The sequence below is a fragment of the Podarcis melisellensis genome (genome assembly GCF_964234715.1).
Source record: "Podarcis melisellensis genome assembly, chromosome: 16".
NCBI classification, from domain to species: Eukaryota; Metazoa; Chordata; class Lepidosauria; order Squamata; family Lacertidae; genus Podarcis; species Podarcis melisellensis.
The window spans coordinates 14,486,287-14,597,682 of NC_138533.1; the positions used below are offsets into that span (position 1 = coordinate 14,486,287).

Consider the following 111,396-nt stretch of genomic DNA (forward strand, 5'->3'; position numbering starts at 1 on the left):
ACTCTATAAACTCTATATATACTTTTCTAAAAAGTAAGGGGAAATGTGTGTGCATCTTATGGAGTGAATGCAGGCTGCGCAGCTATCCCAGAAGCCAGAACAGCAAGAGGGATCGCTGCGCAGCGCTCCCTCTTGCTGTTTTGGCTTAGGCACGTGAAGCCTCTTCAACATTTGATTCAGAATATTTTTTTTCTTGTTTTCCTCCTCTAAAAACTAGGTGCGTCTTATGGCTCGGTGTGTCTTATAGAATGAAAAATACGGTAAATAAGAATTTAATGTGCAATTAACATACGCGACAATAGTCCACATGTCTGTTCAGAGGTCTTTTTGTGTTTAATTGAGCTTATTCCCACGAGCCTGTTATGTGCAGTTGACATGCCATGTGATTTCAACATTGCCAAGTGATGCAAGACCCCCCCTTCATGGAGAGAGACCCCACCCTTGAGTTTCAGCAAAGCTTTGGGGGTTCCATGTATGGCTGCTGCAGCATGGCACCAATCTAGAGATCAGATGGAGAAGTGCTGCCCCCTGCTGGTGGATATATAGAGGATTTCAACATGACAACCTGGGTTGGTATCTAACAGCAGGGATTTAAGAGGCAGGGATAGGGATTTGAACATCTCTAAATATATGCTTCTTTAGATACACTCTTTATTATCTCCCCCCACTCCATTGCTGCCAACAATCTTGGCTGAGCCTTTGCTGCATCACATGATGTACAGCAGGGGTCAGAAACCAGGGCTGTGGGCCAAATGCGACCAGGTCTCTCTCTCTCTCTGGCCCTTGGAATGCTCTCCAGCCCCCCCCCCCTCACTGGTCCTCCTGGAGCATTTTTGCTGCTGAATCCTTGAACTCTTGATAATGACTCTTGCCTGACCTGCATGGAGGAGAGAGGCTTGTGAGTGTCTGCAGAAATGAGAGGTTTCCTAAGAGGGTTTTTGGGGGGACTTCTCCAAACTTTGGGGCTCTGTAAGCCTGCTGATCAGTGCCGGATTTATGCATAAGCTAAACAAGCTATAGCTTAGGGGGGTCCCAAAAAAATTTAAAGGAAAAAACAACCATGTACATTTCCAAAATATAAGATAAAAAACAAATAAAATAAAACCTACATACAGCAACAGTGTTTTGTGTTGTGTAAGCTCCTAGGATGTAAGTAATGAGCCCCACCTGCTAGCCTGCTGCCTAAGATATCACTGGTTTGCTCATTTCTATATATAGGGTGCCTACATTCTGCATGGACTGGTTGCATGACAACATGTGCAAATGGCTTTAGATACCTATTAGGTGCATAAATTACCATATAGCATATATTCAACACAAAAGACAGTGACAATTTGTTGTTGACAAAGGACAGCTGGACATATAAAAGGCCCCATTACCTTCAGTAGCTTAGGGCCTCATCAAACCTAAATCCGGCCCTGTTGCTGATATTTCCCCCTTGGGTGTAAATGGTACCATTTTGGTGACAGAAGGGACTAAGTGTATATGAAGACTGGGGAACCTTTGGGATTTGACTGCAGATCCCATCAGCTTGGACTACCAACCATGCTAGTTGGGGGGAGATGTAGCTCAGCAATATCTGGAGGGCCCTGATGTAAGATGGCGCCCATTCAGCTTTATTTCTTATTACAAGTAAGGTGAAGGTGAAGGGACCCCTGACCATTAGGTCCAGTCGTGGCCGACTCTGGGGTCGCGGCGCTCATCTCGTTTTATTGGCCGAGGGAGCCGGCATACAGCTTCTGGGTCATGTGGCCAGCATGACTAAGCCACTTCTGGTGAACCAGAGCAGCGCATGAAAACGCCGTTTACCTTCCCGCCGGAGCGGTACCTATTTATCTACTTGCACTTTGATGTGCTTTCAACCTGCTAGGTTGGCAGGAGCAGGGACCGAGCAACGGGAGCTCATCCTGTTGTGGGGATTCAAACAGTTGACCTTCTGATCGGTAAGCCCTAGGCTCTGTGGTTTAACCCACAGCGCCACCCGCATCCCGCATCCCAAGTAAGGAAGGGTATTATTTCTTGGCATTCCATTCTGTACACATTTGTTACTCATTCCGGAGTACATTCCTTCCTCTGTTACAGGAGAGGTGATCACAGCCACCCTTCTATTCCCCCAGAATGAATAACTAAACTGAGTCAGGAACCTTTTTCAGCCTGAGCTCCACATTCCCTTTAGGGCAAACTTCCTAGCTGGTGGGCGGAAGCAGAGGTTTTAATAGTGGGCAAAGGGATAGATGGGCATTTTACATTTTGTACTGCACTTTCCACACAGGGTCACAAAGCTACCCCACCTCTGAACTAAACAAATGTGATATAAACAAATAAAGGAAAGGAAAGGAAAGGAAAGGAAAGGAAAGGAAAGGAAAGGAAAGGAAAGAAGATTTTAATAACCAAAACAGATGGAACAGACATGCAGAGGAAGAGGAGGGGATCATTCCAGTAAGAGGGAAAGAAAGCAAAGAAGGAGGGAAGGAAGGAGGAAAGAAACAGAAAGAGAGAGAGAGAAATCCTTCCACACTTCTAGCCAGACCTGGAATAGTGCAAAGCCAAGGAATCTGACTGAAAGGCCAGCAAAACCCAGACTGGAAGGCGAAGTTTCTTGCAAACTCTTGTAGTGGATCCAGACTTGAAAGCTGACCAGGCAGCAGTAGGAAGAGAACACAAGTAAATGCTATTAAAAGCTTGCTGGGCCAGAAAGCTCCTGGGCTGGAGTTCATTGTTCCAGATTGTTGTGAGGAGCTGGGGGTGGGTACTGCAGCTTCAGAGCATAGAAGACCCCCCAGCGCTGGTCCCCATCCACACAGTGCTGAGGGACAAGTTATAGATATCTTTCCCAGTTCTTTCTGCCAAAGTTCCATTCCTTGATGTTCTCTTCATTTGGACAAGTCTTCTTGCCTCTAATAGCTCCTTTGACTCTGCTTCTTCACCATGCCAGTGTCTTTTTGGCCCTCATGGTACCTTTCCTAATCTGCAGTATATAGTTGAACTTCTGACACCATGTTGTGTTTTGAAGCAACCCCCAAGCATTTTGGAGTGATACGACCCTTTGCCTTTCTAGTTCCTTTTCACCAATCATTTTGTTCAGGGGGGAGTTTCCTCTTTTGAAATCAAATGTGACCCTGATAGATTTTTATCGGCAATTGCCCAATTGCTTCTTTGGAGAAGAATCAAGTTCACAGTGAGTTCATCTATCTCAGGGTAAGCACTTCACCCTTATGATATAGAGCAGGGCTGGGCAATATCTGGTTTTTAATATCATGATATGTGAGGAGGTATAAAGGTAAAGGGACCCCTGACCATTAGGTCCAGTCGTGGACAACTCTGCGGTTGCGGCGCTCATCTCGTTTTACTGGCCGAGGGAGCTGGCGTATAGCTTCTGGGTCATGTGGCCAGCATGACAAAGCCGCTTCTGGTGAACAAGAACAGCGCACGGAAACGCCGTTTACCTCCCCGCTGGAGGACTTGCACTTTTTAGCGAGGTTTCGAAATGCTAGGTTGGCAGGAGCAAGGACCGAGCATAGTAAAAATCAATAAAATATATATGCTTATTTTTAAAAAAATGCTGCCCATGCTTCTCCTTATTCACAACCTCCCCCCCCCCCCTTTTCAGCTTTTGACTTCATATGTCACTGTGTCGTTTCCATCTAATATCAAACTCATGCAGTGAGGTTTGACAGAAAATGAGGGCAAAATCGCCCAGCTGTGAGGCGTGAAGGCCGCTCCCTGCAAGGCCCTTTCCACCTGGCCTAGGGGGCAGGGCCCAGACTTGCCAGCCCTACTGAAGAGGCTCCTTAATTGTTTTAATATGCTGTAAACCGCTTTGAGATTTTTATTAAAAATATAAAGCAGTATAGTAATTTTTTTAAAAAATCAAAAAAAATCTGAGAAACAGGAGGAGAACCCCAGGGATTGCAGAAGATTCAACAACCTTCACATAGACTGTGTTTCAGCAATGTACCGTATTTTTTGCTCTATAAGACACACTTTTCCCCTTTCTAAAAAGTAAGGGAAATGTGTGTGCGTCTTATGGAACGAATGCAGGCTGCGCAGCTGTCCCAGAAGCCAGAACAGCAAGAGGGATCGCTGCGCAGCAAAAGCAGAGATCCCTCTTGCTGTTCTGGCTTCTGTGATTCAGAATATTTTTTTTCTTGTTTTCCTCCTCCGAAAACTAGGTGCATCTTATGGTCTGGTGTGTCTTATAGAGCGAAAAATACGCTAAGTGTGCAAGTGTGGCCATTTCTACTATCTCCAGAAAGGGCCCCACCTGCTACAGGCTCAGTTACTTTTTATCTTATGTGCAGTTCACTTTATAACCTCTTTTTCTGAAGAATTTTAAAAGAGGAGGCATCAGATGCAACTATTAGGCAATCTTTCCTGGGAAAGGAGTTTCCTAAACATGCTTCCACACCCCTCGCAGCTCGAGGGTATATTTTGCGTGGAGGCTGAAGCTCTCAAGCAAGATTCTTCCTCTTCCAGAGTGAGAGACCATCCCAAGTCCATTTCTTGACACCTCTTCTGCCTTGCCTTGGTTCATTCTGCAGACGGCCAAGATGAAGTTGCTTCTCTTCTTCTTCTTCTTCCTCCTCCTCAATGCCTGTCAGTCTTTTGGCCAGCAAGGTAGGTGACCAGGGAGGTGGGTGTCAAGCTTTGGGGAATTGACTTCCTCCCCGCATGGCAGCAGATAAGAAGATCAAACGAAAGGAACGTCTTACCAGTTAGAATCTTTAATAATCACAGTGAGAGAACAAAGAACATGTCTCCTAGAAATGGCGGTGCTCCCAATTAAGGGTCACCCCCTCTTTGTCCCTATTAATCTATGTCATTCCTAAATCTTGTAATCTGAGTTTGTACCCTCTGCCCTTTCTGTTCGGACACTTTCTGGGGGTGGGGGATGAATGCTGTCCGGAGACTGAATCTGTTAACTCTCTCGCCTCCAGCGTTTCTTCTGCTAGCTGTTCCCTATCCAGTATTTCCCAGCTTTTGCCTTCTGAACTGTGCCCCTCTGAACACCACTGTTCCAAACCTATACTGTCCTCCTGCTCCTGGTAAGATTCAGGATCAGGGGGAGGGGGTGGCTCCCACCTTCCTTCTTCAGTGCAGCCCTCCTCAGCACGGTCCCTGACAGTGAGGTGGGAAGGAGCAGGGCATGGACCATTTCACTTGGAAAACACACATAAGCCACATAAGCATTGGGTGGAGGGGGGTTTGACCTGAGGAGTGCTGGGGCACTGGCTCAGATCCTTTTTACATGTCATTGCCCTGGTGCATGCCAAGTCCCCTCCCATCTGGGTCTGCAAGAGCAAGGAGGGTCGCAGCAGCAACTACAGGAGAAGAAAACCCACTGGTAGCACTGCAGGGCTGTTGTGTTGCAGCTGGGCAACCAAGGAGAAGCGAGAGGCTTTCTTGAGCATCTCCCCTTTGTCGCACCTGCTCAGGTGAAAAGTTTTGAAGAAAGCTATAAATAATTTATTTATGTATGCGACAACAGTGGCAAGAGTCTTGATTGCACAAGGATGGAAGAATGAGGAAACCCCGACAAAAGAACAGTGGCAAGAAAAAATGCAGAACTGGCGAAATTGACATGCAAACTGCAAGACAAAGACAACTGTGACTTTAAGGAAGAATGGGAGCCTTTTATAAATTATCTAAAAAGACAACAAAATGAACTGGACTCCTTGGCAGGTTTTGAATAAACATACACAAATTTACTGAGGGTTAACATATTAGATATATTATATAAGGATGTATACAATTTTACAATATGCAGAGGTTAACATAGGTTGAGAAATCAGAGAGAGGAGCTGAGGGAAGGAGGGTTTGCTGTGGAGGTGGGAGGGGGGAAAGGGGGGGAATAATGAAGATGATTTGTTTTGATAATTTGCTATGTTGAAATTGTTAATAAAAAACTTTTTTTAAAAGTTTTGAAGAAAGCCGCGACATTCTCTCTTCCTCCTCCCTCTTCCTTCAGGTTCAGGCCTCTCTGGGAAGCAAGTCGTTTTCCCGCAAGCATCGAATACTGCCCATGTGGTTTTGAAGGCCTCCCCGAAGCAGCCGTTGACCGCCTTCACCGTGTGCCTGAAACATTACACGGACCTGACCCGTGCTTACAGCCTTTTCTCTTATGCCACCCGGAACAGCCACAACGATATCATCATCTACAAGCATAAACCCAACCAATACAGCTTCTACGTGGGAGGTGAAGCAGTGACCTTCTTGACCCCAGAAAAACAGTCGCTTGAAAGAGAGACTTTGTGTGCATCTTGGGATTCTGCCACAGGGCTGGCGAGGTTGTGGGTGAACGGAAAACGTCTGCCGCCCAGGAGCCTGAAGAAAGGATACTCTATCAGCGCAGACTCATCGATTGTGCTTGGTCAAGATCAAGACAACATGGGGGGCGGCTTTGACATCAAGGACTCCTATGTTGGAGAGCTGCTGGATGTGAGGATGTGGGAGAAGGTGCTGTCCCAGGAGGAAATGAAGCGCGTCCTGCTTGACGACAATATTCCTGGAAACGCCATGTTTGTTTGGGAAACAGTCAATTATGAAGCAAAGGGTGATGTTATTATTGAGCGCGCATGGTCACCTTAAACACATGAGCATGTTCTGGAAAGTGGGCGTGCGATTATTCTTTAAAATGTCTTGATTGTTCATGTTTGTACGCAACTCATTCGTGTGCAGTGAGTTTGTACGTATCTTCAATCCAATCGTTGAAGGGAGCTGCATTTTTATTCTTCCAGTTCGTCAATAACCTGTCTTTTTGCCATAGTAAGGGCATGGAGATTCCACTCATATTGTCCCTTTGTTAGGTTCCATGTATAATCCAAAAGCATATTTCCCTCTGCAAATTTGAGATCATTCTGTACAGTCACTTTGATCGTCCCTACTACCTTCTGCCAAAAACTTATCAATATTGTAGAAAACATATGTTTTAGAGAAGCGTTATCCTTGTTACATACTACATGGCTTAGGTCATCCTAAACATAGACTTGCCATGGACAAATTCAATGATATTTGGAATTCGTTTTTATAAATACTATATTAGGCTAAGGTCTGGTTAACCACAATAACTTGATTTGTTTGTTTTCTACATGGGTCCTATCTTTTATTCTTCTTTTGTGTCTTATCTAACACTGTGCACTTGCAATTATGTACTTTTTAATCTTTCAGTAAAGAATATAAAAAGGGGAGAAAATGAAGTCTAAAGTACGAGATTGGCTTCACTACCATCAAATAATGGAAGTGTTCAAACAAGACAGGAAAATTGGCTTCCAGGTGGAGAGATCAAAACTAGAAACAGAACTGTTAGAACCCAATACTAAGAATTTGTCAAGAATGTATAACCTGCTGTTGAAATGGAATACACTCGATGAGACAGTTAAATCAGCTATGATTAAGTGGGCACAAGACATTGGTCATGATATTATGTTTGCTGACTGGGAACAGTTATGGACCACCGGTATAAAATTTACGGCATGTAATGCCCTAAGAGAAAATATTATGAAAATGATTTACAGATGGTACATGACCCCAGTCAAGCTTGCAAAAATTTATCATTTGCCCAATAATAAATGTTGGAAATGTAATGAGACTGAAGGTACCTTCTACCACCTTTGGTGAACTTGCCCGAGGATTAAGGCCTTCTGGGAAATGATTTATAACGAAATTAAGAAGGTACTTAAATGTACATTTCATAAGAAACCAGAGGCATTTCTCCTGGGCATAGTCGGCCAAGTGGTGTCTAAGAAGGATAGGACGTTTTTTATGTATGCCACCACAGCAGCAAGGATTCTCTTAGCAAAGTATTGGAAGACGCAATAATTACCCACACTGGAAGAATGGCAGATGAAGGTGATTGACTATATGGGACTTGCGGAGATGACCGGCAGAATCCGTGACCAAGAAAAAGAGACGGTGGAAGAAGATTGGAAGAAATTCAAAGTATATCTTAAGAACTGTTGTAAAATTAATGAGTGCTAAAATGTCAAGGGAAAGGAAAATATAGAATTATAGCTGTAATTGATTAAGTATGAGAAGAAGCTAAAAAAGAAAACAAGTAATTAGATAATTGGTGTGAGGGGTTGTTGAAAAAAATTTCAAAACAGGGATGCAGAAAAGGGGAGGTAAGGGGAAGTCTGGGAAGTAAGGTTTAGGAAAAAGGGGTCTTGAAACTATACATGTTTATATGTTTTGTTTGTTTATGTGTGTGTGTTGTTTTATTTTTAATTTATGTTGGAAAATCAATAAAAAATTTTAAAAAAAAGAATATAAAAAGGGAAATGTCTTGGTAGTTCAATAGATATGGCCTCTGGGCTGATTCCTGCCGTTTCCTCCAAATAAAATATTGCATTATACAAGCCTCTACAAAAATGTGTTCTGTCCACGGCGAAGCAGCACAGAGTTACCAAGAGAGCACTTCTTTCTCATGGTTATATACTAACAAATCCCGTGAGAGGGACAGGGGAACAAGAAAGTACTTGGTTACGACCTTTGGTTCATCTAGCTCAGTGTTACTCACACTGACTGGCAGCAGCTGTCCAGGGTTTTGGAAAGGGTACCAGGGAATGAACAGGGTTTTGGAAAGGGTACCAGGGGACAGCTCTGCATACAAAGCAGGCACTCCAGCACTGAACTATGGCCTGTCTCCAAATATTAGTGTATGAAAGTTGCCATCATTTGTCTATCCAGCTCCGTTTCACTTACTGGTTGTTGTTTTTAAAAAAATCAATACTCTACAACATGCAAAGCAGCATAGAATTATAGTTGGAAGGTTTCCCCCTTGGGTCATCTAGTTCATGGGTAGGCAAACTAAGGCCCAGGGGCCGGATCCGGCCCAATCACCTTCTAAACCCAGCCCAGGAATGGTCCGGGAATCAGTGTGTTTTTACATGAGTAGAATGTGTCCTTTTATTTAAAATGCGTCTCTGGGTTATTTGTGGGGCACAGGAATTAGTTCATTATTTTTTCCAAAATATAGTCCGGCCCCCGACAAGGTCTGAGAGACAGTGGACTGGCCCCCTGCTGAAAAAGTTTGCTGACCCCTGATCTAGTTCAACCCCCTGCAATACAAGAATCTCAACTAAAGCAGCCACCCCAGACCCTCCAAGTATCCTTATTTAGAGAAGCCGTTTCGGTTTCTGATTTGAACCCAGAATGTCCTGCTTTTCCTTAGGATGTCCCTATCTTCATCGGAGAAATGTTGGAGGCTACGGCATCCACAGACCCACCCACACCCCAGACCCTTTGAACAGTAAGGTCTAGGATAGAGAGCTCACCCTGTCCCAGCCCACAGCCCTCCAGGTTCAGCCCTCTCCCCAACATTGGGACCCATCAGCTCTCAGACAGTTCAGGCAGGTGGCATGAGCCATGAGTTTCAGAGATGTTCTGGCGTTTCCAAATACTGTATGACTGTGGCAGCACGGCACTGATTTATTGATCAGATGGAGAGCTGCTGCCCCCTGCTGATGGGTTTATAGGACTTCAGCGTGACAACCTGGGTTGGTTCTCGTAACAGCATGGTTTTGCAGGGATGGGAGGAAAATGACTTGCTTGCCTGGATAGAAGAGACACAGAGGTTTGAGAGTGTCTGCAGAAACACTCATTTCCTAAGAGATTTTTTTGGACTTCTCCAAACTTTGAGGCTCTGTAATCCTGCCAATACTTCCCTCTTGGGGTTGGTGACAGGAGAAGGAGTTTTGTCATTGGTGTATACAAGGAATGAGGAATTTCTGGTACTCCAATGATGGGGATGCATTTTCACCTTCCCCTGGTGATGGGAGAGTTTATCTGGGTGGCAGCAATTTGCTGCCACTGTTTTTATTTTCCCAGAATGTTGTGGCACATCAGAAAATAAACAAATAACTAAACTGGGAGCCTGAGGGCCACATTGCCTTTTAGAAAAATGCCCTGGGACCGCTTGGAGATTGAGGCCTGAGGTAAAAATGGTTGGAGCGAGAGATAAGCATTTTACATTTTGTATAGCGCAAGGCAGTTTCTACACATACTCACAGAGGTTCCCCACAAATGTGGTATAAACAAGGAAATAAAGAAAATGTAGTAAGTTTTTAATAACCGAAACAGATGGAACAGAGATGCGGAGGGAGAGGAGGGGATCGTTCCAGTAAGAGGGAAAGAAAGGAAAGAAGGAGGGAAGAAGGAAAGAGAGAGAGAGAGAGAGAGAGGGAGGGAGAGAGAGAGAGGGAGAGAGAAAGAGAGAAATCCTTCCACGCTTCTAGCCAGACCTGGAATAGTAAAAGCCAAGTAATCTGACTGAAAGGCCAGCAAAACCCAGACTGGAAGGTGAAGTTTCTTGCAAACTCTTGCAGTGGATCCAGACTTGAAAGCTGACCAGGCAGCAGTAGGAAGAGAACACAAGCAAATGCTATTAAAAGCTTGCTGGGCCAAAAAGCTCCTGCAGCTGGACAGGAGTTCACCGCCCCAGGCTGCTTGGAGTGGGGCAGCAGCTACTGCGGCTTCAGAGCATAGAAGACCCCCCAGCGCTGGTCCCCATCCGCACAGCGCTGCAGCTTCTCCCTCCATCCAGAGGCCAAGGACTCAAACTCGCTCTCTGAGAATTCCTAGGCAGAGAAGAAAGAGAAGAGTCACTCACAATCCCTGGTGGGGTGAAATTTATTGTTTTGTTCTCTGTCTAGGGAGGGGACAGATCTGTCAATTGAGGTTTCTTCCAGTTTCTCATTTTTCCAAGCATAAGTTCAGTTGTTTCCATCTGCACATCAGTCGGGACTTATTTTTAAAGTCCTCGTTAAAATCCATCAGCATTTCAGTACAAATTTCTCCCAACATACACATTTTCTTAAGTATTTTCGCCTAATGCATGCATTTTTGCAAAGCGTCTTTCCCCATATATTTATATTTCCCCTCAAAATGCGTTTTTTATGCTTCCTTTCATCAAGGTGTGCTTTTTTGTGCACACCTTACCTTCATTTTTGCATTTTTGTACATGTTGCTAAACTGCATTGCAAAATCCAGAAAAGTGCAAATTTCCAAGAATAGCTCTGTTTCAGTTGACATATTGTTCCAGTTAGTGCAAATTAGGTAGGTTTGTCATTAAATTCAAACTGAATCATGTTGTCCCCCCACCCCTATCACTGTATGGTTTGTTTTTATTTACACTGCTCAGAAATGCTATGATTATGCACAATATAAATGCTGTAAATAAGCAGAGAACAAGAAGGAATTGTAAATGTCCTCATGGTGCAGTAGAAATATTTATACTGCCTGCTCTCCGCTCCCTTGGAAGTTTTGCCTAATGTTTGTCTGAAATCTGCTTGCCTGGAGCTCCCACCTGCTACTTGATTTTTTTTGGGGGGGAAGGATTATTACAATTTATTACACCTATTTGTTGCTCATAAAAGGTCTCGAAGCAACTTACAACTGTAAAAAAAAGAGACAAGTTCTAAAGCTTAAAACATCATATTCTAAAAGTGCTTCTCCTGCATTCTGATAAAAAGGACAAATCCTGCCTCACCTCAGCCAAAGATGACCACCATAGCATTATTTACTTTGAGTGGCCATAATGCCACATGATATAAAGGACAGATTGTACCCCAGCCTAGGTCACTGGTTCTACTTCGGCCCTTTTCAACTGCTTGCTCAGTCCCCCGAAATGCCCTTGCTCTCTCCCAATATTTGTTTTCATGGTGCCATCATTGGTCAGGGCCAGCCCACCCATGAGACAGACTGAAGAAGCTGGCATAGCGTGAGTTGCCAGTGCCCGGGGCCGCCCAGAGGACATGGTGGGAGAGAGGGAAACAGATGCAGAATGCATGCACATTCAGCTAACTAACAGTATCCGCGCCAGTGGCGTAGCGTGGGGGGTGCAGGGGGGGCCGGCCGCACCGGCCGCAACATCTGGGGGTTAGGGGGCACAAATCCACGGGTTAGGGGGCGCAAATTACTTGTCATGCCCCGGGTGCTGACAACCCACGCTACGCCACTGATCTGCGCCACCCAGGAGATCACAGCCACAGAGATAAGAAGAGTCGTTCCATTGTCTGAAGAGGTCACTCCCTAGTTCTCACTGCGAGAAGTGAGGTTACAGGGAACCAGGCAGAGGGCCTTCTTGGTAGTGGCGCCCGCCCTGTGGAACGCCCTCCCATCAGATGTCAAGGAAATAAGCAACTATCTGACTTTTAGAAGACATCTGAAGGCAGCCCTGTTTAGAGAAGTTTTTTATGTTTGAAGTTTTATTCTGTCTTAGTCCTCTGTTGGGAGCCACCCAAAGTGGCTGGGGAAATCCAGACAGATGGGTGTGGTATAAATAATAAAATTATTATTATTATTATTAGTTCGCATGGAGAAGCTGTTTTCAACGGAGCCCAGTGATGGAAGCGCTTAGCTGCATTGAGGCAGCACCGGGTGTTGAAATTTTGCGCCCCTAACAATTTTGTGCCCAGGCCAACCACCCCACGCTACGCCACTGCCAGCACTAGAGTCTTAAGTCAGCCCCACTCATTGCAGTAATCTGATGTCTAGGTTAGATGACTGCAAGGTGTTAGACGTGGGGCTGCCTCTGAGGACGGTTCAGCTGGTGCAGAATTCAGTGGCCAGGTTGCTCCCTGGGGCAAGGCGGTTTGAGCATATTACACCGATCTCGGCCCAACTGCACTAGCCACCAGTCAGTTTCCAGGCCCAAGTCAAAGTGCTGGTTTTGACCTATAAAACCTTAAATAGACTTCATGGAAGATACAGCTATCAGTATCTACTAGCTGGGATGGCTGTGTTCCAGCCTCTGAATACCAGTTGCTGGAAATTGCAGGTGAAGAGAGTTGCAGCAGCACTTCTCCTGTTTGGGGGCTTCCTACAGACATCTGGGGGTCACAGTGAGAACAGGATGCTGGACTAAATGGACTTTGGGCCTGATCCAGCAGACAGGCTTTTCTTATGCTCACAGTCAACCCATGTTTTCTAGGATAAGGGACATGGATGGCATGCATGTCAAAAAAGGCCATACAGTCTGATAGAAGATGGAATGATGGCTGATGACGCAATACTGCGATGTCACAAGTTGCACTCTTGCATCATTCCTTCTTGTCCACTGCTCTGTAAACCTGGGGTGGGGAATCTGTGGCCCTCCAGAAGCTGTGGGGAAGCTAACGTCCATCAGCTCCAGCCAGCCCCTTCCCCCATTTGTAGGATTTTAGTTGTGTAAGCTCCTTGGGAGTAGAGACCCATCCTCTTGTACTCTGTGGAATCACCATGCGACACTGCCAGGGCCAACCGCCGTCACCATTCTTATTCAAAGGTTTATTTGCGCTTGTACCTTAGCCATGTAGAAGTCACTCCCGCCGAGTCCGCAGCCGACATCCAGCACTCGTTGGCCCTGTTTCAAATCCAGCATACATACCAGCTCCTGTAGAGAGATGGGGAAGGGGTAGGCGGGTCTCTGGCAGGAGGGCAAGGGCAGTAGCTGAGTGGGAAAGCATTGGCCTTGTGTGCAGCAGGAGCTCCCAGGTTCAATCCCTAGTAGAGGTGGGAGAGACCCCTGCCTCAAACCCTGGAGAGCCACTGCCAGCCAGTGTAGACAGTGCTGAGCTGCACTGACCAATGGTCTGACTCAGTAATAAACAGTTTCCTATATAAGCCAGTCCTTTATTCAAGACCATGTGGACTAGAAGCTTACTTTATTTTGAAGGGAATGTTCAGAACAGGCGGGAGGGAGAAGGTCCCGTCCTGGCATCCAGTGAAATGTGGGTGTGCTTAAGCCGACACATTCCCTGTCCAGAGAGGCTGAGCCAGTGCAAAGAGGAACTGAGCAGGAAGAGGACACGGTCTCACCAGCACAGTCCATTATTTGAGGAGATATATACTGAGACTTTTTGCAGGAGGTAGTGCAGGCAGGCAGGAGCTGGGTTGGCTATACTTGAAAGATTGATTGGAAGATTGATTGATATACACACACACACACACATACACACAACATCCCTTTTTTATCATAGAACTGCAGAGTTGAAAGGCACCACGAGGGCCATTTGCAATGCAGGATTCTTTCCGCCCAATGTGCAGTCTGAACCCACAACCCCAAGATCGTCTCATGCTCTACCGACTGAGCTATCAGAAATCAAGATACATTACGTCCATAGCATTCCCCTGATCCACCAAGCTTGCAACTCTATCAAAAAAAGAAAAGAAATGAGATTTGTCTGGCATGGCTTGTTTTTGAGAAACCCAGGCTGGCTGGGTCTTGGTCATTGCAGAACCCTTTTCTACCGGACTTGCAAAATACATCCAAACATATGCATTTATTTTGGGAATGCCAAAATGTTTAACAGATATACAAGCCCGGACCGCGTGACCTTGCAGGCTCCCCCCCACCCCACAATCCATTCTTTCAATTCACTTCCACGAGACTTTGCAAGTAGCTGTTCAGCGAGGGCAGCAGTCTCCAGTTGTCTGTGCGAATGCCCACGCAGGCCGCCTCTCCCACACTCTGCACCCGGAGGAGAATGTGGTACTGGGGAGGGAGGGCCATGCCAATTTCGTAGGAGCCCGACTGCTCAGCCAAAACGTACCGGGAAAAGTGATCGCATACCAGGGGTGGCAGGGACTGAGGTGCCACAGGCCAGGTGGTGAGGCTTTCGGCGCCCGCTTCATTGTTGTCGGGGTGAAGGCGTTGCCAGAGGGCGCCAAAGAGACGGCGGCGCTTTTCTAAACTCCAGGAAGGCACCGCCAGGGGCATGAAGAGATCGGGAAAGGCTACCTCCAACGGCTCCAGCTGGCTGGAGCGAGTAAGGCCTTCCTGGGTTGTGTAGAGAGCAAAAACATCCAGCTGCGTCGGGTAGGGGCAACGTGGTTGCAGTGTGAGCGTCAGCGTTCGGGGAGGGCGTGCTGCTGAGAGGCAGGGCACGCACAGTTCCGGGACGGGCTCGTAATGCCGGTCCGAGCACATGAAGCGAAGGACCACGCAGAGCAGGAGGTCGTAGGGGGGGCTTGAAGGACCCGTGTGGACCAGCTGGTATGTCAAGCTGAGCTGCGATGGGGCGCGGGGTTCTAGCAACCACTGGCAATAGCCCTCCACGTCTTGCTCAGGGTGGGGGGCCTGCTCAGGCCTGTTACCGCTCGCCCCCACCCGCTGTAGCCTCAGTGGGGCTGGCTGCACCGGGTGTACGGTTAGAGAGGCCACGAAGCTCTGGCTGTCAGCCACGATGGAGGAGGAGAGCGTCCGGGCCTTGACGGCACCTCCCGGAGCCAGTACGGCCCCGAGCTTCTCGCCAGAGAGGTTGGCCAGCAAGGTGTAGTAGAACCGAGCCCGGTCTCGCACATCCACGTCCAGGTGGCTGAGAGACACAGCCTGCAGGAGGTCGGCTAAGTGGGCCGGGGCGGGCAGCGGGCGCAGCTGCATCAAGTTGCGGCAGACGCTCAGGAGGACCTGGCCTGAGAGCCAGCCCCCAAGGCGGCCTGAGGCTACCAGGCGCCTCAGGAACTGCATGGTGCTCCCCTGAGGGACGTCCTTTTCCTTTGCCAGCCGCGCCAAGACCCTGAGGTGCCAAGGCAGGTCCTCCTCTTGCAAGGGAACGCCCACGACAAGCCCTTGCAAGGCCTGGGCCAGCCCGCCAGCCCAGCTGCCCTCTTCTGGAAACTTCCACGCCTCGTCCAAAAGATCTATCAGGTTCGGCGCCAGGGCGCAGTTCTGGCGGTACAGGTCCAAGAGGCACTGGGTGAGCTCTGCCATTGGCTGCTCTTGGGAGCCAAAGTAGCGGGCAAATAGGAAGGCTGCCCGGAAAAAAAGCCGGGTGGCCTCCGGTCCTCCTCCCCTGGCCACCAGCCCCCCGAGGGTCAAAACGTGCTCCAGGAGGTATCCCACAGCGCGCTCGGCTGTTGGGCCTTCGCTCTCCACACACACCAGGCACAGCAGGTTCAGCCGGGCCAAAACCGTGCCCTGGTCCTGGAAGAGTCCGGGGAACAGGCCGGACGTGGTGCGAGGGGTGAGCAAGACCGGCAGGCCCTCGTCCTCCGCGGCCGAGCCCAGCGGCCGGTTTTCAGGGAAGTGCAGGAGGCAGTCCAAGTGGAAGAGCTTCACCGGGGCGGGCAAGGCCGGGTGTTGGGCCAGACCCACAAGGCGGCGCAGCAGGAAGGCCTCATCCTCAGCTGTGAAGAGGCTGTCGGTGAAGAGGCCCTTGAGCTGCAAGACGGCATGCTGGAGCGTCACCCCCGCCGTGCCAAAGAGGCGCACCAGCTGCGCCTTGAAGATGGCGGGAGACTGGGTGCGCACGACGCTGACGGCCTGGGCCAGCTGCCACAGGAGGTGGCTCTGTGCCACAGAGGACAGGAGGTAGGAGCTGTCAAGGAGGGAGGACACCACAGCTTTCAGGTCCTTGACATCGCCCGGCGAGGGGAGCAGGGCCAGCTGCTCGAGGGTCGCCACAGAAAGGTCCCCCAGTTCCCTCGTGGCCTCCCACACCAGTCCCTCTTTGCTCTCCAGGAGTTCCCCCAGAGTCCTGAGGCCTCCCTGTCTGGCCAAGCGCAAGATGGCGTTCCTCAAGGCCAGCCCGTAGAGCAGCGTGTAGCCCTGGTGGGCGGGCGACGTCTCCTGGTGTTGCAGGGAGCGCAGGACGGCCAGCCGCTGAGAGAGGAGCCCCGGGTAGCAGCTCTCAAGCTCCCGCAGGCACTCACAAGCTGCGACTCGCACGGGGCGCTCCGCGGCTCCCCCACAGCAGTCATTGAGGTCAGACACCAGTTGCAGCAGCAGGGAGAAGTATTCATGGGCAGCCTGGCAGCTCTCAGTGAAGGAGTCCGTGGCCACCAGTACTGTTGCCATGGCATAGAGGAGTTGGCACCGCAGATACGTCTGTTGCTTGGATGAGGGGCCCAGCTGGCCAAAGAGGGAGAGAAGGGACGTGGCCACCTCTTGCCCAGCCTTGGCATCTGGGCACAACAGGGTGGGGTACTCCAAAAGGAGGGTCAACATGGAGATCTGTCCAGAAGGGGGAAAAGAAGAAGCTGTCAGGGAAAGCCAGGTGGAAAGAAACAAGTCTTTAGACTTAAGCTGACAGAATATGCGCAGCTTGCAGACTTAACATATAAAATAAGAGAACAAGAAGGACATATTGAATAATGGGAAAAAATTGTGTACACTTGAAAACTTTGGCAGAGTTAAGATAAATTCAACAGTGTAAATACGTTTTGATGGATTTAATAATGGAATACTGCATGGTTTAGTTTTTGTAAAATATGCAGGGATTTATGATATGCAAAATGACCCATGGAAAGAGAAGAAGGGAAGTCAGTGATATTTTAAGGATACTTAAATGAGCATTCTAAATTGTAAAACAGAAAATTTAATTAAAAAGTATATAAAAAGAAAAAAAGTCTTTAGAAGGCCCTACACGAGAGGGCACGTCCGACACTGAGCAGGGTTGAAATCCCCACTCAGTGAGCTTAGGCTAGTCACTGTTCTACCTTGGGGGATCGTTGTGGAGATAAATGTGGAAGGAAGAGAACTATGTATGCCACCTTCAGGAAAAAAGGTGGGCCGTCAATGAGACAAACAAACAAATATTTATAGGTTTTTGAAATGTTTTCTCTCCCCTCCCCCATCCTCCTTCTTTAGGTCTTTTGAGTTTTTTATTTGCCTCTTTGTTTTGTTTTTTACCTTGTCTTATAAGTATCTGTTGGTGTTCACATTGCATTTACATGGGGTACATGTGCAGATTGGTTTGATTCACGGTTTGTACACCAGTGGGCACATTCTGAATTTTGAGGAAGCCGATCACAAAATGGCAGCCATGTGATGTGCAGCTAAGACAAAATGGCCGCCACGGGCAACACAGCACATCCCAAACGGCAGCCATGTCTAAAAGAGTAGGGAAAGAAACGGGAACACAAAATGGCATGTTGCTGCCCTTTCCAATCTCATGCATTGTGGATTTTTGAGGGGATGTTTATTTGAAGACCTTTTGTGGGTGCCATACCGGAGGGTTGGTGGACCTGCGAGCGAGACTCTTTGCTGACTTTTCCTCCTCTCCAGACTAGTGGTTTTAGTGGGCTCATTGACAGGGTGGTCTTCCCAAACGAGCGACAAGGCCAGTCTCACAGCTCACCCTTTTTGTGGGTGCTGGGGGAAAGTTAGAGGCATGTTCTCACCTCACCCACAAACACCCTTCAAGCCATGGGTCTCACGTACCTTAATCTGCTCTCCCAGCTTCTCGCCTCGGAGCTCCTGCAACAGCTCAGCCACAAAGGTGTCGCCAGCCCCATGGGAGAGGAAGGTTGTGGGGCATGAGCGGAAAGAAGCAACTGCGCTGGCCCAGCCTTCCACGCTCCTGGACCCCATGGCCGACAGAAGACTAGGGGGAAAGAAAGAGGATGTTAGTTGCGCTCATGGATGATGGGCCTTCACACATCCCACTTAGTAGCAACCCTAGTCTTAAGGATGTGGAGGGCTACCTCCTCCTCCTCCTGCTTTAGTCACCCCAGAGGGCATCATTTAGGGCATTTCAGAGGCCCTACATTGGTAGCAATTCATCAGTGTGGGATTGCACATAAATAGGAACCGTCCTGCTAGTGGTGGATAGGCCCATGTGGCTCAGTGGCAGAACGCTTGCTTTGAATGTAGAATGTCCTGGGTTCAATTCCTGGTGTCTCTAGGTAAGGCTGCGAGAGATTCCCTGCCAGAAACCCTGGAGAGCAGCTGCCAGTCAGTGCAGACAATGCTGAGGTGGATGGATCGTTGGCCTGTCTTGCTATAAGGTAGCAGTCCTGTTAAAGCAAATCTCTGCCCAGGAAGAACAAGTCTATGAGTGGAACTGCCAGCCTCAGGGGCAGTCAACCTCTAAAGTACCAGCTGCTTGGAGAAACAGAAGAGGACTTTTGTATCCCATGCAGAATGAAAGGGAAAAGGGAGGAGGGGTTGCATTTTAATGTTGTGAACCAACCTGAGAACTGCAAATTAAGGGCAGTATACTAATTTAATTATTATCATTATTAATAATACAAAGCCCTCCTCCCCCTCTTCCCCGCTTCTTCTTCCTAATTGTTTAAACCAATTCATGAACCAAGAACGTATGCACTGACCACTAATAGTGAAACATATGTTGTAGATATTTTTCCACATTTGTTCTGCTATTTTTGTGATACAGAATACAAATGACATGAGAAAACTTGGTATACTTATTTGTATAACATTACTGTATTCTTGTTTGTATTATATATTATATTATTATTATTATATATTATTATATTATATTATTACATTTCATAATTATTATTACATTTCACACACACACCAAAAAAAACCCTATAAAAGAAAGAAAGAGAGAGAGAGAGAGAGAGAGAAAGAAAGAAAGATGCTTGGTTATTGCAATGGCTGCCCCATAGAGTTCTGGGCCATAGGCAGACAGAGAGTGAGAGTAGTTCAGTCAGTAGAGCATGAGACTGTGAATTTCAGGGCCGTAGGTTCAAGTCCCATGTTGGACAAAAGATTCCTGCATTTCAGGGGGCTGGACTAGATGACCCACGTGGTCCCTCCCAACTCTACAATTCTATGAAATGTAGTAATAATATGTCAGGCGAACCTGTGGCCTCTTGATGTTGCTGGACTACAACTCCCATCATGCATTTCTACCCCACCTCCAAGCAGCTCCAGCTGGTTGTACACGGTTCCCTTCTTCCCCATTTTATCCTCACAACAGCTATGTGTGGTAGACCAGGCCGAGGGAGCAGGACTGGCCCAAGATCCTCCAGGGAGCTAGGGGGCCACATACTCCCCCGCTTCAGGAAATGGGGCCCGCATTGTGTGGGGCTGGGAGAAAACCCCTTTGCACAGGGGAGGAGAGAAAGTGACTTCCATCGGGTGCTGTAGGAAGGATGGTGCGCCGCCCCACCCCACGGAAGGGGGGTGGCCAGGTCTGGATCCACAGAAAGTTTGTGCGCCTGGAGGGAGACCTACAAGCAACATGGACTCGTGGAGATGCAGGGCGGTGGGGCTTCTGTGGGGCCAGGGAAAGTGTGGGACAACGCACCCCACCCCCACGAACCGTTTGCTCGCAAATGCAACAGCTTCCCAGTCGCGACACACACGTACCTGGGGGGCTCGCTCGCTCCTTTACCTCCGCTTTTGCAATTGCAGCCGCTCAGCTGATCTCCGGTCCCGGGCAAAGCGGCGCTTCCGACTTCCCTTCCCGACGATCCCGCCGCCCGCCTCTAGAGGGAAGCGGAGCAGCGGCGGAGCAGAGCAGGAGAGGAGCAATTGGAAGAAGCGGCGGTGGGTTCATTATCTTAAAAGGCTCCTCCGAAAGCCATTGCTACCTGTCCTGGGAGGCCTCTCCTCTAATCCCGCCCCTATGAAGCCCGCCGAGGACGAGTGCTGGCGAAAGACACTCTGCACATGCTCTGAGACCAATTCCAAAATTATTATTATTATTTAATTATGTTTGAAGCAGGCCCAGGAAAGAACACACACAGAACGGCGGTAGCTCAAAAGCACAGCCCCTTCCTTGCACACACAGAAGGTCCCTGGTTCAGTCCCCAGCATCTCCAGGTAGGACTAGGAAAACTACAGAGAGCTGCTGCCAGCCAGTGTCTACAGCATAGAGCTAGATGGACCAGCTGTTCCCTATGTCCCTGGGAGAGCATATTCCACCACTCCCAAAGCCACCAAAGAAAAGGACCTGCAAGGTAAGTCACAGCTGCAGCCCACAAGAGGCTAGAACCTGGCTCAGGACCTCAACAGGTGAGCTTAAAACCCGAGGCTGTACTGGAGAAGGCAGTCCCTGAGACATTCATTGTGGCCAGCGGTCAGGGAGGGTGGGAATTATAAATCATTTGGAAGGCCACAGGTCCCCTTATCCCTAGTGCAAGCCTTTAAAAGGGGGAAAGGGAACCCTTAGCAGCCCGAGGGCCACATTCCGTCATAGGAAAGCTTCCAGGGGCCATATACTTGGGGGGGGGTGCAGTGCCAGAGGCAAATGTTGGCCGAGTAACAAGACTACAACAGACTACATCTCAGCCATGCAGATGCTATAGCTTTCCATACAGACACACGCTGAGATCTAGCAGGGCTTCATTTGGCCCCCAGGTTCTCCATTCTTGCTTTAAAAACGCAGCCATCTGGAGCCGGGCCCAGGAAAAACACGGTCCTTTTCTTTTCCTAGGCCAGAGCACAGGTCTCTCCAGCAATCCGGAACTGCACAATCGAGAAAAAATAAAGAAAGGGGAGGAGGCCTTAGTTCAGCTTCTCAGCTGTCAGGGAAGGGAACGGTGCCAACAGCTCCAGGGAGCATCTCTCAGGCGCACGGCTCACGGTGCCCAAGCAGCCTGTTGGAAGAAAACAGTTTTTGCTGGAAACTGTTGGCTCACCTTTTGGGAGGGGGCAAAGTGAGCGGTTACATGAACTGTTACTCAGGCCTTACTCAACGAAACTCCTGCAAGCCTGCTCTTGCCTTCAGCCTCCCTTCGCACCCAGGGCCGGGCGTAGCTGCCACGGTAGCGCCTCCGTTAGTTGCTCTGCAGATCTTATCTGGAGAAGGAGCCTGTCTCCCCAGGTTAGCTCCCCGGTCCAAAACTGGGGAGGGGAGGGGTTGCCCTTCTTGTATCTGAAACTAGCCTCCAGTTTAGAAAGTTTCTGTTTCTAAAAACCATGGCAAGTTTCTCACAGGAGAAAGGGGTTCGTAGGGTGTTTGCACTTCCTAAACTTAAGCAGGCATTGGACAAGGCTGGGGGGAACAAGCGTCTAAGCTTGTTCTCTCCTCCCCCCCCCCACGCCCCCCACACCAAAGTTATTGCTTGAGTGGGGCTCATCCTCTCCCCACACAGTACACCCTGTGACCTGGCCCTCTTGCCACCAGGGGTCTCCTGACCTAGAGTGGTACCTCGGGTTAAGTACTTAATTCGTTCAGGAGGTCCGTTCTTAACCTGAAACTGTTCTTAACCTGAAGCACCACTTTAACTAATGGGGCCTCCTGCTGCCACTGCGCCGCCGCTGCACAATTTCTGTTTTCACTCTGAAGCAAAGTTCTTAACCCGAGGTACTATTTCTAGGTTAGTGGAGTCTGTAACCTAAAGCGTATGTAACCTGAAGCTTATGTAACCTGAGGTACCACTGTAAGGGCACAAAAAGGACTGCTTTTGACCAGACGCAGAGTGCTGAACATTTGGGAAAGGGCACCCCCAACCAAGGAATTGTGCAGATTCTAGTTGACATAATCAGCCACCCCTTGTCAGTGACGTGGATTAGCTAACGAATTGCAGATACCCCAGTAGTAAGTGGCACTCTGTAGCTGCTTAGAGGCTCACAGCAACCAAATCTGTGGCTCAAAATTAAGCCTGTGTGTGAGATTGGAGGGGACAGTGGTTTCTACAAAGCAGTGCTCAACTGCGAGTTCCCAGCCAGTTTAGCCAATGGTCAGGGACGATGGAAGGTGTAATCCAACAGCTGGGGACCCAAGGTTGAAGTATGTTGGTTTAAAGGTGTGTTTTTTTACCTCGCACCAAGTATTTGAAGCACAAAGCTTCCTCCTAGGAATCCTGGGAACTGCAGTTTGTTAAGGGTGGTGGGAATTGTAGTTTTGATGGGTAAACTACAGTTCCCAGGGAAGCTAGGTGGGTTTTAATGTGTGATATTAAACCAGCCCTGCTGTGTTTGGAGGAGTCCCCCATATTCCGTCTGGTGAGGTGTTTGTAGGAGGAAGCTCTGGGCCCCTGCCTCCAAATTCTGCTCTGACAGCATCCACTGTGCAAAAAAAAATAAAAAATGAGAGAGCTGTTGCTTTTGCAAAATGGGAAAGGTTGCCTGAGGTTGACGGCTGGGGATCCGAACTCCCTGGGTGTCCACTCCACCTGCCCCCACTCGGCTTCCACATTCCTGTTTCAGCTAACACGCCTTCCAGCTTGCACCGGGACCTGTTCCCCAAGCGGTACCCGCCCATCCTGCCTCCAGGATTCAGCCCCAGGCAAGGGCAAGATCAACACCTCCAACAGCAGGCGACAGTTCTGAAGCATCAAAACAAATCCAGTCTCGGGATCAGCTAGGAAGGGCCATGGGTATAGCTTGCAGAGCATGTACTCCACTCCCGAAAGGTCCCAGGTTCAGTTCCCTGTACCATCCTTACTTGAAACACCAGAGAGCACCTCCCTGCCAGTGCATACTTTTAAAGCTGAGATTAATTTGCCAAAGGTGCGCACAGAAAAGCTGAATTGAATCCGAACAACCTGTTTGCAATACAGTGGTACCTCGGGTTAAGTACTTAATTCGTTCCGGAGGTCCGTTCTTAACCTGAAACTGTTCTTAACCTGAAGCACCAGTTTAGCTAATGGGGCCTCCTGCTGCTGCTACGCCGCTGCTGCATGATTTCTGTCCTCATCCTGAAGCAAAGTTCTTTACCCAAGGTACTATTTCTGGGTTAGCGGAGTCTGTAACCTGAAGCGTCTGTAACTGGAGGTACCACTGTACTAGGTTTCCATCTGAAAGCACTAGGTAAAGGTAAAGGACCCCTGGATGGTTAAGTCCAGTCAAAGGCGACTATGGGGTTGCAGCCCTCATCTTGCTTTCAGGCCAAGAGAGCTGGCGTTTGTCCACAGACAGCTTTCCGGGTCATGTGGCCAGCAGGACTAAATGGCTTCTGAAGCAATGGAGCACGGAAATGCCTTTTACCTTCCCACCGCAGCTGTCCCTATTTATCTACCTGCGCTGCCATGCTTTCCAACTGCTAGGTTGGTAGGAGCTGTGAGAGAGCAATGGGAGCTCACCCCGTTGTGGGGATTCGAACCACCGACCTTCTGATCGGCAAGCCCAAGAGGCTCAGTGGTTTAGACCACAGCACCACCCGAGTGCTGAAAGCACTATCCCAGTCTTGTCTGCTGTGACGGACTCTACAATGTGGTGTCTTCTGGGTGTTGCCAAACTACAGCTTCCATCATCCCTGACCATTGGGCTATGCTGACTAGGGCTGGTGGGATTTGCAGTCCAACAGCAGCTGGACCCAATCGGCAGGCGGTTGGACACTTCCAGGCAGACACCCGGGAAGGGACTGCCAGGGACTGAAGCAATTTGCATGCGTAAATTGTATCCTCTACCCAGTGATTTAGCAGGAGGTTGCACCAGCTGCTAACTATCGGAGTCGGAATGCCACATTTGGCAGTCAGCACTCGCAAAAAGCCTGACCTACTTACCAGCTCCAGGTAGTTGGGCAAGAGGCCTTCTAAGTCCCTTCTCCCCCGAGGCAGGAGAGGAAGAAATAAAAGAAGGTACGTGGGTTTTGGCTCCATACTATAACTGTAAACAGCCAGTCTCAAAACACCTGAGGTAAAGAGGAGGTGTTTAAAACTTAGTCCCGCATCCCGTTCTGACAGCGGCCAAACCGATGCCTCTGGGAATCCCGCAAGCAGGAGCTGAGGGCAACAGCAAGCTTATAATTAACAGCAACTGATATTTGAAGGCACATTTCCTCTGACGGTGTAGGAAGAACATAGCCGTTGTGGCTGGTACCCATTCTCCATGAATTTGTTGGAGGATGCTGGTCATCAAGCCCTCCAAAAAGTTCTCCAATGAAAAGAGGGTCGTCCTGTTCCATCATCAGCTTTGTTCTTGTTGTTTATACCCTGTTCATCTGACTGGGTTACCCAAGCCACTCTGGGTGTCTTCCCACACATATACAACATGAAACATTTTTTAAAAAAACTTTCCTATGTGGGGCAGCCTTCAGATGTCGTCTAAAGGTTGTTTAAATTACAGTGGTACCTCGGGTTACATACGCTTCAGGTTACAGACTCCGCTAACCCAGAAATAGTGCTTAAGGTTAAGAACTTTGCTTCAGGTTGAGAACAGAAATTGTGCAGCAGCGGCGCAGCAGCAGCAGCAAGAGGCCCCATTAGCTAAAGTGGTGCTTCAGGTTAAGAACAGTTTCAGGCTAAGAACAGACCTCCTGAACGAATTAAGTACTTAACCCGAGGTACCACTGTAGTTATCTCCTGGGCTTGGTGGTCACATAACTCCATGCCCTCCAATGTTTCTCCAATGAAAATAGGGACATCTTTAAGGAAAAGCGGGACATTCCGGGATCAAATCATAAACTGGGATGGCTTCTGAAAATCAAGGACTGTCCCTGGGAATTAGGGACACTTGGAGGGTCTGTATCTTGTGGGTACAAATCGCCCAGTTTCGGGATGTGCTGGGGGATTCCTTTTGTCTGTCCTTCATTGGCTCGTCCGAAGTTCTGGCGACATGAGGGCAGGAGCAAACCTTCCGCCTATCCATTTACTCCACAGGATGCCTATTTTTAGACACCTCTGTGGTTTCCAAGGCAAGAGAGATCATAATTGCCAGGCAGCACCTCCCTTTTTATATATTTATAGAACTTAGGCCTGGCGATTGCACCCAAGTTCTGGAGGGGAGATCATACCCCCGTTTCGGATGGGGATTACGGCAGCAGGGATCAACACGGTGCATGCGTAGACGTGCTCAACAACACCTGACAAACGCTTGGCTCTGCCCACTGTAGATGCTGGCCAGGGGTGACAGAAAAGCAGCCAGCACATGCTCAGAGATGCTCTCTTCACAACAAACAGCAGAGAGCCTTACATGCCACACTTTGTCGTATTTTAAAAGATTTCATGGGACATGGGTGGCGCTGTGGGTTAAACCACAGAGCCTAGGACTTGCCGATCAGAAGGTCAGCGGTTTGAATCCCCATGACGGGGTGAGCTCCCGTTGCTCGGTCCCTGCTCCTGCCAACCTAGCAGGTCAAAAGCACGTCAAAGTGCAAATAGATAAATAGGTACCGCTCCTGCGGGAAGGTAAATGGTGTTTCCGTGTGCTGCTCTGGTTCGCCAGAAGCGGCTTCGTCATGCTGGCCACATGACCTGGAAGCTGTACACCGGCTCCCTCAATCAATAAAGCGAGATGAGCGCCGCAACCCCAGAGTTGCTCACGACTGGACCTAATGGTCAGGGGTCCCTTTACCTTTACCTAAGGGATTTCATACCTGCGCCGTAAGGGCCCATGAATCACCCCTGGCCCCTTTCTCTCTTGAGTTTCTAGTCCTTAAGATGCATATGGCTAAGAGAGGATTTTAGGACTGTCACTTTGGGTGCCTTCCATAGCGTCCTGTTCCTCAGCACATCTGGCAAGGGCCAATTACATTTATTCGTGCAAAAACAATGCAAAATCCAGCAGATTTGCCTCACTAGCTATTTTAATAACAAGTCTGAGAATCTTTTTTTTTTTGTTCTCTCTCTTATTCCCTCCCCATATTTTGATTTTATTGTCTAAATTATGCAAAGAAAGAAAGCCTGACAATCGTGACATTCTTGACTCCTTCCCTCTGACCCCATTTTGCAAACGGCAATCCTCCTCCTGCCTCAGTTTCCCTTCTGCGGGATGAAGTTAATGATACTCCTCCTGTCCCCAAGGAGGGGGCGGGTGGTTTCACTAGTGAATGCGGGTGAGGCAATGCCTGCACGGTGCAGATGAAAGCAGCAGCAGAGCCAACATTTTAAAAAGCACGGCGGGCTGTTATTAAATTAATATTAACTGGGACGTGATAACTGTGGGACACGTGTTCTTTGTGGCCTCTGCAGCTTAAGCCCCGCAGCCCTTTGAGCGCTGGGCTGGAAGGCAGTTCAAAGAAAGCACTCCCAGTTAGCTAATGGGCAGGTTGGCAAACACACACCCCATTCAGAAGTTGCGCTGGCTAGGCTGGGGCACCCAAAGCTTGCCTCCCTCTAGAGATCAGACTTGTGGGCAAGGCAGCGTCCCAGAAATCCTAGCTCCAACTCTCTCCCCCTGCTCTCACCAGCCCCACTGCCTTCAAACAGGGCCCTCTCTGAATATCTCAGCTGACCATGAGATCTGGGGTTGGTGTAGCATTGCCACATCTGGTTGGGCAAAATACAGGGCAGGGAAGGGTGGGAATTGGGGGGCACACATATGAAACCGGATCCTCAAACCCACCCCTTTGTGGAGGGGGATTAACTGCCTACCCCACTTCAAAATAAGATGCTGATTTTGAAGGCAGCTCCCCTAAGTTGGGATGTTTAGAAGTCCCATTCTCTCTCTCTCTCTCTCCCTCTCTCACACACAAACACATACACCTGCTTCAACTTTAGCAGACTAAAGAGGTTACTCTGTCATTGGTGCCCATTTTAGATGGTCAGCGAATTCTGGAAAACGCCATCAATGCTGATGGCATGTATGAAAAGCCCTTTTGAATCAGGCACATCTAGTCTGGCATCCTGTTCTCAGTGGCCAACCAGGTGCCCGTGGTGGGAAGCCGTGAAGCAGGACCTGAGCACAGCCGCAACGCTCTCCACTTGCGATTGCCCACAACTCACTATTTAGAGCAGGGGTCCACAAACTAAGGCACGCGGGGTGGATAAGGCCCGAGGGACTCGTTTATCTGGCCCGCGGCGACAAGCCGCCACCTGCTGCCACTGCCCGCTGTTACCAAGCGCTGAACGGTGCGGCTGCCCACTTCCGGGTCGGAGGAGCACCGGAAATAGATAGTGCGCATGCACAAGCATTATTTGCCAATGTGCAAGCGTTATTTTCGGTGCACATCCGGGTCGGAGGAGGCCCATGACATACAAGCTATTTCCGGTGCTCCTCTGACCCGGACGTTCGCCGGAAATAGCGTGTGCGCACGCTTATGGGCGCATGCTCCCCCGCCCTCCGGCCCGCCACACAATTGGTACTGGAGACACTGGCCTGAAGCGCAGTAAGTTTGCTGACCCTTGATTTAGTGGGATACAGTGGAGGAGGAACAAAGCCATCATTGCTAGTAGCCATTGACAGCCTCCTCCATGAATTTGTCCAATCCTCTTTTAAAGCCATCCACGTTGCTGGCCATCACTGCCCCTGTGGCAGGGAGCATAACAGTGTGCTGTCTGAAAGCCTTTCTCTTGTCTGTCCTGAATCTTCATTGGATGTCCATAGGTTCTAGTGTTATGAGAGAGAAAAGCTTTCACTATCTGCTTTCTCCCTGCAAAAGTTTTTTTACATGTCTCCTCTTTCTATCATGTCTCTTGTTACTCACATTTCCTCTAAACTGAAAAGTCCCAAATGCTGCACCCTTTCCTCACAGGGGAGTCACTCTGTGCCCTTGATCATTTGGGTTTGCCCTTTTACAAACTTTCCCCAACTCTACAATATCTGGGTGAGGCGACCAGAACTGCCCACAGTGTTACCAAAAGCAGTAACACCATATAGATTTGTAGAACAGCAATATGATGTTGGCAGTTTTATTTTCAGTTCTTTTCCTAATGATCCCTAGCACGGAATTTGCCTTTTTTCACAGCTTGTCTGTCCTCTGAAATAAAAAACCCTGAATATTGTAACTTTTAAAATCGTAACATATACAGTGGTACCTCGGGTTACAGACGCTTCAGGTTACAGACGCTTAAGGTTACAGACTCCGCCAACCCAGAAATAGTACCTCAGGTTAAGAACTTTGTTTCAGGATGAGAACAGAAATCACGTGGCGGCAGCAGCAGGAGGCCCCATTAGCTAAAGTGGTGCTTCAGCTTAATAACAGTTTCAGGTTAAGAACGGACCTCCAGAATGAATTAAGTTCTTAACCCGAGGTACCACTGTACTAGCAGGGTTACCCTGGTTATGTTTACAATATGTTGAAAACCAATGAAACTTCCATGAAACGAAAGAATAAATCCCGTTCTTAGAGATTACAAATCTGAAACCCTGCCCATGCCACCCCCTCAAAGGCATTCTTTCCCTCTCTCCTCTAACCATTAGTCACTACTTCCTCTCCACAACAACAACAAAACTTGGAACAAAACTCTGGACTCAGGAGCCTTGCTTCAAAAGGAGAGGGAATACCCTCCTTCCCTCATGTTCTCTCAGCATTTAAGTGGATTCTCCCGCAAGATGGACAAGGAAAGGAATCCTAGCTTTTGTTTTATCCGCTCCCTGCAAGGGAAACATTAGCAACCCAGGAATCACTCCGCCTTCCAGGATGCCCACTATGTAACACTTTGCCTGATCGTCATTCCTGTTAGTTTCTTCTTCCCTCCCTCCTCCCGGTATTCGGAGGAACCTGTTACACTGGCGCCACAGCCGGTCCCTTTGGGCGTGATCAGCGTCTTTCGGAAGCCTCGCATCCTGCTGACAGGCTATGTTATTGGGGGGTGGCGGTGGTGCGGGGGCAGATGGGCAAACTGGAAATCTGAGCGTCCCTTTAGGCTGCAAGGCCAGTTTCCACAACCGGATCTAAGAGATGTGGCTCCCCAGGAATTTTATAGCTGCTCCTTCCTCAGTACCTCCCTACTTCTGTGAGCGTACTAACCTGTGCCAAGACAGTGTGCCTCCGTGTAATAGCAGTGCCAAATTTAGGATGGTGTGGGTCATTCCCTGGAACAGGGTGCCGAGCTGAGGGGGCACAAAATAATAATAATAATAATCATCCCAGTCATACCTCATCTTACGTTTGCTTCATGTTACGTTCTTTCAGGTTACATCCTGCGGCAACCCAGAAGTACCGGAAAGGGTTACTTCCGGGTTTTGCTGCTCGCGCATGCGCAGAAGTGCTAAAACGCGCTTCGTGCATGCGCACAAGTGCCAAATCACGCTGCACACCTGCGCAGATACGGTGCTTCAGGTAGCGCTCTTTTCATGTTGCGAACGGGCCTCTGGAACGAATCCCATTCGCAACCAGAGGTACCACTGTATTTACGTACCCTCCAACATTTCTCCAGTGAAAATAGGAGCATCCTAACGAAATGTGGGACATTCTGGGATCAGATCAGAAAACGGGACGGCTTCTGTAAATCTGGGACTGTCTGTGGAAAAGACCACCTGGAGGGTCTGTTTTTATATGTGTACCTTCTCAAAGGTAGGCCCTGGTGTGCTTCAGAGCATGCGCAGAACGGAATGTGAGTGGGAAGAGGGCATGAAAATAAGAATTTCGGGGGGGGGTTGCGCACCAAATTTTGTCCTGGCTCAGGGCGCCATATTACCAAAGTCTGCCTAATACCAGTTTCTAGGAATAGCAGATGGAGAGAGTTTTGCTGTGTTCAGCATGGCACCCAGTGACCCACTTGGTATCTGGATAGACACACCTCAACCTTTAAAAATCCATGCCCCCTTTTAGCTAATGCAGCAATCGCAGGCCCACCCCCCCTCCACCTCCAAACCTGGCTCTCCTACTTACTTGATCTGAATTTTCAAAAGAATGGCAATATAATGACTTCTAATTATAAATTATATTTTCAAGCTTGATAATAAAGATGAACCAAAATACTTACGTTTTTGTATAAAAAAAATCCACAGGAAATTGGAAACTACATCGAATGACTGATGCCTCATGCTTGTTGCAAGCATTTGGATTCTGGGCACATGGAAGACAGAGCACATCTTAGGTTGATTTCAATGTACAGTGGTACCTCGGGTTAAGTACTTAATTCGTTCCGGAGGTCCGTTGTTAACCTGAAACTGTTCTTAACCTGAAGCACCACTTTAGCTAATGGGGCCTCCTGCTGCCACCACGCCGCCAGAGCACAATTCCTGTTCTCATCCTGAAGCAAAGTTCTTAACCCGAGGTACTATTTCTGGATTAGCGGAGTCTGTAACCTGAAGAGTATGTACCGTATTTTTCGCCCTATAGGACGCACCAGCCCATAGGACGTACCTAGTTTTTTTGGGGGGAAATAAAAGGAAAAAAAATTATTTCCCCCCCCCCAGCCGCGGATATCTGCCCGAAGCATGGGGCGCTCTGCTTCAGCGCGCCCTGCACTCCGGGCAAGCAGGCTGCTATCCGCAGCCTAGGGAGCCTTGCGGGAACTGGATGGCAAGGACTGGATGTCTGTGGCAAAAATGTTCCTCACAGAGTGCTCCTAAACGGTCTGCTCCATTTCCTGTGCCAGAGGATTGTGTGCTATCTGCAGAATCAAGTTTGCTAACTAATGAAACTTTTTTCCAAAGGGTTTCTAGATGGTCCACGTCAAGGCTTATCAACTCTTCATCTTGTTCCGCTGATTTTCCCTGGGGGAAACCGCTCATTAGCACTCAGTCGGAGCAAATGGCAATTCAAGTTTCCCCCAGGTTGCCATTATTATTATTATTATTATTATTATTATTATTATTATTATTAAATTTGTATACCACCCTTCATCCAGAAATCTCAGAACTATTCACAGCATAAAAATACAAGACACATAATACAAACAAAATACACAATAAGAACAAGAACAAACCAAACCAATAACCTCTCCACTCCCTCCCAAGAACACAATCAAAAGGATATAGGATGTTAGTCAGCCCAAGGCCTGGTTGAAGAGGAACACTTTCACCTGGCACCTAAATCTGTATAATGAAGGCACCAGGCGAACCTCCCTGAGGATGTTGCCACCCTCTGGACCTCTTGTGGAGGAGCCACACAAAGAAGGGTCTCAGAGGATGATTTCAGGGTCCATTTGTTCCAATCTATCACAAAACGGAAGGGTTTCCCTTGGAAAGGAGCGGGGCAAGGTGGAAACCGCTCAAACCCATGCTTTCTAGGCAAAGCAGAGACCCCCTGACTCAGTCCAGGCCTGTGGTTGGTCTGGTCCAGGCATAGGTAAACTCAGCCCTCCAGATGGGACTACAACTCCCATCATCCCTGAGCACTGGTCCTGTTAGCTAGGGTTGATGGGAGTTGTAGTCCCAAAACATCTGGAGGGCCAAGTTTGCCTGTGCCTGGTCTGGTCCATCTGAAAGGCCTGACTAAGAGATGGATGAGTTTAGTGAACAAAGCCCAAAGGGATGAATAAATTAGTAGTCATTTTCTGGATTGGCTCACTAACTGGATCTCATCTGCCTCTCACACCCAGTCGAAGATCTCCCTCTGTCTCTTGTATTTGTCCGTGGGGGGGGGGGATAAAAGGGAAATCGTGAGTGCAGCACACCTCTGAGGAAGCAAACATAGGTATCTGTTTTCACTGATGGGCCGTCATTGTGCTCAAAGGCCATCATGGCCTCCCTATCTATGGATCTATGTTTTACCTTTTTTCATCCATTAAAATATGGCACCATGGACTGAGCAGGATCCCAGAGCAACTGTTTTGCATCGGCTTCAGAAGAAGACATGCAGAGCGCGAGACAAGCCTATGGAGTAAAAACAATGAGGAATTGGAGGTGACAAAGTGTTACCTACCCAAAGAGTAACCTGAAACAGAGAAGGTTCTGGCCAAAAAGAAGGAGGTGTCTTAATATGGCTAGGTAAATGCTTAAGTATGGATATTGAGTTCACCTAATCTGTGTACTGTACATATCGTTCCTGACATTGCCTATCATTTACACACTGCTTAAACACCTACACTCTGCATATCCAGTCTTCTCCCCCCTTTCCCCAAACGGCACATTTTGGGTGGAAGTCTATGATGCAATATGACGACTGGGGTGTATGTGGTGTTCGGGGAGGGGGACACACACCATGCTTATCTACCGTTGGACCTGATCCTGCACTCAGCTCTCGTTCATGGCTCCTAGAAACTGTCAGTATGCAACAGCAGCAACACCCTGGCAATGGGCTTCAACTGGCCTGCTAAACCAGGTGAGGATAGCCAGTGGTTCTCAAGCACCCAGCAAGTTAGGGGCTTCCTCTGCCTGTGAAGACAGGATCCGGCAGATTGAGCGGACAGAACCAAAAGTGGGTCCAAGGGTCAAGAAGGCGGTTTGCTAAAAACTGGAAAAAAGAAACTGTGCCAACAAAAAAGGAATAGCAAGACAAACTGTTAGAGTATATTGAACTGGCTAGATTAACAGAGGCAATTAGAGATCACACTAGACAAGAGTTTCAAAAAGCATGGGGGAAATGTAGAGAATACTTCACAAAACAGTGCCCTAAAATACATACCTGGACTTGTTTCGATTAATGTCTGCATGAGACTTTATGGATATTTAAGTTATAATTAGAAAAATCTTAATAATTATTCATAAAGGAAACAGCTTATAAGAAGTAAATAAGGAGGCCAGATACAGGATAAAGGAAGTGTTTTATTTGGTTGTTTGTATTGGGTAAAACCTCAGTGCCTAGGGCTTGCTGATCGCATGGTCGGCGGTTCGAATCCCCGTGGCAGGGTGAGCTCCCGTCTTTCGGTCCCAGCTCCTGCCCACCCAGCAGTTCGAAAGCACCCCTAAGTGCAAGTAGATAAATAGGTACCGCTTTATAGCGGGAAGGTAAACGGCGTTTCCGTGTGCTGCACTGGTGCAGGCTCGCCAGAGCAGCTTCGTCACGCTGGCCACGTGACCCGGAAGTGTCTCCGGACTGCGCTGGCCCCCGGCCTCTTAAGTGAGATGGGCGCACAACCCTAGAGTCGGACATGACTGGCCCGTACGGGCAGGGGTACCTTTACCTATGTTATGCTTATTGTATGTTATGTTCATGTTTAATGAGGGTGGATTTCTGTATTGGGGGGGTTATGTTATGTTGTAAATAAAATTTCCAATAACAAATTATTTAAGAAGAAGAAGAAGAAGAAGGTGGTTTGTGCATGTGCTGTAGAAGGAAGCGAGGGGCAGATGGGGCTCATCCACCTGGGAAGGTAGCCCATCTAAGAGAAAGAAAATGCTAATCCTAAACTTCTGCTGCCTTGAAGGATAGCTTCAGAAGAAAAGGCTAAAGAGTAAACGCTACACAAATCCAGAGTGGAGTCCCTAAGACAGTTGGATGGCACCATGTATGCCTCCTTCTGGCAACTCCTGCAGTCAAGCCAGAGCCAAATGTATTGCTCTGCTTTCCTTTGAACCACATCAGCGAGGCCAAGAGGGGGTCTTGTCCTCTGGGCAGCCCAGGACCTCCATACACCCTGCCCAGGCTTGCGCCCTGGAGAAGTCCCTTCAGTGCTGCTAATGCAGCAATCTGATTTCACCCCCGATGGGGCACTCCAGTCAACAACAAATGTGATGACCGTTCCATCTCCACAAGGACAGCAGCTTTCTAGATGGAATGCCCCCCCCCCTGTGCTCTGTTCTGGGAATTATCGCTCCTCCCACCAAGCATCAAATATGAGTGAGGGCCGCCAAAAAATGTCTTGAGGGCCACATGTGGCCCTGGGGCCGCGTGTTGGACCACCCTGCGTTAAAAGCATGAATGTAGAACCTGTGGTACTTGTGGTTTCTTCTTTGACCACTGGCCATACCTCCTGGGATCTGGAGTCCCAACAACTTCTGGAGGGACACGGGTCCCCCATCCCCAGGCTAGGGACTGCGTACACACCACACAGCACCCCCCCAAAAAAACCTAGGAACTGTAGCCTAGAGGGAGACCGTTCCAGTGTTGAATGGCTTTTACCGTCAGAAAGTTCTTCCTGGTGTTGAGTCGGAATCTTCTTCCTTGTAACTTGAATCCATTGGTTCAAGTCATACCCTCCAGAGCAGGAGAAAACAAGCTTGCTCCATCCTCCTTGTGAGAGCCCTTCAGATATTTGAAGGTGGCTATCTTATCTCCTCTCTAGAGAACTGCATGCATTGAGTGTGGAGATGGAACAGTCACCACAGTGGTTCTTGGCAACCAGCCAGATGGGCAGAGTAAAAACAAAACAACAATCCATTGGGTCCTAGAATGGGTGTAGCCAGGATTTATGTTGGGGGAGCAAGACACCCGCCTGCCATTTTCCTCTTGTCCCCTTTAGTATTTTTATTTGTTTACTTGATGGGGGGGACAGCAGCCCCCCTGCTTCCCCTGCCTACACCTGGGTGGCGCTGTGGTCTAAACCACTGAGCCTCTTGGGCTTGCCGATCAGAAGGCCTCAGTTTGAATCCTCACGACGGGGTGAGCTCCTGTTGCTCTGTCCCAGCTCCTGCCAACCTAGCAGTTCAAAAGCACACCAGCACAAGTAGATAAATAGGTACGCTGCGGCGGGAAGGTAAACGGCGTTTCCTTGCACTCTGGTTTCCGTCACGGTGTCCCGTCACGCTAGAAGCGGTTCAGTCATGCTGGCCACATGACCCAGAAAGCTGTCTGTGGACAAACACTGGCTTTCTCGGCCTGGAAAGCGGGATGAGCGCCGCAACCCATAGTCACCTTTGACTGGACTTAACTGTCCAGGGGTCCTTCCCCCCCTTTTTTAACCTAGCGTCTGGAGCAGGGGAAAAACAAGCTGGCTCCATCCTTAATGTGACGATGCCCTTTATGGCAGCTTCATATGGCTGCTGGGAATTATAGCTCTGTTGGCAGGCGGTAAGCTAGGTGCCATGAATTGGGGGGGGGCAGGCAGGGAGGTAAATGTGCTTTACCATAGGGGATGTAAACAGCTACTGTCCAAAGATGGCTGCTCCCTGGGTGTGCCCCCCCCCAGTGTCTGGCCGCTTCCCGTCACTCCAAAACACCCTTTCTTGTTTGCGAGAGCCTTGGCACTCCAAGTGCCGTTTGGAGTACCAGAGGGCGGAACACAGCGAGCAGGTGCCTGCTGAGCCAGCCCCAATAAAGCAGCCGGATCCTGGCTCGGGAGCTCCTGTGGCTTTGCCCGTGGGGCATCGGCAGGGCCCCAAGCAGGAGAGCCTGCCAAGGGACTCGGCGACGCAGCAGCAGCAGCCACCCCGCGTGGCAGGTGAATCACGTACGGTCCGGTCCTCGCCCAAGCAGAGGAACCTGAGGAACCGCACGACGCCGACGCCACTGGGGAGGCTCCCAGCCGGCACCGCAATGAAGTCGCGAGCTGCTTCTGAGCACCCGCTCCCTTCCCCGAGGGGGAAAACGCAAGATTGGATTCCAGAGCGGATTCCAGGAGCGTTGCCGCATCCACACCTGTCGCAGGCAGCCACTACAAAGAGTTTCTCCTGGCACCTGGAAGGATAACGCATTTGCTGAGGAAGGGCCTTCACAGAACCATAGAGCCCAACCCCCTGAAATGCAGGAATCTTTTTGCCCAGCGTGGGGCTCAAACCCACAACCCTGAGATTAAGAGTCTCATGTTCTGCCCACTAAGCTATTCTTCCGGAAGTGACAAAGCCAGCTTTTCAGGGATACAACCCCAAGCTTCGTACCTGATTACTATTATTACTACTACTACTGTTGTTGTTGTTTTGTTGTTTTTACCGTGCCCATCTGACTCTGGGCAGCTTCCAACAGATATAAAAATATAATAAAACACCAGACATTAAAAACCTCCCTATACAAGGCTGCCTTCAGATGTCTTCTAAAAGTTGTGCATTTATTTATCTTCTTGACATCTGATGGGAGGGCGTTCCACAGGGTGGGTGCCACTACCGAGAAGGCAGAGACTTGTAGCTTCACTTCTCGCAGTGAGAGAACCAAACAGAAGGCCCTTGGAGCTGGGAGCTCAGTGTCCAGGCTGAACGCTGAACGTTTGCCAAGTTCCCATCTCAAGCCTAAAACTGCTCAAGGGGGATGCAGTGTCCCCCCCTCCCCTCCTCCATCAACGGCCACGAGCTGCAGTGGCTCCGATTTGCCCTTGCTGATGGAGGCAGTGAGCACTTCCAGATGTCCTGTTCACTGAGCATTCACCTGGATCCATTTGTGGGGAAGTCAGAAGATGCTGCATCAACGCAAGTCTTATCCTTTTACTGTGCATTTTTACATCCCTTTCTTCATTGCAAACAACAACAAAAAAGGTTGGCTCTTTTGGGGAAGTGGGTTTCTTGCCCAAGACCTTGTAATGGACTGTAAATCTGCAACCTGAATTTTCTGGGGTGTGATTGAACCTGACCCCAAAATAATGACAGGTGGGGAAAGTGTGTTACCTACAGGCATCTGTAGATTGGCACTAGGACACTGGACTAGATGGGCCACTGGCCTGATCCAGCAAAGCTCCTCTTGTGTTCCCCCACTCCTATCCTTGTGCCACAAAGAGGTCACTTGGCTCTAGCCATTAGGCATCACACCCTTTTGACATCCAGGGCCTCGTGGTACTAGGGCACCAGGTTGCCCTCCCCCACAGCTCATGGGAGAGGTGCTTCTAGGACCAAGGTGAAAGCTCCCTTGTTATTTTTGCTCTTCAGGTTTGGATGTTGCTAATGTAATCATGTTCTATTTACAGTGCTGAAATGTTTTTCTGGGTGCCTTGTTGTATTTGCTACTGTGTTGTTTTTATTATGAAACTCTTTTTTGCATGGCTAAATTTTCCGATGCGTTGCTGCGATCTTTGTTGCAACATGCTTTGAGTGTGACTGGTGTTTTTGTGTGTGGAAATGTGGCGTACAGATAGCATTACGAATAAATGATTGGAGACCCTCCCCCAGCTTTGTTGTCCCCCCCTCCCCTCAAAGAACCGGGAACTTGAACCCTTGAAGACGCGCTCCCCTCATTCAACCACCACCGTCACTGAGCACCACAACTGCAAGCCCTCCAACCTGCTCTGCCAGAACTACAAACAGGACCCAGGAGTCCTGGTGCCTGGCTACCATCCTTTTGAGTGAAATGAAAGGGTTTGCTTTGAGAAGGGGCTCCTCTGGAAGAGGGACACAGCTTGTCCCCTGATCACTCACTGCTTCTTTAAACAGGTTACCCTTTGCTTCTGAGCTGGCAACTGGGCGCTGATGGTACATTTGAAGACAGATGTGGCCCTTGAGCCACCTGCTGTTGAACTCTGCTGCTACCAGAAATATGTGCAGTTGCGTTCTTTTTGTGGAGTGTATGGGGTCGTTGGTCCACCGTTGGTCCTCACCCTGCACTCAGCTTTCCCCTGTGGCTCCTAGAAGCTGTCAGCATGCGACAGCAGCCACACCCCAGGAAATTGCTTCAATTGGCTGGCTAAACCAGGTAGCCTATTGGTCTCAAAACACTTGGTGAGTTAGAAATTCTGCCAGCAAGTGAGAATGGGCTCTGGTGGATTGAGCAGACGAGACCGACGACAGCGGTACTAATGGTCAAGAAGGCGGTTTCTGCACAGGCTGCGGAGGGAAGTGAGGGGCAGATGGGGGCTCACCCACCTGGGAAGGTAGCCCATCGAGGAAAAGGAAGACTCTGCTCCTAAACTTCTGCTGCCTTGAGGGATATATTCAGCAGAAGAGAAGGCTAATAATAATAATAATAATAATAATAATAATAATAATAATATTTTTTAATTATTTATACCCTGCCCATCTGGCTGGGCTTCCCCAGCCACTTTGGACAGCTTCCAACCAAATATTAAAATACAGTAATACATCAAAAATTAAAAGCTTCCCTAAACAGGGCTGCCTTCAGATGACTTCTGTTTGGTAGTTGTTGTTCTCTTTGACATCTGGTGGGAGGGCGTTCCACAGGCGGGTGCCACTACCCAGAAGGCCCTCTGCCTGGTTCCCTGTAACTTGGCTTCTCGCAGTGAGGGAACTGCCAGAAGGCCCTTGGCGCTGGACCTCAGTGTCCGGGCAGAACGATGGGGGCTAAGGAGTAAACCCTACACAAATCCAGAGTGGAGTCCCTGAGACGGTTTGGCAGCTCCTGCAGTCAAGCCAGAGCCAAATGTATTGCTCTGCTTTCCTTTGGACCATATCAGTGAGGCAGGTGGAAGTGGGAGATCTTGTTGTCTGGGCAGCCCAGGACCTCCTGGTTTTTCCCCTGGGAGGGCACTTTGGCGCTGCTAATGCAGTGATTCGACTTCACCCCCAGAGGCGCACTCCACTGTCTCTCGAGACAGATGGATGCCAACAACTTAGGTATTTTCATCCACTCCAGGTCTGCAATGTCCACTTCTTCACTGCTCATACTATCCATGCCCAAATTTGCCCTAACTGCCCCCCCCCGCACCACTGCTGTTCAACCGAGCATGGAAACAACACTTCACCCATCTCATTATTAAGCCTTCACCCTTTTCACAAACGAAAACCAAATTATCTGAAACTTAGGCCCCAGAAATGCCCAGTTCCACCCCCCTCCATTCAGACGATACTAATTGAACCCTTCCGTTCCTTTTTCCGTTTGCAAAACGGTTCACAGCCTTCGTTATGTTTGCCACTTCAACAGTCCCAGACCCGCCAAGTGTCCCTATTTTCCCGGGTTTAGAAATGCCGTCCCAGTTTCTGATTTGATCCAGGAATGTCTTGCTTTTCCTTAGGACATTCCTATTTTCACTGGAGAAATGTTGGAGGGTATGGAGTTATGCAACCCCTCCCCCCAGCCAACAAGATATTATGGAATAGGACGTCCCTATTTTCATTGGAGAAATGTTGGAGGGCATGCAATCCTTGGAACCAAAACACATCCATACCCCCCACTCTGATTCACAAAACACACAGAACTCATTATACACCTTTAGGCGCCAGGCAAAAACATTCCTTTTTCAACCAGGCCTTTGGCCAATCCGATTCACATCTTATACCCTTTTAAAAAATGTGTGTGTGTGTGTTTTGGGGGCTATTGGGCTGTTGTTTTATTTTTATTAGGCATATTGTGATTTTATATCTTGATTTTATTCTGTGAACTGCCCTGAGACCCCTGGGTATAGCGCGGTATATAAATTCAACAACAACAACTGTAGAGGAAAGCGACAGTGATTTGACGAAGGTTGCACACCAAGGTCTGTAGCAGAGGTGGGGAATTAAAACCAGCTCTCTCTTCTGAAAAGCCACAACGATCTCCATAACCCTCGGGGAGCTTCTCCTCTTCTGGGGCCCCGCAGTCCACACCCAGAGCTCTTCAGGAGACAGCAAACACGATTTGAAAAGGCACCAGGACTTGCAAACCCACGCAGGAAGGGCCTGATTTTCCACCTCACGCCACCCGCCCAGCTGACTTACCGCTGGAATATGCTCCGCCGCCCGCCTCCAGCAGGATCCTCCGTGCCGCAACCTGGAGAGGAACAACAGCGCAGCTTCTCCGCCGCCGCCGCACCCCGCCCCATTCCCCGGGGCGCTGCGAGGCAGTTGTTTGCAAAAGCGCCCTGTCATTTCTTCGGAGGCCAGCGAGGCACACCTGGACCTGACCTTGCCCAAAACGCTCACCTCAAAGAATCCAGGCACGCACCTCGGGAGCAGGTGGGGACATGGGCGTAGCCAAGGGGTGGGGGGACAAGGGGGGCAGCTGCCTCCTCCCCCCCATCAAGGAAAACAATAGAAATACTTAAGTAACTGACCAGTCACGTCAGTTCTAACCCCCCTAACAAAAGTCCTCCCCCCCCCTTAAAATCCTGGCTACACCCATGGGTGGGGAGGCTGGGAGTGAAGGGGGGGGGAGAAGGAGAGAGAAGAAAAAGCACACACACAGCTTGCCCAGTGCATCAGCTGGGGGGGGGGGGAGTAAAGGGGCTAGCTGAGTTTTTTTGCCATGGGTTTTTTGCCCATTGAGGCTCCCAGCCTGTGTATGTGTGTAGGAAAGTGTGCACTGGGTGTCTGTGTGTGTGTGTGTCAAACTGGGCCTTTGACCCGGGTGGAATAAAACCTAGTTTTGACCCTGGGTCCCCCCCCCCTTCCAGAAAAATCATTGGCCTCCTCTCTCTCTCTCTTTCCGAGGGATGGATAAGAAAAGACTTCAGCAAACAGCAACGCAAGCAGCAGCGCTCAGAGCAGGCTGCAGGAACAGCCAGTCACCTTCTCTTGCGAAATCGCAACAGCTGGAAGGAACATCAAGAGTGGCTGGACGAGACCAAAACGGACGTGTAGTCCAATGTTTGTCGTCCCTGGTGGGGCTCTGCCAGAAGCTTCTGGGAAGCTCACGTGTGAGCTGAACACCATCCAAAATCGCACCAAAAAACCACCCCTACCTGAAAGACAGGGCGAAGCAGCCGCTGCGCTCCCCACCCCTTGCATGTTGCTGTCCTAAGGAGGGAATAATGCACTTAGTAAGCAGAGGTGCTGTGGCAGAGAGGACTTTGGGGTAGGCATGGGGGAGGGGGGTAACCTGGAGAAGGACAGCCTCCCACACATTGAAGTGAAGTGTGTCGCAGGGGGTTGATCTAGATGACCCTTGGGCTCCCTTCCAGCTCTGTGATTCTATGAATAAATGCAGCGGGGTGGGGAGACATCATTTGAAGTATGACCATCTAAAGCAGTGTTTCCCAAACTTGGGTCTCCAGCTGTTTTTTTGGGACTACAACTCCCATCATCCCTAGCCAGCAGGACTAAATGGTCTGGAATGATGGGAACTGTAGTCCAAAAACAGCTGCATTAGGCACTGGAACAAGAGCACGGAGCTGTCTCAAGGGATGTTTTAATTCCACCCACCATCCACCAGGGCTGGTGGAAGAGACTGGACAAGCAATACTCCTCAGGTTGCACCTGCATTTTAATCTGTTTTAGCATTTTAACTTTCACGTGTCTTATAAAGCTAAGGCTGTCAATTTCCCTTGATTTTATTGTTTTTATCTTTTTGCAAAAAGCTTTGAGGTCCCCCCCCTTTACAATCTGGCAGTGTATAAATTTCTTGAAAAATATAAATAAAGCTGCCTTGGAGGAAAGGTGGAGGACATAGATGCAATCTATAAATAAGGTCATCTCATGAAAGTTGCGGCTGTGGCAAGATTTGAACTCAGGACTTCCCAGCTCAGAGCTGGGTTTTAATCACTAGCACAACCTCCCAAACCCTGTCTTCTGGGCTTATGTGCTGAAGCATGCAGAATACTAATAAAGAATAACATGTCCCAGATCATGGACAGAGTGCTTTTCTGTCACCATCACTAAGATTCATAGAATCATAGACTTGGAAGGGACCCTGAGGATCATCTAGTCCACCCCCTTGCAATGCAGGAACAGGCAGCTGCCCCTTGTGGGGAACCGAATCTGTGACCTTGGTGTTATGAGGATCATGCGCTATCCAGCTGAGCTAACCACCGCTTCTGGGACACAGAGAAATACTTTCTAAAGTGCTGAATCCTTGAGAAATTAAATTTTGGCTCCAAGGGTGACAGACAGCTGGCGCTGCCAAAGGACTCCCAACCTAGCCTTACCTGGCAAGCAAACCCCACCTCTGAGGCTGACAGTAAGGGGCTGGGAGATCAACACAGAACTACATCTGCAGGTGCCTGCATGCAGCAGGATCAAGGGGAGACCGCGTGGGGGATCTGTCAAGGTGTTGCAACTGCAGGAAGTACCCCACTTAGGGCTGCCTCAACTGCTATCAAGCAACTCCCCTATGAGGAAAGATTACAATCTTCAGCACAGGTAGGCAAACTAAGGCCCGGGGGCTGGATCCGGCCCAATCGCCTTCTAAATCCAGCCTGCGGACAGTCTGGAAATCAGCGTGTTTTTACATGAGTAGAATGTGTCCTTTTATTTAAAATCCATCTCTGGGTTATTTGTGGGGCATAGGAATTTGTTTATCCCCCCCCAATATAGTCTGGCCCCCCACAAGGTCAGAGGGACAGTGGACCGGCCCCCTGCTGAAAAAGTTTGCTGACCCCTGATCTTCAGGCTCGGGATACAGAGGCAAACAGCCTCCAACAGTGGAGGGCAAACTTAGCCGCTGTGGCTGGTAGCCACCAACAGTTTGTCCAATCTTCTTTTAATGCCACCCAAGTCAGTGGCCATCACTGTGTGAGCAAATGCCACCAGCAGACCCACACCACACATTTAAAGCAGATCCATGCACATGACTCCCCCCAAAGAATTGTGGGAACTGTAGTTCCCACCCACCGTACTACAATTCCCAGCACCCTTAATGAGTTCCCAGGATTCTTTGGAAGAAGTCATGTGCTTTGAATGAATGTGTGGGGTGGATCTGTCTGCAATTCACCTGTCCCCCGTGTGAAAAAGTCATTTTTCTCTGTCCCAAATCTCAACAGTCCACTCCATTGGATGCCCCGAGTTTTAGTTTTCCGTAAGGCGGCGAAACGACACTCTAGCTACTTTCCCCCAAACCATGCTACATTCTGCACCCCACTTGCTTCGCCCACCCAAAACGTCATAACTTTTCCTCGCAGGGGGAGTTGCTCTCCACCACCTCCTTGATGTTGCCCTTTTCCAAAGCTTTTCCAGGGCCTTTTGGAGGTGAGGCACCCAGAACTGTCCACGGCACAGTATTCCAAGTGTGAAGAGAAGCCTTGTTTCAATGTCACAGGACTTTTATTACTTCCCAGTAAGGCTGCAGTTTTCCCAGTAGTGATGTATGGAAGTGAGAGCTGGACCATAAAGAAGGCTGATTGCTGAAGAATTGATGCTTTTGAATTATGGTGCTGGAGGAGACTCTTGAGAGTCCCATGGACTGCAAGAAGATCAAACACATCCATTCTGAAGGAAATCAGCCCTGAGTGCTCACTGGAAGGACAGATCGTGAAGCTTAGGCTCCAATACTTTGGCCACCTCATGAGAAGAGAAGACTCCCTGGAAAAGACCCTGATGTTGGGAAAGATGGAGGGCACAAGGAGAAGGGGACGACGGAGGACGAGATGGTTGGACAGTGTTCTCGAAGCTACCAGCATGAGTTTGACCAAGCTATGGGAGGCAGTGGAAAACAGGAGTGCCTGGCGTTCTCTGGTCCATGGGGTCACAAAGAGTCGGACATGACTAAACAACTAAACAACAACAAAGGCTGCAGCATATTTGGGGTCCAACAATTAACAACAGCAACGACAAAAGGTGGGGAAACGTTATTCAAAATGAGGATGGCCAAGGTACTCCAGTCTCAAGGAATACAGAGTTACGGTACCTCCTAGAATTGCATACAGTGTAATCAGTTTGCTGTGAAAAAAACACAAAAAACCCAACACCCTGGGGCAATGCACCCATTTTGGAAAGCCTTGCATCCTAATTCAATGCATGCTTAGATGGAAGATTCCTAGGCATTTTGGTCACCTCCACCCTGCATATTTAGGGCAATCTTATACCACTTTAATAGCCACAGATTCCCCCACAAAAAATATACATCCTGGGAACTGTAGGGGGGGTCAACTATTAGCACTGTTAACAGTTCCCAGGATTCTTTGGGGGCAGGTTGTGACTGTTAACAAGGTATAGGAACGCTTTGAATGTATGGTGTCAATGTGACTAAATAGGACCAACACCCAAGTAAACACGGTGTTAGGCTCGCACTGTTACTTCCTAACGTGGCACAAACAGGACTGTGACGGAAGATTTTCTTTTTGAGATTGCCGAACTGGACTTGGGAAAGTTTAGTCTCAGAGGAAGCAGTAGCCAAAACAAAAAAAACCCCAAGAAGAAGAAACTCATCAAATGTACTGGACTCCAGTGATTTTTCAGGCCCTGATGCTATTGTTTCAGCCTTCTCCAGTCTCACACCCTCTGGATTCTCTGAATTACGTCTCCCACAGCTGGGCTGGGCTGATTGGATTTGGTCCTGAATGCCTGGAGGGCACTAGATTGCCTAACTCAGAGGTTTTCAAACCTTTTTGAGTCCAGGGCTCCCCACCCCCTGCCCAGCCCCAGAGGCACCATTCACCTGGGGAACTCGCAACAAACAGCTGTGCAAGCCTTTGGGAGGCAGAGACGTGAGAGGGCATCAGAGGAGGGAGGGAAGGAAAGAGGGGCAGAGGCCAGTGGTGCCCAAGGCACCCCTGAAAGGAACCCCAGGGGGCCCTGGCACACTGGTTGAAAACCACTGGCCTAACTATTCGGTGCCCAGCCAAGGAGGTGGGGGCACAAAGAGGATGGGGAGGGGGTGATCCAGACACTTACAGTGCCACTTAATCCATGGGGGGCATAACGTAACGGGAAAGCACTGACTCAGTCCTTGATTATTTCAAAAGTCTCATTTGATTCCCCCTTGAAACAGACCCTAAGGATCCCAAATTCCACCCCTCCCCTGGCCTTTGCTTGGGATCAGTGCATCTGAACTCTCTCCCTCCCTCCCACCCCCTTCAATTGTTTGACTGAGCTTTGTTCTCCGTGTTTACTGAAGTTTCCCATTCCAGGTAGGGAGGAAAGGGGGCTGGGGAGAATGCAGCCCTGCCCCACTCACAGCCTTTTTCTCCATCAAGGCCCCTTATCCCTTGGTTGGTTCCTCTTTTCTTTGGGTGGGGCTGGAGGGGAGAATATTGATAAGACAGCACAGCCTGGTCATATGCATGATTTCCCCCCTCCGCACAAGCAAACCTCACCTTTTGTTTTCGATTATTCCTAAATGAACAGAGATTTTTTTCCTGGTGGTGATGTAGCCTCGTTTTCCAGCAAATTAGGGGACTAGTGCTTGCACACTTTATCTTACATCTCAGGTTCCACAAATGCCACCCCCAGTGGCGTAGCGTGGGGGGTGCAGGGGGGGCCAGCCGCACCGGGTGCAACATCTGGGGGTTAGGGTTTGGGGCGCAAATCCACGGGTTAGGGGGCGCAAATTACTTGCCTTGCCCCGGGTGCTGACAACCCACGCTACGCCACTGGCCACTGTGATAGGAATTTTATGGTTTTAGATATATGGCAACGTCCCCCCCCAAAAGCAGGCACATGGCTTCCCCCAAAGAACCACGGGAACTGTAGTATACCCTTTCACAGAGCTACAGTTCCCAGAGCCCTTAAAAAACTACAGCTTCCAGGATTCTCTGCAGAGAGCTACGTGCTTTAAATGTATGGTGGCCTTACTCCTTTTTTTCTTTTTAGGTGAAAACTGAGAATCTGGGTTTGTTTGTTTGTTTGTTTGCTTGTTTAGTTAGTTAGTTAGTTAGCTACCAAAAAAAGTCTGAAAGTGAATTAGTGCAACAGATAAAAACAATTAAAACAAGAACATTTATACTAATGTACAATACAAAATATCTGGATTATAGGATATAGGTTCATGGGAGGGGCAATTGCTCCCCCCAATTTAGGAAGAAAAGTCCGAGGGGGAGCATAAATAACCGAATTGCCCCACCCTCCAAAAAAAGAAAATGAAATGTGTGCGTGGGGGAACAACAGCCAAACCCAGGCGCCATCCTGGAAAATCGTGGGTGCTTTAAGCACCCGCCCCCTCCTTCCCCCTCTCAAACCGGTTTGGCAGCCAGGTAACAAAAGGTAAGGACACCGTTATTTCCAAACGCATGCGCCATCCCCACCACACCCCCAAACATCTGATCTAATTAGAGGCAAGGAGAGGGACGAGTTTTGCTGGAGTCTCTCATTCTCCTGGCGCAAACAGCCGAACTCGGGTCTCGTTGGGGTGGAGGAAAAAGCATCTCTCTCTCTCCCCCCACAACAGCGAATTCCACCGCCAGCGCGCAACTAGCCGCTGCCCAGACAAGGTGGAGGTGGAAAAGAGACGGCGAAGTGCGAGGGACTTAACCTGCCCGCCTCGCCGGCTCCCTCCCACCTTGCTCGCTGTACCTTGACCCTCCGAGTTCAGCCCGGCGCGCCAAAGACGAACCGGCTCGCGGGGACGGGCGAAACTGAGCGGCTTTGGAACGTTCGGCGCGCGGGCGTTCCATCCGTAGAACGCCGGGAAACATTTTTGTCTTTCTGAACGTTCCATCCGCAGAACGTCGGGAAACTTTTTTTGTCTCAACGTTCCATGGGCGCCCGTTAATAACGAAAACTAATAGGGCTTTTTTTTTTTTTTTTTTTTGCTTTGTTTTGTCTTGAAGTAGCGGGGGAAGAGGAAGTGGGCCAGGAGTAAGGAAAAGAGGCCATTTTTTTGGGAGTAGCGGGGGTTTATTTATTTTTTAAATTTTTTAAGCGCTCACCAAAACAATTTAAAGATGCCCAGAGCTTTCCTCGTGAAGAAAACTTGCGTTTCTACCGGCAAGAGGAATTGGAGCGAACTTCCCGATGAAGAAAGAGGCGAGATTTACGTCCCAGGTGAGTCTTGGAGGAGAGGGATCTGGAGTGCGGCGGAACGGCTTTAGAATTAAAAAACCTTTGCTTTCGAGCAAGTTTTAAATTTTATTTATTGATTTATTATTTGATTTTTTAAAAAGAAAATTGGTTTAGAGATTAAAATTGCCTCCGGGGTGGGGGGAGGAAAGGGGAGGACGGAACCAGGTGGCGCATAACGGCCACCATCGTTGGAGGGCAAACTTACGGGCTCCTTCGGGGCTCCGGTGCATTCCGGAGAGGCTCGGATCCCCACCCACTTCGTTTCCTGGAGGAAGGAGGGGGGGGTGTCTGAGGAGAAACTGGGAGGAAGGGGGAGCGCGGTGGGTGAGGGGGAGGAGGAGGAGATCATAACTCCGTTCCCCATGAATCACCTCCAGGCAAAACAAGGGAATCGCTGCCTTACTCATGGCAACTCCCACACAGACCTTTTCTCGGAGCGGATCGCACCTGCGCGGCGCGCCGGGCCATCCAGACCGGCCGCTCGCCTGAGAATGCTGGAAAAGGGCAGTTATGCGCGACAAGGCTCCGCTCGACCGGAGCGTGCGGCGTTTAAACACGCCGGCGAAGGGGCTGGTTGGTTGGCCGGGAAGATCGAGGCGCAAAGAGTGGCGGCGGCGGCGCCTTTTCTGGGATGGGATTGGGCGCTGCGGACGCCGCTCTTGCTGCTCCCACGCTAATTAAACAAATGCAAACAAGCAAATTTAGAAGTTAGTTAAAGCCTCGCTTCGTGCTACGGATTGAGGTGTCAGTGTTTCTGCCAGCACCGTCCGCTGATTTGGGATTAAACGATCTGAATTTTTAAAAAGGCATAAATATTTGAGTTTCTGCAATATTTTCATAATAATAATAATGATAATAAATAATAATATAATATTAATTTTTTTTAAAAAAAACACACCATAGACGACTAATTTGGCAGCCTAGGGCTATATCCAACTGAGTCAAGTGCCGGATTCATGTATAAGCTAATCAAGCTATAGATTAGGGACCTACTCACTTGGGGGCCCCCAAAAAAATTAAAGAAAAAAAACCCTTTCCAAAAAGAAAAAAAAATCCAAAATATAAGATAAAAAAGACAAATAAATAAAACCTACATACAGCAACAGTGTTTTGTGTTGTGTAAGTAATGGGCCCCCAATCATTTTATGTTAGAGCTTCATAATTATTTCACTATTAATATACTTCTTCTTAATTGTATTTCAGTTCAACAATTACTTTGATAAAATACATATTTTGTTATGTGCAAATGGCTTTAGATACCTGTTAGGTCCATAAATTACCATACAGCATATATTCAACACAAAAAAGTGACAATTTGTTCAGTGGCGTAGCGTGGGTTGTCAGCACCCGGGGCAAGGCAAGTAATTTGCGCCCCCTAACCCGTGGATTTGCGCACCCTAACCCTAACCCCCAGATGTTGCGCCCGGTGCGGCCGGCCCCCCCTGCACCCCCCACGCTACGCCACTGAATTTGTTGTTGACAAAGGACAGCTGGGCATATAAAGGGCCCCATTACCTTTAGCAGCTTAGGGCCTCATCAAACCTAAATCCGGCCCTGAACTGAGTCCTGCTTGGAGTAAACCCACTGAAACCAACGGCCCTACTCCTTTCCTTAATACAGGGTCCAGAACGATAGTTAGTGCAGTAACTACTGGGTGTCACTTCCCTTCAGGGAGCAAGCAACAAAGAGGAAGAAACTGCATCTTGACTTTCCCCTCTAATTACTCTGCACTTGCGCCCTAGACCAGTGTTTTTCGGCCTTGGTCCCCCAGTTTCTGTTGGACTACAACTCCCATCAACCACAGCCAGCTTAGCCAATTGTTAGGGTTGGTGGGACTTGTAGTCCGGCAACATCCAGGTTGCACCTAAGGTTAAAGAACGCTGCTACATGCTTGTCGCTTCATTTTACTTCCAATAATTATAGGCCACGTTTCATCACAGCGTGTCACCACCAATAAAACAATTGATCAGGTAATCCTGTGTTGAAAACGAAAACTTCAGACAAGATTGCGGGGGCGGGGGGAACCATAAACAGGCGTAGTACAACTTGCTTGCAATTGTTTTTGAAGCGGAAAGGTCTTAGTCAAGCTCATCTCGGGAGGGAGGGAGTTCTGCAGAACTGGGTCCACAGAAGTGAATGCTCTGTTCCTGGTGGATACGATGAGCTTCTCACCTGAGACTACAAACAGAGATACCACAAGAAGATCTGATTGATAGGGCAGGAGGCTAAGGGATCAGGTGGTCCTGAGGTTATCCTGGACCCAAGTTTGTAAGTTAATAGAAGAACTCTGAACTTGATGCAACCACATTACTGTATGAGATCATATCCGTTAAGGGTAGCTCTGCCAGGCTCTGTACACACCATATATTTAAAGCACATCCCGCCCCCCAAATATCCTGGGAACGCTAGCTTTTTAAGGCTGCTGGGAACTGTAGTTTTGTGGGGGGTAAACTACAGTTCCCAGGAGTCTTTGCAGTACGTGTGCTTTAAACATATGGTGTGTGCACAGCTTTAGTCTGTGGTAACAGCAGTCTTGTGACATCTTCAAAAACAAGCACATTTATTACAGCAATACGGTGGTGTGGTTAAGTAATTTTACAGTCTGGTTACATGGGGAGGGTGTCCCATCTTAAGACAGTAATGTGTGTTCCTTGACTGTCTTTGGAATGTGGCAAGCCAGCCCTTCTGTGTGGGGTTTTTTTTGGGGGGGGGCATTCCTGGTCATTCTACTGAGTGGGGACCTGGGCTTCTCCCCCTAATGGCACTACTTGTGGCGTAGGTTTTGCAACTCACACTTTGCTTTGATGAGATGCATGCTGCATAATCCTCTATTGGCAGGTGCATATACAGCGGTACCTCGGGTTAAGTACTTAATTCGTTCCAGAGGTCCGTTCTTAACCTGAAGCACCACTTTTGCTAATGGGCCCTCCTGCTGCTGCTGCGCCGCCGGAGCACGATTTCTGTTCTCATCCTGAAGCAAAGTTCTTAACTCGAGGTACTATTTCTGGGTTAGCAGAATGTGTAACCTGAAGCGTATGTAACCTGAAACGTATGTAGCCCAAGGTACCACTGTACACTGTATGGGGTAGTGGGAGAATCTTGAGGTGTGTAAGAGACAGAATCATAGCATTGGCAGGGACGACGAGGGTCATCTTCCAACCCCCTGCAATACAGGAATCTTTCGTCCAATGCGGGGCTCGAACCCACAACCTTGGGATTAAGAGTCGCGTGCTCTACCAACAGAACATAAGAAGAGCCTGACTGCTGCTGGATCAAGCCAAAAGCCCATCCAGCCCAGCTTCCAGTGGCCAGCCCCCAGTGACTGGTATTCAGTGGTAGACTGCCCCTGACTTTGGAGGTTCCATTTGGCTATCGGGGCTATGAGGCCACAGAGAGCAGCAAGGTGGTCATGAAGAGAGCGGGGTGGTGGTGGTGGCACTTGGCTTGGTGATGGAGGGGGAGCCCAAAGGAATTAGGCGGGCGCCTGGCGCTCTGCTCGTAAACCTCCCTGTCTGTCTTGGCAAGCATCACAGGGCCTGACTTGAGAGTCTGTAATTAGCTTTTAATTAATCACGCTGGAAGCCTGCTCCTGGTTTCCTCAATAGATTCCAATGTGCTGACATGGGGAAAAGAATTCCACTGGTTCCTGCTGGCCCTCTGCTGAGGACCAAAAGGAAAACAGCCTGCCTTTCATCTGTCTGTAAGCTGTATTAGTTCACTAGCAAAGTGTTTCCGCGGGGAGTCTGGGTTAAAGATAACAGGAGGGAAATTGAGGCTGAGACACACAATTACTTTGCTATATCCTGAATATCCTGCCTTCTCTTCAAGGAGCTCAAACTAGTGCACATGATGTAGTATAGGGGGTGATTAGAGTGTTGGCTTAGGACCTGAGAGACCAGGGTTCGAATCCCCACTCAGCCATGACACTTGCTGAGGTGACCTTGGGCCAGTTGCTGTCTTTCAGCCTAACCTACCTCACAGGGTTGTTGTGTGAATAAACTGGGGAACAGCCATGCACACCACCTTGAAACCTCCACCATGAAAATAAAATATCCGCCTCTCCCTGTGAGGAAATTGTGTGCTTCATGGCTAAATAGGCACTGGAACCCAATCTTTGGGGTCCTAGTCTGACACTCTAACCACTAGGCCATGCTGCCTCTCCCCCCACTACCTCTTTTGAGGTAGCTTGGGTGGGGTCACTCTCTCTCTTGAGGGTGGTCTGTAGCCTTCCTTCAGAGGTTGTTGGAACAACCGCCATCAGCCGTAGTGGAGTTCGAATCTCACCACAGCTGCAGGTTGTTCAGTTTCCTCCTTCCTGATCTCGATTGCAAGCTCTCTGGGGCAGAGGCCTGTGTTTGTGCCTCTGCTTCTCTACAAACAGCCACACTGTGCCTTCTCTAAGTCCCACATTCTGACGCTCCATCCCACTCTCCTGTAATTGTGTCACATACTAGTGTGACCAAGAAAGTGAACCTGGGGCAGAGCTATGCAGATTAAGGTCTAGGGCTGGGGAAAGTTACTGGGCCACCAGTGATGAGGGTATTTGATCTAGCCCCCTCCCCAATTACAGCTAATGATAATAATAATAATAATAATAATAATAATAATAATAATAATAATAATAATTTAGTATTTATACCCCGCCGATCGGACTGGGTTACCCCAACCACTCTGGGCGGCTTCCAATATATATAAAAACATAATCAAACCATACCCTCCAACATTTCTCTGATGAAAATAGGGACGTCCTATTCCATAATGATAATTTTACCATTTATAAACCCACACATCTTACTGGGCTGGCCCAGCCACTCTGGGCAGCTTCCAACATAAATAAAAACAGTGCTTTTTTCTAAAAAAAACCACAACAACATATTTAAGGGTACTCTCAATTTCCCACTCATATTGAAATATTGTCCCTCAATGAGGCCAGACTTAGGTTCACAAAAGGTTTAGGGGTATGTGTACCCCTGCATCCCCCCAGAAAAAAGCACTGTATAAAAACATAATAAAACATTAAACATTTTTTAAAATTCCCTATATATGATTGCCTTCAGATAGCTCAGTGGTCGGATAACTCCATACCCTCCAACATTTCTCCAATGAAAATAAGGGCATCCTGAGGAAAAGTGGAACATTCCGGGATCAAATAAGAAACTGGGACGTGTTCTCTAAATCAGGGATGTCCCTGGAAAATAGGAGCTCTTGGTGGGTCTGTAAAACATTACACGTTAAAAAGCTTTCCTATACAGGGCTGCCTTCAGATGTCTTCTTAAGGTTATATAGTTATCTCGCTGACATCTGCTGGGAGGGCATTCCACGGGGTCGGTGCCACTACCAAGAAGGCCCTGTTCCATTCCCCCCCCCCCCTACAGTGCCAGGCTGGAGACCCTCTGGCCTGCCAGATGTGGCTGGACTCCAATGCCCATCAGCCCCAGCCAGCATAGCCAGTGGCCAGGAATGATGGGAGTTGTAGTCCTGGCAAGATCTGGTGGGCCACTGAATAGAGCAGGCATGCTGCCTGGGGGAGAGCGTGATGAGTGTAAGGAGCCCAAAACACCTGGAGAGGCATCAAGTTGGGGAAAGGGTGCTAAACTAATGAGCTGTCAGGGAGGACGCTGTGACGATGAGGTTAAAAACTACCTTCAGCCGCTGGCATTGGGTGCCTTGGCCCTTCCTGCTGGTGTTCCCACAGGGGAGACCAACGTGTCCCAGTCACACAGTCAGTCCCCTTTTCATAACGCTGGGTACTTTGCTAGTCACAGCAGCAAGATGCTATAACTAATTGTTCTAGTTGTGCATATTGGGGGGTTCTGTGAAAGAAGCACTCTGTACCTGCTCAGAGACACTAAGAAATTAGGTACTTTAAAAAAAAAAGGAAAGAAAGCGGAGGATCTGGAGAGGATGGTTATTTTATTTTACTATTCTTTTTATATCCCACCTTTTCTCCAAAGAGCTCAATGTGGCGTTGAGCTGAGGTCCCTTTGCCCCCCCGCAAGAAAAATATTTGAGGAGGCTGCCCCCCCCCCAGTTGATGGGCATTGTCGTTCAAATGGGGGGGGGTGTGCTGCATCTTCTGATCGCTGCAGCATAGGGCTTACCTGCCCCCCCCAAATTTTATTCAAGTTGGCACCCCTGGATGACATTCACAGTTCTCCCCCTCTCTGTTTTATCCTCACAACAACCCTATGAGGGAGGTTAGGCTGAGAGACAGTGAGTGGCTCAAGGTCTCCCAGTGAGTTTCACGGCTGAGCAGGGATTTGAACCCTGGTCTCAGGTCCCAGTCTAACCCTCTGGCCTCTCTGCCTTGCTTCATCGCCCCCCCCCTCCATTGATGACCACACTTCTCTCCTTTTTTTGGAACTTTGAAAAACAGCAGCTTTGATTGTGGCTCAGTTGGAACCCTGGTTCAGCTCTGTGCCAGGTGGTACAATGCCTCTGAGCACGTGCAGAGGTGCTGAGTAACTGCAGCCAGCCCTGACACATATATCTGCAATTAATATAGGGGGTGGGTGGGAAGGAAGAGAGGTGACTTTCCAGGGAGATTTAGGTTCCAGACCCTCCTTTCAAATTGCAACTGCTTTGGAACAAAACAGTTTCATCAAACTCTTTTTAATTAAAGAAGGAGGGGGGAGGAGGAACACCCTGACAAATTTGACAGGCTTCAAATAGCTTGCCAGTTCACTCCGGGCTCCTTGACGGATAAATCAAAACGAAACTTAATACTGTTTCCGTGCGAAGAAAGTGGCTCAAAGAAAATGTGCGGAGATTTTTCTTTTTTAAAAAGTTTGGTACAAATGGGTTCTCCAGTCTGCAAGGTGTATCTGAAACCTTGCTTAAGTTTTTTCCCCTTTTAATATAATTATTGTTGATCAGCCCCATTGTGGCTACTGATCAGCTTTTGGCTGGCCATTGATCAGCCCTTTTCTGCAGACCCGGTGAGGAGAGCTTGGGTTTGGGCCTCCTTTCTCTCCACGTTGCCTTTTGAGCCTGGCTTGTTGTGTCCTGAGCCTTTTGTGACTCCCACTTGGCTGCTGCCTAGTCCTGAGGTGTTCTTTCTCTTTCCAACGGAGCCGAGAAGAACGGGAAGGCCGGGAAGATGTGCTTCCAGTTGGTTGGAGGGCGATTGCGACATGTGCCCTCCCACCCCGCTTCACCCCCAGGCAGGTGACAGGAGATGGAATTGTGGCGCCGGCCCGGAAACGCTTAATTAACAACCTGGGCTGGGTTGGACTTTCCAATAACATCCCGGTTAACCGGTTCTGAGCTGTTTACTTGCTGTTACAGCTGACCCTGGGTGGTGAGAATGATAGTGGAAGGGAAGGGGGTCAGTTGTGGTGGTGGGATGGAGAAGGGAACCCCGTGACATTTTCAGTTGTGGTCCTGTAATGAGGACTAGCGCCTTGGGGTGGGGGGAGATGGGTGTTACGTGTTATTCTACGCTTCCTGTCTCTGTGTGTTTTCAGTGTTGCATCCACTTACTCCACTCCTTAATTAGCCACTTAATTAAAAGTTAGGCTATGTACACCTTTAAAGCACATTCAGAGCACATTCATTCCCCCTCAAAGAACACTGGCCACTGTAGTTTGTTAAGGGAGGCTGGGAATTGTAACTCTGTGTGTGTGGCAGGGGGAACTACAGTACCCAGAATTCTTTGAGGGAAAGGATGTACTTCAAATGTGTTTTAAAGATATAGTGTTTACATGGCCTTAGTTTTAGGGCAGGGTTGAGGAAGGCTTTTTGCATGTTCTCGGAGTCCAGCTCGCACTGGCCCTAGCCAGCATGGCCAATGTCAATTTTTTATTATTTTTATTTATTTTTATTAGATTTATATATACCACCCTTCATCGAAAGATCTCAGGACGGTTCACAAGATAAAAACATAAGAAAAAACCACAAATAAATAGTCAAAACAGAAGCAACAAAACAGTAACCCTCCTTCCCACAAACACATTTAAAATACCATATTTTTTGCACCATAACTCTCACTTTTTTCCTCCTCGAAAGTAAGGGGAAATGTCTGTGCGTGTTATGGAGGAAATGCCTACGGGTGGCATGCCTACGGATTTTCCTCCTCTAAAACCTACGTGCGTGTTATGGTCGGGTGCGTGTTATAGAGCGAAAAATATGGTACTTTAGAATATTCATTGGGGATAATGGGAGTTGTCGTTGCGGTGGCATGGGCCACAGGTTCCCCATCTCTGGTTTAAGTATTAAGTGAACACATATTGTAATCCTGTACCCCCTTATCTGTAAATAACCCCCATTGAATTCAATGGAACTAAAGAGTGGGGAACCTGCAGCCCTTTCTGGTGTTCTTGGACTCCGTCTCCGACCAATCCCAGCCAGCCTGGCCAATGGTCCAGCAACATGTCATGGATGTTCTAGGTGAGTTCCCTGCATTGCAGGAGGTTGGACTTGATGCCCCTTGGGCTGTGTTAGAAATTAGCCAGGCGCATTTTGCTACTGGTGTGGGTCCAATTGCGACTAGCTGGAGATTTCTGGGCACCAGGTTGGTGACCACAGTTTAGAAACCTCTGCCTTAATCCATGGAGACCCAAGTTTGGGAAACCTTGACCAGGGGGGACAAGATGGCACTTCTCAGATCCTTGAAGGCCTATTGCAGCAGTGAGGAACGTCTTCCCTTCCAGAGATTCTCGGACCACAACAACTTCCATCATCCCTACTCCTTAGCCCTACTTGCTGGGGCGAGTTGTGGTTCAGCAACATTTGGAGCGCAACAGGTTCCCCACTGCTGGCCTGTCACCTCCATGGAGTCAAAGACTTGCTCCCTGCGGCTGTCCCAGAGGGCAGGTCTAACTTAACGGGATAGAGTTACAGGACAGGAGATTTCGGCTGAATGTGAGACATTCCTTTGTCGGAGGCAGGGATGTCCCTCTGAAGGCCAGCAGCTGGGAAGGGCAAGCAGAGAGAGGGGTTGTTGCACCCAGGTCCTGCCTGCAGGCTTCCTATTGGGGCATCCGCTGTGAATGCTGGGCTGGATGTATCGTGACTGTTTCTATGTTCTTGTACCAGTGGAAGTGACCACTTGCCAGTGTGGTGTAGTGGTTAATAGCGGTAGTCTCGTAATTTGGGGAACCGGGTTCGCTTCCCCGCTCCTCCACATGCAGCTGCTGGGTGACCTTGGGCTTGTCACACTTCTTTGAAGTCTCTCAGCCCCTCTCACCTCACAGAGTGTTTGTTGTGGGGGAGGAAGGGAAAGGAGAATGTTAGCCGCTTTGAGACTCCTTCGGGTAGTGATAAAGCGGGATATCAAATCCAAAACTCTTTCCCACCTTGCAGTCTCCTTGGGCGGCTATGCCCTGTGGAAGGACCTGGAGCCTTCAGTGGCCGAGCCGCCGTCATACCCGATGCCTTTGGACATGACGATACGGAGCTCCACCTACACGGCCGCCCAGCCCCATTGCACAGCCCAGGTCCCAAGTGCGGTGCATCAGGATGAAGAGCCGGGGTTCTTGCACCCCAAGATCAAGGTATGAGCTTGATAAGAGAGGGAGATCTCCTACGTTTGAAGGGATTTCAGGTAGTTGCTAGTGGGAAGGGTCTGTTAGAAATTAGCAAGGCGCCAGGCGCGTTTTGCACCTGGCTTCCGGCCATTTGCAACCAAGTGAAGATTGCTGGGCTCCAGGAAGGCGCCTGACATCTCCACCATCTGGAGGAGTATGCGTGGGGATCCTTGGATCTTGACTGTTTTCACACACTAATACTCCATCCTATAGAATTCTATTTTATCTGCACAATCTGAGGGCAGCTGCCCGTGCCCTCCTCTGGCTCCATGTGGGCAAGTGAGTCTCACAAAGCCTCTTCCACCGTATTTTCTCTGCAGGTGACGCAAGGCGACGGCCCTGGGGAGCAGTTCTCCTGCCCCTACTGCAAGAAGGGCTTCTCCTACCAGCGCATGCTGAACCGCCACTTGAAATGCCACAGTCAAGTGAAGCGCCACCTCTGCCCCTACTGCAACAAGGGCTTCAATGACACCTTTGACCTCAAGCGCCATGTCCGGACGCACACAGGTGAGCTGTGGTCCTCTCTTACTTGAGAGCAGAGTTGAGGCAGGCTGGTGAAGAAACACAGGTGTCTCCACCTCCTGTTGCGACAAGCTCCTCTCCCCACTGGTCTCCCAGGACCAAGAGAGGCGTGAAACGGGAGGAGCTAAGTCAGGCATGCTGGCGTAGTCTCAGATTGCTTGGGGAAAACTCTGGAGAGGTGTAGACTTAGGCAGCTGCAGGAAGGAGGGGACCTTTAGTCTCAGCAACTGCCTCATAGGGGCAAGACCTACTGGAGAGAGCTGCTCCACTAGGTCTTGCCCCCATGGAGTTGCTTACTCTTCTCTACTATGCAGCAGTGATTCATTTATGGATCTGCCCTAGTTCAGTAGCAGCTGCAAAAGCACCACACCCTTCTGAGTACATGTAAAAGTGCTCTGCTTTTTGCAGCAGTTACTGATCTGCCTGCCAAAAGACGAATGAGAGGGGGTGCCAGCCCAAGAAGAAGGTGTTTTAATACCATTTGGAAAGTTGAAATGGAGCACATTCTACTCTTGTAAGAAACAGGTCTTTCAGTGTGCCAGCACCTGTACTTTGGAACTCCCCGCCTATTGATCTCAGGCAGGCGCCTTCCCTGTGCCCTTTTCAGCGCCTGCTAAAATTGTTTTTGTATATGCAAGCCTGTCCGGGCATGTATGAGCTGTCATGTGTTTCCATCTGGTTTTTAGCTTGTCATTGATTTTAATTAATTTTTTTTTTTAAAAAAAGTGTTTAACTCTTTTTTCTGATAATCTCATTGTTTCAAACAACACATTCAAGCTTTCCGATTGCACTGTTTCTCCTGCCCAAATGCCTCTGTGTTTTGTGTCCACCGGTGCACTAAAAAAAAGACTTTTGTTTCCCATTCCTTGTAGGCGTCCGCCCTTACAAATGCGACCTCTGCGACAAGGCTTTCACTCAGCGCTGCTCGCTGGAGTCTCACCTGAAGAAGATCCACGGGGTGCAGCAGAGCTACGCCTACAAAGAGCGCCGTGCCAAGCTGTACGTCTGCGAGGAGTGCGGCTCCACAGCCGACAGCCAGGAAAGCCACTTGCGCCACCTCCAGGAACGCCACCCTGACAGCCCGCTGCTGCGCAAGGCCACACGCAAGACGGCTGCTGCTGTCCACGCCGGCGCGGCGCCCACTCTGCTGCAGGGGGGGCCTTGCCTCTGAAATGTGCGCCTGAGTGTTCTCACGCGGGTGGGGAGGAAGTGCCTGTCCCTGTCCCGCGACCCTCTGGCACCCCTCTTCTGCCCTCCGTGCCCCCACCCCCTCTGGCAAGCACAACCCTCTTCCTAGCTCAGGGATTCTCAAAACTTCTTATGCTGGTGTCTCTCCAAGTGGGAGACAGGGCTGACATTTTTATTTTGAATCACGGCACAGAGCGAGAGGGAAAAGGAGAAGAGACTATGTTGGAAGTATGAAGTCAAATGTCCTTTTTTCCTCTGGGAGGAAGGAGCCGGAAAGCGAAACCCAGAGCATGAACTCAAAGTGGTTTTCAGGCCCAGGAACGAGACTTTTCCAGTTCCTCCAAGGACCTGCCCTTCAAAAACCCAGTTATTTGGAGGGAATGGAAGGGGGAGGTTGGCTGTGTGGGCAGTGGTATAGCGTGGGTGGCTAGCGCCCGGGACCACGTGGAGGGAGTGGGTGGGTGGGAGGGAAATAGATGGAGTACGCATGCGCATTCAACTACCTAATGGTGTCCACGTCACCCAAGAAATCGCAGCTGCAGAGTTGCTGTCTGGAGAGGTCACTTCCTGGTTTGCATGGAGAAGCTGTTTTTAACTGAGCCCAGAAACAGAAGTGGAAAGCTGTATTGAGGCAGCACTGGGTGTTGAAATTCTGTGCCCCTAACAATTTTGCACCCGGGGCAATCGCCCCAGTGGTATACACACACGTGCGCGTACACACACACACACACACTATGCCAATGTGTACGTCTCAGCCCTAGGACTTTGCATTGTTCTTCAGAGTGATGCAAACAGTATCTTAAGAAAACCCCTCTTAAGACAGGGTTGGGGAAGCTGGGGGGGGGTCCTTGAGATGTTGTTGGACCCCAACTCCCATCAGCCCCAGGTTACCGAGTTCAGAAGTCAGGGAGTCCAGCAACCTTTGGGGTGCCACAGATTCCTCATTCCTGTGATCTCATGGGATGAAAAAGCATAGCCTTAGTAGAGTAGTGGATAGTGCAGGAAAGGGCTTCTTTCTTTGCACAATGGTCATATAATCATGGAAGGGACCTCGGAGGCCTTCTAGCTCAGCCCCCAGTGCAGAAAAAGTGCTGCTACAGCATTCCTGACAGGAGGTGGTCCAGCCTCTGTCCCTCCTACAGACATGTAGCTTTTGAATCCAGAGGTTTGAGTGGCTGCACATTTTCCTGATTCTGTGAACCAGATGCAGCCTCTAAGACATGGATTTCCCTCTTTGTGTACTGTAAGAAATGAATGTTAAACATGAGGCTGCCTCTGTATGAGTCCTTTGGAAAGCAGCGGTGGAGTTAACTGTCCTGTCACATCTCTGTGCTAAGCTACTATAGGGCCGGCCCTATCGTTGGGGAGGTTGGCTGATTTGGGGCATCATGAAACGGCAGCAAATTGTGAAAGTTATTTAAGTTAATAATGTAAATTGTATTTTTTTTTATTGTGTGTGTGTGTGTGTGGGGGAAGAGGCACTTGTGGGATATTCTGCCTTAGGTGCCAAAAGTAACTGGACTAGCCTGGTGCGTTGTTGCCACGCAGGTGTGATGGAACAGTGGGAACGTCAGCATCTTAATGGGACCGGGGCATAAAGTAAATTATACGAGGGTGTGAGTTTTGTTTACATATTGGTCTTCTTTCTCGGATCTGCTGGGAACGGAGCCAGGCCTGTGAATTTTTAATGTTATTATAATATTATTATTATATTATTATTATTCATAATCAAGGATTCTCCCTCTCATGAATGAAAATAAAAGAACTGAATATTTTGCGAGTCTGTAGGGTGCATTGTGTTTTTGGATTCCAACAAAGCAGCCTTCAGCATCCTGGTACCTCCAATAGATGGGAGTTGTAGACCACCAACATCTGGAGGGCATCAGGTTGGTGAAGGCTGCAAAACTCTAGGGCTGAATGCTGCAACTACATTTGCTGGGCCCAAAGGGTCTCGCTCTGGATCCAAACTGAGGCCCACAAGCTGGATTTGGCCTCCAAAGAATAAGAAGGTTTCTGCCCAGTTTGGTTTGTAGGGAAGAGGGGAAAAAATGTTGCTAATGCAGGAAGGTTTCTGCAATCCCTTTCAGCTATAGGCACCCAAGGCATCTCACGAAAACCTCAACTGTCTACATAAGAAGAGGGACCCTGCTGGATCAAAGACCAGTGGCTCACCTCGTCCAGTTTGCTTTTCCACAGTGGCCGATCAGATGCCCAGTCTGGGAAGCTTGGATGCGAGGCCTGAGTAGTCCCTTGGGGTTACTGGAAGGAGGGCTCACATGCGATCATATTCAGAGGCAGAAAAGGCTTTTATGTGCGGGTGTGACTAAGTGTGTGTGTGTGTGAGAGAGAGAGAGAGAGAGAGAGAGAGAGAGAGAGAGAGAGTGTTGGGGTTTGGTCTTTCCCCTTTGATTTTCAGTTATTGAAAGAGGGTGAGCAGGAAAGCCCTCCTCAAGGCCACCCCAATACATTTTGGCACCCGAGGCAAACCACAAAATGGCGCCCTTCCACCATGGAAGAAGCTGGGAGTGAAGATCTACCTCAGAAACAAGGGGTGGGGTGAAGCGGCAGAGGCAGCAGTTGATGTGTTCCTTGGAGGCCGGATCCTGCCATCCCTGTGGATCCTAAGGTGGTTGCCTCACCTTGCCCCATGAGTGGGTCCGACCTGGCCCTCCTTCACACATTTCTGCCTGTTTTGTTGCTCTTATTTAGTTATTGAAAGAATTAACATATCACCTTTAAGGTATGGGTGGGTGGCAGCTTTCTTCACAAGAAAGTTTATCTACAGTGAAGCTTACAAATCAGTGTGAGCCCAAGGAGATTTACTCTAAAACCACCCCTATGGAGTCTAGTCCTGGTGCTTCTTGTTTCTTGGATGAATAAAAATTCTTGTTGGGGTGTTGTTGTTTTTTAACTAGGGGAGCAGTGAGAGGGAAGACCAGTTATGTTATGCAAAGTTAACTAAGCAACCTCCTTTTGACAGGGTTAGGGTGTTGGGGAGACAGAAGCCTTGAGAGGAGTGGGGGAGAATAAAAATAAATCTGAGGACAGAAACAGTGAAGGAGAGTAGATTTCAGGGTTATCGGTGGTGGTGAGAATGAGATCGGCTTTGCCAGGAAAATGGAGAAGGAGGAGACGACTTGCCCAAGAGGCACATGCTCTTTTCTTCTTTAAAATGAGGGCACATTATACCGTAAACTGGGTTTGCATCCTCTTCTGTCTGGACCTGCAAAGAACAATCCAAGTCAGAAACTGTTCCTTACACTTAGCTAAACATCCCCTTCTGGTTAAACAGTTTATGGAGCAGAGGAAAGGAGGACAGTGTAGAGATTATATATATATATATAATCTATTTTGTCTGAGGATCTGAAATGAATGACATTGACAGGCGGAAACCTCTTCTAATCCTTGCTTTTTAAAAGTGGCTCAGAGAACACGATTTTGTTGGAGAGCTTCACCACAAAATTTGGAGAAGTGTGTATTTTTGAAGGCCATTTGAGTTTTGGTTGGCATGTTGCTTTTAACCCTTCCCAAGACCAATTCTATTTGCCAAGAAACAGACTGGTGAGTTTTTTATTTTAGTAGGTAGCTTTGCATTCCTCAACTAGTATTTTGGCATTAAAACCTGCACATGGAATACTTGCTGTGGCCAGCAGAGGGTGCACAGATATTACACATATGCAGTGGATTTTGAAGATTACTTTATAAGACAAGCACTTAGAACAACTACAAATGCCACACACCAACTGCAAATTTGCTCTCACACGCCAATTGAAATGGTATGTTCTAAGATGACACTTGCGGCAGCAGATATCTGGAGCATCTGAAAACAAAGAAAATAGCATTTCAGGCTTCAGAAAAATTGCTTTTAGGTAAAGGGACCCCTGACCATTAGGTCCAGTTGTGACCGACTCTGGGGTTGCGGCACTCATCTCGCTTTATTGGCCGAGGGAGCCAGTGTACAGCTTCTGGGTCATGTGGCCAGCATGACTAAGCCACTTCTGGCGAACCAGAGCAGAGCACAGAAACGCCGTTTACCTTCCCGCCGGAGCGGTACCTATTTATCTACCGGTACTTGCACTTTGACGTGCTTTCGAGCTGCTAGGTTGGCAGGAGTCTGAGCAACGAGAGCTCACCCCGTCGTGGGGATTTGAACCACCGACCTTCTGATCGGCAAGTCCTAGGCTCTGTGGTTTAACCCACGGTGCCACCCGTGTCCCTACTCCTGTGCAAATTCAACCCATAGATCAGTTATGGGGAATGTCAGGGATGGGGAACCTCAGCTTCAGGGCTGAATGTGGCCCTCCAGACCTCTCTGCCTGGCCCCTGGAACTCTCCCAATGCCACGCCCCTCAGCAGCTCTGCTCCCCAAGAGTTTTTGCCAGACTGGAATGTGTCCTCAAAGTGGATAGAGGCATGCGTCTAGAAAGCTTTGACTGTTGGGTGGCTGGAAGACACCACTGCTTCATCTACTTGTTGTCTTTGGCCCCCTGCCCACCTCTGGCATGATGTCAGTGCAAAGAGGCAACGCAGCCCTTGTGGGAGGGCAGTGGCTCATTAGCAGAGCAGGCAGAATTCCTGGGTTCAGTCCCCAGTGGCATCTCCAAGAAGGGTTTGGAGAAATCCCACTGATATCTCACACCAGGTCCTGGGCGCCACTCAATGTGAAGTCCAGGGTTGCCTTCCCTCTGGTTGGTTTCTGAACCAGCTGTTCAAAAGCACAGTCATTTAGGGAATCTAGAAATCTTGCCTCTTCGTTGTGAGCAGAACACTCTGTAGCCTTGAGAGTTGCTGCCAGTCCGTGTAGACAATACAACAGTTTCCAGTGCTCCTTTGGGCTGAAAATGCTTCTCATCTTTCCTCTCAACTTTGACCATGGGCATCGAGGAACTAGTGACCCGATTTAAACTCCAGGATTTGGGTGAAGGTTCCCCCCCTGCCTGCGTGGTTTCCCCGAACTTGATGTCTGTCCCTTCATTGGGTACTTAAATTCTTATTCCACTGACGTTGAAGAGCAGAGTCCAAACGCTGGTCAGCGATGCAGACAACTAAGTCATATGTCCCTTGTAATGGGAGCATGCACAAGTAATGAGGATGTAGTTGCAACATTTTGGCACTTAATTGAAATTGGAACATTTTATGTCTGGCTCTCGAGATCGGTGAAACCACTGAGTGCTGCTGCTGACCTGAGGAATTCTTGCTTGAGCTGTGCAGACACCAGAACTCTGGAGATGCTGCACACAAGCCCGCAGAAGCACTCGGACTCTTGCTTTTAAATCACAAGTGTTGAATAATAATAAATTATTATTATTATTATTATTTGAAACCCTTGAAAGAAGCTCAGAAGGGGATGCTTGTCTCTCATCAGGCATAGCATTAAAGCAGGGGTTGGGAAAAGCTTGTAACCCAAGGGCCACATTCACTTCTACGCAACTTCCCAGGGGCCACACTCCAGTGGGGGCGTGGCCAGAGGCAAAAGAGGGTGGAGCTACTGATACAAATTTCTACACAATGATGTCTACACAACCGCCACACACCTGCCTATCATCCACCTAGACCAGGGTTCCCCACGCTTGGTTCTCCAGCTGCTGTTGTACTACATCTCCTATTATCCTTAGCTAGCAGGACCAGCGCTCAGGCATCATGGGAATTGTAGTCCAAAAACAAGTTTGGGAAACCCTGATCTAGACAAGTGAGAGGCATGGTCAGAGTTCAGCCAGGCAAGAACGTTTGGGATGCATAGCAAGGTCTGCGAGGGGTGTGGCCTGCAGAGAGGGGGTGTGGCCTGAGGGATAATTCTGAGGGTCAAATAGAGCAGTGTTTTCCAACCACTGTTCCGCGGAACACTAGTGTGCCCCGAGATGTTGCCTGGTGTGCCGTGGGAAAAATTGAAAAATTCAAAAGATTTTTTTTTTTTAAGTCAAATTTTCGCCCACTAGGCGGGCGCCGGACTGTGTCCACCCTATTTTCCATCCGTCCTGGGTGGGGATCAGATCGGATGGGAGCGGATGAGAGCAGACAGGCGGTCTGCTCTCATCCGATCCCCCATAGAGAGCAGCGGGGCTCTGACATCTCCCTCTCCGCACACAGTGCAGAGACGGAGCTGTCATCCGCCGGCTCAGCGGGGATCAGCGGATCGATCCCTGCTGAGCAGAGAACGGTCCACAATGTTTTTGTTTGCCATTAAAGAAAAAAATATTAAACATTTTCTAATGGTGGTGTGCCTCATGATTTTTTTCATGAAACAAGTGTGCCTTTGCCCAAAAAAGGTTGAAAAACACTGAAATAGAGAGCCCTAGGAGGCCACAACTGGTCCCTGGGCTTAAGGTTTCTTACCTGGGTCAATGGATCTCCAAGGTTTAAGACAAGAGCCAAATTGGGAGTCCTCATGGATTGGCCACAGGGCCTTCTGCATGCACTACGGCCCTTTCACAGCAGATGGAGCTGTTGGCTCTGCTTGTGTCTTTCTTGTCTTCTGCTAGCGGCCACCTGGCCGAATTTATGGAGGAGGGTCTTATATTTGAAAGGGCATCATTTCCTCTGTTTCTTTGGGATGCCTGCTCCAAATCTGTTTTAAATAGCAAAAGAACTTTAAGGAAGGATAACAGGGATGGGGAGCAGGTATTGAGCAGGCAGACTCCAACATCCCACCAATCAAAATCAGGATTTGGTCCTGAGCTCTTGCAGGAATCAGCTGACTCATGAGAGAGACCCCAAAAAGGAGCGTCCTTTGGTCTGCTGCTCTAGTGGGAGTCTGCTAACTCGTGCCAAAATACCAGACCAAAAGATGGATCCAATCAGAAGCCAAGATGGCTTCTGTAATTCCAGGATGTCCCATTCAAATCAGGACGGTTGAGGGGTATGAGGTTACCTGGTCAATATCTTGCTTCCACTATGATGAAATTGGGGAGGGGAGGGGAGGGGAGGGGGACCTTTCTCAGCTCACTTCCAGGCGCCACATGCCCTTGGGGGAAGGAGGGTACAAGGAGAAGCAACAAATGTCAGTGTACTCACACGCCTCTCTCTACCTTCCATCCAGCAGTGGGCGGAGTCAAAGTGGGTGGAGCCACGGGGCTGGCTTCTACATGCACGGACCCCTTGTACATTTCTCCATCCTCCAATCGGGTAAGCAAGAGGCAGTGTCTGAGTTCAAGGACACACCCCAGCCTTACAAAAAAGCAAGAAGAAGCAGGGCTTTTGAGAGGCCTAGTCTGAGGATGGAGACATGTCCTGGAAAGAACACAGAGGCATATGGAGAAGCCATAGAGCACAGCCTCCAACATTTCTCCAATGGGAAAAGGGACATCCTATTCTGCAATAATAATAATAATGTTATTTTTTTATATCCCGCCCATCTGACTGGGTTGCCCCAGCCACTCTGGGCAGTTTCCAACATATGTAAAGCATTACAGTCATACCTTGGGATGAATATGCTTCAGGTTGAGTCTTTTCGGTTTGCACTCTGCAGTGACCCAGAAGTAATGGAATGCGTTACTTCTGGGTTTCGCCGCTCGCGCATGCACAGAATCTTAAAATGACGTCACACACATGTGCAGAGGCGGCGAATCACGACCCGCGCACACACAGAAGCGGGTTGTGTTCGCTTCAGGATGCGAACGGGGCTCCGGAATGGATCCCATTCGCATCCAGAGGTACCACTGTAAATGTTTAAAAATATGTGGTGGCAAATATGTTCCAGCAGCCTTAAGGGTTTTCAACGCAAAACCCGTTTCCCAACTCCTGTATGCAGTAAATGTCTGGCATAATGGGGACCTGCCAAAGCTAGATGCTTTTCAGGCAAAATTTCTACGATCTCTGCTGTAGGTACCCAACTGCGTCCCCAACTCCGTACTTCTATTAGAAGCTGGTGAATGCCCAATTTCAACTAAAGCGTGGTGGGCTGCCCTAAAACACTGGCTCAGGATTTCAATGTTTAATCTAGAGAAGGGTTTGTACCAACACCTGACCAATGAGGAATTTGTCAGCCAATGGCAGAAAACCATGGCTAAAAAAGCCACCTCTATTGGTCTGTCTCCCCTCCCCCAACTGTATTACCTGGGTTATGAAGGCACCCAAAAGATGTTAAAGCAAAGATTATGGGATAATGCACACAGTGACTTTCGATCTCGATCACGTGCAGTCTATAGTCCGCTGGCAGTAGGACTATAGGGTATGTCTTTAAGTTAACATCTTACATTAAAAACCTGACAGTACCAAACTATCGAAGGCTTTTCACCAAAGCCAGACTAAATGTCTTTCCTTCTGCAGTGTTGGATATCAAGAGGTCTGGGGAGGGGGGCTGCACCCTCCCCCTGGCCTGAGGTTCCTCACCCTTCATTTAAATCCATGCATATCTATGAGCATATGGGGAAGTTATGCACACCCAGGTCCTCTCTTGCTCTTTCTTTTCTCCTGACTCACTTCTCCTCCAGAAACGTGCATGCACCCAGACCCCCTCTAGGCACCATCATACCACATAAACAATGGCTGGGCACTTACAACTTTGAACTTTTGTGCCACACAACCACCAGATCCACAGCACTGCGGAGCATCAACTGTTCCGCTAAAGAACACCCTGGTTAGGCAAATCTTCAATCTACACTGTTTGGGTGACCAGTGACCAGCAAGCTTTTTGGGGGGTGGGGCAGAGAATGAGGGGTGGTCGTGGGACATGATTGACATATTCCCAACCCTAAATGAGAACAGTTACAAATCTCTGCCGGCTGCACTTTCTTCCACATCTCTCTGGCTCTCCACTCGCTTTCTAAAACTTTTAGTTAATCCCTTAAAACAAGAGTAAAACTTTAACGGAGTGAGCTGCTTACTGTTTTACATAAATAATCCACTCAAAGACCTGGTAAAGGGGAGAGCCAGTAAGATTCCCTGGCAAAAGTGAGGAGAGAACATTATTTGACCTGTGGCTGCTTCTGAAGTTTTCCTCCTTCACCAAAGAGTGGATTCCTCTTGCAGGATTCAAGAATAAACACCAAAGGAAGCCTGAGTAGTACATGGTGAGTGTGAGAGAGAAGACGCACAGACTTCTAGCAAGTGTGTGGCTCCATTCCCAGACTGGCAGAAGACCCACAGCTTCCCGGAGAGATAATTTGAGCCATTTTTGATCCAAAACGATCCCGCCGTCCTGTTGAAAGCTGTTTGTTAGGTAAATTAAGACACTCCCTTTAGCGAGACGATTTTGTTTGTCTCCTCCACAAGCGAGAGAGCCATCGCCTCCAAAGGTCCTGCGGTCACAACCAGGCTCATATTAAACCAAATCTTTCCAGCTGCGGCGGATTTGCTAAGCTGATCTGCCTTAATTTTCCCACCACAGGGTTTTGAATCTTGCCTTAACGCCGAGAGAATTTGCTTTTTGGGCTCGCAAGGTCTATCTGACTGTCCATCGCTCCATCGATCTACACAAGCCGCCTGCAATTCCCCAAAGCAAGGAATCTCTCGGAACGCCATGACTTTTGCGGAGTTCCTGGACCAAGTCGGAGGCATGGGCCGCTTCCAGTTTATCCACACCATGCTTCTGTCCATCCCCATTGTGCTGATGGCAGGTCACAACCTTCTCCAGAACTTCACCGCTGCCATCCCAGGACATCGCTGCCAGATCCACATCTCCACCAACGGCAGTGGGTACCCCAACACCACTTGGCCTCTGGAAGCCAGCGACCTGCTCAGAGTTGGTATCCCCACGAACAGCAAAGAGGAGCCGGAAAAGTGTTGGCGTTTTGTCCATCCCCAGTGGCATCTCCTTGATGCCAATTCCAGCAAGGCAAACCTGACTGAGGCGGAAACCGAGCTGTGTGCTGATGGATGGGTGTATGATACGACCACATACACTTCCACCATTGTCAGCAAGGTGAGAGGGGAAGAGGGGAAAGGCTAGCTTGGAGGAATGGAAAAGTCGGAAAGGGAGCAGGGACGTAAGGGAGCATATTATGTGCCAAATGAATGCATATTGATGGAGGGCAATGTTGCTCAAACTTGGGTTCCTCAGCTGTTGTTGGACTACAACTCCCATCACCCTTAGCTAGCAGAACCAGTGCTCAGGAATGATGGGAGCTGTAGTCCAACAACAGCTACAGACCTAAGTTTGAGAAACACTGATGCAGGGATTTAGTCTGAGCAGTTCTGGAGTGGTTTCCAGTGCTGCATCTCAGGGTTTCGGATAACTGCACCAGAAATGGGAATGGAAGCAGAAATCACCAACCTTCGCATGTGCGCTCGAGGTCAGGAAGGGAAATCATGTAAGCAAATTGCTACTGTTGGGTTTATTCGGTCCACAAATGTTACATAAATAATTACATTGTTTTCTGCATTGTTTCTGACATCCCCCTTCCGCTGAAATGCATGGAAGTTCGTTATATAGCCATTTACGCAATTAATTACGTTGGTTTCGGCCACAGCAGATAGTGAGACAAATAGCACTGGTTTCAGCAGAAGCCGAGCTGCAGCAGGACAGAAACGCTGCTGATTGCGAGGAACATGGAATGGGACGGAAATGTCTGCCTCCTTACATCCTTAGTTGGAGTTTGGAAAGCAATAATAACAGCATAGCAATGTAGGTGTCTTATGCACAGTTGGGCCACACTGATTGGCTGTGGCTCTCCAGGGTTTCAGGCAAGGAACTTCCCAAGCTTTCCCCAGAGACGTTATTTGAACCCAGGACCTTTTGCATGCAAAGCAGATGCTTTACCACTGAGCTACAGCGCTTCTCCCCCCCTTTTTTTAAAGAAAAGGGTAAGGTCTTCATGGTTCTTCAGAATGGCCAATGGTCAGGAATGATGGGTGTTGTAGTCTAGAGGAGTAGTCTGGAGGCCCACCTCTGTGTCAATTGCTGAGCTCCTTTGGAGAGGCCTTCTAGGTTTGAGACTGTCCATAAAGTACCTCACATTATTTTTAAATGCCTTTTGAAAGCCTCGCTGTTTCCACACTTGTCGCTGTGTAGCTTTGCTTTAACCATTGTTCAACTCCCCCCAAGGTCATAACTTTGCTATTCCCCTCCTCTCCTCTTGATGTAAACTTTTCAGGTGGTCCCTTCCCATCTTGTTTAAGGGCTAAACAGGAGCCAGTGTGGGATTGGGGCTGGAGGAGTGGTCTTTTCCAGCTATGTTGGCGATTGAATTTGGGGCAGTCTGCACATGCTCTGACCCTTCTTTCAGTCAGCGCCAATGTTCACTGGGTGGCCTTGGGCCAGTTGCTGTCTGTCAGCCTGACCTACCTCACAAGGTTGTTGCAAGGTTAAAATGGGGTGCCTTGAGCTCCTTGGAGGAATGATGGGATGTAAATGTAATTAAGAAAGAAGTTGTTCTCCTTTTACAAATAGGAAACTGAGGCGGGGAAGAAAGATGGGGTGAGGTGGGAATAGATAGGTAGATAGATTTGTGCATCAGAAATGAGAATGGTAGGATTTAAATCTGGAGCCAAGCCCAATATAATCTGTCCAGAGAGCCAAATGTTATTTTATTTATTACTCCATTTATATCCCATCTTCCAAGGAGCTCAAGGTGGTGGTTCTGTTTCTCCCCCCCTCCCCATTTTTATCTGCACATCAGCCCTGTGAGGAAGGCTGGGCTGAAAAACATGCGCCTGGCCCAAAGCCATTCATGTCTGAGCGAGGATTCGAACCCTGGTCTCCCAAGCCCCAGCCCATATCTCTCACTACTGCACCACTACGGAGCAGGCGATAGCCGAGAGCCTCCACTGCTGGATCTGATGAAATCTAGTCCATCAACCTGTGTTCTTGATCGTTTGGAAAGCCCTCAAGCAGGGCAGGCAGTACTCAGTGGTACACTGCTCCTCTACATGGAGGCTCTGTTCTATCTTGAATAATCATAATAAGTAATTGGCCATCTCCATGCATTTCTGTAAGTGGATGAGAAATCTCTGTGTGTGTGCCTTACAGGGTTCTGTGGGCTTCAGCTTCCTTCAGCCCAGAGTGTAGAAGAACAATTGTTTCAGAGCCCTCCAGGTGTGGTGGGGGGCACCTGTGTCCCTCCAATTGGACTACAAATCCCATAAGCCCCAGCCGGCATGGCCAATGATCAGGGACGATGGGAGCTTAGCAACATCTGGAGGGCCACTGATACCCCACTTCTGCCCCGCAAGGAAGAGGGAGAAGGTGGGAGAGAAAGGGAAAGTGAGCCTTTGGGACTTTCCAGCAAACAAGGGGTTCAGCCACAGGATCCGCATGGGGTGTTTGCGTCCGGTGGATAAACAGGGTGGTAATTGACAGCCCTGCTGGGAAGAGAATAATTCAAAACCAGCAGGCACTGCTGCTGGCAGTGATCTTGAGCCAAGGGAGCAGCTGGTTTTTCAGGAGACAGCAAAATTTTTTGTCCTGCATTCTAGTCCTTCAGCTCCCCCTTCACCCTTGTCATGTTATAACAAGCCACAGGGGTGGGAAGGTGGGTGCTGGAGGCGATTCTGTGCTCTGCCAGGCCTTCTTATAAAAACAGATAGATGTGCAAGCAATCCAGCCAGACTCAGCATTCATTCAGCCTTGTATCTGGGTAGCTTTGCACACCAAAGTTTGTTCTGTACAGAAATCACTGCTGTTATTTGGTAACTAGGGAATGGCCCTCTGCATATGCTCAGAAACACATGTACAAAAGGCTAGCTTCTCAGGTTTGAGAGCTGAGCACTGGGTGTGGACAGAAGCAAAGGGTCCCTTTATCACATACACAGCCCAACAAGACAATGACAAAAATCCACCAACAGCATACAAATCAATATGGCTAACCTGATCCAAAACACCCACCCACCCCACTCACACACGAAAACAAAGACCGCCACAGCCAACCACAAATGAATAACCACACCCTCGGCCAACCCCAACCTCTCTCACCACCAAAAGAACACAAGCGAACAGCAAAGAACCTGCACAAGCAACGCTGACACCAAACCCTACATATAGTAAGTAAAATAGAAACATCGCCACCCGACCCCACCCCCACCCATCTTCCCCCCTCCACCTCTTTCTCCCTTTTCTTCCTAATGTCTCAACAAACGAAACTGATTTATAAAAATGTTACATAGGGGGGAAAATACAAGAGACATTGCAAACACTTTCGTAAATCGAGAAAATCTTTAATTAAAAAAAGAGAAGAAGAAGAAGAAGAAGAAGCAAAGGGTCCCATTGCCTGTCGAGGGTGCAACTGCAACAATCTTGGGTGCAATGGCAACCTTAGCCCCTCCCAAACCCACGGCTCCGTGGCCCAGGATGCTCCTCTCGAGCTTCTGTCCCCTGACCCAGTCTCCTTCTCCTACAATAGTGGGATCTGGTCTGTGAGCGACGGAAGCTTCGGGATATGGCCCAATCGATCTACATGGCTGGCGTGCTGGTTGGAGCAGTGGTCCTTGGGGGGTTGTCCGATAGGTAAGCTGAATTCGCTTTTTGTGATAAAACAGATGTCTTAAACAAGACTTGAAGGTAAAGAAATCTTGACAACGGTTGAACTGCCCTTGAGCCCAAGAGAGGGTTTAGTCCTTTTTCTTTCAAAACGTATGTTCACTTCTAACAGGTTTACAAAAAGCATGCTCCTGTCTACTAGCTGCACCAGGGCAACCGATAGTTCTGAACAGAGTTTATCAATTCACTACTCTTCTGTCTCATACAAAATGTTGCTTTTCTGCTATCTGCTACATGAAGACTTGGTCCGGGTCAGGAGAATTTGTTGTCCTCTTGGCATGGAAGTTTCTGCTTTGGAAGGTCTACAACTTCCTGCCAGGTAATGAGTGAAAGGGCACTGCTTTGCATAGCAAAGTCAGAAATGCATCTTTTGCTCACTAACTGGGGGCGCAGGGACACAAGAAAACGGATTTTTCGATTCTTAAAATGAACACTTGTTGCATTAAGTGTGGAAAACAGATATAAACATTTCTCAACTAACTAACACACCCGCATCTGGTTTTAGCTTCAAAGTTTTAATTAGCAAGCTGACAGTTAAATGAGGGAAGAGAGACAGAGGATATAAGCATAGGTTTGTGTGCGCTCTGGGTTCTGGCATACTTCCTGGGCCACAACATTCACCTGGGTCCCAGGTCACAACACCCAGGCGTCAGCTTGAAGTCACCACATTCCCACTTTCTCAGTCAAAGAATAACCAGAACTGCCAACTTCCACCTCAATTCCCTGACACCACTTATTCTTTGTGAAATATAATACAAGGCAAATACAATACAATACAAATACTAACAAGTTGGGTGGTACGGCCTGCTTGTGGGTTGGCACTGTTGGGAGAGGAAGCCAGAGACAAGATGGAGTTCCGGGGAATCCAAATGATATCATCCACGTTATAAATTAGCTATAGGACTGTCCCAAGGAATCTTAGTCAATTAATCAACATATCTTATGAGGAGCAATTTTTACCCCGCTCTTTAACTGAGAAAAGGCTCCTGGAGTTGCTTAAATGACTGGTAATAAGGCAGTCCCTGCCCTCAAGCAGTTTACAGCTTTGTTTTTTTTTAAAAAAAATCATTTTATTTATTTAGTAAATCTGGTAGTGGCTTTATCTTCACCAAGGCAACCCAGAGTGACTTACTTCCAACCAACCAACCAGCCAGCCACACAAAACACAAAAACCCCACATGGATACATTAAAACCAAGGGGGAGGGATACATTAAAAGCATCTTGCCCATTTCTAAAAGGCCAAAGATAGTTAAATGTCAAAGGCCTGGGAGAAGAGGAATGTTTTCACATGGTGCCTAAAGATATATAATGAAGGTGCCAGGCGAGACTCCATGGGGAGAGCATTCCACAAATGGGGGGCCACCACAGAAAAGGCCTGTTCTCGTGTTGCTACTCTCAGGACCTCTTGCAGAGGAGGCATAAGACGAAGGGCCTCAGGTGATGACCACAAAGTCCAGGTCGGTTTATATGGGGAGAGGCAGTCTTTGAGGTACTATGGTCCTGAGTCATTTATGAATTTATAGGTCAAAGCCAGCACTTTGAATTGGGCCCAGAAATTAATGGGTAGCCAGTGCAATTGGGCCAGGATTTGTATAATATGCTCAAACCGTCTTGCCACGGTGAGATGGCATAAAATGTACGGCAGCCATCTTCTCCCCCATACAATGTCAACAGTTTTGAACCAGCACAGCAAGTACCACTCGAAACAGTCTAAAAATCGGCATGATTCAAGGAAGCCATTGGGCAACCTCATTAAAAACTCACCCCCCCGTGAATAGGAGGCAGAGATGGGGGGTCAGTTCAATTCAGTTGTCCTGGAGGGAGAATGGAGAGGGGTGTCTGCAAGTGTGTGTAGAACTCAGCCTACTCTACAAAGGTAGCATTCTTTCCCCCACCCACCTCCACCTGTGGCCACACCCACCCCAACATCACCAATGCCTTGGTATTCCAACTGTTTTCGCTTCTCTGTGCCTGCAGGTACGGCCGCAAGCCTCTCCTCATTTGGTCGTTTATGCAAATGGCAGTGATGGGGACCTGTGCGGCCTTTTCGCCCAACTTTATCGCCTACTGCATCTTCCGGTTCCTGAGCGGCATGGCGCTCTCTGGATTTGGCCTCAGCATCGCCTGTTTGGGTAAGAGCGGAGCTAGTGGTGCTGGCTGGGAACTTTTGCGCAATGTAGGGATTCATCTGAACATTCCATATTTGATTCATTAATGGAGGATATGTCTGTCAATAATTAGTAGCAAAGCAGCCTAGACCAAGGCCAGCCAGTTGTGTGGACATTTCTTAAAGTACAGTGGTACCTCAGGTTACATACGCTTCAGGTTACAGACTCCGCTAACCCAGAAATAGTGCTTCAGGTTAAGAACTTTGCTTCAGGATGAGAACAGAAATCGTGCTCTGGCGGCGCGGCGGCAGCAGGAGGCCCCATTAGCTAAAGTGGTGCTTCAGGTTAAGAACAGTTTCAGGTTAATTACGGACCTCCGGAACGAATTAAGTACTTAACCCGAGGTACCACAGTAAACAGAGGAGTTTGGCCACAGGACACTCTTCATTTGGCCTAAATCAGGCTTCCTCAACCTCAGCCCTCCATATGTTTTTGGCCTACAACTCCCATGATCCCTAGCTAGCAGGCCCAGTGGTTAGGGATGATGGGAATTGTAGTCTCAAAATATCTGGAGGGCCGCATTTGAAGAAGCCTGGCCTAGATGGTATCTTGTTGGCTACCTTGGACTAGGGAGTTGGTGGAACTGAGGCAGATAGTGGTGACAATAGCTGAAGCTCTAGCCCTAATACACAAAATGAAAACTGACAAATTGCTAGGTTTGGATAGCATCCACCCAACAGTTCTCAAAGAACTCAAATGTGAGATTGCTGATTTTTTAACAGAAATATGTAACTGGTGCCTCAGATCCACCAGAGGATTTGAGAAGTAGCTAAGGCAACACCAATTTTTATAAAGGGATTCAAGAGGGAACCTGGAAATGACGGGCCAGTTCACTTAAAGTTGGTCCTACGATAACTGGTGGAAATTTTGGTTAAAGATAAAGTAGCCAAAAATACAGAGGAACAAGCCTTGCTGAAGCAGAGTCAGCATGGCTTCTGCAAGGACAAGTCCTGTCTCCCTGGCACTCTTTGAGAGTGTCAACAAGCATATAGATAGATGTGATCCGGTTGACACAGTGTTCTTAGACTTTCAAAAAGCTTTTGACAAGGTACTGCACCAAAAACTCCTGAGAAAGCATAGCAGCATGGAATAAAAGGAGAGGCCCTTTTGTGGATCAGGAATAAATGGAAAGTTCTCCAAATGGATGGAGAGATGCAGAAATTGGGGTTTCCCAAGGCTCATAATTGGAACCTGTGCTTTTTTTTACTTGTCCATAAATGATCTATAGTTAGGGGGGGAACAGTGAGGTGGTCTGGCGTGCTGGTGATACTATATTGTTCAGAGTCATTAAAAGAAAGAGAGATTGTGAAGAGTTCCGAAGTTGAATGAATGTGCAATAAAATGGCAAATGCAATTCAGTGTATACAAGTGTAAAGTGTTGCATGTCAAGGTAAAAAATACATTAATTTCACATATATTCTTATGGGGTCTGAACTGGCAGTGACTGACCAGGACTGGAACCTTGGGGGTCCTAGTGGATAGCGCAATGAAGTGGTTGACCCAGTGTGTGGCCGCTGTGATAAAGGCAAATCCCATGCTAGGGATCATTAGGGAAGAAACTGAAAACCAACCTGTGACTATCATAACGCAGTTAGACAAATACATGGTGCAACTGTGTTTGAAATTAAACATTAGGGAGAACTTCCTGACGGCAAGAGCTGTTCAACACTAGAACAGACTACCTGGGAAGCTTGTGGAGTCTCCTCTCTTCCTATGCTCTTATGGCAATGTTGAGCTAGATGAGGCAATCTTCTGATGCAGTAGTGGGAAAGGTTCAGTACAAAATGGGTGGCAAGTATTACAGCGGTTGCCAGCCTGGTGACCATGGGCACCAGTGTGCCCACCAATACCTAATATCTTGCCCATGAAATATCTCAATGAATATCCTTTTTAAAACCTGCAGTTTGCAGAGACTGTTTTCTCTTCCTGCTGCTTTTCAGTTTGCACTGACTTGGTTTGTTCTCCATGCCTGGCCTCATGGCAGCTATTTTGTCAAAGGCACCCATGACATTTTCTCAGAATTCCGAATCTACCGCTTGCCCGAGAAAGGTTGGCAACTCCCGATGCAGGGTCTAAATTTCATACCGGAAGGTGTGAGTGGCAAGGCAAAAACCTGAAAGTGTTTTCCTTTCCCTTCCAGTTGTGGAGTGGATTCCCACCAAGTACCGCACCATCACCATTGCGTTCACTGGCTTCGTGTACACGCTGGGCCAGATCCTGCTGGCTGGCTTGGCCTACGGCATCCCAGACTGGCAATGGCTGCAACTGACTTTCTCGGTGCCCTTCTTTGTTTTTCTCCTCTACTCTTGGTATGTTGTGCTGCCAGCGTGGTGTAGTGGTTAAGAGCGATAGACTCGTAATCTGGTGAACCGGGTTCGATTCCCCACTCCTCCACATGCAGCTGCTGGGTGACCTTGGGCCAGTCACACTTCTCTGAAGTATCTCAGCCCCATTCACCTCACAGAGTGTTTGTTGTGGAGGAGGAAGGGAAAGGAGAATGTTAGCCGCTTTGAGACTCCTTCGGGTAGTGATAAAGTGGGATATCAAATCCAAACTCTTCTTCTACTTCTTCTGCTCAGATCAGACCCCTCTTCCTCCTCGGGGTGCTGTGTTGGGATACAAAGAGATGCTGGAATGCTGTTTTCAAATAAATAAGCTTGGTATATATAACAAAACAATTGAAATGTATCCTGTGCTTGGCCTTATGCTCTCACCTGCTCAAGATGACCTCTTGGTCTTTCTATTGACAGCCACCCATATGGAGGTAGCCAGATGTTGGAAAACTGGCACTGGGCTTAATAGCGATTTGTGGTACACCAGTGTATGGTCAATAGAACTGGCTGAGAAATTGACATGTCAAGTCAGAGCAGCAAAGGGCAAACAGGATCCCTATTCCTTTTATAACATATGGCAAATGTTTACCGAATACATAAATTGTTCGGGCCGTGGCAGGAATACACCCAGCGCTCATGGAGAAAATGTGGTGTGATCTTTTAGAGTGATCAAATGCAATTTTATTACATCGCATGACAATAGTCTGTAATTTTATCGGGACAAGTCATTTGTTGTTTACTTTTGTAACAATTGTTTCCGCAAAAGGTGTTTTCTGTACCATGAAAATTGAATAATAACATTAAAAGGAAAGACCACAGACAGAGAACTGGATTAGAATGAGAAAACAGGGTCAATTCAAATGTTTGCAAGCAAAGTCAAGTCAGGATTCTTTTCTTTTCTTCATTTTCTTTAATCAAATTCTCCCTCCTTGAGAAAACAACAACAAAAGGATTCAGTTCCATTTTACCACCTGAAGGTTTGTGGATGGATTTTACTGTTGGCCGAGATGACGAGTCTTGGCTTCTTTGGCACAGGTGGTTTGCAGAGTCAGCTCGCTGGCTGCTCCTTTCGGGGAAGGCGAGCACAGCTGTCAAGGTCCTCCAGAGGGTTGCCCGGGTCAATGGCAAGGAGGAAGCTGGAGCCAGCATCACCACAGAGGTATGAAGCCAGTGGAGGGAGGTGGCTCTCCATATCCGGGTGGCTGTAAATCCAGCTGACTCTTTGTAGAAAATGGAAGTCTTGGGAGCTTCTGGAGAGCAAAGCCTGCTACAATCAGGGCACCCCCAGGTGACCTTAATATGCAGCATTTACTCAGATTTGCTTGCACAAAGCTTACACAGAAGTTAGATTATGGGCTCCTTTAGACATCATTTTTATTGTGCATTCATGATGATTTGGTCCTGTTGGTAGAATTGCAGCACTTATGCATTTATTTGCTCCTGCAAAACTTTTGTGGCAAGTCATACTGACCTGCAAGTCGCTGCTGAAATCCTGTAACTCACTTCCTTCCCAAATTTGGACTTTATTTGAGATATGAGGAATACAGTGAGGAAATGCACAATGGAAGGTGTTGGATCACATTTGCTTGACACAATAGCAACCAAGTTCCCTGCAGGCAAATCAGCGTAAATTCTCAAGAAACAGCCAAACTTTGTGGGTGGGGGCAATTGGGATAAACAGACCATCTGGAAATTCCCGCTTTCACTGAAGGGAAGCTGCCTGTGTAAAACAGGCCCTAGAACTTCCTGTTTGCTAATGTTAACCCAAATTTCCCTGGGGTAAATCACCCGATCCATTCTCACCAAAATCTAGTTTTGTGCTGTGTATTGATTGTGCTTTTTAGGAGGAAGAGCAGCGGCTGATGCTGAAGGTCAGCCTTCCCCAGCCTTGTGCCCTCCTCATGTTGTTGGACTACAACTCCCATCATCCCTGACTGGCAGAGGCTCATTGGAGTTGTAGTCCAATGATGTCTCAAGGTCTCAGGTTCGGAAAGGCTGTTTAAGGACATGGGCGTAGCTGGGGGACAGAGGGGCAGCTGCTCTCCCCCCTAAATCAAGCAAATAAATAAAAATGCTTCACTAACTGACCAATTATGTCACAGATAACTCAGTTCTGCTTTCCCAATGTAATGCCTGCCCTCCCTAAAATAAATCCTGGCTATGCCCATGCTTAGGGCATCACTGGAGCTCACCCACCTCTTTTTACACACCCACCTCCTGCCTCTCCTCTCCCCACAGGTTCTGCTTTCCAACATGGAGAAAGAACTGTCCACAGCCAAGGCCTCCTACACCATCTCTGACCTGGTGCGCACCCCAGCCATCCGGCGCATTTTCTGCTGCCTCTCCATAGTGTGGTGAGAGAACTTGTTCCCTCTGAGCAGCTCAGGAAGGAGAGAGTTCCGTTCCAACTCTGGGAACCGGAGGAGAGGGAGGTTTAGGCACTGCCTGACAATGTGGCCCATTATCAAAGCATAGACAGCAATACTTATTGCTGTAAAATAGGGATGGGGGACATCAAGCCCCGGGGTCAGATGTGACCCTACAAATCTTTCCATCTGGCCCTAAAGAGTCTCCCTCCTGAACCACACCTCTTACCAGCCCGGTTTTGCACCCTCTTAGAGTGTTTTGGCCTGGCTTGGAAACATGCTCTTGCTTCTTACTTGCCTGAATGGAGGATGCAGCAGTATGACTGAGCATGTGCAATGAAATATGCGCAGAGTCCTGCAGTGATTTCATGCTCTTTATTGCAGCTTGTAAAACAGTGATGAATCCCCCCACCCTGAAACCTCAGGCTTTTATATACATTCTTTACACAACGAGTCCCATCTGATTGGCTGATTCTGCTTCTCTCCTGGAGCCTGACTGGACCGCTACTGTAGGCCAATCAGTTGTTGCATTCTACTATCCTACCAGCCTAATAGGCTGATTAGCTTCCTCCTGGGGTTTGATTGGGCTGCTGCTGCAAGCCAATCAGTTGTTGCATTCTAGGATTCTACTTGCCTATTCTAGGATCCAAGCTTAGTACATAACATGCAGAAACTAGTCTACTAAACAAAGGCAACATTTCCCTTCATTTCTCTGCCCACCCTTGCTTATGACCCTGTGCATCACTGGTACATGGACCCCAGAAAGTTGTGTGGAAAGCTATTATTATTATTATTATTATTATTATTATTATTATTATTATTATTATTAAAATTTGTATACTGGCCTTTATATACTTCCCTATGTATACCACAGGTCTCAGGGCTGGACATCGTAACAGAAAACTATATTGTTTGGTTCAACTCTTGTTCATAAAGCTCTGAACTATTACATCTTCAGCAAAATCCACTTGCCGTACCTTAGATCTGAGCTGTGTAATAGCTCTGACTGAGCAATCTTTATGTGCATTAAAATTGCTCAGGACGAGCCTTATAAAGATTTCTCCTTTGAACTAGCAGCTCAGGTCTTGAAAGGCCAGCTGAAGGTCTAAGATTTGCAAAACAAGGAGCTGCTTTGGAATATAGTCACTGAAGCTAGTTGGTTCACTGGTTCACTGAAGCTACTGGTAAGTCCCCACTGGTTGGGGAAAAGGAGCACAGACCCCTTTCTCCTCCGTGGAAGGAAAACGTGAAGGTTCATAGAAATGTCACAGGTTACAGAATTTGTTTGATTATTTAAGAGACAGAAAATCAAGATTTTCTGGACTAAATGCTCCCCTTTCATTTAATTTATTAGTATTAGTATTAGTATTATTAATTTATTACTTAAACCCCACCCATCCAACTGGGTTGCCCTGGCCACTTTGGGTGGCTTCCAGCAGAATATATAAAAACACCACGAGACATAAACGTTCAAAACTTCCCGATACAGGGCTGCTTTCAGATGTCTTCGGAAAGTTGTGTCATTATTTGTTTGACATCTGATGGCAGGGTGTTCCACAGGGCAGGCGCCATAAATGGGAAGCTACAGTGTAGAGATTGATTTGTCAAAGACTCGTTAAAATAGTTAATGTTTTCTGTTAGGAAGACTTTTCCAAAAGCATCCCATAAAGTATCAATTTATTTATTTATTTATTTATTCAGTCAAGGAGGTCCCAAGAGTAGCTTACGTACGCTCAGTAAAAATAAGGCCTTTTGCTGCTTGTAGGCTTACTGTTATGTACTGAAGTTCTCACCCTGGGCCAGCAGGGGGATACTGTAGATAGTTATGCAAATAAGGGATCGAAAGTGACATTCAGTGATTGGATAGTTTTAGAAAATTGTTACAGTTACATTGTACTGGAGCTCTATATAAACAGGCTGACTGAACCCTTCAGTTCAGTTCTGTTCAGGCCTGTGAATCGCTGTGTTGTCTGATATGTTCACCCACAACTTAACACTTACAGTCTAAGAAACATGACAAAAGCAAAAATGTGACAAGGAGGCAAAGGGAAGGCAAGTAAGTTTGGGCTCCAGTTCCTAACATAATGACCCACAGGAATGAAACAGTCCAGGGAGAGGAACTCAGTGGAGCTGGTCACTCAAGAATTGATGAAGTAGCCCTGCTTTGCTGCAGCCTGAGGAAATGGGTGCTGTCAGGTGACAGTTGAGAGCAGGAGGAGCCTCTTCTCACGCCTTCTTGAGTCTTGCCTTGTCTCTATCTTCACATCAGGTTCTCAGTCAGCTTCTCCTACTACGGGCTGGCCATGGACCTCCAGAATTTTGGTGTCAGCATCTACCTCATCCAGGTCATCTTTGGGGCCGTTGACTTCCCAGCCAAGGTGATTGTGACCATTACCATGAGCTACATTGGGAGGAGGATCAGCCTCGCGTCCTTCCTCATCCTGGCTGGCATCATCATCATCATCAACATCTTTGTGCCCACAGGTGAGTCTTGGCTCACTTTCCGCCAGGCCTCACCTTTCACCTTTAGATACACTGCAAGGCGTCCAGCTAGAGACATTTTGGCACAGGCTGAAAGCCCAAAGAGTACCACCTCCCACAGATATGCTGCGCCTCTGATCTCCTTCATTTCCGAGATATGCACAAAGCTAAATGTTGTTGTCACTCTCACAAAGCACGGGGTCCCTTCCAACTCTACAATTCTGTGATTCCGATTTATTACCAGCACTGCAGCCATTGAGTGGCAGTGCCTCTGCATCAATATTACAGTCACAGCAAGTTTATAGACCCAAAGCACAATCTTTTCGAGCAGGTATAAGGAACCTCAGACCAAGGGGCTGAATGTGGCCCTCAAGACCTCCCTATCTGGCCCTCTGGAACTCTTTCTGGGCTACAGTTCCTCTCCAGCCACATCTTCCTTGAGCGTTTTGGCTGGAAATGTGTCCTTGAACTCTGATAATGCTTCTTACTTGCATGGGTGGAGGACACGGGTGGGTGGGCCAATTCATTAGGAGAAAACAGCACTAAAATGTTGGAGAATTTCTGTGAGGATAGAAATTAAAATCGCAAATCGCTGCAGAAATGTGGAGAGCCGAGTTTAAGACAGGAAAAAAAAAGAGAAACCAATGTGTTAGTCTGTTAATTATTCTTGACAAATCTGCACATCAACCCTATAGAAAGCGGGGAGGGAGTCCCTCAGCTGCGCACTTTGTTCATGCCACACTCTCTCTGACCCATCCCACCTTTCCCCCAAAGATTTGCAGACAATCCGGACAACGCTGGCCGTCATTGGCAAGGGGTGCTTGGCAGCAGCCTTCAACTGCACCTTCCTTTTCACGACGGAACTCTACCCCACGCCTGTCAGGTGAGGAGCTGCTTTTCAACACAGTTTCTCCCTTGTTTACCCGCTTCTGGGGCTCCTATGGAAATGGAGGTGCCTTTAAAGCAGTGGTCTCCAACCTGGGGCCTGTGGGCACCAAGGTGCACCTCTTGCTACCTCCTAGGGTGCCCTTGAACGATCTCAATAAATACCTGTCATTGAAATTCTACTCAGTATTGATCCAGAGCAGACTGCAATGTATAGTTAGCAGAGTAAAAACTTAAACACGTTGCAGGATTAAAAAAATAAATAGACCAGAGGCATTTCATCCAGCAGAGCTTTACTGCTACTGAAGGCAATTGAGCATAATGGTCACAAATCCAATACATTCAGGATTGGCCCTGTCCATAACAAATCCAGTTGCAGCAGACTTAACTTAAACTTACAATAACTTATAATAAGACTAAAACCTTAGCACTGTTTACAGAACATCACACCAGCAGGCAGGCAGGCAGGCAGGCAGGCAGGCAGGCAGGAAGGAAGGAAGGAAGGAAGGAAGGAAGGAAGGAAGGAAGGAAGGAAAGAAAGAAAGAAAGAAAGAAAGAAACCCAGGCTCCTTCTGGCCTCACTATTATAGTCAGCATGACCTTGACAGAAGAGATAACAGAACCAGTTTAAGCCGGCTGTTCTCAGCTTCTCTGAAGGAATAACCCAAACATCAGGAACCTTCTGCTTTTTTCTTTCACACAGAGAAGCTTCCAGAACCCTCTTGAATTAAGTAGAATAGGAAAGATCTCTACACATCAGCTCAATGCTTTCTGCACTAAGAAATGCAAACTGACAAAAAGCCTGAATGCACAAGAGGCTGGGTTTTCTCTTCCTAGAAGGAACTTTACCCCTCAGCAGAGCTGGCCTGTTCATGGGGCATGGGTAGGTGGTTGCCACAGGATGGCAGACTCTGGACGGCTTGGAGGTGTGTCACTGCTGCTGCACAGCCGGTGGTGGCGATCGCATGGCAGGTGCCCTTTTCTTGAGGTTTGCCAGAGATCCCTTGACCCAGCCGTATCTCTTGCCTGCTTTTCTTACCCTGCCCCCACCCCCACCCTAGGCAGACGGGGCTCGGTTTTGGCAGCACCATGGCCCGGGTGGGAGGCATCGTCGCCCCGTTGGCCAAGATGATGGAGGACTACTCGGCCGCCCTGCCGCCAATCATGTACGGAGCAGCTCCCATCCTTTCTGGCATCATCGCTTGCTTTCTGCCTGAAACCCTTAATGTCCCCCTTCCAGATACCATTGAAGAAGTAGAGAACAGGTAGGTGACTCTGTTATTTGTGGCAAATACACTTTTATTTATACCATTGTACTAATATTCACACAGATATTATTTGTTGCAAAGTATTTATTTATTTTTAATTACATTTATATACTGCCCTTTGTCTGAATGTTGTGGGTGGTTTACAACATAAAAATACGAAATGAGAACACAAAATATATACAAAAAAACCCAAGAGCAATAACCTCCCCTTCCACACACTTTTAAAAGGCTGTATATTCTTTAATCAGCCAAATGCCTCGTTATAGAGAAACATTTTGGCCTGGCGCCTAAAGATATGCAATGAAGGTGCCAGGCAAGCCTCCCAGGGGAGAGCATTCCACAAATGGGGAGCCAACACAGAAAAGGCTCGCTCTTGTGTTGCCACCCTCCCAATTTCTTGTGAAGGGGGCACATGAAGAAAGGCCTCGGATGGTGATTGAAGGGTCCAGGTTGGTTAATAGGAGAAACATGGTCCTTGAAGTGTTTAAGGCTTTAAAGGTCAAAACTAGCACTCTGAATTGAGTCTGGAAACCAATTGGCAGCCAGTGCAGTTGGGCCAGGATCAGTGTAATATGTTCCCAGTGAGCAACCTGGCCGCTGAATTCTGCACCAGCTGAATTTTCTATACCATCTTCAGAGGCAGCTCCATGTATAACATATTGTAGTAATTTAACCTAGAGGTTATCATAGCATAAAGGTAAAGGACCCCTGACAGTTAAGTCCAGTCACGAATGACTCTGGGGTTGTGGCGCTTAGGCTATCCCTGTCCAAATACGGGCACAGCTGGGCCACCAGCCCAAACTGGTGGAATGCTCCACGCCACCTGAGCCTGAAGCGACAGCAATGGATTCAGGAGTACCCCCAAGCTGCTCACCTGCTCCTTCAGAGGGGGCGTAACCGTATCAAGAGCAGGCAGCGTCCCATCCATCTGGTTTAATCATCATCATCATCATCATAAATTTTTATTTATACCCTGCCCTTCCCGGTTTAAAAACCAGGCTCAGGGCGGCTAACAGCAAATATAAAACATTGATTAAAATACGACTTAAAAACAGCATAAAATACAACATAAAATGCAGCATCAATATCAATAAAATTCAAAAATTCAGGGGTCATTTTGGGAAAAACAAAAAACAGTCAGTAGACATCAAATGATCACCAGGGCTAACTGGCCAAGTTGGTCCTACTAGGGCCAGCAAGGAGACCAGGGAAGAATTTAAATGTGGGGTCCCAGAAAGGGTTTCTTCATAGAAGAGGAAAGGGAAAAGGGAATAGAGGGTCAGGCTAATTCAAATTGAAGGCCAGGCAGAATAGCTCTGTCTTACAGGCTCTGCGGAAGGAGATCAAGTCTAGAGAACTGCCCACTAACAGTCCCTCAGTTTTATCCGGATTGAGCTTCAGTTTGTTGGCTCTCATCCATTATAAGGCAATACATCAGTCCAGCACATTCACTGCCTCACCTGCAGATGTAAAAGAGAAGTAGAACTGTGTGCCATTAGCATACCAGGTACCTCAGTTGGTAAGAGCATGGTGCTGATAATGCCAAGGTTGTGGGTTTGATCCCCGTATGAACCACTTACACATTCCTGCATTGCAGAGCGTTGGATTAAATCACCCTCAGGATCCCTTCCAGCTCTAGGATTGCTGATAACATACTCCAAAAATTTGGATGACCCCACTCAGTGGTTTCAAAGTAATCCATGAACCTCTAACAGCTCAACAGAACAGGACAAGAGCATTTTATATCATATACGCCTCAATACAACGAAGTGTTCTACCTCATGCATCCTGATGGATCACATTGTTTCATATTCTTTTATAACTTTACCATAATGGTTCCACAAGTCATCTGAATGTGTCAAAGCACTGTCAGTCCATAGCCTGTTTCAGGCAACTATCTCTTCCTGTTATAATAAGAAATAACATTTACCCATCTATCTACTTCTCAAACAGTGCGTTAACTTAGCATTTTTGTGGCCAATTCCCACTGTTCATCATTCCAGTCTTGGACAAACTGTATAGTAGATTACCTCCACTTTTCCATATAAGGAACCCTTAGCTGCTGCTAACAGCGTGTATACTTTTGAATAAGATAATTCAGAACAAAATATTTGTGTATCCCATCCTTGGAATTTTCATGATGAAGGGTGGCAGATTAAATGCATGTTAATCAAATGCCCATCAGTCCTGCTGCATTCCTTGCAAAATTGATTTTTGCGGAGCCTGTGGAACAGAGGGAAGAAAAAGCACAACATTTTGTGGTTTAGGGGGAAGTGTTGAATCATCAACTTTTGATTTCAAAACACTGGCCCTTCTGGGAGAAGAGAAGGTGGAGCTGAACTCCAGAGCTCAGTTTTCATGCTTGGGCTTGAAATCATAGGAGCAGAGGGTTTGAAGTTAGGGAGAACTCAGATCCGGTTCACATTTAAAGGTGAACTTACCTAATTCACACATTCCAGAAGACCATAAGAATTGAAGCCCAGCCGTCCTTTGGAATTCACACTTCCTTGACTCTTGCTGTGCAGGTCTCCAGCCAAGCAATGTCAGCAAAAATGCAAATAGCATCATAGAATTTTAGAATTGGAAGGGATCCCAAGGGTCATCTAGTCCAACCCCCATGTTAGGGTAAAGTGTGCATAAGAATGCATATATCAGTGCAAAATGCACTAATGCATCAAAAAATTGCTTTGCAGAAAGGTGTATACCGGTAATTGCATACAAATGTGAGAATATTAGGAGAAATTTGCACTGAGATGCTGATGAATTGTCATGAGGGCAACAAAAACCACCCACCCACTGGTGTGGAAATGTGGAGGGCTGAAAGTAAGATTAGAAAAATGATAAATGGAGAGAAAGTGAAATTCTCATCCCACACTTTCTGCTTTATGGCCCTGTCATTTCCCTTCTTGCAAAAAGTCTGATCTAAGGGGCAGCAGGGCTTCCTTCTGAAGAGCTCCAAATCGACTATAATTGTACAACCTGAATTTGCAGATTATGCGACTGAATTTCACAGTGTTACGGAAAAATCTAGGTGCGAGGCTGCTCAGTCACCCAGCTCGTCGGGCAGAGCCCGCGGGTCCCTGCGGAATAAAGGAAGGAGTCCAGCCACCAACCGGAGCAAATAGCTGTAGACCAAAGTTTATTGCGCAACAGGTTCAAGGAGGAATTTTGAACCCCGAGGATGGGGTGACAAGGACTTTTAAATGTTTCCCACCATATCCCAGAATACAGTTCATACAGCATCATTGATACATCATTGCTACATCACTGACATGTCACAAAAGGGGAGGGGTAGACAGGGGTTACACTAATTCAACCTTGGCAAACATGTCCAGACAAGTCCTTGGTACAAGATTAGCATAGGCAAAACATGCCCAGGCACCTCTCAAGTACCCATCATCAAAGGACAATAGAGCTCTCTGTACATCCATAACCTGGGGCAAGTCTGGTGATGGGCTTTTGGAAACTATCTGCTCAGCAATTGTTACCCCTGGGTGGGGTGTGTGTGCCGTGTCCTCACGCTTGAGGGATTATGGCAGGGAAAAGAGTTGTTTTTCCAAAGGCAAAATACTGTTGAAATGGAGGAAACTGGCAAATGAGTTGATTTTATATAAAAAAATTCGTTCCAGTAGCACCTTAAAGACCAACTAAGTTAGTTCTTGGTATGAGCTTTCGTGTGCATGCACACTTCTTCAGATACACACTGATTTGATTTGATTTTATATGATTCTTAAAGCTTTCCTGGAGCTGTCAAGTCAAAAGGATACATTTATGCATAATATTTGTAACATTTAAGAACTTTAAAGATGTGCCCTCCCCACAATTTCAGTAACCACACCGATAACAGTGACTGCCTGGAAGCAAATCAAGATTAATTCTGAATGAACAGGAGGTCTGGAGGACCCAGAGGCCACCAATATCTGGGGGTTCCCCAGACCTGTCTTATAGCAATGTTTACGTATATCTGAACATAGAGGGGAACCTTCCAAATTTTATTTCTGTGCTCTAAACATGATTGGGTGTCCCAGATACTGAGCCCCATTGCTGATCTTTCTTTCTTCCCCCCCTGAAAGGTCCAGAAAGAAGACAGTGGAAGAAATAGCCCAGGAGAAGATTTTGCTCCAGAGCCCAGACAAGGCCCTGTTCAAAGAGGCTTGCTGATCCACAAAGACCTCCGACCTTCCATTTCCCCCTGATGCTTGATTCTGGGAAAATAAGTCTTCATGATACTTTGCTGACTGCTTGTTTTGAGCTAATCCTGGGGAATGCTTTACAAAGGGGGAAACTGTGAAGGTATGGGAAGATTCCGGGCATTTTTGAAGGCACTTTTAAAAAGAGAGAGAGAGAGAGCGCTAGCATCTTATAATTTGATCTTTACTTTTTCCTTTCATACCCCAGGGGGGTAAAGGGAATAGGACTCTCCCATTTTCAGTTGCTGGGAGGACTCAGTGCAATAACAATAAAGATGAGGGTGCCTCTGAACACGTGCAGAGTGCATTTCCTCATTCTAAGGGGCCCACTTGTCATTTTAGAAAGCAGTCCCAACCTACACCTATCTCATACCTAGAAACGGAACAAACTACCATTGCTCCTTCTAGGGCCACATTCATACCATAGATTAAAAGCACTATGATGCCATGGCTTTCCCCAAAGAATTCCAGTATTTTTAAGGGTGTTGAAAGTTGTAGGAGATCCCTATTTCCCCTCACAGAGCTACAATTCCCAGAGTTCCCTGTGAAGAGGGGTTGACTGGACTCCAGGAGACTCACCATGACTTAAGAGAGTCCACAGAACTAACGACTTCTAAGCTTCCCTCCAGATTAGTGTTGTTTTTGAGGGTGTTTTCTGCAGCATGTTGCTGATGCAATAAAAGCGCATCAGGGGTATTCTGAGCCACCCACATACCATTCTGTGATGCTTCCCCAATATTACCACATTATTGCTATCTGGAGGAAGGTCTTTTTCTTTTTTCTTTCTTCTTCTTCATTGGCGATCACTTGTAGCTGAGTAAGATTGTCTTCCATAAACACTGTTTTAACAATGAGTCCATAAATGACTGTGGAGGCCAATTCCGGAACCACACATCCTTCCACAATGGGGACATTGGTTTCCGGGTGGGAGTTGATCACGGTGTGGATTTGCCAAGCATGCCTTCCTCTTAGCACGTTTCTCCCTTGCATCCTGAGTTTGAGTGTCTTCAAAACCCATGACACCTTTGGTAAAGGCTGTTCTCCAGTTAGAGCACTCGCAGGCCAGTGTTTCCCAGCTGTCAGTGTTTACACTACATTTTTTCAGATTTGCCTTTAAACCTCTTTAAACCTCTTTTGTTGACCACCAGCATTTCCATTTTTAAGTTTGGAATAGAGTAGTTGCTTTGGAAGATGATAATCAGCCATCCACACAACATGACCAGTCCAACGAAGTTGATGTTGAAGAATCATTGCTTCAGCACTGGTGATCTTTGCTTCTTCCAGTACACTGATATTAGTTCGTCTGCCTTCCCAAGTGATGTGTAAAAATTTTTGGAGACACCACTGATGGAATCTTTTGAGGAGTTAGAGAATTCTGTGGTGACCTATGTAACATTTGTAAGCTTCTTTATATCGTGTTTTGTGTTTTAGCTTATATTATTTAACTCCAATTAAGATTAAACTCTTAACTATCGTCACCTTCCCTACAGTAATACTCAAGAAACATGCCACAGGTAGTTTCAATGGTTTCTTTTTATTACGTTTTGAAATATGTGACCCATGCAAAACTTTTGCAACCTTGAGAATCTTATCTGTAACTTGGATAAGTGTTTTCTCTAAAAGTATAATCAGAGCTTTCCATACTTTTCATGCTGGTGGCACACTTTTTAGACATGCATTGTTTCCCAACACAGTATTTCAGTTCTACTAGCAACCTTCCTCCCCGGGAGGAACACAGGGAGCCTTCGCGTGACACAACTGCACACTGCAGCCGACACGCTAACGTGTCGCAACATACAGTTTAGAAAGCTCTGGTATAAATCACCTGTGGAAATATACATAATGAGCTAATGTTTCATGGGCAAGTGTCAAACTTATGGTAATATTGGAAATTGGAAAATGTGGGGGGGGGGAGCTTTTCTGGCAAATAACTTGTGACCAATGTAACCAATGTGAAAATTCATTGACAGACACCCACAAATAAATGCCTCCAAAGAAAGACCCTGTGCGTGTGACATTTTATTATGCATTCAACAAGTTGCAGGTCAACATCAAGATCATGTGGGAAGTTTCAATGCCTGTGGCAATTTACACTTAGCTATGGCAATACCCATATGATTTGTCTGTTTTCCACCCAATTTTTATCATTTGCAGGGAAGACGAATGTCACAGAAGTCCCCATCTTTAAAAAGAAGATTTCTTACTAATGAATATCATATTGGCTAACTGCTTTCTTTTCAATTTCCTAGAGTCAAATTCAACAATAACAAAGCTACCAGCTGACACAAGTACTTCTGCAACTGTTCCTGATTCTGCATTTTATTTCAGCACAATTATATTTCTTATCAGGACATTATTCTCTGTCTTAGTGGTGTGTGTTTTAAACATTATGTTAAAATTCATTCACACTTTGTGTTCAGGCCTGCCTTCAACCTTTACCGAGGTGGTATTGTTGCCTGAGGCAAGGCAAGAGGCCTTCAGCTCCTGAGGTGAATTTTTGTATCCCTAGATCAGGAGTGGGGAACCTTGGCCCACCAGGCTTCCCCATTTGACCCATGAGGAAATTTGGGGCAAGCCATAAGTAACGGCAGAGCTTGACTGAAAGGGTGGCGCTAGCCCAATGCTGCTTTGTGCAGCTCCCAAAGAGCCTGACCAACAGCACCGCACAAAGCGAGGACCTAGCGCTAAGCAGGATCGATCCCCCTTCACACATGCTAACACAAAGAAAGAGGAAGCCTGTTGAGTTTGGGTTAACATCCAAACTCAGCCCTAAGCAGGATCACACCCTGCCATCAGAAGAGCAGGTGGACATAACACCACAAAATACATTGTTTGACTGCCAGAAGTTTAATGCCATCCGTTGAGCTAGGGTTGCCATATTTCAATAAGTAAAAACCAGGACACCCCAAAATTGTTGAGCTGTTTTTTAAAGATCCAGGACAAAGCACTGCCTGATAGAAAGAAAGATGCTTGATCTGCGATGGAATCCAAAGCTGAGACTAAGGGAGAAGGCATATTTGCGGGGATGCTGCGAGCCCCTCCATTAAATGCTCAGGTTATGTGTAAATGAAACCATATAGCCTAAAGACACCACAGTCTCTGCTCACCTTCATTCCAAGAAAATGTGTTACTGCTATCTGGAGGGGCACTTCTGCATGATAGCTCAACAAAAGTGGGGAACATCCAGTGGCGTAGCATGGGTTGTCAGCACCCGGGGCAAGGCAAGTAATTTGCGCCCCCTAACCCGTGGATTTGCGCCCCCTAACCCTAACCCCCAGATGTTGCGCCCGGTGTGGCCGGCCCCCCCTGCACCCCCCACGCTACACCACTGGGAACATCCCACCAGTGGCCTAGGCATTTATGTTATACAAAATTACAGGATTTCAGCTGGAAGGTACAGGACATGCACTGATTGGAGATGAAGCTGTTTGTCTACCTCAAAACTACTGGACGTGTCAAACTGCCCTGATATTCCATCATGAACACAAATGATCATGAATGCAAAATAAAAAGGATGCCTGAAGGGGCCCTTAGACTGGTCTTTAGTGAGCATTTGTTCTGACTTGTTTGCAGGGCACTAATACAACAATAACCATTTGTCCTGTGTTCGCCCTAACTTGCTTGCAGGGTGTTTACATGTCTTCCTGTTAATCATTCGTTCATCCCCTACTTTTCAATGTGCTTCCCAGTCACTTTCCATAACTGCAAAAAGTCTATTTTTTTTTTCATTTTTAAAAAGCCAGTTTGTTGCAATAGGGTGACAGAGCAACTTTAATCCACGTTGACTGCGCAAAGATAAATTTCCCACATGCTCTTGAATCTTCCCTGCAAAATAGTGACAGTCTAAAAAACACCCCCAGAGATGAAAGGGAACCTCTTCTTTGCAAACACAGTGATCGGTTATTTTATTCTGAGTATTTACTTACCACTTAATGTTCAGAATTCAAAAGCGGTGAATTGGGCATGATAAATTTGTCCTTCAGGACCAAAACCTTTATCCAGTGCTGGAGATCTTTTGGAAGTTTTTGCAAGACACCAGGCTTTAGAAACAATTATAACTCAGGAGAAATAGCATTCTGGCCAGTAGGTGGCAATAATCAGGCCCATTCTGTGGCCTTGCAGCACCATAGAAATAAATCCTGAGTTAAGATAAGGGTTTTTGTTTTGTTTTTTTTCAAGCACATCCCTGTTTTAATCTGTGAATTGTTGATGGATAAGAAATGCTGCCTGGCCAAGATGTTTGCTTCTGTTAATACTGGCAGAAAGCAGGAATCATTTTCCTTAAAGGAAGCACTGTTGTTTTTTAAAAAACACACACCGTCCAGCTGGTTTCTCCATTCTGACATAAAGCGCTGCAAAGGCCGGCTCTGAAGGCCTGTGTCCAACGCCACCTGTGTGGCTAAAGGAAGGATGGAAGGAAGGAAGGATAACAGGACTGCTGGGTTGGATTGCAACAGTAATAATAATAATAATAAACCCACACAGAGTAAATGCTTGTTGCTCTTTTCCAAAATTTGGAACCAGTTCTCAAGTCCCCTTCCCAACTGCAACCTCCTTTGCCTGCGGGTAATTACATCTCCTATCTCCATAGCAATGGATAAGGCAGCCATTTTATGTCTGTCAGGGGAGGCCCTGGGCCTGCCTTAGTTTCCTCTCATATTGTCTATGAAGTGCAAGGAAAGAGAAGAGGGAGAGGGGAGCATATGAGAAGGGAGCCAGTGGTCATTTGTCAAGAATCACAAGGCAGAGGTCAGCTTGCCCCACCTGCATTTCCCCACATCTTTTCCCTCCAGCCCCAACTCGGTCAGTTTTTTCTGATTGAGATCCAGCAATTTGCCTCTCTGGAAAAGGAGAGAGGGACAAGAGCAATAAAACAATAGCCCCCCTGGAAAGCTGAGGAAGCAAGATGAGGGGGAGAGTAGATAGGGAAAGTGGAGTCATGAAGCTGTAGGGGCCCTTCATCTCCCTGGCAGGGCTCCTGTGCCCTCCACAGATGCTTGACAGGCAGAAACCCAACAGGTGAAGTGCTCCACTTAATCCCCATACCAGGGGGAAATCAGAGGGATTTGTAGTGTGTATGAAGAGAAAATAGATATGTATGAAGCGGCACAAGTTGAAAGGGGGAGCTTCTGAAGCCCCTTTGTGGCATCTCAGTGAGCCAGTAATAAAAAATTGATGCAGACAAGCATCTGCTAAAAGTGAAATTAAGTCTCTTAGCTTAGCTTGTAAGAAAAAAAAGAAGGTGGCGGGGTGGGGTGGGGGCAGTGGCGTAGCGTGGGTTGTCAGCACCCGGGGCAAGGCAAGTAATTTGCACCCCCTAACCCGTGGATTTGCACCCCCTAACCCGTGGATTTATGCCCCCAGATGTTGCGCCCGGTGCGGCCGGGCCCCCCCACGCTACGCCACTGAGTGGGGGAGAGGGAACAGCTTTTCAAAATAGAAATTTATGTCTTTAGCCTAAGGAAACCACCAGGATCAGGAGAGGGAGCTCTGCTGCAACTGATAGGTGAAGCTTGTAACTGGAAGAAAACATACCTGGCAAGTGTATTCCCTTTTAGTTTTGCACACACCTGAATCAACTTGAAAGGTGCCTAGAACAAAAGTCCCTGGACCTATTTATATGCAGTTTAGCTGGTTTCTTAGGCAGATTTATATTTAAATCTGAACTGAACTGAAAATTAATGGACTTAAATCCTCCATGTCTGTTGATGCCAGTGGGTCTACTCTGAGTAGGAGTTAAAAAGATGCAGCCTAGTGGCACAATACCTATGCTTGTAATACATGGAAGATGAAGAAAGCTTGTTTTTTGCTGCTCTGGAGGGCAGGACTCAAACCATTGGATTCAAGTTATAGAAAACTTAATGAAAAGCTTTTTTTTTAAAAAAAAAGGATTCAAGTTACAAGAAAGGAGAGTCCGACTAAATGTTAGGAAGAACTTTCTGATGGTAAGTGGCAGTGGAATGGACTCCCTTGGAAGATGCTGGACTCTCCTTCCTTGGATGTTTTAAAGAAGAGGTTGGATGGCCATCTGTCATGGATGCTTTAGCTGAGATTTCTACATTTCCAACTCTACAATTCTGTGATTCTATGACTCATTAAAAGCCTGGAATGTCTGTCAAAATGAGAGAGTTGTGTAATGAGTCATGTAATGAGGGAGCCTTGGTGGGGAGGTATTGAAGATACGGTATGACTTCCAGAGCAGCCACCTAATCGCTACAGGGCTGCAAAGTCTGTGGGTCACTTCAGCCCACACCCCGGAATGGCAAGTTGAGGGGTGGCTCTCAGGACAGCCTGGATCGGTCCCAGTTAAAGTTAATCCCTAACACTGACGTGTGAATCATACACTCAGCCTCGTGAAATCAGGGTCAGAAGGAGCCCCAGGCGCACTTTGTGCTAGAATACAACCCAGATGTTTCCTCTCAACTCTCCCCTTGTTAGCACTCTCTGACCCCCTCCACCACCACCAAACCACTGTCATCCTTTAACCAGGGCATTGATGATGGACTTTAAATATCGCCTCCAAGTGATGCTTCCTCCCCAGCTGATTGGTTGGAGGTTGAGACTCACGGGGCAGAAATAAAGCCCAGCCCCTTTGAGAGGCTCTCAGCAAAGGTTGCCACCATCAAGAAGGCTTCTCCCATGGGATGTACCACACTGCCCTGAGTCGGAAAGATGTTTATCTCGTGATCCAAGGAGATCAATTCCAACGCACCTCCGAAGGAGGCCAGGAACCTCCGGTCTTGGCAAGGTTTTATGGCAACCTCCAAGAGCCATCTTAGTGGCCAACGGGTGTCTAGTCCCATTGCTGTGTTGATTGCCAGGCATCCGGTTTTGGTTGCCGGTGACTTGTCATAAACTGATAACTGCATCTTAAACCACAGCATCGTGCTCTCCAGCCAGGCGCAATGGGTTTTGCCGAGCTCCTGGAACACGTTGGCAGCATGGGACGCTTCCAGATCATCCATGTGGTCTTGTTGTCCCTCCCCATTTTCATGATGGCCAGTCACATGATCCTGCAGAACTTCACCGCAGGTACCCCAGGCCACCACTGCTTGGTCCACCACCCCAATGGCACTTCCGGGAACCAAAGCCTGGAAGCAGAGGATCTCCTCAAGGTCTCCATCCCCATGGATGAGAAAGGGCAGCCTGAGCAATGTCGCCGCTTCATCCACCACCAGGGGCAGCTCCTGAATGCCACCATAGCGAACTGGACCGAGATGGACACGGAGACTTGCAAGGATGGGTGGGTGTACGACAAGACGGTCTTCCCAAGCACCATCGTCACCGAGGTGAGGACCAACGTTGCTCAGGGCCAGCCTGCTGCGTGGGTGGGTGTTCTTCTAAGTCAGGGGTGAGCAGCCTTTTCTCCATCCAAGGGCCATGCTTCCTTTGAGGCAATCCCTTTGGGGCCGCATGGTGGTAATGGGCAAGGCCACTGAAAGAGGTGGGGCCAGATTCAGAAGTGGGAGGGGCTACCAGGCTGCAGCTCATTTGGTAGAGCATGAGATTCTTAATCTCAAGGTTGTGGGTTCGATTCCCACCTTCCTGCATTGCAGGAGATTGGATTAGATAACTCTTGTGGTTAGGGCTGGGAGATATATCGCTATATCATCCAAAACCAATGTGAAGTGATATCAGCTTCATAATTTTTGACCCGGCAGTTTATCGCATATCATTATATGTGTGTGTGTGCCCTGCAAAAATCACAATGTGGGGGAAACTGTGAAGTCAGCCAATGCTTTTCTCGATTCCTGCAGCCCCTGTTATCTCTGCCGGCTCAGCTCTCCCCTGCCTCCTGCCAGGGGGCAGAGAGTCACAAGGGCAGGTGCTGGCAAAAGCACGATTCAGGAAAAAACATGAATCCAGCCAATGCCTCTCCATAGCTCCATGCTTACTTCAGACATCGTGATCTATCGGTATATCACGATGTTTAGCTGGTGATATGACACAATGTTGAAAACCAGATATCGCCCAGCCTTGCTGGTGGTCCCTTCCAACTCTACAGTTCTAGGATTCTATCCCCTCTTCTCTTTTCCTACCATCCTGCTCTTTCTGTGGCCCCCTCTTCTGTCTTTCCCTTTCTGAAGTCCCCTTCTCTTTGTATCTTCCTCCCCATCCAGCAGGATGCCCTGAGAGGGACAGATCGTGCTTGCCATCTTTCCAATCATCCACAGAGAGGGCTTTTGGCATTTAAGATTCAGGACTGACAAAAGAAAGTCCTTCTTCGCACAGTGCATAGTTGGAACTATGGAATCCGCCCCCCACAAGAATTGGTGATGGCCACCAACTTGGATGGATTGAAAAGAGGTTTAGACAAATTCATGGAGCTAATGGCTGTCAGGGGCTAGCAACTATGATGGCTATGCTCTGCCTCCATAGAGGTGGTATGCTTCTCCTGGATAGCTCAGCTGGTAGAGCGTTGGACTCATAATCTCAGGGTCATGGGTTTGAGCCCCACGTTGGGCAAAAGACTCCTGCATTGCAGGGGTTTGGACAAGATGACACTTGTGGTTCCTTCTAATTCTACAATTCTATTATTCTACCAGTTGCCGGAAATTGCAAGAGCAGAGGGTGTTGCTGTTGCTCTCAGGGCTTCCCAGAGGCAGCTAGTTAGCCACTGTGAGAACTGGATTAGATGGGACCCCTTTGGCCTGATCCAGCAGCTCAAGCTCCTATTGTGCTTTTACGTTCTTAGATCAAGGGCTGCAGGAATTTAGGCAGGTTGCCTGTTCCTTTACTAAGCACACCAAGAGGCATTTTGAGGTCAGGGCTTGCGTGTATTGTGGACTGCTGAAGCTTGCATCACAGAGTAGGGTCCCAGGTAGGTGCAGAATTTAGCTTTCTTGAGATCTCAATTGGCAGGCATATGTCTACTCACCATGCCTGTGGTAGGCAAGCTAGAAGCACCTCATGTTGTATAGTCACAAGTCTAAGGAGAACCCTACTGGATCGGAGCAGGCTTCAGAAGGAAATAATAATAATAATAATAATAATAATAATAATAATAATAATAATAATAAATTTATACCCCACCATCTGGCTGGGTTTCCCCAGCCACTCTGGGAGGCTTCCAGCACAGCATGAGGACAAAAGCCCTTCCCTTTTTGAATGAATGAATTTATTATTTCGGTCACAGACCAGTTCCAGTCCACATACAATATCAAGGAAGTCATAAAAAACGATAGGGATACATTTGAATTTGCAATTAGGTATAACAGGGACAATACAGATATAGCAACAGTTAAAAAATATATAAATTAAAACTTGGTCATTAACATATAACCTAAAATTATCATTTAAAACCTTAATCATTATGATAGTACAGCTTTTTCCCTTAGTTTTATGGCATTCACACAGAATTTGGCTACCCTTAATGTAATCTCAGGATCATAGAATCATAGAATCATAGAGTTGGAAGAGACCACAAGGGCCATCGAGTCCAACCCCCTGCCAAGCAGGAAACACCATCAGAGCACTCCTGACATATGGTTGTCAAGCCTCTGCTTAAAGACCTCCAAAGAAGGAGACTCCACTACACTCCTTGGCAGCAAATTCCACTGTCAAACAGCTCTTACTGCCAGGAAGTTCTTCCTAATGTTTAGGTGGAATCTTCTTTCTTGTAGTTTGGATCCATTGCTCCGTGTCCGCTTCTCTGGAGCAGCAGAAAACAACCTTTCTCCCTCCTCTATGTGACATCCTTGTCCTCTACCAGGGATTTTAGACATTGAAGTTCAGATTCATTTGGGTATTTTTGCATAGCAGGGGTAATAAATACTGAGTGTATATCCCCATAGAAATGGCAGCGTAACAAGGCATGAGAGACAGTTTCTACCTCTATCAAGCCACAGGGGCAGACTCGTTCCATGTATGATTTACCCTCAAATCTGCCCTGCAATAAGGCAGATGGCAGCACGTTGAATCTAGCGAGGGTAAAAGACTGTCTGTATTTAGGTATTTGTAATTTTGACAAATAATTTGCTGGGGTAAATACCTGATCCCTCCCTGCACATTTGGTAATTAATGGTAGACACCTCTTGTTCGTGGGGGCTCCATTTAGCTGCCCTATAATCATAGAACCATAGAGTTGGAAAGGAGTTGCAGGAATTGCAGCTAAAGAATCTCTGAGAGATGGCCACCCGACCTCTGCTTAAAAACCTTGCAAGGAGGGAGAGCCCACCACCTCCTGAGGGTGTCTGTTCTGCTGTCAAACTGCTCTTATTGTCAGAAAGCTCCTCCTGATGTTGAGTCGGAACCTCCTTTCTTATAACTTGAATCCATTGGTTCAGATCCTTACCCTCCAGAGCAGGAGAAAACGAGCTTGCTCCATCTTCCCTAGTTCAATGTTGTTGATAGACGCCACAACATCAGAATGTCAAAGGAGCGCACTAGATCAGTTGAAAGACACATCTAGTCCGGCATCTTTCTTCTCACGGTGGCCAATCAGACTCCTGGAGGAAACCCAGAAGCAGGGCTTGAAGTCACTAGCCTTTGTGGTCTACCTAAGGAGGGAAGAACTTCAACACCACCCAGCCTTTTCTGAATCGTTTTGTTTTCTCTTCTCTGCCGCCCCCTCCCGCCCTGTTGCAGTGGGACCTGGTGTGCTCTGCGCGAGCTTTGAAGCAGATGGCTCAGTCCCTCTACATGGCTGGCGTGCTGGTGGGAGGAATTGTCTATGGAGGCCTCTCAGACAGGTGAGGAGAGCCAGCAAATTGTTTGTTTTCATTCATTTATGTTATTTCAATGGTTATCCCACCTTCCTTCCAACATGGAAGCCAAGGTGATGTGTTTAAGTTTCCCAGGTGTTCGTCCAAGCAAACACACCAGATCCAGACCAGCTCAGCTTCAGCAGAGTGATGACTTGATGTGCCCTTAGGCCATATTCTGGGCCTACTGGAATTCTCTAGAGATGTGGGGAAATGTCTATGGAGCATGTACAAAGTGCTGTTCTGCAATTGACAGAGCAGCCTTAGCTTGCTTGTTAACAACATACTTTAGAGGCGACTGCAGTAGTACGCAGAGAGAGTATATAAATTGTTTAAATGACTATAAATAAATGCCCTCACAGAGCTACACTAGTATTGCACTGAAGATATGCCTGCTATTTGTTTTATTTTGTTTTTATGGTGTTTTATTGGCTTTATATTATGCATTTCTCTCTTTTTTTGCACTTCTAGGGTATCCTAAGGTTGTATCCAATGTTAGTGCTGCTCAGAGTAGACTCACAGAAATTAAAGGGCATGACTAATGTAGGGCTGTTGCTTTGAATGGGCCTACTCTGAGTAGGTACAGCCTTTGATGTTTAGTGGTCTCAACATTTTGTAAAATCATCATCATTATCATCACATAATTAAATGTTGCACACATCTGAAATGTGGCAGCATTTTCAAAGCCAACTTTTAGAATTTCAGCCACTGTTGGTGATGGTTTTCGAAACTCACCTGTGAAGGATGCTTAAATTGCAGGATTCCATACTGCTTTTGATGCCTCCTAGAAATTGTTTTTGCTTAGACAAGCCTATCCAGATAGCACAAAGTTGACATGTATTTTAACATGTATCAAATTAATAATTGTGTTTTTTTAAAAAGTTATCTTGTTTTAAACTCCGAATTTTATTGATAATGTATATTTTATTTAATGCATACAAATCCCATTTTACACACACACACACACACACACACAACCACACACACACACACACACACACACACACAAACAATTTAAGGGCTCTGTGGAAGGACACATGCATTCCATTGCTGAAGCTTCCAAGTTCAATGCTGGGCACCCACAGTTCAAGGAAAATATAGGAAGCCACTGATCCATCTAGCTCAGTACTGTATACACTGACAGGCAGCAACTGTCCTCAAATAGTAGGCAGTGGGAAAGACCCTTTCCTGCCTGAGTTCCCAGAGAACCAGGATAGCTACTGTCAACCAGAGCAGACAACACCAGGCCAGACAGAGAAGCAGCCTGTCCTGCTGTGAGAGAGGTCAGAGGTGGAGCATTTGCTCTACATGTGCCCAGATCTGGGGGAGCTTGAGGACCACAGGCGAAATCAAGGCAAAGGCAGCACCTTGGACAGCACCAGTCACAATGTCCTCCAGCTGCAGATACAGAAGATTGTTGAGTTTTCTTTAGCGGGTGTGCTCTGTGAGATGCAATTGACCCAATAGCAACACATTAGCGGTGACTGTCCACTCATCAGCTTAAATTTATTTTTGCTGATTAATTTATAACACATCAAAACCAATTTAATATTAATTTAATACACCCCCCCAAAAAAACTGGTTTCCCACTCTCTTAGATATATTCCAATTCATCCACTTTTACATGCTGCACAGATTTATCTCTAATTAATATCAATTTCTCTTTTTTTTGCAAATTCCTCATCCTTCATCTGTCCCTCTACCACCTTCCCCAATAAATAAAATAAATAAATAAAATGGAGTGTTTGTGGTATGAGAAGAAGACGAAGAAGAGTTTGGATTTGATATCCCGCTTTATCACTACCCAAAGGAGTCTCAAAGCTGCTAACAATCTCCTTTCTCTTCCTCCCCCACAACAAACACTCTGTGAGGTGAGTGAGGCTGAGAGACTTCAGAGAAGTGTGACTGGCCCAAGGTCACCCAGCAGCTGCAGGTGGAGGAGCGGAGACGCGAACCCGGTTCCCCAGATTACGAGTCTACCTCTCTTAACCACTACACCACACTGGCTCTCAGTGAGATGGCTGGCACGTGTGCCTGAACTCTGATAACGATTCTTTGCTTGCCTAGATAGAGTCTAGAGAAACATGTGTGTGCATGTGAGCCTACAAGTACCAAGGTCAACTGTGCATCCATTATTGCTCCCGGTTTTGCCTCTGGTCACACACACCAAATGACAAGTTGCCCCTGGATGGTTGCCTTGGGAAAATGTGGCCCTCCAGCCAAAAAAGGGCTAGACAGACATAGCCTTTGAAGCTGTCTAAGGGATCTTCCAGGGACACGGGTGGCGCTGTGAGTTAAACCACAGAGCCTAGGGCTTGCCGATCAGAAGATTGGCGGTTCGAATCCCCGCAACGGGGTGAGCTCCCGTTGCTCAGTCCCAGCTCCTGCCAACCTAGCAGTTCAAAAGCACACAGTGCAAGTAGATAAATAGGTACTGCTTTGGCGGAGAGGTAAACGGCATTTCCGGGCACTGCTCTGGTTCGCCAGAAGCGGCTTAGTCATGCTGGCCACATGACCCGGAAGCTGTAAGCCTGCTCCCTCGGCCAATAAAGTGAGATGAGCGTCACAACCCCAGAGTCATCTGTGACTGGGCCAAACGGTCAGGGGCCCCTTTACCTTGAAGGGACCTACCAATGTCCCTGCCAGGAGTTGCTTCTCAAAAGTCTCTCTCTTTCTTCCTCTCTTCTCCCTTCCTCTGCTACCTCACAGGTTTGGACGGCGGCTGATTCTCATCTGGTCCTGCCTGCAACTGGCTGTCACCGGGACGGCCTCCGCCTTCTCCCCCACCTTCAGTGCCTACTGCACCCTTCGCTTCCTGACAGGGATGGCCTACTCTGGCACTGTCCTCAATATCTTCTCTCTGTGTGAGTTGGATTCCCCTCCCCTTCCCGTTTACACCCACTCCTCACTTTAAGCCAGAAATGTGGCCCTTCAGTTCTCTCTGCCCGGCCCGCAGGACTCTCCCCAGGCTATGCTCCTCACTGATCCTGCCTGCCCCCCACCCACTGTATATGTTTTGGCCTGTCTGGAACATGTCCTCGAACTCTGATAAGGCTTCCTGCTTGCCTGGATAGAGAGGGGTGTGAGTGAGCAAATCATGTGTGTAGAAACTAGGCTGCTGTAGAAAAGTAAGATTTGCCTTTCTCTGGCTGTGTCTCCTTTTGCTTCTGGCCCCACTCACCCCTGGCATGTGGGCCCCAGGAGGTTATTATTTATCATTTTCAATTTATTAAATTTATATTGTCAAAAGATCTCACGATGGTTCACAGAATAGGAAAGGTTGCCCAGAAGGAAATGCGTACCTGTCAACTGCCCTGGAAAAACTGGGACATCCTGGGGTTTTTTCCTGTGAGAGCATGGCAGCCATTTTGTTATGTGAGCTGCCCTGAGACCTCCAGGTATAGGGTAGTATATAAATTAAAATAAAAAGAAGGAGGAGGAGGAGGAGGAGGAGAAGGAGAAGGAGAAGGAGAAGAAGAAGAAGAAGAAGAAGAAGAAGCTTGCTCTCTTGTGAGCCAAGATCTCACCCCAAAAAAAGCATTTCCCCCCATCACATGACCCAGAAGATGGTGTCTAGATTTTGGCCACGTCATATTGGAGAGTATGGGGTATATCAAAAAGTGGGGTGGGGGACTGACTCAGGATAAATGAGTGTGGCTGCAGAGGTAATAGTCTGAGGTGAGTCCCAAAGGCTAGGTAGAGGAGCCTGGAGGGCCACATTTGGCCCCCAGGGACTGAGATTCTCTTTCCTTGAGGTACATGAAGTGAATAGCAACACCACAATCCAGTAAGTTGTCACCTGGAGGGGGCAGACTGCCTCCCACAGCTTGCGTTTCTCTCCCTGCTCCCCCCGCCAGGTGTGGAATGGACGCCCACGAGGACCCGGCCCTTGCTGTCAACCTACAACGGCTTGGCCTACACGATTGGACAGATGATCCTGGCAGGGTTGGCCTACCTCATCCCAGAGTGGCGCTGGCTGCAGCTGACTGTCTCCTTGCCCTATTTCCTCTTCTTCATCTACTCCTGGTAATGTCTTTGCGTAGCTGTGGTTTTAGGGTGGAGAAGGGAAGGAGCAAACCTGTCAAGTTGGGTTCCTCTCAGTTTCCCATTGTCCTCCCCCCCTCCCAGTCTTTGGTTCACATCCGCCTGCAATCTCTACAATAAAGATTCCGCAGCATTTTAGTGTGAATTTCTCCTGACATAGGCAAAATTATATACAAATATGCCTATCTTGATTAAAAAAACAACAACCATGCACAGGTTCCTCTTAGCTCTTTATTTGGGTACCTGAGAAAGAGAAGTCTCTGACCTTATGAGAGCCACAGAGTCCTCTGCCGACACGCAGAATTCAAAAGATTTTTAATGCATAGTCCCATCATATGAAATATAATGTTCACTTCCTCAAAATGAAGCAGAAGGTACAAGGGAAAGTTCTCAAAAATAAACCATCTATATGGCAGCACTTTCCTGTTCTGGCAGTTTGTGGTCACAGGTGAAAGCAGGAATTTCACACTTTTTTTTTATAGATAGCAGTTAGCTTCACCCTCCTTCTCATTTTCAAACTAGGACAGAGTCCATATCTCCAATCTAACTGATTTCTCTGATACCTAAAAGGCACATTTTCCCATAGCCATGATGCCTCGCCTAAATGTCCCTCAGTCTGGAGGGGCCCTTGTTGACTCTGGAATGTGCACCTCATCTTTATTTTCCTTACTTCACTGTCTTGCACCCAAACCAACAGGTGGTTTTCTGAATCAGCCCGCTGGCTGGTGTTGGCCGGGAAGCCAGAGCAGGCTGTGAAGGAGCTGAAGAGGGCAGCCAGGATGAATGGGAAGCCTGAAGCCAGTGACAAGCTAAACGTCGAGGTGAAATTGGGGACACACACATACACACACACACACACACACACACACACGCCAACTAACTTGTTCATGTATTACATATGTAGCCAACCTTTCCTCTAAGGAAACCAAGGCTGTGTACACAATTCTCTCCAAAATTCTATCCCCACAATAACCTTGAGTGGTAGACCATGTTTTTCTTGATTTCTCTTTTTGTATCTTTAAAAACTTTAATAAATATCTTATTAAAAAAAAAAGAGTGGTAGACCAGTCTGAGATAAGGATGGGGAAGAAATTTGGCTGGGTTTGCATTTTGATTAGAACTGACCTGATTTGCACTGTTTGCAAATAAATGTCCCATTAAATAATGCTTTTTTGTAAACCATTTTCACTAATGTGTGCATTTCTATGGACACCTTATGCATTTTTTGTACAAATTACTTGTCCGGAGAAGCAAATTGCAATATTTGGAGGTGTGAAATTCAAAGGAAGGCAATATTTTTGCTCACATATTGTTTCAGAAAATGTGAATCAGGTAGATTTGCCTTTAAATGAGAACGGAATCAAATGTAAGTGTTATTATCTGCAAAATAGATTTGGCTAACAGTACTCTTAGTGAAGGCAAAGAGAGGAAATGGCCAACTATTTAATTCTGGCAAAGATTCAAGAGCCCATAGTGGTTTCTATCTTCTTGCTATACCTTCAAACCTTCCAGCTTTGATACTTATAAAAACTGGGAGTGGAGAGAAGCAAAACCTCAGTTCCCCTTCCAGATATTTTCCTGCTTGTGCCCAGGAGCCAGAGAATTCTTTTTTCCTCCCTGCCAGCTCTTGAGATCCAACATGAAGGAAGAAATGACGTCCCTGAAATCCAGCTATACCATTGTGGACTTGGTGCGGACTCCAACCATGCGCAGGATCTCTTGCTGTCTCTGCTTTGTGTGGTGAGTTCTGACAGGAGAGATATCCATGGGCCGTGCAATTCCACAATTAGTGGAGTCTCCCTTTGCTGTGCAGTTTCTAGTAGTGTAAAACCACACTGAAAGGCTCCAGCCCTCAAATCGTGAAATTACATTGAATGGCAGTGGCAGGGGTAGAATTCTCAAAACCTGCACCCACCCACTGTCAGCACCATGAAATGTGGTTGTTAGTTAACAGTTGCAGATATAGGCAAAGTGGGACTTGAAAGAAAATGCTGGAGGGTGGAGCATTCTTGGCTCATCATTCCAGCTAGCCATGTCCTTCTGTACGTTACCAGAGTGGTAGCCAAAATTTCACCCTCCAAGTGTTGTTAGACTCCGGCTGCCACCAGGCTTCTAGCTAGCATAGCCAACGACAAGAAGGATCATTAGGATGAGAATGGTGATTATGAATTCTTAAATTTGTATACCACCCTATAACCACAGGTCTCAGGGCAGTTACAACATAAAATCGCAATATAAAAACACAAAATACATAACAAAAACAACCAAATAACAACCACACACATTTTAAAAGAGCATTGGATGCCAATCAGCCAAAGCCCTGGTTAAAGAGGAACGTTTTCGCCAGGCACCTAATGGTGTATAATGAAGGTGCCAGCTGAACCTCCCTGGGGGAGCATTTCACAAAGGGGGAGCCACTGCAGAAAAGGCCTGTTCTTGTGTTGCCACTCCCAGATCTCTCATGGAGGAGGCACACAAAGAAGGACCTCAGAAGATGATCTCAGGTTCCGGGCAGGTTCATATGGAGAGAGGCAGCCCTTGCAGTCCTGAGCCATTTGACGTGGGGTTGGACTAAATGACCCTTGAGTTCCCTTCCAACTCTCTCATTCCTCCACCCCCAGGTTCTCCACCAGTTTTGCCTATTATGGGCTGGTCATGGACCTCCAGCACTTCGGCGTCAACATCTACTTGATCCAGCTGGTTTTTGGGGCGGTTGACTTCCCAGCCAAGTTTATCTCGGTCCTCACCATCAGTTACATTGGGCGCCGGTTCACCCAAGCTGCCACACTTATCCTTGCAGGGCTGACCATCCTGGCTAACATCTTTGTTCCACAAGGTCAGAGAGGAGGTTCTTCTTCTGCCTAGAGGTGTGGGTGGTGCTAAGAATTATCTGAGCACACCACATGAAGCCAATTGACAATGGATGGTGTGGAATGGAGAAGTGCTGTGTTATCCTGGAGATGGAACAACGGGGGTCTCTTCTGGACTTGAGGTTGCACATTGTGTGCACCTTCAGGACCTCAGACAGTTCCCCGTGGAGAAGGGTAGATTTAGAATGGATACAGAAAAGGAATTGAGGTAGCCCAGCATGTAGCTCCAGCAAGGATCTGGAGTCAATTGAGGGCTGATGTTAGCGGTTGGGGAGCCTATTCACCCGGAAGGCCGCATTCTTCTCTGGGCAGCGTTCCAGGGGCCACATTTGCAGAGCCAGAGACAAAAGTGGGTCAGAAGCAACAGGAAGCTACCTTATACCAAGTCAGATCATTGCTCCATCTATGTCAACACTGACTACACTGAGCAGCCGTGGCTCTTCAAGGTTTCAACCTTTCCCAGTCCTACCTGGGGATGCCATTAGGGATTGAACCTGGGACCTTCTACATGCAAGGCAGACACTCTACCACTGAGCTACAGCCCCAAAGTGGAGGCAGAGCAACAGATCTGACCCTTACCATTTCACAATAGGTGGCATTCCAGCCACACAGAAGCTGGGAGTTTCCACACATACACATGTCTAACAACCAGGTAAACAGGAGACATTAGGTGGTAGGCAACTAATTCTTCACCCAGAGTAGGCCCATGGATTTCACTGAGTCCACTCTGCGTAAAAATTAGTTGACAACCACCCATGATCCCAGTTCCAGGGCATAGAGAGGACTGGAAGGCCTCATTCAGCATGCACAACGGAGGCCTGTAGCTCCATGCCAGAGTGCAGACAGTCGCAGGTTCAATCCCTCATGTCTCCACATAGGTCCACAGAAGACCTCATGAAGAGCTGCTGCCTCCCCAGCGTAGCTTCTGTCAGTCACAGAGAAGAGTGCAAGGCTTCATTCTAGGAAATGGGCCAGTGGAGAACCATTAATGTATCACCAAGCTTTTCCTTCCTTTCCCCCAGATATGCCCACCACACGGGCTGCCTTGGCTGTCTTTGGGAAGGGGTGTTTGGCTGCCGCATTCAACTGCATCTATTTGTACACTGGAGAACTTTATCCAACGGTGCTCCGGTAAGTGAGGAGAATAGGTGTGTGAGAGAGACATGTCTTCTAGGGAGCTTGCGAAGAATAGATTGGCCTCAAAAAGCAGGGGACACCTGTGGCCTGGGGGTGTGGCCCTTTCACATCCCTTACTCACCTCCTCCTCTTCAGTGCTACCCTTTTCCTCTAGGGGTGGGGAAACTTTTTCAAACCAGGGGCCACATTCTCTTCTGGAAAATCTTCTGGGGGCCACATGCCAGTGGTGGGTGGAGCCAGAGGTAAAAGTGGGCAGAGCAATGAATGTGATTCCCCCCCCCCCTTTGCACGGTAGGTGAACTTGTACACACACAACTTTCTCTGCCAGGCAAGCCAGGGGCATTAACTGAGTCCAATGACACATTCCAGCCAGGCAAAGGCACTCAGGATGTGAAGCCAGGCCAGTGAGGGGGGTGGTCTGGGGAGATGGTCACAATTAGCCTCTGGGGCAGAAGCCCCCCACCCTTGCACTAAACTAGAATGGGAGATTTTGAGGTGCAAGAGCTCACTGCAGCCAAACACTTCACAAGAGTCCAAAAATTCCGTCTGTTATTATTATGCACACACCAAACAGCAGCAGTTACCCAATTTGTTAGGATCAGTGATGGCCGCAATCCTATGCCTAGTTTTGCAGGTGCAAGCTCAACTAACCTCAATGGTACTTTCTTCTGACTGCATGCTTTGAAATACAAGGAGCTTTCACAAAAGATCGACAACCAGCTGAAGTGCAGCCTTTAGCTTTTAAGTAGAAATGCAAGTAATCTTGCAGAGAAGCACTGCTAGCATGAAGCAGGAACCCCACCAAAGAAAAGGGCAGCCAGCCTCTGTTTGGTTACTTGGTTCATATGCTAACTTCCTCTATGGCTAAACCGTCATAAGCAAACTTGAAAGACTCATTAACACTGTGTTCGGGCAGATGATAACATCACACCTGCTCTGAAGGTTAAAAAAAGGCTGATAACTACCCCCTGTTGAAGGGGAGGGAGGACTGAGCCTTTATTCTGCTGGGTACCTTGAAGGTTGTGGGTTTTCCAGTTCCTGTTACAGGGAGTGGGGCTGCATTTACTGTGCCTCCTTTGCGGATGCCGGGTGGGTCCACTAAGCTGTGTGGATAATACTTTTGCTTCTTGACTTGTAGGCAGACTGGCATGGGTCTAGGCAACACCTTTTCTCGCTTGGGTGGCATATCAGCCCCCCTGGTGAAGATATCCGGGGAGTACTTCCCTTACCTGCCGCACCTGATCTACGGTACTGCCCCCGTGGTGTCTGGGATCGCTGCCATCTTCCTGCCAGAAACCCGCAATGCCTCGCTGCCAGAAACAATCGAGCAAGTTGAGAACAGGTGAGTGTTGAAGCCATGAGGACACTTCCCAACATTCCTCATAGGGGGATGGGAAGCTGCCTTATCTTCTTCTTTGGCGATCACTCGTAGCTGAGTAAGATTGTCTTCCATGAACAGGGTCTTAATGGTGTGTCCATAGGTGACTTTGGAGGCCAATTCTGGACCCACACATCGTTCCACAGTGGGGACATAGGTTTCTGGGTGGGAGTTGATCACGGTGAAGGTTTGCCAAACATGCCTTCCTCTTAGCACATTTCTCCCTTTTGTGCTGAGTTCAAGCATCTTTCAAGTCCACGGCACCTTTGGTAAAGGCTGTTCTCCAGCTGGAGCGCTCACAGGCTAATTGTTTCCTAATTGTCTGTGTTTATACTACATTTTTTTAGATTTGCCTTGAGAGAGTCTTTAAACCTCTTTTGTTGACCATCAGCACTACGCTTTCCATTTTTAAGTTCAGAATAGAGTAGTTGCTTTGGAAGACAATAATCAGGCATCTGAACAACTTGACCAGTCCAACAAAGTTGATGTTGAAGAATTGCTTTGATACTGGTGATGTTTGCTTCTTTCAGTACACTGGTATTAGTTTGCCTGTCTTTCCAAGTGATATGTAAAAATTTTTGGAGACACTGTTGATGAAATCTTTCAAGTTGGAGATGGTGTTTATAAGTGGTCCATGTTTCACAAACATACAGTAAGGTTGGTAGCGCAAGCATTTTGGTTTACCAAAGGGGTGCATGGGTTGCCAGTTGTGAAATACACTGGCATTATTTTCAGCTCTTACTCCACTAGATGCTCTACCACTGAGCTGTGGACCACACACACACACACACACACACACACACACACACACACAGAGCACCCCCTACTTATGGGTTTGCCCCATTTGATCTACAAACTGTCGTCAGTTGCACAGGCATACATTATATCATTATTGGGGGGAGTAGCAAACTGTATTTCATGGACCTTCTGTCTTGTTCAGATCTCAGGCCCAGAAGGACCCAAAGCAGCAACAGCAAATGGAGGCCCTTCTCGACGCCACCAAGCCTGAAACCACAAAAGATGCTGTTTAAGGAGAGGAGAGAATGGCTTGTGGACTGACTTTGGGGGATGTTCAGTTCTTGCTGCTTGAGGTTAATCTTACCCTTTGGAAAAAGGCTGGCATGCTCCGTGCTCTGTGTTCAGAAAGGCAGACTGGATGGCATCACTCAAGGGGGCAAAAATCTGGACTTCCTGTAATGGGTGGACTTGATGGTATTTGGACTCTGATGCTGTTTTTCTTGCATTCTTGACCTGCTTTCCTCCAGGCTGATGAAACTTCATTTCTAAAATGGGAGGTGGAATATAGAAAGCTGCTTCTTACCAAGCCAGATCCTACTAGGTCAGCATTGTCTACACCAGCCTTTGCCAAACTGGACACCTCCAGATGTTTGGGACTCCAACTCCCATCAGCACAGCCAATGACCAGGGGCAATGGGTGATTCAGAGTCCAAAACATCGGGAGGGGGGACGGACGACCCAGGCTGGTGAAGGCTGACCTACGCTGAAGAACAGCAGAGCTACGGGGCTTCCTCCCACCCTATACCTTAACAGGAGATGCTGAAGAGAGCTAGCAGAGGAAATGAATATCGTTTGCATTTTAATGAGATGGTGGCTGAAGTGTATTCAGTGGCCAGGGAAATGCAAAGTGTGGGACGAACAGATGATTTACTGGAAGACATATAACTGCCATGCGAGCAAATTGGGATGAATGCAGGACCTTGTATAACCTCCCTGCGGGCAAATAATAATGAATGCGCAATAAAGATCTGCAATAATCTAAGCTCTGCTTAAGCTTTGTGCAGGCAAGTCGGGATAAATCCTGAATAAACATATTGTCTGAAGGAACCCCATTGTACAGTCTTTTTTAAAAAAGCAACAACAACAACAAAACCCAACACAATTTTTATTGGTTTTTAAACAAATACAAACACAATAACCACGAAACATATACCCAGCAGTACATCTAAGGGTGCTTATTTTTTCCTATTGTCATTCTTCATTGAACATTCGTCCTGTTTTGATTTGCATTCATACGTCTTCCTGTTCATCATTCAGTCCATCCCACATGTTCCAGCACATTTCCCCATTGCTTTCCTCACTGTAAAAAGTCTCATTGTTTTCTTCTTGTTGCTGTCAGTGGATTTGTTGCGCCCAAGCAACAGAGCACTTTGATCCACTTCAACTGTGCAAACCTGGACCTGTCCAGTATGCACTTGAATCCCTCCTCCAAAACAGTGAGCCCAATCCTGCCTTCCACCTCTTTCCACCTGGGCCTCTGCCCCCACCTGGAAGTTGCTTCCTAGGCAGCCACCTCCACATTCATTTTCTTCCCTCCCAGGATCTGCTTATCCTTCTTGAAGCCCTGGAATAAATAAGAACACAGTTCAGCTTAGTCTCTGGCCCTGTTGCTCTTGGCTGGTGGTTTGGAGACTACAGAGACGGAAATGCAATGCAAGGGGAAAAAAAGGCTCAGTGGGGTTTTTTTTTAAGGCTCCAAGGCATTTCACACAGATCGGTTAACACCCTTCCTTCCTCCCCCCTCTGCCTTCCCTTTGTTTTCTTGCGCTCTTGCGTTATGGAACAGCAGGGCTCTCTTACACAGCCATGTGACTGAGGCTGCGAGTGTCTCAGTGGGGACTCCATTGCTTGCTTGCTTACCAACCAACTTTAAGAGACCCAAAAGTGAGATGCTCAGGCTCCCCCATCTCTTATCTGAAGCCCGTGCTGCCCAGTCACTACTCATGAGAAGGGGCGGAGGCAGTGGCATCTTTGCATGGTGGGAATGCGGTGCAGGGGCAAGTGAGATCAGTGGGGTGGAAAAATCCATCTGCCAATTTCAATTTCTCCCAGTCCCCCCCCCCACTCTTAAACTCGGTTCTCCACATTTCTAAACAGTTTCTGAATTATTTTTTTAAAGTCCTCCTGAAGAGTTCATCAACATTGCAGTGCAATTTTTTCCTCATACACAAATCTTTGGCAAGCAATTTCCCCTAATACAATGCCTTTTGGTATGTTACTTTCACTAATATATACAGTGGTACCTCGGGTTACAGACGCTTCAGGTTACAGACTCCGCTAACCCAGAAGTCGTACCTCAGGTTAAGAACTTTACCTCAGGATGAGAACAGAAATTGCGCAGCGTCGGAATGGCGTCAGTGGGAGGCCCCATTAGCTGTGAGGTGCAGGAATCTTTTTGACTAACATGGGGCTTGAATCCACAACCCTGAGATATGAGTTTCTACCAACTGAGCTATCTTTAGAATCTATCCACAACCCAATGTTTCCCAAACTTGGGTCTCCAGCTGATTTTGGACTACAATTCCCATCATCCTCCTAACCTCTGGTCTTGCTAGCTGATTTTGGACTACAATTCCCATCATCCTCCTGACCTCTGGTCTTGCTAGCTAGGGATGATGGGAGTTGTAATTAAACAAAAAACTGGAGACCCAAGTTTGGGAAACACTGTTCTAGGGCCTTGGAGGACTTTGCTGTAGGATTGTAAAAAGAGCTTCTGCAGGAGAACATGGGGCAGGACCAGTGAGGGGTGAATACTGGGAAGGTGTATGGCCCTTGAAGAGTCCTGGGGGCCAAATAAAGATCAGGCATGAGAGCTGCATTCATCCCGCGCACCTGACGTTCCCCACCCCTGACCTAAATCAATAATCTATCAGGAAACAGAAGGAAGCCAGGCTAGTGGACCTGACCCATAAGCGAAGTCAGTGACAAATAAAATCTGTTAAATACCTGGAGTCCAACTTTTATAACTTGGCTACAGTCCCTAAGAAAGGAAGTTGGGTTGATCATTTCCCTCCTGGAGACTGTGGGCAAAGTTCAGTTACCCAATCATCGAGCTCAACAAGATGGCGGCCTTTAGCCAGGAATGTTTGCTGGAATGCATGGCACAGGTTCAAGGAGCAGCTCATCCGCACTCATCTGTTCATGTGCAGCGAGCTGTATTTGTGCTCTGCGGATCAGTGGTTTGGGCATGGAGTGGAAAATCAGGAATCAGCCATTTCTTCCACCAAGTTTGGGTGCAATGTGGCATTCAGTGCATGGAAGGGGCAGGTGGGATGAGCATACGCTGCTTAGTTCCTACAACAGCAATGATGGGGGACCAGTGGCCCTTTGGGTTCTGGTGGACTCCCATTCCTTTCAGCCTCACTCTGCATGGCCAGTCGTCTGGGATGGCGGGAGTTGCTGTCCAAAAGCATCTCAGGGGCCAAAGATTCCCCATCCTTGTACAGCAGGGTACTCAATCTGTTGGAAGGCCAGCCATCACCTCTCAGCTCACAGGCCGGTTGTGATTATTGATGGAGGGTAAGGCAAAGTCATTCTCAGAATGGAATCATAAAATTTCAGGAAGGGACCTCCA

At 47.8% G+C, this 111,396-nt stretch overlaps 5 protein-coding genes across 7 annotated transcripts; 4 read left to right on the forward strand and 1 right to left on the reverse strand.

Annotated features, from left to right (window-relative positions):
- The first annotated feature begins 4,430 nt into the window (after positions 1-4,430).
- Positions 4,431-7,192, forward strand: LOC309359273 (C-reactive protein-like). The gene is made up of 2 exons (XM_081892740.1): positions 4,431-4,617; positions 5,969-7,192. Exons 1-2 carry the CDS (start codon positions 4,551-4,553, stop codon positions 6,586-6,588), a joined length of 687 nt encoding a protein of 228 aa, XP_081748866.1. The 5' UTR covers positions 4,431-4,550; the 3' UTR covers positions 6,589-7,192.
- Positions 7,193-14,239: 7,047 nt separating this feature from the next.
- AP5B1 (adaptor related protein complex 5 subunit beta 1) lies at positions 14,240-39,738 on the reverse strand. Of its 3 annotated transcripts, none has more exons than XM_081892834.1 (3): positions 39,620-39,738; positions 18,140-18,302; positions 14,240-16,930 (listed from the first exon to the last, which is right to left on the reverse strand). In XM_081892834.1, exons 1-3 carry the CDS (start codon positions 39,721-39,723, stop codon positions 14,348-14,350), a joined length of 2,850 nt encoding a protein of 949 aa, XP_081748960.1. In that variant the 5' UTR covers positions 39,724-39,738; the 3' UTR covers positions 14,240-14,347. The 3 variants fall into 3 exon arrangements, with proteins under 3 accessions (XP_081748960.1, XP_081748959.1, XP_081748961.1); XM_081892833.1 differs by lacking the exon at positions 39,620-39,738 and adding an exon at positions 29,250-29,326; XM_081892835.1 differs by lacking the exon at positions 39,620-39,738 and adding an exon at positions 20,039-21,819.
- Positions 39,739-45,908: 6,170 nt separating this feature from the next.
- Positions 45,909-58,241, forward strand: OVOL1 (ovo like transcriptional repressor 1). Its single transcript, XM_081892669.1, has 4 exons — positions 45,909-46,534; positions 55,856-56,046; positions 56,400-56,586; positions 57,474-58,241. Exons 1-4 carry the CDS (start codon positions 46,435-46,437, stop codon positions 57,770-57,772), a joined length of 777 nt encoding a protein of 258 aa, XP_081748795.1. The 5' UTR covers positions 45,909-46,434; the 3' UTR covers positions 57,773-58,241.
- Positions 58,242-67,022: 8,781 nt separating this feature from the next.
- Positions 67,023-87,184, forward strand: LOC309359417 (solute carrier family 22 member 6-A-like). Its single transcript, XM_081893038.1, has 10 exons — positions 67,023-67,648; positions 71,064-71,167; positions 73,179-73,333; positions 75,510-75,678; positions 76,738-76,861; positions 77,941-78,056; positions 80,338-80,552; positions 81,324-81,432; positions 82,496-82,699; positions 86,776-87,184. The coding sequence occupies exons 1-10, from the start codon at positions 67,247-67,249 to the stop codon at positions 86,861-86,863; spliced, it is 1,686 nt and encodes a 561-aa protein (XP_081749164.1). The 5' UTR covers positions 67,023-67,246; the 3' UTR covers positions 86,864-87,184.
- Positions 87,185-93,741: 6,557 nt separating this feature from the next.
- Positions 93,742-108,869, forward strand: LOC309359418 (solute carrier family 22 member 6-A-like). Its single transcript, XM_081893039.1, has 10 exons — positions 93,742-94,181; positions 97,480-97,583; positions 100,305-100,459; positions 101,453-101,621; positions 102,337-102,460; positions 103,264-103,379; positions 104,261-104,475; positions 105,532-105,640; positions 106,785-106,988; positions 107,965-108,869. The coding sequence occupies exons 1-10, from the start codon at positions 93,798-93,800 to the stop codon at positions 108,053-108,055; spliced, it is 1,671 nt and encodes a 556-aa protein (XP_081749165.1). The 5' UTR covers positions 93,742-93,797; the 3' UTR covers positions 108,056-108,869.
- Positions 108,870-111,396: the final 2,527 nt, after the last annotated feature.

What these genes read in the sequence shown, in the direction of transcription:
- LOC309359418 (XM_081893039.1), top strand. Translation starts at nt 93,798, where the DNA reads ATGGGTTTTGCCGAGCTCCTGGAACACGTTGGCAGCATGGGACGCTTC. An exon ending in TATGGAGGCCTCTCAGACAG is followed by an intron (nt 97,584 to 100,304) that starts GTGAGGAGAGCC and finishes GCTACCTCACAG; the next exon opens with GTTTGGACGGCGGCTGATTC. An exon ending in CTTTATCCAACGGTGCTCCG is followed by an intron (nt 105,641 to 106,784) that starts GTAAGTGAGGAG and finishes CTTGACTTGTAG; the next exon opens with GCAGACTGGCATGGGTCTAG.
- LOC309359417 (XM_081893038.1), top strand. Translation starts at nt 67,247, where the DNA reads ATGACTTTTGCGGAGTTCCTGGACCAAGTCGGAGGCATGGGCCGCTTC. An exon ending in CCTCAGCATCGCCTGTTTGG is followed by an intron (nt 73,334 to 75,509) that starts GTAAGAGCGGAG and finishes TTTCCCTTCCAG; the next exon opens with TTGTGGAGTGGATTCCCACC. An exon ending in CTCTACCCCACGCCTGTCAG is followed by an intron (nt 81,433 to 82,495) that starts GTGAGGAGCTGC and finishes CCCCCACCCTAG; the next exon opens with GCAGACGGGGCTCGGTTTTG.
- AP5B1 (XM_081892834.1), bottom strand. Translation starts at nt 39,723, where the DNA reads ATGGGGCGGGGTGCGGCGGCGGCGGAGAAGCTGCGCTGTTGTTCCTCT. An exon ending in CGGCGGAGCATATTCCAGCG is followed by an intron (nt 18,303 to 39,619) that starts GTAAGTCAGCTG and finishes CTTTCCCCCTAG; the next exon opens with TCTTCTGTCGGCCATGGGGT. An exon ending in AGCTGGGAGAGCAGATTAAG is followed by an intron (nt 16,931 to 18,139) that starts GTACGTGAGACC and finishes CCTTCTGGACAG; the next exon opens with ATCTCCATGTTGACCCTCCT.
- OVOL1 (XM_081892669.1), top strand. Translation starts at nt 46,435, where the DNA reads ATGCCCAGAGCTTTCCTCGTGAAGAAAACTTGCGTTTCTACCGGCAAG. An exon ending in TCTTGCACCCCAAGATCAAG is followed by an intron (nt 56,047 to 56,399) that starts GTATGAGCTTGA and finishes TTTTCTCTGCAG; the next exon opens with GTGACGCAAGGCGACGGCCC. An exon ending in CCATGTCCGGACGCACACAG is followed by an intron (nt 56,587 to 57,473) that starts GTGAGCTGTGGT and finishes CATTCCTTGTAG; the next exon opens with GCGTCCGCCCTTACAAATGC.
- LOC309359273 (XM_081892740.1), top strand. Translation starts at nt 4,551, where the DNA reads ATGAAGTTGCTTCTCTTCTTCTTCTTCTTCCTCCTCCTCAATGCCTGT. An exon ending in TCAGTCTTTTGGCCAGCAAG is followed by an intron (nt 4,618 to 5,968) that starts GTAGGTGACCAG and finishes CTCTTCCTTCAG; the next exon opens with GTTCAGGCCTCTCTGGGAAG.